At 42.7% G+C, this 141,973-nt stretch overlaps 4 protein-coding genes and 2 long non-coding RNA genes across 9 annotated transcripts; 4 read left to right on the forward strand and 2 right to left on the reverse strand.

Moving 5' to 3' along the window:
* The first annotated feature begins 4,118 nt into the window (after positions 1-4,118).
* PDCD4 (programmed cell death 4) lies at positions 4,119-22,505 on the forward strand. 2 transcript variants are annotated; one of them, XM_066554209.1, is made up of 13 exons: positions 4,119-4,142; positions 7,733-7,879; positions 9,039-9,135; positions 12,436-12,732; positions 13,272-13,366; positions 15,010-15,123; positions 15,387-15,608; positions 15,871-15,968; positions 17,452-17,566; positions 18,402-18,509; positions 19,592-19,702; positions 20,458-20,597; positions 21,771-22,505. In XM_066554209.1, the coding sequence occupies exons 3-13, from the start codon at positions 9,096-9,098 to the stop codon at positions 21,829-21,831; spliced, it is 1,401 nt and encodes a 466-aa protein (XP_066410306.1). In that variant the 5' UTR covers positions 4,119-4,142; positions 7,733-7,879; positions 9,039-9,095; the 3' UTR covers positions 21,832-22,505. The 2 variants fall into 2 exon arrangements, with proteins under 2 accessions (XP_066410306.1, XP_066410305.1); XM_066554208.1 differs by lacking the exon at positions 4,119-4,142 and adding an exon at positions 6,583-6,803.
* Positions 22,506-22,509: 4 nt separating this feature from the next.
* BBIP1 (BBSome interacting protein 1) lies at positions 22,510-23,473 on the reverse strand. Its single transcript, XM_066554210.1, has 2 exons — positions 23,394-23,473; positions 22,510-23,319 (listed from the first exon to the last, which is right to left on the reverse strand). Exons 1-2 carry the CDS (start codon positions 23,437-23,439, stop codon positions 23,144-23,146), a joined length of 222 nt encoding a protein of 73 aa, XP_066410307.1. The 5' UTR covers positions 23,440-23,473; the 3' UTR covers positions 22,510-23,143.
* Positions 23,474-23,833: 360 nt separating this feature from the next.
* Positions 23,834-26,653, forward strand: LOC136559502 (uncharacterized). 2 transcript variants are annotated; one of them, XR_010784014.1, is made up of 2 exons: positions 23,834-24,722; positions 25,846-26,653. It is a non-coding gene; the product is annotated as an uncharacterized lncRNA (long non-coding RNA). The 2 variants fall into 2 exon arrangements; XR_010784015.1 differs by having other exon boundaries at positions 26,257-26,653.
* On the reverse strand, positions 24,792-35,495 carry LOC136559501 (uncharacterized). Its single transcript, XR_010784013.1, has 3 exons — positions 35,384-35,495; positions 27,585-27,657; positions 24,792-24,960 (listed from the first exon to the last, which is right to left on the reverse strand). It is a non-coding gene; the product is annotated as an uncharacterized lncRNA (long non-coding RNA).
* Positions 34,954-94,822, forward strand: SHOC2 (SHOC2 leucine rich repeat scaffold protein). 2 transcript variants are annotated; one of them, XM_066554752.1, is made up of 10 exons: positions 34,986-35,051; positions 35,773-35,923; positions 58,917-59,851; positions 72,818-72,955; positions 84,945-85,075; positions 87,800-87,988; positions 89,284-89,406; positions 91,514-91,651; positions 92,137-92,254; positions 93,536-94,822. In XM_066554752.1, the coding sequence occupies exons 3-10, from the start codon at positions 59,149-59,151 to the stop codon at positions 93,742-93,744; spliced, it is 1,749 nt and encodes a 582-aa protein (XP_066410849.1). In that variant the 5' UTR covers positions 34,986-35,051; positions 35,773-35,923; positions 58,917-59,148; the 3' UTR covers positions 93,745-94,822. The 2 variants fall into 2 exon arrangements, with proteins under 2 accessions (XP_066410850.1, XP_066410849.1); XM_066554753.1 differs by lacking the exon at positions 35,773-35,923 and having other exon boundaries at positions 34,954-35,051.
* Positions 94,823-112,041: 17,219 nt separating this feature from the next.
* On the forward strand, positions 112,042-115,439 carry ADRA2A (adrenoceptor alpha 2A). Its single transcript, XM_066554384.1, has one exon. The coding sequence runs from the start codon at positions 112,141-112,143 to the stop codon at positions 113,473-113,475; it is 1,335 nt and encodes a 444-aa protein (XP_066410481.1). The 5' UTR covers positions 112,042-112,140; the 3' UTR covers positions 113,476-115,439.
* The last annotated feature ends 26,534 nt before the right edge of the window (positions 115,440-141,973 follow it).

Genomic DNA, 141,973 nt, shown 5'->3' on the forward strand with positions numbered 1-141,973 from the left:
GGCCCTGGGCTGAGCATGGCCACTGCAGCCCCATCTCCAGCCCGATCCCTCCAGCCCACTGGCCATACTCACGTGGGAAGACCACAAGGACCTTCCTCAGCAGGGAACAATTCAACCTTGACACCCTGGGGGACACCACTGAGGACCAGAGGTGGCTTTCCCTATATCAGCACTGCCAGGCTGCTGTTCTCCCACTAGCTCTGGCTACAGTGAAGGTGCAGCAGCACCGGCTCCCTCCAGACCAGGTGGTCCAGCCTGCCAAGGAGCCTGGATGCACATTCACTTGCCAGGACATCAGGAGATGTTACACTCTTTGGCCAGCTCAGTGGGCTGGGCTGTGGGAGGCACTGAGTGCCAAACTTTTATGCCCCGCAGCAGCAGAGCTGAAAATGTCAAGTTCTTGTATGCTGACACTTTTCTGGCTTCTGGCCAGTGGTATGACTTAGGGACAGTGTCCTGTTTTCTGGGAGTAAAGTCAGAAGGAGGGAGAGGAGGGGTGGAGGAAAAAGCAGACGTGAAATGGGGTGAAGAAAAGCATGTAGACATTTAGACCTCAATGGTCAGGAAAACACCTTGGCTGAGTCTCTTGGCCCCAGTGAGGCAAAACACCTTGTTAGTGTTAACCACAAAAGGTGACTGGCACCTTTATATTTATAAAGTTATAAATATAAAGTTAAAAAAAGAAAATTCGAAAAGACCAACTACTTCTGTTCCACCACTGAGCTACTTACTTTTACCCTAGAACTATAATGAAAATCCACTCTGGTCAAATTTTTTTTTTTTTGGATACTTGAGAGGCTGCAGGTTTTTTAGTCATAAACAGTACCCTGTTCAAAATATTATATCCCATTTATGAAGGCAGGCGTGACTGATACAGCTTCAGAGTTCCAAGGAACATATTTAAATAAGTAACAGGAACTAATCCATATAGTCAGCTTTCCTTAGGAGCCTGGGGATTTACATGTCTAAATTTCGGTGCAATGAGACTCCAGGATAGGGGATAAAACTCTAGTTAACTTCACTGGAGATAAAACCCAGGAAGGGGAAAAGCTTGGAGACAGATGCTGCAGTTGAATGAATTTATACCTCAGAAATGCTACTTAGAAAGAACAGTCACTGCAAGGAACCATTCTACAGAGCAAAAGAAACGATTGGGGATAAAAGCTATGTCTCAAAAGGGAGTCAGAGTTTTGTCTTTTAAAGGACATTAATAAAAAATGGGGAAAAGTTTTTCCTCCTTGCATAAGGCTGAAGAAAACAGGAGGAAGAAGAAATTATGGGGGATAGAGGTTAATATGCATTGGGTATGTGCAAAACCTGAACTCACACTTTGCTTTAACTTTTGCTGAGGATGTTAATCATGTGGCTACAGATGTGAGGTATAATAGGATGGGAGTATGGAAATGTTTGGGGCCAGGACAGAAGCAAATCTCAGGGCTGCTTCCTGCACTGAAGGCAGAGGAACGGGCTAATCCACATGCCAGAGCTCTGGAAGAACTGGCCCGATGTCTTTAACAGGTCCCTCAGCCAGGGACAGGAGCACAGCAAACCTGTACAGAAGAAGTGAACTGATTTGGGCAAGAAGAGGCATGAAGGTTTCAGCTTAATAGCATAAGGACAGATTCAGAAAAAAATGGTGAAGGAAAGGCTCGCCAAAGAGAGGGAGGTAAATGGCATGAGATGAAATGGGTTTATCAAACCCATTCATCTTCCTTGGGCAAGGCAAGCTGCAAGCCATTTGCTTAGTGAAGAAAATGGGGTGGACTTAGATTGCACATTTCACATGGTGCCACATGGAAAGTTCTTAAAAAAAGGGAGAGGTGATTTTGCACAAAGTATAACCCCCTTAAAGACCTGGTGTAAGAGCAGCAGAGCTGTCAGGCTGGAGGGCAGTTACCAGGGGAGTGTTAAGCATCACCCTGCAGATCTGGCAAAGTGCTTTTGTAAATGAGCTTGGCAGTAATGTTACTCGAGAATTGGTGAATTTGCTGATGACAGAAAATATGAAGCAACCTCAGGAGAAAGGAGGCTTGAAATATTACACAGAGAAAGGTAGATAGCAGAAAGTGGTGGTCATAGGTACAAATGACCAAAGCCTTTCCTACAAGCTCCCTGGCAGTTCAAGCTTTGATCACCAAGTAACTGACTTCAACAGTGGAAATAGGAAGTGAGAAATGCAATCCTGGAAGGCAGCAGGAGAGGTGCAACCCAGGCTGCACTGAAGGCTGGGATGAGCTTGAGGAGAGGCTATCTCACTCCATTTTGCAAAGCAAATACTGTGAGCATGAGGCTTTCTCCACATAAACACTCCCAGGAAGGGAAGAGAGAAGAGCTGAGGTGCTAAGGGTCAGTGCTGATACAGAATAAATGATCAAAAGGAGGCATCAGACATTTTGATCAGAAGATCATTACCAAGCATTTGACAATGTGGTTCTGGAGTGGCCTCCCCACTGCAGTCATGCATGCAAAATATTGAATTGCTTTGAGGATGGAACTTGGCAAGGTCATGATAAGGATTATATCACAGGGTTCCTTTGATAGGAGACCTCATAACACAGAAGTTCCTGCCAGTCCTAAGCACAAAGGTAAATGTTCTGTAAGCCTCTGTCCATGTAAATATAGAGCATGTGATTATATACACACAAAAAGCAGGCACATGATTTATTAATCACAGGACCTCAGCTTGTCAAATAATAATTACAAGGCAATAACACACCTTGTTTTAATAAATGGCTCCCTAAGATTTTCTCCCACAGTAAACCAGTTAAAAGGGACAATTATTCTGAGGTGGAGGTGGCATTTTGTGTTTCTGGTTGTTAGCTTTTAAATGAACTCACCGTCTGGAACTCTTAAATCAAGTACTCCCATTTTTCTGCACATTTCACAAGTTCAGCCCTTTCCAGTACAGCGTCTTTTCAGATGCGTGATTGCCCTTTGTTAAGGCAAGAATGAACAGATGACAGCGGCAGCACGGAGGAGACATGCCTGGAGCAGTCGGACGGAGCAAACCCGCTGCTGCCGCTGCCAGGAGGGCGCACTCAGAGCCCTGAGCAGGGCAGGCTTCTTGCGCAATGTGAGGGGCAAGTCCTGGGAAGCCACGAGAGAGACGGGAAGGCAGTGGTTCGGGAAAGCGTTGATGCAAAGCCACGGCAGTGGGTGACTCTTCGGTCTTCGTGCTCGGGCAAACGCAACGCGATCCCTTCTCCGAGGGCGCCCAGCCCCGACAGGCGCTGCGCACCCAGGTCTGCAGCACTGCCCCGCTCCCAGCTCCCGCATGGAGCTGCACGAGGATGTTCAAAAGCAGCTCTAATTACTGAGCATTAAAAAAAGTGAAGGTGTGTTTCAGTACCCTTTCAACCTGGAGCTGACGCTGCCTGATGAAGAAGAATGAGTGTGCTGTGTTTGCAGTTCATTTCATGAAGGCACCTTAGTCGAAGATGCAAAAATAAAAGTAGTCTGAAGGGAAAGAAAGCAGAAGGCCGAGAGACAGGCAACTGAACAGAGCAGATTGATTTAACAGATATGATACATTTTTGCTGTCTGCATTATGTGTGGAAATTCTTATTCCAAGTGACACAGTAACAGACTCGACTGTAATCAAACAGCACTGCTTGAGGTGTCAGGAGCACAGATGCTGCCTATCGAAAATATTTAAAACAGAAAGTAAAACTTTGAAAAATCCGCAGTGGGGAGCGCAAGGGAAATGCTCGGTGGCGTTTCTAACCCAAGGCAACTTCTCTCTGCTTTTCACTGCTCTCTCTGGTGCGGGAGGTCGGAAGCCCTGCGTGAGTCAGCCCAGAGACAGCTCAGGCAGAGCTCGGTGAGCAGCGAAGGCCGGGCAGCCAGGGCAGGGCGGCGCGGACACGCGGTGTCCATTGTGCACCGGGCACGGCACGGGGGAAGGGCGGCTCCACGCCTTTGGGGCAGCTCCAGCCAATGGATTCCTCCCCTGGCTGTTACGGGAGGGCTTGGCCTGCGTGTGAGAAAGGGAGGGGAGAGTTTGAAAACAACCCAGCAGGCTCTAAAGGAAGGAAGACTGCTGGAAAGTGACCTGCTCGCCTCCGTGCGCGCGTTTTGCTCCAGGTGTTCGGCGGCTGTAGGGTGGAAGCGCAGCAGGGGCCGGCGGCCGAGGCGCGGCGCAGGTAACCCGGGATGCGGCAGCGGGGGCCGGCCGGACACCCCTACTGCTGCCTCCAGCTGCAAACACTCCAAAGAAACGCTCCAAAGAATTTGGGAGTGTTTTGGTTTTTTTAGTGGTTTTGTTGTTGTTTTTTGTTTTTTTTTCTGTGTGAGGAGGAATTTTGCTGTTTTGTTATCATGGGGTTTTGGTGGTGTGTTTGCTATTAATATGTCTGGGGAGGGAGGAAGAGAGGGCAGGAGGGAGTGAGCAGGTCTCTACAGCTCAGAGGTTAGCATGTGATCAGCTGTTTTCTACGTATTCAGGCAACTTTGAGGTTAGAAAGGGAAAAAGAGGTGATGTCTATTAGTAGGCTGGTTGATACAGTGGAAAAATACAAAATGTATTTCATGCACATCAGCTCTTTTTCAAGTCATAGTGCTTTAGAAATCAGAAAATATGTGCAGATGAGATTTTCAGTGATTGATAGCCCAGCTGCTAATAGAGATATTCAGCAGAAGAAAGAAAAACCGCACAATTTTCATGTCTGGAGGTGTGCTGGATGGTTTGGTGGTTTTCATCTTCTTTTGATTACTGACCCAGCTTTTAGGCCTCCTGGAAGTGATCCAGGAGGATCACTAAACTTTAGCAGAAAATCCTTTAGCAGTTTTCCATGGTGCTTTAAAAGGTGTAATTGGCATGATGCCATATTTTGTGCCATCTTCTCTTGTGCAGGTTCTGGTTACTGTTTCAGCCTCTCTGTCACCTCTTTCTTCTTTACAGAAAAATCTCTTTAAAGCCCCACTCTGCCTTGCAGGGAAAGCTGAATTCCACTATCAATGTTAATAGGTAGAATTTATTTTCCAAATCTCGGTGATGAACTGTGGTGGTTTGCTTGGTATGCACGAGTCAGCAAAGGTGCAGAGAACAAACTAGGAACTATTTTTTGATTGATGGGGAAGCAACATCTTTTAAAGCTACCTCTAGGTCGCGTATGAAAAAAAATCTTGTGTGAGCACGTTGGACTGTTCTGACTTGAAAAAGTCTGCAATTTAGTGTCTTCATGAGCAAGAAAGGTTTTCTTTCTGTCATTTAGCTGATGGGGAAAATACCATGAAAACATGGCAATCGTGTTGCACATTCTTTTAACAGATTGTTGTTTTAGATCTTAAACCTATTTTGGATGATTCATGCAGAGCCAGGCCAGTAAATTAATTCAGAGGCTCTAACACAAGGGAATTTTGGCTCTTATTTCAGTCAGAAGTGTACCAATGTGGAGTGGAATTAGATGGGAAAAATATTTAATAATACTACAAAAGTCAAGTCATAATCTGGTTAACTGAGGAGGTTTCTCTTGCTGGCAGCTGGAAAATCCTGCAATGCACAAGTACCAAAGCAGAAGGGATCTGTATTTACTTCCCTCATTGCTTGGGCTCTCTGGGGTGACAAATTAGGGAGAGAAGACAAAGGGTGAGCTGAGTTTTGAGGAGAGGCCTGAATGGAGGCAAAGCACATGACAATTAGAGGAGACTGTCATCTCTAATTAGGTGTGTGCCCTCCGGCACTTCGTATAGAGTAAACAGGGTAAATATAAACTGATACAAGGTGGGAAGTTTGGAAGGCTGTGGACGGACATGCACGGTTTGGCTGTCAATCCTAAAGCAAATCCTTAAACGTGAGTGAAGCGTTTCAGCAGGGCCGAAGGCGGCTGTGAGCAGCAGCGATCCCGCCGGACAGCGCCCGCCCTGCCCCGGCCCCGTCCCCACGCTGAGGGAAGGGCCTGTGAGGGAGGCGGCCAAAGGCCTGGGCCCCCCTTCTTAGCAGAGAGAGACACACACAGATAAGAGGTCATAGTTTATTTTTTCTGATGGTTTTCTTCAGAAAAGGCAGAAAAATTGACTTTTAATTAAAGATGTAGGACAGCACGTGGAGGAGGAACCAAGCACAGCTGCCGCGTTTCCGCGGCCGCCTCAGGGCTAGCACCCAGCACTCCCAGGCGCGATGTGAGGAGCCGATCTCGCACATCCCGGGGGCTGCCGCTCCACACCTGCCCCCTCGGCGGGAGGGCTCAGGCGATGCTCTCCCGGGGCGGGCGCTCCGGGCCGTGTCCCACAGGGCAATGGAGGAGCCGGCCCAGGTACACCCCAGGCCCCTGCTCCCCGAGCCAATGGCTCCTTCCCGCTCCCTCCCCCCGCACCCGCCCGCGGTGGTCTCGCCCTCCCCGCTCTCCCCCGGCCGAACGCTCGCCGAGCCCCGCCCGCTGATTGGCTGCGGGGCGGGCGGCAGCCAGCCAATGGCGGCGCCGCGGGTGGCCCTGTCGCTGGGGCAGAAAAGGCAGGCAGGGCGCGGGCGCGCGCGCGGGGGCGGGGCCGGGGCCGGGTGGCGGGCGCGCGCACGGCCGGCAGCGGGAGCGCGCGCGGCGGCGGCTGAGGGGACTCGGCCCGGCCCGCGGCCCTGAGGGAGCGGCGGAGCTGCGGGCGCATCCCGGGAGCTGCGGGCGCTCCCGGGCCGCGGCAGCCACTGCCAGGCCCCTGCCTGTGCGCCTGTCCGGCCCCGGCAGCCCGAGCCCTCGGGCCCGCTCCCAGCGGCCTGCAGCCCTCGGTCCGGCGGCCTGAGCCGTCGATCCCGCCCGCTCCTCAGCGCCGGCGCTGCGCCGCCGTTGGTCCCGGCTGGCGGCACGGGTTTGGTAGGAGTACCGAATCTTCCCGTGGCTTTTGTGTGTGTGGCTGCGGAACAGCAGCTGCTGTTGGCAGGTCTCCAAAGCTTCGGTAACGGGGGGGGTGTTTGCCTAAAGTTAGAGAGAAGGGAAAAAAGTGCATGCTCTGTGAGAGTTACTCGGGGATGCTTTGCACCTCGGGAGGTCTTGATAACTTTTGGAAGCTTTGTCCTGCTGCGTGTGTTGTTTCTAAAGGTTATTGTGCCTGCTGAGGTAGATTTGCCTGTTTAGATGAAGTGCAAGAAATGGTAGTGGGTACAGAGCACCGAGCATGTTTCATCGGTGGATTTCCGTGACTTCGAAAAATACCCTTGTCTTATGAACTACTTTAAAAGTACTGTTCACATCACTGATTCATCTTAAAAATTGCCATGGTGTTTATGTTCTGCCTAAAGTGGCTTCTGTCCATTTTGTTCCTGTATTATCTCTTCCAAGATGGATTCTGATGTTTTAAAGGCACTTTTGCAAATTGTGTTCCATAGTTTTATCAGTAGTGCTGTATGATGTAAGTCTGCAAATGAGAAAATGATGTGGTTTGGATACAGTGATAAATCCCAGCATCCTGAAGCTCCAGAATCTTCTGGTTTGAGTTAGTGAGAAGGTGCACTGCTAAACTGAGAGTGTATCTCCTATCTCCTGATCAGTGTGATAGCAGGACTGTAAGGCTTGGACATTCCATCACGCTTCTTATAATCAAAGTAGGGTGCTGAATCTCAGAGTGGTACTACGTGGAAGTTGGCTTGTTATTTATTATGTTGCCACAGGTGGAGGATTTCAACTAGGGTCCTGTACAGGAAGAGCGTTTCTCCCCTTGAAATTTAGAACTTGGTTACAAATGATGAAAGCTGTGATTATTATTTAACACAGGTTTTGTCCTTTTTTTGTTTTTTTTTCCCAAGAGGTGGACAACTGATGGAACATTCCACTAGGAAGGACAAAACTCTTCTTTCAAGGTAGTTCGTGCAGATTAGACTGAGACCTGCACAGAAAAATATCTCAACCAACAGTGACTGCAACACTTGAGAACTCCTGAATGATTGCTTGAGGTAACTCATGAAAAATGTTGATTTAAAAAAATGTGTGGGGCAGGGAAGACTTACTGCACAAGGCTGGGAACTGTTTGGTTGGCATTAGGAAATACAGGACCATGACAGCTGAATGCTGTGCCCCAAACCAGAGTTTCTTTATTGCCAACGGTCTGTGATGAATCATTTGCCATTAATGGGTTTGTGGCAGGCAAGTGGGCAAGAAAGGGGAAAACCAGGGAATAGAAAAGGGGAAGGGAATGCAGTTGTTTGGTGTCACAATCTTGCCACTCAACGGTGAACAGTTTTCAGGGCAGCAAAGAATGAGATGGGGAAAAAAGGGCTCCTGAATTCTTATGGGACAGACACAAATACCAGTAATATTCCAAGGCCTGTGAAAGGATTTATGAAAATCTTGCAGGTGAAGAAGTGTATGAGGGAATTCTGGCACTGCTTAATATTTTGTGTACATAAAGTAAAGATGGATGATGCCATCCTCTTCACAGTGACATGGGTTGATTTGGAGAATAGCAGCTACTAGGAAGGGGGAGAAAGAGGAGCCAAAAAGAGAAGTGTTTAAATGAGAACTTTATCCCTTGCAGATTAAATGGTGGTTGCAAGGAGTGTTTGAAGGGTGCAGAAGCACAGATGTGAAGACTTGATAGCTGTATGTACACATACAGTAAAACAAACACTATGTCCTTGAGGGGAGGATCAAAAATTAGCTTGTTTTCTAAGGGCTGGGCTGAACTCGATAAATTGGTACCATTTTATCAGCATCATTCACATGAAGAACGTTTTTCTCGTGGATGCAATTATAACACTGTTATTGTACATTCATACAGATAACCACTTGGCAGAACAGGACAGTCTGAATTGATAGAGGTGGCTTTTATCAGCTAAAAAAAGCTGTGTACATGGGGCTTTTACCCTTAAAATAACGGCTTGTGTCCCGTTTATAAGCAGCAGAACTGACAGCTGCTAAGGCATCCAGGCTTAGATGTGTTGGAGGGTGGTGCCTCTCTCTTGCTACACCATTTACCTTCCCAGGAACTTTACAGCTGCTACTAATAGTTAATTATTACTGAAGCCCCCCATTTTTATATTTTATGAGTGAAGCCTTTGCATTTTACTTTGATCTAGTGGTATTTGTTCTTTAAGCTTCTCTGTTTCTGTTTAGGCCTTGGAGGGAAAACATTAAGACTTTACATTTCACAGTCAGCTCTCTTAAGCAGCTATGGAAATAGAAAAGGAACACATTTATATTACCCCAACAGGTAAGTAATATATTCAGTTGGTTTGAGTTTTTTAAACTTAAAGTTGTTTAGCTGACCAGAAGGGTTCTCTGTAGAAAAAATGCATCACCTGAGAATTTTTTTAACAATACTGATTTAGAAAAAAAAAAAATCAAAACCTTACAGAATAATTCCTTCAATTGTATATCAAAGAACCCTGCTCTATTATGTTTATTTAAAATTTATTAAAATAATAAAGTTAGCATTTCTGTAAGTTACTGGGTAGTAGTTGTACTTTTCTCCTTATCATCTGAGTTCAAGTAGTGCTAGTGTGAAGAAAAGGATAAACTTAAAAGTAAAATGTGTAGGTGTGTTTAAATTCTGCTTTTATGCAACAATTTACCTTAAAATTAGGGGAAACAAATGTTGAAGGGCTTGGCTGAAAGTGGGCTGGCATGGGAAAAATTTAGGAAGTACATGTTAGAGACTGCTATGAAATGGACTGTTTTGTCCATATCACACATTTATTTTATGATGCTTAGTCAAGGTAACACAGATTCGTGTTGTTTTCTGTATCTTCCAAAGGTTGTGATGGTCTGCACTGACTCTTTCATGTCAAAGAAGTTTTAAATGTTTTTTAGAATAACATGTATCTATTTTAAGATGGTGGGTAATGCAGTTGAGGTGGCAATATACTCCATATGATTTCTGATATTTAAGCAGAATTAGGTTAGTGCAGAAGACACCTTGGTTGTCACCATTTTAGAATTATATTTGGCTAGTGGGTGGAAAGCTGCAGGAGAGCTGGGTTGGCAAAGTTTGGACAGTTAAAATTGGTAGAAGGCTTTGTTAACAAAGGTAGCCCATAATAGCAGAGATTTTAAGTGAGCCTGCTAGGCTGAATGGCAGGGTAATGAGATAAATTTGGATAACTTGTTAATATATAGTAAGCAAAGTATTAAATTTGATTGAAGACTGTTGCTGCCTATATATGTATATGTTATATGAGGTGAAAATAAGAAGCTAGAAGGAGGATCTCCACCCTTTTATAGGTTCTTATTATTTTATTTTATTATATAAGTTTTTGGAAAATAGTATGTGTGTTTAGTCTGTTCTTTCAAGCCTAACTAGGTAATTAATAGTGGAGGACCAGTTGGTTACCATATTATGGAGAAAGAGGCTGCAGCTGGAAGTTACAGCGTTATATAAAACCCAGTGTAGTAGTGCAGTGAGAAATATTAATTCTTATGGTTTCCTGTGGAGGATTTCCTTAAGTCTTGAACCTGAGATCAGGACTGTGTGAGGAGGTGGGACTGTTGCCTCCCTTTTAATCCTTAGCTGTCAGAGTCAGGACTGACTTGTGTTAATTGTTGGCAGTTTCCTTTGGAAACTGAGAAAGGAATAAGTGGTAATTGAAGAGTGGAGTTTCTGGACAGCCAGAACTCAGGTTTAAACTGGAGAAATTCATGGGAGACTGAGCATGAAGAAGAATTAGAGTGGATTTGACTGAGAGGAGCTGGTTGTTGCTGATGGGGTCTCCTGGGGAATTAGAGGAAGGAAACCTGTTTGGGTTTGCTCTTTTTTTCCCCTCTGTTAGCTTTATGCAAATCCCTCATTGTTTTATTAAAATGTTAGACAAACAGAGAAAGCCGCTTGTGAGAAATCTTTTCCTGGATGTGATGCATGCTTTTCTTTTTTAGCTTGCTGCAAGCATAAAAGGAATGCTTTTGTGGGAGTAATGAGTGGAAAGATGAAGCTTAGCCTGGAATGGCTGCATAACTGCTCAGCTGTAGCATTCACATCTCTGAACACCAGTATCTAAATGTTATTTCTTTGATCACAAAAGGAGGCAGTTCCATCAACTTTTGCTCAGTTTAATATAATCTTTGATATGGGTAAATACTTGGAGATTGGCAATATTTTATTAGTCCACTTGGCTTTGAAAACAATTTTTCATGAACTTGTTTCAAAGTGAAAAAACCACAATTCTGAGAAATATTGCCAAATGCATGTTGCTGATGAGCAGATATTGGAAGGGTGAATTAATATGTTAGCTAAGTTAAAATGTAAATTTTGAATACTCTTCATATTTTGGATTTATGGCAGTGAACTCTTCTGTAAAGCAGTTTTGGAAAAGCAGCTTCTTTGGAGTGCCCTCATATTGCCCTGCTAGTGTTGGGGCTGTGGGTTGTGTCTTTAGGACTCTACTCAGTTCTGAAGAAATGGAGAGCTGTGTAACAGAGAGCTGAGGCTGTTCTCTGTCTGCATGTGTCTTCTAATTTGCAAGGACTCCCAGGGTACTCACTGGAATGTAAATAGGTTCTCAGGTGCTTTTTCTTCTATTTTTTTCTTTTTTTAAATCTTGACTAGTTGAGAAGGGGAAGAATAGCTTGTGAAAGCTTTTGTTTATAATGCTTGAAATAAGACCTTCTGCTGAACCACACAGCAGTAGTGGGGGACAAATTAATTTTGTGAAATAAGACTTTAGACCTAAACATTAAATGTGCATTAGCTTTCTCAGAGAGTGATGTTATTGCACTTCTCACTGCTCTGAGAAATTTACAGATCCTTAAGTAGTTGGGTACAAAATAAACCTATCATATTTGATTGTGTTGTGTTTAGAAGCAGTCTTGACAGAAGCTACAGTGAGGGATAATCCATAGAGAAGAGAGATCCCACTGATTCAAAGGACTGTACATTCTGGGAGTCTTCATTACCAAGCTCTCCAAGCTTTGTAGTGAACAGCACTTTTCCCCCATAACTTCAAAACCAAAAAATAAAATGAGTAATGTTTTAATTTTCTTTTATGTCTAAATTGTTGTTTTTCTTGCTAGCGAGCTGTGTTTGAAATTCCTTGAATTGAATAAGGGGAATGTTGGTTGATGATTTAGGGAGTTAATTTCACTTTGGTGATGAGTCTTGTAACATTGGTGAGTTCCTACAGAATTTACTGTATTGGCAGTTTCATTTGTTTCTAAATCAAGAGAAGAGTGGGAGGAGTGAGAACGAGGCACTTACATCTATGCACTCAGGAGTTCGGATAGTTTTTGTTTAACAAGGGTGGGGTTTTCTGTGGTTTATGTATTTATGTATGGTTTTATTAATTTGCTGTCCAGCCCTTGACTTCTGCTCTGTTTAGATTGTGGATATTTTGTGCAGGGGAATAAGGAAGTCCTTATTACTGCAGTATGTAGACATACCTTAAAAACAATGTTTGCCTTTACCCTGTTGAAAACAAGAGTTCTATATGATGTTATAATCCTTTCTAAATGCAATGTGTTTTGGTATTCTAAAATAAAACTGTTGAAAACTATAAGATTTTTTTTCTGTCTTCTTTTTAAGAACTTGAGAATCTAAATGATGCTCCATTTTCTGGTGATGAAGAAAATGGTGGGTCTGAGGAACGAAAAACTGAAATCAATGGAAATTGGATTCCTGCAACTTCAATTACTGAAGCCAAAATAAACGCTAAGGCAAAGAGACGGTTGAGGAAAAACTCCTCTAGAGATTCTGGGAGAGGAGACTCTGTTAGTGAGAATGGAGAGACACTGAAGATTGGAGTTGTACCAACGAGCCCAAAGGGGAAACTCCTGGACAGGCGATCCCGGTCTGGAAAGGGGAGAGGCCTACCAAAGAAAGGTGGGTGTAGCTTAGTGGAGAGAGTACAATGAGAAAGATAAAGATTTGTTCAAAGCGCAGTGCATTTTTTTTTCTGCTGGGAATCATTTTCATAAACCACAGTCTCTGTGCAAGCATTTGGCCCTTTAGTTATTTAGTGGGTGGCAGTAGCAGGTGGCAGCAAATCTAATATGTCAACATCTGTCTTTGAGGGAAGTATATTTCCTTAGCAGGCTTAATACACAAATCTGAACTGTTGATAGTTCATGGGACTGTTACTAATGCAAATTTAAATCATGATTGTATTTGAAAATACAGTTTCAATCTTCAGGAATTCCTGTGCAGTCCATACTGCTTCTAATGTCTTACTGGAAAGTGAGGAAAAGTGGCTGAGGAAGTGGGAACTTGTCAGACAAACACACCCTCTTCAGCATGTATTGTTAGTCAGGAGATGGGCACAAGCAGTGATAGATCACTTTTAAGTGAAAGAATGTTGTCTTGAAATCAGACGTCTTGTTTTTAAACTGGTGGTCCTTACTTACTCTCCCATATTTTGCCAGGTGGAGCAGGTGGTAAAGGAGTTTGGGGAACACCAGGTCAAGTGTATGATGTGGAAGAAGTAGATATTAAGGATCCTAATTATGATGATGACCAGGTATGCAAATAGTTTCTTTGCAGTGTTGGTTTATATTTCCTTTTATCAATTTCAATGGCCTTGTGAGTTAACATGAATGTCAGCCTGGCTACACTGAAATGCTCATTTTTATGCTCAATAATAGATTATTGGCTAGTGAAAAGTCAGCTGGTGTAGAAGTCACAGTGTAATACTCACAAATCTTATTCCCAAGCCCTCTTTCTGTGCCTGAGTAAGCAGCATCCCTTTCCCAGGTGTGTTCTCCACTGCTGGTTCCCACAGAGGTGGATGTTGCAGTGCTGCTCCATATTGCACACAAACACTGTGTTAAAATTGCAACACAGACTTGCTCAAGTGGGGAGGTTAGTGGGGACAGTATCCTTTATAATAATAATAATAATCCCTGTATTTCCAGGGATGCCCAATGTCTTGCCTGCTTGGTATAAACACTTCATGAAGTTGATACCTTGGACATTTTGTTGATATATATTTAGAATATGTTATGGAAGATTGTATCTTACAGCCATATTACTGGGAGGGGGGAGAGAAAGCAAAGCTTATTGGGCAGAGGGCTTTCCATCATTGAAAGGGAAATGGTGACTAGGAACACAGCTTGCTGAAGTCTCTGAGATCAGATCAATTGCAAACTGACCATCAGTACACTCTGTATGACATAAGCAGAGCAATGGTGGTGTCCTTTGAGTAGAGGCTGTTTGCTGTAGCCATGGCTGCTGAAAGTATGGTACGTGAGAATATCAAAACCTTCTTCCAAGATCAATTTTCACTAAAATTTGACACTTCACATTAACAGAAATAGCCATTAAAAAGTGGGCTGACAAGTGCATAGAACAAAATTTAATGAAGAATAAACATTCTGTGTAACTTTGATATGATGGAAGGATAGTTTTTTTGATTCCTTCTATACTTCTTGATCATGAAAAGTTTCTTTCCATTAAACATTGGTTGAAAAACATCTTTGATCACATGTCTTTGTTCAGCTCTGTAGTATTGCTCTGAATGTTTCTTCTGTAGGTGCAGAGTAGGGAACTAAATTAGAGTGGGGGGGGAGATCTGGTGCTGCTGGAACTCTGCAGGACAGGTGATATGAGGCAGTTGCTGTGTGCCTCTTTTTTCCCCCTCGGGGAATGCCTTTGCTCACAAATATTGTGAAAATGCCTTTCCTGTGATTTGTGCATGGCACCACCTGTCTGGTCACAGAGTCACCGAGGAGGAGGGAACAAGGCAGGGTTCCTGCCAGGGACAGGAGTGCCACTTGCAGGGGAAGGTGCTGTGGCACAGTCAGCTCTGCTGGGCTGGGGCAGGAGCTTCTGCTGCTCTCCCTTCAGTATGGAGGCACTTAACTTCTGCTCCTGTGGTATCAGCTGAATCCTAGGTTTGGTGTGTTTACCATTGTTTAATAGTAAATTCAGCATTTCAGTTAAATTGAGCTAACAGTAAAGTCAAAATATGAAGAACTATGACAATTAGCCAGCATTGTCCACACTTTAATAGTAGAGACAAAGTCTAATGTTTTTTGGCAGAATATTGACTACCAAGAACAAAGCATTAAGGATTAAAAAAACCACTATTTTGATGCCATTAGTGCTGCATAAGGTGCAAGAAAAGACAGTAAGGATATCTGCTTCTGTTGTCTTTTAAAACAGGAGAACTGTGTCTATGAAACAGTAGTTTTACCTCTTGATGAAAGAGCATTTGAAAAAACTTTAACACCAATCATCCAGGAGTATTTTGAACATGGAGATACTAACGAAGTTTCGGTATGTTATGTGCCTTTTTATTTCTTTGTTTTAGGGCTCAAAGCTGTAGCATACAGGGTAATGCAATTGCCAGCTATGAATGAATTTATTGAGAAGTTGGCAAGAAATGTACTATAAGAACAGCCAAGCAGTTATACTAATTATGTGAGCAGAAGCATATATGTAATTATGTAAGCACATAAATATTTATTTGAGGTCTATTTATATATTTAAATAATAAAAATTATGAAATCTCATTGTTTTGTTTTTCAAATCTTATCTAGGAGATGCTGAAGAACTTAAACCTTGGTGAAATGAAATACAGTGTGCCAGTGCTGGCTGTTTCCTTGGCATTAGAGGGGAAGGCTAGTCACAGGGAAATGACATCTAAGCTTATCTCTGACCTTTGTGGGACAGTAGTAAGCAAAACTGATGTGGAAAAATCCTTTGATAGACTGCTCAAAGAACTACCTGAATTGGTGTTGGATTCTCCCAGGGCACCGCAGGTAAATTTGTCAATCTTTATGCCAGTAGTCAAAAGCTTTTTGTGGCTAAAATAGATCAAATAAAAAGAAATAGACTCTGTGTTTTGAAAAATATCTATTGATTTTCTTACTGTCTGTAATCCTCTCCCAATTACCCAGGCTGTGTTTTCACTTTGAAACAGCTCATTTAAATAAAATCTGAAAACCAAGCACATTATAATTATCTACTTTAAACTTCTTTGAAATTCAGCATTTAATTAAAAATGGTTCTGTTTTGTTGCAGCTGGTGGGCCAGTTCATTGCTAGAGCTGTTGGAGATGGGATCCTAAGCAGTACCTACATAGACGGCTACAAAGGCACCGTGGATTGTGTCCAAGCTCGGTAATCTCCTTGCTTTCTCTATAGAGACAGTTTTCTATTCCAAATGTCAAAGATGAAGATCAGGAATTTATAGCTTCAGAATAAATCATGCAGTTCTTGAACTTTTTTTTTTTAATTTTGAAATAAAAAAAAAAACCACAAAACCAACAAAATCCAGAATGACTCAAGTCAGACGAGAAATACTGAGTTCTAAAAAGTGTATTTATACATTTGAGTTGAGTTTGTCAGGTTTGTTGTCCAGCTTATGTTCAAGAGTGAAAAATGAGCTGTAAGAAGAAGTGCTTATGGAAGGTTTTGTCTTAGAAAAATCTTTAATGTGATTAATGGGTAAATATAGCATCAGGGCAGCTGCTGTAAATATGTTGTGAAATACACAAGGGATTAACTGTTTTGAAGCCTGTGCAGTGATTTCTGAGACTTTCTCTGTAATGCTCTGTTTGTCAAGAAGTGCAATTGTTTTCAATGTCAGTGTGAGAAGTTTGAAGGAGCAGTCTCTGACAAAGAGGGATGTTTTAATAATGAGTCATGTTTTATTTTTCTTACCCCCATAAGTGTATGTTTCAGGCTTGATATGGAGATGCTGAACTCCTGTTTCTTCCAGAAGTTGCATTTGCAGTGGTTATAGTTCGGCACTTTCAGAAGGAAGAGGAGTTCTTAGCTGCCTACCTTGGGGGCTCAAATTGAGAAAATTGTCTGTCACTTATATAAATGTGTCCTGTGATTTGAGGGATTGTAGCCTGCATTCTGCACATCTGGGATGCTTTGCTGCCTTTGTTATTTCTTGGCCAGTCTTTCCTGCTCATTAAATCTTGGTGAATAGAGTTATTGTTATTGGCTTGCCCCCAGCATGAGGACTGGGAGAACTGTTCCTCCTTTACATGGACGGTACATACTGTATCCCAGACTTCTTTTTTGTCACCTCACTTCCCTTTTTATACTTTTTCAATAAACTGGCAGGCATCCCTAGCTTGTGCTATTTTTCCAACTACATATTTACCTTCTGAGGTGTTTTCTTTGGCTTAAATTCTAAAGGTTTCATAATTCCTCAGACCCAAACGGAAAATAGTATTTCAGTAGAAAACTGTTCTTGAGTGTGGCAGCAACTCAGACCTTTTTTGTTTGAGATCTCCCTGCCAAGCTGCATTCTTGGAGGAGTCTGGATACAATCCATTTCTGCATAAGAAAAATATTCAGGTGTTTTTTGTGAGGAAGTTCCAGGTTCTGCATTGGTGATTTAATCTATTGCCATCACAGCATTGTTACCTGTCCTTGATAGGAGCAGCAGTGTAAGGGTGACAGAAGGACAATGTGAGGAGCTTATTTTTTGCTGTTTCTTTGATCTGGATGGTCACCTGGAGTTGATAACTCTGACCCCTTCCCAAAGATCTGGTAGCTTTGTCTGAGGAGCCGTGGCCGTGGGGGCAGTTGCAGATGCATTAATGAAGTTCCATAATGAGGTTTAAAGCACTGGCTTTGCCTTTAGAGCTGCGCTGGACCGCGCGACGGTGCTGCTGAGCATGAGCAAGGGAGGCAAGCGCATCGACAGCGTCTGGGGGGCTGGAGGGGGCCAGCAGTCTGTGAAACACCTGGTCAAAGAGGTAATGCCAAAACTCCCCACTCTCCAGTGGGCTGAGCTTACTCTGTTTGGGGAAGAGGGAAGAGAGACAAGTGTCCCATACTAAAATGATGTCTTACGTCATGAGTGTTGGTTTTGTTCTGTTGTTTGGACTTTCTTTTTTATATAATTGATTTAGATGAAATAGTAGAACTGATACTTCAGTTGATTTTGTAGTATTTGTCACTGGTGAGAGCATGCTAGTACAACATTCTGTATTGCAAGTATATGTTTATTTTTGCTTCAAGCAAAACTTGTAAGTATTCAGATTTTTAAGACCTGACAGTATAAAGTGATGAAGTAATTAAAAGAGCCAAGATGAAACTGGCTAAACTAGATAAACTATTATATTTTGGCATTGCTGATCAAAAGCACAGTAATAACTGAAAAAAGAGAGAGGAAGAAAGAGGAATGTTCAGAGATCCATGCAATAAAGTAAGCAGGTCTAAAGGAAAAGGTCATGTTACAGTTTCTAGGTTGGGAGTCTAACAGATGATAGGAGGAGGAGGCATTCAAGGGAGAGGATAAACTTAATGCCACCCACATGCTCCTTTTATGGTGACACACAGCTTATAAAACAATGATTTTGGTGCTTCTGTATCAACACTGTGGATAGGTATTTGGCTTACACTGTGTTTTAGGTTACTGATAATGTCTCCATTTAATTAATGCCTAAATTTAATTACATTTCTAAAAGCATTGGCAGGAAGTTTGAGGAACTAACGTGCTGCTGGGTTGCTAGTGGATTATCAAAACGGTTGACAGCTTTTACATTTTATCTCTAATTAGTGTTGGGTTTTTGTTTTAAAATTCAATAGATTGATATGTTGCTGAAAGAGTATTTGCTTTCTGGAGATGTACTGGAAGCAGAACGCTGCCTTCAGGAACTGGAAGTACCCCATTTTCACCATGAACTTGTATATGAAGTAAGGAGAAATCAGGTCCCTTTAATAATTGCTGGCGTTTTGATGTGGGCATGCAAATAATATAACTGGCATCTGAAGCTTAGGTTGCTTGCTCTGTTATTTGAATAACTAAATTGTTTCATGTAAAGTTAAAGGTTTGTGTGCTCATTTGTGTGTGCATTGTGCAACAAGTAAGCTGCTGCTGACTCTGAGAAGATCCAGAAGTAATTTCTGGGGGTTAAATAGTTGAGTTCAGATTATTATAAGTTCCTGAAAATAAGATCTCAGTTTATTTTCTGCTGAGGAATAGCAACAAAGAAAATCCTCCCATGCTTTGTTTTGGTGTTTATTTCCTTCTAGTTTCAGATATCTGGGTATTCTAATGGGTGTTACCTGTTTTTGTTAAGTTATAGAGCTTCCTTTTTCAGGGTGGGATTGTTTCACCCAGCACATTTGTAAAAGCTTATATATTTCAGACCCAGCCTATATGGGAGACTGTTCCCATTTGTGCTGGTTTTTCTGCCAAATTGGGAAATGGTTGTTTACCAATAAAGCTGAACACCCACAATCTACAAAATTTCCTTTTCAGTAAATTGACTTGTTATAGAAAATTCCTTCACGATAGAACTACAGAATCATTTCAGTTGATGGGGGTTGTGCAGTATTGTAGATTTTAAGCTTCTGAGTCCTCCTAAAATCACAGATAAGAAACCCCCATGGATACAAAATTAAAACCCCTTGGATACAAAATTAATTTCACAAAATTAATTAATTGCCATCTGTACTGCAGCAGCCATATGGATATAGTCATGGAGTGGTGAAACCAGAGAGAGAAAGGCAGTGCTTTTCACTCTGTCTAGTCCTTTTTGGTTTTTCATACCTTTTATCTTGTCCAAAGGATTTTCATTAGTTTTTCAATAATAATAATAATAATAATAATAATAATATCAAACTGAATAGTGAGTGCATGTAGCAAATGGGCTTTTTTACCCAGAAAATTCATAATAACACATTCACTCCTTTCTGTACCTCATATACTCATATACCTTGTACCTGAGCCAGTGTTTTCATTTTAGTCAAAACACTTGCATGGTTTGTTTTAGGCTATTGTACTGGTTTTGGAGTCAACTGGAGAAAAGACTTTTAAAATGATACTGGATTTGCTGAAAACTCTGTGGAAGTCTTCTGTCATTACTGTGGACCAAATGAAAAGAGTAAGTATGGCATTTAGAGAACTTTGCATAAGGTCTTCCAAAATTTCCAGCTGCCTTTATGCAGTTAAATGGTTAAAACTAATAATCTAAAATGCTTCATCTTTTAAATTTGTCTTTTTATCTGGTAGTTCTTTGTAACTGAAGTAGTACAATGAAGGCCTACTAATTACAAATGTCAAGTAGAGCAGTATAAAAACCAGTATTTTGCACAGTTGGAACCATCTGTGTCTTCTCAGGATGAGTATAGGACAGCAATTCTGTCCCAGGCCAGACTGGGGACCACACCAACACTTTATATAAAAATTGACCCAGCTGTGTTGCTGGTGGGAAGTGATGAAGTCATCTCTGGTTGTCCCCCGTCTCCCCTTCTGCATAAACTTGTGTTGGTCATTTGTGGCCACATTTTGTCCACCTACATGGAAGACTTATACATTTTCTTCCCATGTTGCTGCCCTTGTAGCAACAGGCAGGTTAACATACAGATTTCAAACTGTCTGGATTTCTGACTTCTAAAGAAGTTAAAAATTCAGGTTGTGTTTTTATGTAGATAGATATTTGTGTAGATAGGTATTTATATAATGCTATGGTATGGGCTGATATTATATATCTTATTTCTCTACTGACTTGTAGCTGCAATGCTTTAGGTTTGTAAAACTATATAAAAAATAAATCCTCTGGAATGCAGAAGGGTATTTACAAACATTCTAATAAAATCATAGAATAACCCAATGATTATTTGAATCCTTACACTGCAGGGCTATGAACGGGTTTACTGTGAAATCCCAGACATTAACCTGGATGTGCCACACTCCTATTCTGTGCTGGAGCGCTTTGTAGAGGAATGCTTCCAGGCTGGAATCATCTCCAAACCACTGAGAGACCTCTGCCCCTCCAGGTACTTCTTTCATTGCAGATAGGCAAAGGCACTGCTTTTCATTCCTATCATAGGGTACAGAAATCAGCATCTGCGGGCCAAAGTGTTGCTGATTGGAAACTGGAGGATGGACCAACAGTTGGACTGGTAAAATGTGTATTAAGAAGCTGAACTGATGTGAAACCTGTTGAGGCTGGGATAAATATTTGAGGAAAGGCAGCCTCCTGTGAATCCCAGGTAGCACCCCTCAGTGCTCCTCAGAGGATAAAAGCTCCCTCTCCTCTGGTTTCCTGATTTCCTTGGTAGAAATCAGTGCAGCACCAGGCTGGAAGATCCAGGTGTCGCAATGGTCCACGTAGGTGACAGAGGAAAACTGTCAGCTATACTGGGGAAATGAAAAAATAATCCTTTAAAAATGGTTTAAACTTACCAAACAGCATGAGTGGAGTTCTGAGATGAGACAACCAGTCCTAATATTTACATAAAAAGGAACAGGACACTAATATGGGATAAGCTCTGCACACTCCATTCCTCATATCTGTCCTGTGATTTTTGTAATGCTTTTGTTTTGGTTTTTTGTTTTTGTTTTTTGGGGTTTTTTTTGTTATGGCTTGGTTATTCGTAGCATAAATGATGCTGTGTGAACTGTACCTAATCAGTATGCTGTTACCTCCTTACTGGTCACAAAACATTTCCTCTGGGGAATATATGTAAATTTTAAAATAGGATGTTAATACTATTATTCACAGTTTTATGCATTGGGAATAGTATTTATTTGACAGGTCTCTTCTATTTTGGGTGTTTTGTTTGAGTTCTTAAATGTGATAAATTTGTATCTTGGAATGTTAGCATCTCCATTTGTGGACTTCACACTTAAAACTCTGTGTGTTGGTATGAAACGTTTTGCAGGTTTGGGTGTGTGGGAGGATAAGAGAGTCATCACTGCATCAAAAGCTTGATTATGCTTTGGTTACCATTTATATGTTGAGAGGCATTTTTGCTTTATCTACTTCAGTTTTAAGCAGAAACCCACCATTCCCAGGTTTCCAAACCAGCATTTTTAAACAGCTGAGCTGACATTGTGATCACTGCTAACCCTGCTGAACTCACACTTTAGAGAAGATTCTTCTCAGTGATAAAAAATAAGCAATGCTACAGTAAATTACTGAAAAGAGACTTTGTACTTTCTTACAGGGGCAGGAAGCGTTTCGTGAGTGAGGGAGATGGAGGTCGTCTGAAGCTGGAGAGCTACTGAATGTGAGACCTGCCTCCTGAAGCCTTACCAGCTGAAAGGAACACAGCTCGCTATCGATATATACAGCACGCATGCTCCTCCAGTGTGTGTATGGATGCACATCTGGGACTGACCAAATTTAAGAGTTGCTTAGCACAGTTCGTATTTTTTTAAGAGCACATGTTTTGGGTACAAATTGTTTTCTTTTTTTTTTTTAATAGTTTTGTAAATTTCAAGAAGAAGTGTTCTTTCTTTGGGCATATAGTAGAACAACTAGCCACTCTGCTGTGGTGGTGCCTTGAAATAAGCTATCTCTGTATGTGCCATGTTTATGACCTAATCATTCCACGTGTGCATCGATGTCTGACTGCCGCTCGCTCTTTCCAGGACAGTGCTGTCATCATAAAATCACTGGTTTATACAAAGCTTTATTATAGAAGGGTCAAGTTAAGCTGCTGTGATCCCATTTCCATTGCTGCTAAAAGAAATACTGTGCTTTGGGAGTTTAAAAAAATTAGCAGTTTCTTTGTTTTAAAGAGCCCAAGAAAATTCAGCTGGGGCACAAGACTAATTCATCTGTTTCAGGGGAGAACACTGGTTGGTTTCAGCCCCCATGTACCAAACTTGTCTTTTTTTCTATGTAACTGGAAAAGTGAAAAGTTCTGGTAAAACATAATAAAAATATTTTTTGTGAAGCTCTTGTTTCTGCCTCCTTTTTATTTGTTTTAAACAGAACAAACTAAGCAGTACATCTAATGCTGCCCTTTGGTATTGCAATCAGGAGGAGGGCACAGAATAATTAAACTCATGGCAAGTGAGTATTTACCAGAATGTTTTGGAAACATAACTGACTTGCGTAGGAGTGTCCAGGCTGGCAGAGATACTGTGAACGTGTCTTTGCAGTAGAGCTTCGTGCAGCCCTTGCTCAAGAACAAGAGGATCTAAGGATGACTCGTTTACAGCAACTCGGTAGAGCCTCTCCTTTGTTTTTCGGTTTCACGTCAAGATTACAGGCGTTCCGAAATGCTGGAATAGCCATTCCAGGGCCGGGAATATGCTGTGCTCTAGGAGCCAAGCGGGTCTGGTAAGCCCGGCTCGGAGCAGGGGTTGTGGAACTCGCCTCCTCCCGCTTTCCTTTGCTGGTACCTCTACAGACGCGTTTTAAAGCAGCGCCAGGGCAGCGACCAGCGCAACTCCTACACCACGAGCGCCCGACGCGCGGCCTCCCCGCCCAGCCGGCACCCCCGCCCGCGTTCAGGCCGCACTAAGCGGCAGCCCCGCTCCACAGCGGTACCTCCGATCGCGGGCGCCGCCGGGCACGACCCTCCCCGCGCTACTGCCGGGGCGGCGCGGCCCCCGCGGACGGTGGCGGGGCAGCCTCGGCCGCCTGGGCCGCGTCCAGCGCTGCCTTCTGCAGCTTCTCCAGCTTCTCCAGCGACACCGACTTGAGGGGCAGGATCTTGGGCTTGCACAGCACCATCGAGGCCGTGTCCTCCACCGAGAGCTGCCCTGCAAAGGGAGAGAAGGGCCGTGAGCGAGTGCCGGGCCGGGCGGGCAGGGTCGGGCGGTGTTCGCCGCCGTACCTTGCTTTGGCAGCACCTCCCGCAGCGCTCCCGTCCCCTCCGGCATGGCGGCTCCGGCACGGCACCGGCCCCGGGGCCAACTACAGTTCCCAGCTTGCACTGCGCGGCGCCACGCCCACGCACCCCTCTCGTGCTCCCCCGGTGCGTGCTGGGAGTTGTAGGCTTAACGAGGCTCCGGCCGCTCCAATGCGCGCTGGGAACTGTAGTCTTTGGCGTGGAGCTGCGCCGGGGCCGCCGCGGGCGCGGCGGGAGCGGCTCCTCCGGGGCTATCCCGGTCCCGGGATTCCAGGATGCCGCTCCCCGCCTCAGCTGTGCCGGGTTCTGCTCTGGGACGGAGCCGTCCCACCTGCGCGGGCCTGCCCGGCCCGGCGAGCCGCTGCCTGCCCGCCCGCCAGGGCCCGCCGCGGAACTCAGGCTTTGAGGCGCTTTTATGGTTTATTTTCTGATTCTGTAAATAAAATCCCCACCAAACACCGTCCAGCAGACGGGCGTGGCCAGGGCGTATGCGTCCCGGTTTTCGTTTCTAGGCAGCGCCTCGGGATTCGCGCTGTGAATCACGCTGCTGTTTGACATGTAAACAGCAGTAAAAGCCGCTGTCTTTTTAAACGCTGAGGGCTCAAATGCCGCCGAACCTGACGGGATCCCCCACAAGGGTCCGCCTTTTGCGGGATCTTTGCACCGGGAGCAGCTTCCCTGGGAAAGCCCCCGGGGAGCCGCGTGTGACCCGGGAGGGGCCGGGAGGGATTCACCCGTCCTGGGCCCCAGCGAGCCCCGACGCCGGGATGTGTTGTAATTTTAGAGTTTGCTAATGAGCTTGCCTGTGTGCCCTGCACACCCTGTGCGCCTGGGGATTGGCAGCTCAGGCTGGTAATCCTGCTAACCTGGCTCCTTTCAGTGTGCTGGGATTGAGATCTGGCTTCCTTCTATGCACAGGGATGGCCGTGGATGAGTAAAATCAGGTGGAAAATGATCTTTGCTAATAGTTGTTTTCCATTTTGCCTTGGTGGTGGCTGTCTGGGTGCTTCCTTCCCTCTGCTAGCTCAGGTGGGACCTGTCAGCTGTGGGATCCAAGGTTTGCTGGGAGAGTAGTGATAAAATTTTAACTTCCAGTAAGTGGTACCTCTCTGACAGTTATTTAAAGCCTCTGTCTGCATTGTTCGAGAACTATTTCCTTTTTCCTCTAGGCAACCTAGAGGAGGAAGCTGACAATCCCTCAGGTACCCGGTTCCACCTCGCTGGAAGCCTCTCCTGATGCTGCGTTGGAGGCCAGCAGAATCCACAGAGCCTGGGAGCAGGGCTCCTCCTCCCTCCTTGTGGAGCTGGCCAAAGGTAACTCTCCTGGGCTGCTCACATATTCCTTACTCACATATTGGCCTTTTTGGCCTTACTCACATATTCCACTTTCAGGTCAGAATATCAGCGTTGGTGAGGCTGTGAAATGGATGTGCTTGCTGGGGACATCCTTCTCTACCCTTTGAAGTGCTCAGAAGCATTCCCACTGATTTCAGTGGGAAAAGTTCCTTTGTCTGATGTGCTTTTCCATGTGCCAGTCAGTATTTTTTTCTGCCTGGAAGGGAAAGGACAAGACACTGCTTTATGATGGATGTTTTTAGACCAGGGGATTTCAAACAGTACATGCAATTTGCAGATCAGTTATTTGTAGATGTTTGTCATTTTGTTTGTAAGAACCGATCCAGTATCTTAGATATAGCTATGGCTAAAAATGAACATAAAAGATACCCAGTTATGACTGAAAACTTTGCACTGTGAAAGCAGGAGTTATTCCTGTGGTAGCAAATATGGCCTGCAGAGCAACAGAAATGAGCTGAAAGCAAGATGCTGAAATAAAATTGTAGGCCAGGTTTTTTGCCAGTGTCCTTCACAGTGCCAAGGCCACCTGGAGTCCAGCATTATGTGAACACTTGCATTTGGAGCCCATCTCAGTTGTGCAGGGAATCACTTTCCAAAAGCAGTTTTCCTGCCAACAGGGTTTGTTTGCTTGGTGATAAGAAACAATGGTCAGCTCAGTTTGTTGCTTGAGCATTTTAGTGACTGAGAAGTCTGGCATCCTGTACTAGATCCATTTTCTTAGCTACTCAAATGCCAGCTTGGCAGCCTATCTAGGAAGCTGATAGCACTGGGACAGGCGTGATTGTGGAGGTTGTTTTCAACAGTTTCTAGTAAGTTTTTTTTTAAGACAGCTCCTTCCTTTTTTCCTTTCCTGGGAAAAAAAAATCATAGTTACCACCTTCATGACTGGGAAGTCTAGATGAGAGAGAGGAAGGAGGCATGGGCATGCAGCTTAATATCCTACTTTTCAAAGTGCCTTAAAAACAGGACTGGGTTTAGTTTTGAGTAAGGCTGGTATTTATTCATAGTTATACCCCATTTTTTGACCTTTTTGGCCTCTGGGGTTGACATGTGCTCAAGCACCCATTCATTTCTCTCACAGGCCTTTCCAGTTCCCAGGAACAGCTGGGAAGCTTTTGCCAAAACCCTTCCATCTGGGAAAAGCACCGTGCACTTGCAGTGGAACTGTGCTGAGTCAGTGCATTATCTTGGTGCCATTCCACAGGGCTGAAGAAGTCAGAACAAGACTGTCCTTGTGCCCAGGTCTCAAGTTGTGTCCCCATGACATGAAGCTTCCCAGAGTCCTGAGACTCAACCTTGAGATGAAGCCTGGTGTTATTTGAGAAAGCCTGAGCGTGGTATCCATGGAGAGGACAACGTGCTCTAGGTGGCACATCCTTATTTTACTGATGTCACAAACAAGTTATTCTTGTGCACTGCAGAGAGCCTCACAGCCACAAAACCAGCAATAATTTTATAAATGATAAGCTTGTTTTCCTCCTCCTGTTCCCAGATACTCTGAGTGCAGCAGACAGCAGAGATGTGCATTGCTGGAATCCAGAGGGTTTCGTAATTTGGCAGCCACTTGCTGAAAGCCCTGCAGATACAAAACAACACTTATTTCAAGTCTTGAGAAACATCTCCTACTAAGTAGAAGAAAAAAGCATTTAGGTGAAGCAATGTTGCCAGTCCCATTTGTTTATGAGGCTTGGGTTTTGTCTTTATACATTTAAAATGCTTTTTATTTTCCTTCTGCTTTTTAAGCCTTTCAAGTTCATGTTTTCCATACGACAAGAAAGTCTGGAATCAAGTTCTTACTTTTAAAAGCAAAAATTTGGTTCAGAGTCCTGTATAATCATGCAGCTCCAGACATGGGATGTTTAAAAATAAAGCCACTTTGATGAGAACTACCCATCTTGAAGCTGACTTTCTGTTCTGAGTTTAAGTAAATACTTTGGTGACAGTTTAAGAAACTTTTAACAGCACCTGATCTGTGTTTGCTTTCCACTTGGATCTCTCTCTCTGTTCTTCTTTTCTCAAATTCTAGAGCTTGTTTCACCTCTCTATGTGCTGATGAGATCAGAAATGTAGTGTGGCAGCATTTGGTAAACAATGCATCCCAGTGCTTTCAGAAATACACCTGCAGATTTCATGCAGTTGTCCCTGAAGCTGCTGAGTGGTACCCTGGGACACAGAGCTCAGCTTCAGAGAGAGGAGGAGGAGGAAGGTGGTTTGGGTTTACTGGGTGGGGTAAGGCAAGGAACAGAAAGCCTGGCATGGCTCCCTGTGGGAATCCCAAATGCCTTCAGAGCCTCAAGCTTGATTGCTTGGTGTTTAACCCAGTCCTTGTTTTTGAAAGGAAGTTGACAGACAAATGATTTTTTTTAGCTGAGCTTTCTGAATATACTTATTTTAAGTTTGTTGTTTGGGGCAGTTTGATGCAGATCTTCAAGCTGTATGCAAAAGGCAAGGAGACGTGCCTGGAAATGCATTATCCAAGGGACACAGACACAGCTTTTTGACAGGCTGCTCTTCCTGCTAACACCTGGTAAATGCAGAGACCTGGCTCCATCTAAGTCCCATTCTGGGCTCCTAAGCCAAATGTTCTACACTGGCATTTCTAGGAGGTTACTGCTCTACTTGTGTGGTTTGAATCCCTTAAGTCTTTGGCCCTGTGCCCTGGAGTGCCAGCAGAGGCTTGCTGTAATTGCCCGTAAGTGCACCGTCTGTCAGATTATTGTTTAATTATTCCAGCTTCTCAGCACCACACACTGCTCTGTGTCTCTCTTGCTATCTTCATTTAATTGAGTGGAAGAAATTCGAGACTTGTGCTTCTCTTACATCACTTTGTTTTTACCCATCCTCGCCGCATCCTACCGTCAAGTCCCACCTTTTGTTTGCAGAAGTCAGTCTTCTGTAGAGAAAAAAACCATTGTCAATATCTCAAGCATATGTTAGAAAGAGAATCAATATTTTAACACATGGTAAAGTCAAACCATAAATCTCTAAACACAATGAAATGATTGTATTATTCTCCCTTGAAACACCGCTCCTCCCCTTGGGAAACAAGAGAGGGAAAGAAAACTCTTGGATAACCAAGCCCTTGTCCTCACAATGCAGGACTGTTCTTAGCCCTTCTCTCTTTGCTGCTCCTTCCTCTTCAAGACCCATCTTTCCCCAGCCCATCCCTGTTCATCTCTTCCAGAGTATTACTGGGATATCAGCTCTTTTCCCAAGATCAGCTTGTGATGACCAGTTCCACTGCCTACCTGCTGCCATTTCAAACATCTCTGTGCTTCTTCCCGTCCTTGCTACCAGGCTCTTAATAATGTGTGTTGGAAAAATAATCTTTCTGAGCTCTCTCTGACACTCCTTGTCTGTATGGCCTATAAAAAAACCTGGCAACTCTCTGGCTGCTTTTCTTCTCTCATGCTCCCTGTGCCTGTGACAAATATGTGTCATTTTTCTGGTCTTACACTTGGCTTTCAGCCTCTGAATCAGAACACTCTTCTTGTACAGCCCCCCACACAAAGATCAAGGCTCTGGTGCACTATGACAATAATAGTAAATGTTAGGGTTGCTGGCACTGTGCTCTGGTTTTCATGGCTCTGGGCAGAAGGAGTTTAATGATGTCCTTTTGGAAGATCTATCTGCACCTGAATGATTTAGTTTTCAGGGTTTTATTTAGAAATCCTCAGCTGAAACCCCACTTTACAGGTGTGTTCCTTGACTGATTTTTGGGGTTGTTCTTTTCACTTCCTGTAACTGAACTGTAGGATTACTTATTTCATGCTGCTTTCTGATTTTATTTTTCAGCCATCTCTTTTCTTCAAGAAGGAGCAATTTATGCAAGAATTTCAGTGTGGAACTGACTTTAGGCTTTATTGCTGTTTGTCACCCTTCAGGAAATACATCTCTGCCTCCAGCACTCAATCCCTGCTGGCATTCTGAAGAGGAAGAGAAAATAATAGAGCTGCAGCTATTAAGACCAACAGGCAAATATTTTATTCAAACTCAACTTCCTCTTCCTGGGTCACTCTTGAGGGATATTTTTCTGATTGTGAGGATGCGAATGAGGGTTGTGTTTGTTTGTCTTCCCGGAGACTCCCCTATTCAGCTGATCTTCATCTTCTTCCACATTTCAGGCAGCAGGGCTGGCAGCAGTGACAAGCTGTAATCCCAAGGAAAACTGCTTGTGCCTGTGGCCTGGGTTAACCTGCTGGCAGTGATACGTGCCTGGGCAGGGGCAGCTGTTTCACACAGCTCAGCATGGACGTGCTGCCACTCCCAGCCACTTTTAGGACACAGGTGAGGTGTTTACAGCAATCTCAAAAAAGCCTGTAATAAAGTTGTTCTGCCTTCCTGGAGCCACCACTGCCAGAGACCTTTCCTCTTTCTTGGCTACTGCGGGAGCCTCCTTCCTTCAGCTTCACACCTTTATCAGCTGAAATGATACAGTCAAGAACTGGCTGTGGTCAGGCTCTGTCTCAGAAGGAGGAGCTACTCTGCCACTCTTGTGGCTGCTGAGAGCAGGAAGATCAGAGAGGACAGCAGGGAGGTGGAAGCCTGCTCCCTCTTTTATGTGGAATGGAGTCAGGATGTGCCCTTGTATGAAGCTGAGCAGAGAAAAGCTTGGGCTGCCCTCGCGTTCCTGCGCACCGTGCCATTCCAGTCAGCCTGGTACTAATCTGCAGGGATCTCTGAAGGCATGAAACAACATGCAGTGCAAATGAAATCTGAGCCACACCACAGTACTGGTGCCAGCCTCTTTTAGAAGGCTGCCATGAGAGCCAAGGGAAACAGGTACAATGGTAGGAGATGCCTTGTACCACCTGCAGGCACAGACCTACAGCACTCCAGCAGCTCGTGAGCCATGTGAAAAGCTGGTGAACCCAGGGCCACTTAGACTTGAATGCACTTTCCTGGGGAGGAAGTGGCTTTTCCCTTGGAAAGCTCAGCTCCCCAGGGTCTGCATGAGGTCAATGGAAAAAGTGATTTCTTCAGAATGTGATTCAGAGTGCCTAAGCACTGGGCTTATCTTACTGACTACAGAGGAAGCTCAACTTCTGTAGATTTAAACTCACTTTTGAGAACACTCATCCCCTCTTGCCCCTTAGTTGTGGGAGTTATACTAGACCTGGATGTGGTTAGTCCTTGGAAGGCACACTACCTACTGAAATTCAGGTGCTGCAGACCAAAGCTAAGAAAGCTTGTCTACCAGAGCACAGGAAGTCCTGTTGGATCCTGTTTTGTCCTTTTGAGTTACCCTGGGATGTCAGAAATGGATTTGCAAGTACCAGAAAGGAAAATTAAATCAAGAAAGGTTGGTTTCTTCATGGTTGTCCTGACTGGAGCTGGAATAATCAGCATCTGTTTCAGTTTAACTGAGTTTTCATTCTGGCCTTTCTCCTCTTTCAAAGTACAGGCAACTGAAGCCTTTAATTTGCCCTATCTTTCACTGCCGAGGAAAATAGGAGTTTCTAACAGCTGTTACTATCCTTTCTAGAATAGCTACACTAAAAAATACAGTTAATTGTCTGTTGTGAATGAAAAAGCTCTTGCTTGTTTCTGTTGTTTGTTGTGTTGACTTTGAAAGATAAATTGTTTGAACTGGTTGACTCTCCGTTTGTATAATTGAAGATTAGCTTGCTTGATAGCCTGCTGGATTTGTAGTTTTCCCTTGCTCTGAACAAACTGAAGAACTGCTGGCAGTTAGGACACAGCACATAGTGCAAAAAGTTTCTGTTCATACAGGTAAATAAGAAAATAACTTCATGCATGACATTCTGGATGTGCTGCTTCAGTGCTGATATGTCCTGTCTTGCCACCTAGAAGAGTTCTTGTAAGACCAAGGAAGCCTTTTTTAAAAATTGCTAACAGACATGGATAGGTGGCTAATGAGTTGAAAGTAGAAGCTGGTAGGACCAGAATTAGTTTTTATATGGTAGTTCTAAAATCCTAAATCGTGCTGCTTGTGTTTGAGGACGTAGATACTCTGTCCATTTATCATACAATTGCTTGTAAAAACAGTTGGAGAAAAAAGAAAAATAACTTCTTGTCACTCAAGTAAGCAGACCTGGCTCTGAATATATAAAAGGAAGTGACAGTAAAAATAGCAACATCTTATTGTACTGTAGTCCTTCATCAGAGAACCACATTTTGAGGTTCCCCTTCTTTGCATCCTTCTTTGTATTGCAAAGGCATCCTGCCCCAAGCAGAAGCTTTTGCTCTGGGAGATTAGAGTCCAATTTCAATGGGACAGAGCTTGGTGTCAGCCAGTGCACTGAGGATCAGCTTCCAGACATTGACAAGGGCTCTGACTCTCCATGGGCATCTTCCAGGTTTGGTTTCTGTGCCTTCCTCTCTCCCCTTCTGCCAAGTGGTCCAGCCTTCCCAGTTTTTGTCTACTCATAATAAAGGCAGTGGAGCCAAGGTGCCATTTGAGGGGAAGACAGAAAAGAATGACAAAGGCATTCACTATTTCCATGATGGGCATGGTGCTCACAAAATTAAGTGGGATTTGTTGTGCCATCAGCCTTCAAAACATGCTTCTATCCCTCAGAATAACTAAACCCCTTGCAACCCTTGGCCGAGAGACTGAAGCCAAACTTCTGGTAAACTGACAATTCAAGGGAAAGGAATAGGATGTGACAGGAAGGTCTACATAGATTGAGGTGTAGATGAGAGGAAGGCAAAATCTAGTGTGAAATTTTGAGATCTGAGACATGATAGTGGGAGACTGAGATACAGAAAAAAAGAACATCTGGGAATTAGAGTTTTATGTTGAGACTGGTTGGCAAGGAACTGACAGACAGAAGACACAGCAGAACTTCAGTACCAAGAAAGAAGAAGGAAGAGAGTGGAAAGTCAGGGGGATAGGCATAGTTCATAGTGACATGAAGAACCAGACAAGAGACTGGACTAGGGCCTGGCATGGGGAACCAAAGTTGGAGGCCCTGTTGGAGATTAGGAAAGGAGGGGCAGTCTGGGGAAGAAACAGGTGATCCAGGTCTGAGAGTGGAGGTGGGGCACAGGCAGCAGGGAGGGAACGGAGTAGCAGGGGAGAGCTGTGGGAAGCAGCCCCACTTGGGGCTGAGCAGGGGGTGTGGGTGGAGAGGGGCACCACGGGCTCTGCCTGCTGGGACATCCTGACTTGCAGAGCTGGAAGTAGAACAGAGTTTCCCTCAGGCTGGGCTTCATGTTGGCTCAGCCAGCAAAGAATTTGCCTCTTGTGCTGTCTGCCCCAGCAGCAGCACAGGAACCACTGGAGCTGAGTGTCCTTGGCTGAGGCAGCAGCAGCTGCCTGCCTGGGGGAGGAGAGCAGGCTTTCGGGCAGTTGGATGACAAAAATTTTACAGCTGGGAGGAGGTAGTGAAAAGGCCACATGACTGAGGGAGAAAGGGTCAATTCATTAGTCTGGCAGCCACTAAATTAAGAAAAGGCAAGTGGGACTATATATCAGAGGTATCTGAATTCGATCAAAGATGATTCTGAAGTTGCTAGATTGATCTTGTGGTCGGCTTAAGCAAGCTTAACTAATTAATTGCTTTATTTTAGTTCATTGTGTAAGAGCTAGCTCCTAATAAATCACACTGTTTTGTAGAAACATGCTTGAGACAACTGTGTAAATACTAAATAGCCTTAGGAATGGTATTATGAATCCACTGAATAATCCAAATTCCAACACTCATCCCCCTCTGCTGCTGGTCTGGATGGAGGAAACAGCCACTGCTGCTGTTTCTCTGTCAGTAAAAGGGGTAGAAGTCTGTGCTGGACACACAAGGGTGGGGACACAGCTGATGGCCCATGGAGGTGCTGTGATGCTGCATGATCCTGCACCAACAGCTGTCCTTTTCAGGAGCACAGGAAATGCTACAGGTGTTACAGGAACATTATGAATGTTGCAAAGCCAAGCCTTTAAAAGTTAGGCAATGTCCAAACAAAATTGCCAGTGAAACCTTAATTCAGAACCATGAATTATGAAATGCTCTTTAATTATATTTCTCCTCCTGCTTGTTTCAGTGTGGATGGCAAGGTTCAAGGTGCTTGTACAGTCCAGTGGGGTTTCTGGGACAACAGTCTCCTGATCCTGAGAGACCCTTCACTAATGCTTGTAAGGATTGTGGACTCTTATATTCACCCTCTGCTCTGGGACAGGTCTGTGCCAATGAGATCTGAGGACAAACATTGCTGATGGAGACTGGGAGTAGGTTGGTGCTGAGCATCCAGGAGGAGGGTACAAAATTACCTACTCCATTTGGGCAGATTAAAAAGAAATCTTTCATGCATGAATTCTGCCTTTGCAAAAATGTCTGTTAGTTCTGATTGCAGGCACAAGTATTTTCATAGTATCAGTCTAATCTCATATGACACATTTAAGGATTTGCAGCAGAAGGGTGGAGTTAGCAGTGTAAATTTCTTGGCTGATTTATCTCTTGTGACAATTGTCCTGCTCTGCTTTATATCAGCTTTTCAGAACAAATCAGAGGTTTTGAGTATAAAGGAACATTTCTTTAGATTTCATATAATATTTTTTTTAAAGCAAAGTGAGTGGAAGCAGAAGTAGAGTCTCTAACAGAACCAGAGTACATGTAGCATATATCCTTGGTAAATATTTCAGTGCTGAGGCAACTGGGCAGTGACACTTTGCACACAAAGGCCCTAAGAAATATAAAGGTTCATGACAAAACATTCAGATCCTCCCTACAACACTACAGTCTTTTAATGCAAATGGCTGTGTTCAATTAAGTCACACAAGAAACATTTTTTTCAGACTCCAAGCTCTCAAGGCAAAGTGTGTATTTCCATGTCTTGTAGAGGATCCTGCACAGTCCACAATGGAGTCTTACTGATTAATAACAGCAAATAAACATCCAGTCAGTCTAAGAAATATTGTCACTAGGAAATTTCAACTGGTTTCTGTCTTGTGACCCAATATGCTAAAAATCCAATTCTGCTTTTAATATTGTCCAGCATTTATTAGTAAAAGCCCACATAACCACATTGAACTGTCTGGTTTGCCAAAGACTCACACAAAGGCAATTGGCAGAATTTTGGTATTTGATAATTGAATGTGAATAGCCTTGTTTCACTGAAAGTAGCCCAGATGATTGCCAAAAGTTGTAAGAAATCTGATGGAAATAGCAGATACTCAGATCTGACTATCTGATGTGGCTCCCAAATTTACTCATGGTTTTGATTCTGCTGAAGTAGCTGAACGTGAGCCAGTCCAGACTAGCAAGTACTGAGATCAATTACTAGACTCCTATTAATTTGAACATATTTAGAAATTATAAATTTGAGATGCTACTGCAGTGCAGAATCCATCAAGGCTTCAAAGAGGAACTGATTGCAACCACCTGAGAACTTAGCATTAAAAAGCTAAACCTTTCTCAGCAAAATACTGAAAGATTTGTTATAACAAGTCGTCAAGGAAATTGCTTTTAAAGCCCATCCTAAATGAAAGGGCGACTGATGGCAGGTGCTCTGTCACACTTGGGTATATTTGTCTACACAGAGGTGTGGTTGTCACCCTCTGGTATCCCTTGCGAAGGCAGCTTGCTTGGGCTTAGCCTGAGCTGTCTGCTACAGGAAGAGGAGTCAGCGCATTGGTCCGAGGTTACAGTAGCTGCCAGCTGGGGATGGTCCCGATTTTGTCGCAAAAGGAGACACGGGCTTGTCGCGGTGCCCGTGTCCATTTCTTTGGCGGTGTCTCAGCAGCTAAAGGCGCCTTGCAGCAGGAGCTGTGCCCTGAGCGTCCAGCACTGAGGAGAGCCGCTCCACAGCACCCATCCCTCCAGGATTCCCGATCCTGGCTGCGCTGGGGGCCAGCTCGCCATCCAGCTGTTGGAACGGCAGGAAAACACCTCCTGTTTGCTGTAACACTTCAATGAACTGCACTGGGTCACCGGCCGAGTTACGGGCTGCCCTCCGCACCGGGGGGCATCCCGGCAGCGCTGGCCCGACGGCAGCTTTCGGCGGGGTCTGCGGGGCCGGGCACCCACCCAGGGACCGCCATGGGACAGCGCAGGGGAGCCCTGCCCGAGCCCCGCGGGGAGCCGGCCCGGGCTCCGGCCCTCACGGCCCCTCACGGCCCCGCTCCCGCCGTCGCCACGGGCAACGCGGCGCTTCCGCCGTAACCTGGAAGCGCTCGGTGTCCGCGCTCGGCGGGCCCGCCCCGAGAGCCGCGGGAGGGCCGTGGGCGGGCGGTCCCGTGACGGCTCGGTGCGCACAGACGGTGGCCGGCAGGGCAGGGCCGGGCGCGGAGCGGGTGCCGAGCGCGCCGCGGGAGGATGGCGGAGCCGCACGGTACGGGGCGGGCGGGCCGGGGGGCTCGGCCGGGCGGCGGCTGACAGCGGGCGGTGGCCGGGGGCGGCGGGAGGCCGCGGGCACAAAGGCGGGGAGGGCCGGGGCGCAGGTGGGGGCGGCGGGGCGGCCGGCGGGGAGCCCGTGTCCGCCCCGGTGGGGCTGCCCCGCCCGGTCCGCGGGGCCCGGCGCAGGTGGGGCGGAACGGGCCGGGCCGGGGGCGGCCATCGCCCCCGCGGGGCTCGGCCGAGGGGCTGCCGGGCGATGGCAGCGACCGCCACAACAACAACAATAACAACAAAAAGAAAGGAGGAAGCTCCGTCTTACAGCCTCACCTCTCCTCCTCGCCGCCAGCTCTCGGTGCCGGGAGCTGGCACGGAGAAATTGAAGCGAACTGGCGTGTGTGTAGTGGCGGCGGCGCTCCGGGTAATGATTACCGGCGTGCGGGTAATGATTAGCGCTGCCCGTGTCACTGCGTCCCCCACCCTCTCGCACAGGCGTGAGGCTCTTTTCCTGTTTCACCCCATGTATTTATTGTGGCAGTTCTGATGGAGCCTCAGAGACAGAACCTCGTTTCAAAAGTCGTCGCCTTCCTGTCTAGCCAGGTGATTTTCCCGGTATTTAAAACAGAGAGGTGTGACAGAGAAAAGCGGTGTGACAGCTTCCCGCGTATATTTGTGGCTGTAGAAGGCGTCTTCACCGGGTTGTTCGTGTTTTTCCCTAGGAAATGCTCCAAAAGCTGTAGTAACCTTAGTAAGGTGAACGGCAGCCTTGACTAAAATTGCGACTGGGCGTGAGCTGCACAGCAATTCAGCAGAACTGAAGTTTGGTGAAACTGTGTTGCTGCTTCACTTGTCCATCCTATTTAGGAGCAGGTATGGACATGGAATTAAACGTCACCGTGTGTGAGAAAACAATTGTGAAGTGCTGAAATAGTACTGGTAATCTTTTAAGTTGTGTTTTTGAGATGGGACTGTGGAAGCATTGAGTTCTGCACATGTGCAGACTTTTGAGGCAGAATACTAACGATCAAGGAGTTGTATTTGTGTGTATTGTCGTTGCTGCAGTACTTGGTGGGGATTTTTTTGACTGTCAGAATAGAAGTTAAGATGGTTTTGGTAATCACTTTCAGGGTCTTAATTTTCTACTGTTTCTTGTTTGCTTGTTTGACCTTATATATTGTTCTTTTTACCTCCTAAACTGTGTGTGTTGGTTTGTTGTTTTTATTTTTTTTTAATCACTAATCATTATTATATACTTCTGTTTATAAAATCAAGGGCTTAAAGTAGGTGGTGGTCAAATTAAATCACGCTTATTTACAGCCATATTTTAGGCATATGTTGTATGGTGATCTTGATATAAACTTAATCTGGTTTTGAGAAAGATTTACAGTATCTTATGAATTTGTTATTACGGTACTGTGCATACATTTTAATTTTAGTAACACCCTTATCATCTTAATTCCCCTTGAATGTTTTGGATTTCACTATTTTGTTTTCTATGTAATTATTCCTTGCTCTGGATGAGTAAAATGGGAGATAATTTTCCTAATTTGAAGCCGTGTTCCTTTAATTTTAGGCTGTTTGTCGGCCATCAGCATTTCTGTACATGTGGCAAGGCAGAGCATGTATATTAGGCAAAACTAATTTTATATGTAACCTTGTAATACACAAAGATGATTCCAGACAAAGCTCTCCTTGTGTCCACAGCTTTCCTTTGAGGAATACTCAGGGATCCTCAAAGAGGATGCTGTCTTCTTCCACGTCCCTCTGTGTGCTCTTTCTAGAAACAATCCTCAGCATTTTTTGTTTGTGGTGATGGCAGGGGAGGATCCATGAGCAGTTCTGGTTGTGAGTAGCTGCTGTTCCCGGTGTAGTTTTTCCTGGTGTAGTTTTTCCTTTCCAGTGTGGCATATCTGTAAGGCAGGAGGTGCTGGGAGGGGCGTTCCTTTGTTATGTTGACACTTTAATCGCACTGATGGGTGTATTCTCCTCCAGGAATTTTGTGTGATTGAAGGGATTCCTTCAGACGAGGAATATTTTCTCCAGCTGTCTCCCTGCGCCGTTAGCCCGTGCACAGAGATTAATTGCTCGGAAGATCGCTGCTGTGCGTGTGCCTTTCAGGAAACCCTTGGATTGATTGTCACTTGGCTGTGGCTTTCTAGAAAAGCATGTTTCTGCTGGAGCAGCGTGTGTGTGGCAGTCCTGGCTTGTCACCCCGAGCCGGCAGCTGTGTCCAGCACCCGTGAAATAGGTGGATGTAGATGCTTGTGTGCGGGCACGGTGCTCATGCATGGTAATTGAATTAGGGCTGTCAAAGTATCTTCTGCCTGTTTGAAATAAGGATCACATTCTGTGATCCCTTCTTCACAAGGCTGAGGAAGCGCAATAAATAACAAAGCTCTGTTTTGGGAAGGTTTAGTATGGTAGCAAGGAAATAAAACTGCCTCAAGAGACCTCAGTAGTTCCAAAACACCACTGTGGAGAATTTGGGTGGGTGCTAGAAGGAGCCATGTCTCTCTAGGAGCAGATTCTCCTTCGTGTCTGAGGAAAGATGAAAACTTCTGTGTGTGGGAGGGGAAGGCAGGGTTGTCCCTTCCCGTGTCCCACCACAGCCTCTGGGAAAGCTGTCCCTGGTGCCCACCTTGCCCCTGCCCTCCCCAGCACCTGGATTTGGGATATCTGTGCTGTTCCTGGGTACAGGAAAAGCTGGTGCCATGTCCTCATGTCCAGCCCACCGTACCCTCCAGTTCAGCGTGGCCAGTGACATCTCCCACCCAGAACGCTTCAAGGCTCATTGCTTTTGGTTTTATTTTTCAGTGGATGCTCTTTTAATTGAAGTGAGGCTTGCTTTTCGCTCTGTTGTCGTAATACCTTGTATTTATTTTTACTGCATGCAACTGCATCTCAGAGGAGATGTTTCTGCCTCTCGCTTTTTGGTGGGTTTGTGTGTGTGTGAGAGGGCTGGGGAGGATGCAGTAGAGAAGATTAAAAAGCCAGTTACAACTGATGATACAGATAAAAAGAACTCTCGTTTTCGTGGAAACTGTACTGGCCGACATAGTCTAGTCTGTTTGATACAGTGGTCTTGCTGTGTTACAAAATGGATAAAATGTAACAGGTTGATAATAAGCAAGTTAATGTTTGCTGTATTAGCCATTGACCTTAATTGGCTTGTTTTTTGCTGCATTGTTTTGCCTTGACTCTGTTGCAAAATACTCATCACGTACTATTATAAATCTGGGAATTCTCCAACATCAAATTTGGTTCAATAAAGGCATTTTCAGGATATCCAGGTCTCTGGATGAAAAGGGAATTTTAATTACTAAGATTTTTTTCCCATCGTTGACCTCCAGGTAATGTATCTTTTGTATAGAAATTATGGACAGTTTATAATTTCATTTAAAAAAGTGAGTTTCTGCCGTGCGGTGATTTTAGACAGTTTTAAGATTGTCGCAGTTTAAGAGGTGCTTTATCTGTATTGCTCTACAAGAGAAATGAGAGAACAGAGCCCATCATATAATTGCAGACATGCTGACTGCTGTGAGGATATATGAAGAGGCTGTGAATTGGTGTAGATAAATACTAGGATGCACGGTGAAAGAACTTTTTAAAACAATCTGGCTTGCCTGTATACTTGGTTGTTTTAGTATTGTTTTACCATTAAGGTGTACATGCTAGAAAAAAAAGGTAAATACTTGAGTCTATTAGTTTGCTTTTTGCTTTCTCTACAAAAGCGTAGTTTGTTCTCAGAGTGGATGTGCATTGGACCCTGGTTTGCACGCCTGCCTCCCTTTCTGTCTCAACCAGTGCTGGAGAGCACTTTTTTTTTTTTTTTTTTTTGCCACAGGAAAGTACGTCCCCGATTTTTCTGTACTATTTTTGAGCCAAGTTGAAAGTTTGCTGCTGTGTGTTGGTGGTGGGGGGTTTTGCCGGGAGGAGCAGCCCTGGGGACCGAGCCGTGCTCCAGCCCAGCCGCTGGCTTGTGAGACGTGAGGCTGGTGCTCGCGTGGAGTTGGTTGTAGCTTGCCCTCACCTTTGCTGTGCTAATCGTCTGCGTGCTTTTGTGCCCAGGGACGCTTCATATTCTGAGTGTGAGCCAGAGGTGCGGTGCGATCCAGCAGGCAGTATTTCCATGGAGCCCTGTTGATCCCGTAGATATTGTATCCGGTTCAGTGGAGCTGCCTACCCTGTGGTCGGAGGCTTTTTGTTATGCATGCATCCTAATTGTTCTTTCTGTCGGCATTGTGCTGACTGAAGGGGCTGTGCACCAATGCAAATAGCCTTTCTAATACCTTCCGCATTTGCATTATAATGGCTGCATAAATATTGCAGCACATCTCAATTCACTCACTGCTTTGACTGCTGGGCTTTAAAATAGGTTCTTTCTCTAGCACAGATCTTGTTCGTGGTTGGTATTGCTTTGGAGAGGGGTTCTGAAGTGCATCCCTATTAAATAGTGAGGCTTGTTTGTGATGAGGTGCAATTTTAACTTAGCTATGTTCTAGTCTCCCACTCCTTTCAGCCCACAGGTTGATACATGCACTTGGAGGGAAAAAAAATTCAAGCTTTAGCAGTTTTTCACCAACTATTTCTAAACTCACTATATTTGGGGTTGCAAAACATGTTTGCTTGAGGTTTTGTTTTGCATTAATTCCAGAAATCCTATGGAGGTCTGTGAGAATATTTCCTACATAAGGAATGTGAAACGTTGTGCCACCGTTGTTTTGGTGCTGAAACATTTGTTGACTTACTGAAAGTGTCGATACAGGGATGTGACTGAAAGCAGACACTCTTTTTGGGAACTGGTGGCAGATTGCCATCACCTGTCTGTCAAAAGTTTGCTTTACAGAGTTGTTAAACAGAACAGTGATTGGTATCACGTACTTGACTCTTAGTGAATAATAGATGCACAGAGACTTTCTAATATCATCAGAGAATGCAGCTTTTCTTGTGGCTACAGAAGCCACAAAAATTGCACTTTTTATTAATGCAATGTGTCAGATTTTGGGAATGGTAGTACATGAAACTAGTATTTCTATTTTTTGGCTAATTTGTTTTAATCCTAGGCTTCACTCTGTCTTCTGTGTTTTAATGTATGAAAACTGCAGCAAGAAAGGTATGTTTAAATCAAATGTTAGGGGTTTTTTAAATATATCTGATGTTAGTAGCTTGTCACTCTTCCACTTGTTTGCACATATTAAAGCAGTATGAGTTATTCAGGTTAAGGATATGGAGAATGAGCTTATTGTAAGAATTAAAATGACAGAAACTGTCTTCTGAAACAGTAAGTGATAGCATTGCAGGAATCCTAAATTTACTTAGGACTTCTATATGATGATGGACGATTCTCTTACTTCTACACAGAAGTATTCTGTGTAGTGCTGCACACAACGTATGTATTACTATAATACAGTACTTTTAACACTTAACCTGTCAAAAAATTGTGTCTATTAGAAGTTTAGAATAACTATATAGTGATGGACATGAAAATGCAAGGTTAAATAATGTTATGTGAAAGCATAAAAGTAATCTTGAAACCCCAATACCTGTGAACACTAAGCTGTAGTGCATCTATGCTTAATGTACAGATATATATGGATTTTAATTATCTATTAGATATTACAGATAATGTTGGTTTAGTACATCAAGAAATCTGGCAAAACCACTTCAGGATTTGCAGTTGCATTTAGATCTGTGTTTTCAATGTCTCCATCCTAATAGGAATTAGTAATAAATCAGAAATTGAGGAGTTATTTCATGACAGTTTGAATGGTCAGAACAATCCATTGGTCTGGCATGTTGTCTTGACTGGGAAGAAAAGTTAGTATATTTATTACTTTTATGAAGAAATACCTGACTGGCAGCCAAAACAACCAGGGCCCGATATTTGTTTGTAGCTGAGGTGCAGCAATGATCGTGGGGAGTCAGATTTCTCTCTTTTCCTTTCTCTTGCCTGTGCCCCAGCCATTTAAATCTTGGAAAATAGGGGATTTTGCTTTCTCTTTGTTATGAGGCTTCTGTCCTGTGACTGCCAGTAATGGTGGTCTGTGTAATTGTAGCATGTGAACTGTCCAGTCTCCTATATAATAAGATTCCTGACTGTTGTAAATTTGTTTGATGCTGAAAGTTGTTATCTGTTTTGTAATACACAGCATTAATCGTGGTTATTGAGAATTGTCCTGGGAGGAAATACTCATGTTGTGTCAAAAGGCTCAGAGCAAAAAAAACAAAAGCTCTTTTTTACTATTTCTTAACTGTTGCATAGACTTGTCTTTTATAAACAAAAGAAACCTATTCAGTGTGTCACAACTTAAAGCTTATATTGCACAGTAGTGAAGGTTGTAGTAAATCTATAGATAATTAGCTAAAGCTCTGTGTTCAATGCAACAGCAGGTGCTGAGTAAAGTGCATTGTGCTATGGAAAGGTTCAGACTCTTAGCTTCAGTCTTCCTTTTTTGTTTGTGTTAGACCTCAAATGAATGATGGACCATCATTCCATCCTCATTAAAAAAAGAACACCTTGTAATCTCTCTCACTGCTTCTCTCCAACTCAACACCCCCCCCCCCCCCCCACAATCAACCTGCAGCTGACCAAGGCAAAGAAAAAATTGAGCAATCATTATTCTCTTCATTAGATGAGAAGTTGTGTTTCTGAATTTGTGGTGTTGGAGTTTTGTGCTTTGTTATATTCCCCTTCCCCCTCTGCTGCAGAAAAGCAGAACTATGCATTTCTTTTAATTCCAAGGGATAACTACACAGCCAGGAGTCTTTTGCAGATTGCTGCAAATACCAGCTCCTGTTTAGAAGTGTGTGGTTACATGGAGTTACTGTGTGTAGCAGAGAGAAAATGACTTCACCAGCAAACTGTATGTCTCCTGGAGGCATCAGGTGGCTTAATATGTAAACAAAAGTCCACTGCAGTCAAAAATAGATCTTTATAAAAAGAAATAGTGCAAAAAGTGGCCTCCTAAACAAGGAAGTGGAGGGCTAACAGAGAATTCATCTGTGTAGTCCTGCAAAATGCTGATCATAGCAGAATATGAAGGATTTACCCTGAAATCCCATTTTGCTGTTGCTTCTGATGTAGTACTTAGAGTACATGACTTTTAAAAATGGTACATGTAGAGAAATGACTGTACAATCAAAGGGTCTAAAGCCAAGAATATATAATATGCATAATTTGGAGTCATTTGCACAAATTTCTTATTGAAGGGATGTATGGGTTAAAAGAAACCTCAGCTCAAATGTTCTTGTTAATATGTTAAATTGTGACAATTACTTTTCTAATAGTTCTTCAAATCTGATGGCTATTGTTCAGTACTTACAAAACCAAAAATATTACTTATTAAAGAGAACTTTATAATACTGGCAGTTGCATGGGCTTTATTGAATTTAAAATTGTAGATTTCATGAAAAGGGAAATTTGTATTAGTAAATAGCACAAATGAAAATACCTGGGAGTTTGTTTTAGTGCAGCAGATTTTGTTTTGGTAAGTCTGTTCAGGTCTTTTGGACTCTCTGACAGTGTGCAGATATGATCACAGATTTCAGGTAATCATATTTGTTTTTCACGATGGACTATGTATTTGCTTTTTGGAATACTCAAAAAAATTGTTTGGCAGCTGTCTTTATAGCATACTGTGTGTGACAGGCCTAGCTAGGAGGGAACAAAAGTATTATACCTATGAGTTGTAATTCTGAATTTAAATACAACAAGATGGATTTTTTCCCCCCGTGATTTCATCCATAAATTTATTTTCTATGTTTTAGGTCATCATTAGGGACATTTTTACAGTAGTAATTTCTCTTTTCCCCATAAGAAGTCTTCAGATAAGTCTTTGTAGTTGTTTCTTGCATTTAGACTGTATCCTGTCTTGTCTTTTAAAACTTATCTCTTTGCAGGGTGGCTCTTTGGAGAAGCCCTAAGTCATACCCAGCTATCGAGGTTTCAGTTACATGTTCTCACTGTAGTATCATGTTTTCTTCTTCTAAACTGAGATGCTGTTTATTGAACCAATTAGCTGCTGGGTGCAAGCCAGAACTTTCTCCTGAAATCAGAATTAATGAATAAACAAATTCCTCTGGAAGGATTCCTGTTCTCACCGGGCAGTGACAGTTAACGTATGACAAGGGCACTGTTCGTGTCCTGTCACCTCAGTGCCCGTGTGTGTGTCTGGGTCTGTACTCACCCCTGCCAAAATCCATGGGGTAAACTTCTGACAATGGATCACAACGTTCATATCACATATTTGATGGTATGTCTGTCTTGGGCTGGTTTTGAAACCATTCCAGCTCTTGTGCAGTCAGCAGATGGGATGCATACGCCTTCATTAGCAAGCAGTTAACTCCGCTGGTAGGGCTGAGTTTCCATCACGCTCGGGGTCTGTGACTTGGCTCTTTCTGCATTCCAGCTCCCACTGTTTGTTCTGCTGTCTCCAAGAAGAAATCGACAGGAGCATTACATGCTCCTGCCCTCCTGTGGTAACGAAAACCCAAATGTTTTCCTCAAAATCAGGTTGTGTAAAAATAAAAGAGAGAGAGAGAGGAGAACAAGGAACTAGTTTTTCTCTTCTGGAGCAGCTGCTCACATCTCAAGATGTGCATTTGCCTTTGGTGAGGTGTTCTGCTTCAGAAGCCCTGGAAAAATCACAGTTATTTCTGAATTTGCTGCTGCAGTATCAAAAAGACCTTGTAGCCTTTTATAGTTGTGAACAAACTTTCTTGCCTTTATATGTGATGTGTGCTATCCCTTTTGCATTAGAGAAATTAAGGCACAAATTATAGGGGAGAATTTGACCAGCAGCAATGGCAGTGGGATAGCTCTGCCTTCCCTCCTGTGAGCCAGTGGGAGCTGAAACCCAGTCCTAGGATGTGGCTTGGAGACACCAAGGTTGGGAAACAGAAGTGGATCCCAGCCCCAGACTCCTCACCCCTCCCAGCCAAGTGGAAGGTGGAGAAAGGCAAATGGGGACAAACCCATGGCTGCAGTGACATCTTTGTTGGCTGGGGGGACCACGGAGAGTAGCATGTGTCATCTTTGAATGTGCAGTGTGGTAACAAGTAGTCATGTGGCCTGAAAGGATCCTGAAGTAGTTGTAATCTGTATGTGAACTCTTATTTCTTAATGATCCTCTGTATTAAGAATACTAAAAGAAAGATGCTCTCAACTTCAAAGCTTGTGGTGTATATAAACTATGGGCTTACTCCCTCAGTCTCTGTAGGCAAATCTTTGTGTTGTTCTCAACCTGTAAAGTCTTGGAATGAGAAATCTGTGTTTGTCACAGCTTTCAGTCCTGTGATTTTCAGTGTCTACTGAAACTGGTTTGTTTTGTTTTTTCCACTTAAACCTGCTTTATGTTAGCAGGAAGACTTTCACAGTTTGCATGCTGTTGGTTCTTTGGGCCAGCTTGCTGTCTGTCTTTTAGAAGTATTTAATATAAGCTGATCAGTTGCATACCGTGGTAATCTAAAAGTATCCTTGAGAGCTGCTTCTGCTGATTTTCACATTGCTTTGTACTTTTACAATGTGATTTTTGCTCCCTCTTCATCTTTGAACTACATAATTAATAGTTTCTGACAAAAAGAAATGGTCCAGAATAATTTTTTTTAATCCTGGCTGTAAATGTCTTATTTTGTGACACAGAAACAAGTTAATGCAAGGCAGAAGGGTGTAGAGAGCATGAAAGGTACTCATTGCTGCTGCTTGTCTGTATTCCCTTATCCTGAGGTAACGTGAGGTATCCTGCCTCCATTCATCTTAATGCACACATTCAGGTATGTGTGCATGCCTGAACTTTTTCCAAGTCACTGCTATGCTTCCACCATTGAATGACTCTGTTTGCAAGTCTGGAGGTATAAAGTTTTCTAATAAAAGTAGGGGAAGAGAGCCTGGAAAGTTTGTATGTGAGTGCCACTTTCAAATTACTTTTTCTAAATAGAAATTAATAATGATTTGAACTTTCTCATGCACTTTTCCAGTGCTAGAGCAACGACTTGTCACGTGAGCAAAGTTCTGCTTGGGTTGTATGTGGCTGTAAAAGCTCATGGACTGAATTTCAAGTTTTCTAGGTGCAGAGTGTAAAATTACTGCTGAGACTGCTTAAATCCCTTCCAAGACTAAGTTTTCTTTCCTGTGTAAAGCAACTTTCTCAAGTAGTGGAGGGTGAGATCAATAACAGCTCTGGATATATCTTAGTTATGATTTTGATGCAAATTCAGTGTTGTATAGCCTGGTTTATTAGTAAATGAAGCTAGGAACTCAGGAACTAATTAACAAGTTTTCTTTTGTGGGGTTCTGCTTTGATGGATCTTCCAGAAGTACTTCAGGTGTGTGTATATATTCATCCACTACAAATGTGCTGCTCTTCAGTTACCAAAAGTAAATGGGCAGAACCTGATTAATAGAATAGAATTAATTATGCTGAAAATAATCTTTTCACCAGTTTTTGACCGATTTTCAGGTAGCTACTCCAAAATAAAGCTATTGATGCATTACAGAGATGATTAGTCCAGGATCACAGCATTTAGGATTCATTTGGATTCTCATTTTCCTTGCTGTCAAAACTCTTAATTACCAGCTAGTGAGCACTGTAAGTTCTCTTGTCAGTCAGATGTGGGAGGCTGGTTGTACGGCCCTTTTTCTGACCTCCTCTGATCATGGGCACTTTTCATCCAAGGCTACTGCTTGGTTTTGATTATTAGTATCATTATTAATGTGCAGCTTTTACCACTGCCTAGTGATTACAACCAAATGTAAATAAAATATCCCAGCTTGAATAGCAGTGACAAATGAAAGCTTAAACAGGTGATCACAGAGCAGAGTAATTAACCAGTGAAAAGAAGTGGTTCTTTTAGGTCAAGCTTTTCATTTGCCTTTAAGGGTCACTTGCCTTAAGGGTCACTTCTCAGTATGAGGTGCTCTGATATGCTGACAATAGTTGTTATTATGCCATTATAATTATATATGCATACATATATATATACACACACACACACACACACACACACACACACACACATAAAGGTAGGGGAGAGAATTACTTTGCACTTTATAAAGTTTACCAGTCACTTGTGGATCACTCCCAACTTTGTTTTGGTACTTCTGTTGACAACTAGTGGTACGTGAATTAAGTAATGAGGCTTTTATGCAAACCTCCTAATATTTGAAACAGTATCTAGAAATAATAAATAACAAATGGAGAGCTCCTGATGATAATACAGATGAGGAAGAAATTTTAACTGGAACAGATGGTATTTTTTCAGCCTAATTTGGATTTGCTGTGTTATCTCCCTTTTTATTTAACAGTCAGCCTTTTGTATCTCTATTAGCAACTTCATTTATTGTATATGCAGGCATGACTAATGTGTTGGAGCATGCAGGGCAGCATGGCTTGGAAGCAGTCCACAGGCCAGAACTGCCTTGCAGGGCAATGATTTGCTTCCTATTTCTAAAGGACAGGTGGAAGGGCTATTTGGGAAATAAATACTTCGACACTGAATTTTTTCTTAGATAGCACTTTGTACTCTTGTCTAGACATAATGGTAGCATGGCTAAAGGATGAAGGGCATAGACAATTTTCTAGCAGATTCTTGCAGTTATGGTGTGTTTATAAATATGAGAAGAAGTGGACCCATAGAAACATCCATTGAAGAAACCACATTATTCTGGAGAGAGATGAAGAGCTCCTGAATCAAAATAATAATTTATTGATAAGTGCTAGAAGTAGGAACAAGATGATGCTGTGTAAGATCATGCTGTAATGCAGCCCACAGTGATGAGTCTGAGTGTTGGCAGGGATCATCTGGTCTGGATTTAGTGGTAGTGTTATTTGCTCTGCAAAATAAGCTAAAAGTTGGTTCTGAGAAAAATGAGCAGTGAACCAGTATCATCTACACAGATCTGACATGAGGAATTTAGGAGTTAGAGGACAGCACACAGTGTGTCAAAAACAGAGCCTGTGGTTAAACCTTTTTCTCTCAGTCATATTTCCAACTGGTAGTCCTCACAAGCATGGATCAAATTTAGCCTTAGAAAGCAAGAATCATTTAAAATGAAAATTTCCTTCTTTGCATCATGTCTGAATTTGATCCCCATAGGATGCTTGATCTAATCTAAAGTGATTTAATGTGTGTATTTGTTTTTAAAAAATTGTTAATTCCTGTTTATTTATAGCATTTAAGAGTGCTTCAATACTAAGCTAGTACTGACAGTTGTCAGACAAGTTATGCTACTCTGTAAGAATTACAGAAGCTTTTGGTTTGGTAGGAATTTGTGCAGTACACACTGATATTCAGCTCTTCAGATTGCAACTTCTCCACCTCCTGTTTGAAGAATTATTGTCAGAGAATGTAAGAAGGAGAGGAGGAAGGAGGAATTGTGGGGGAGGGAAGCTGCCCCTGTTTGCACACCCCTATGCCCAAGAATCACGGGAGCTGGGGGCTGGTGGGGAGGAGGTTTCCTCAGACACGTGCTGGTCCTTCAGCCCCAGACAGGAATCAAATTGTGCATGTAACTGGATGTTTCTTGCCTTGCAGCAAAGGGAGGCATGGAGCAAGGCTTGTGGTGGGATGGAGGAACAGCTCTGGCACTGGCTGTGCCCTGTTGCAGGGCTCACAGCAGTTCAGGTCCTGCTCCACACATGCTGCTTAGCCACTTCTGATGTCCTGACTGTGCGTCTGCTACTGCTCTTTGGTTATTCCTGTACATTGTCAGAGTTCCTTGCAGCCTGTACCCAGTGCTCCTGTCTCACTTCAGGCACATGCTGGTGGTTTTCATCTCTCTTTTACCCTTACTGGTATTTGCTCTCTTTTATGTTTTTATTGGAAGTGTCATTCCTGAGATTTTTTTCTTCCTTCCTCACTATTTTGAGAATGGTTGAGTGAGAAAGGAACAAGCAGGTGGCAAGTATTAGTTAAAATTAGTTAATCAACTTCTTTGTTAAACTGATTTTTATTTATTTGTTTTTTGAGTTTCAGGTACAGTGTTTCTACAGTGTTTCAGTTTCTTGTTCTTTCTGTTCAGGAGCTCTGTTCTCACGTCCTCAGATATGTTCTTAGTATTCTCATACTGTTCATATATATAGTACCCTTATTTTGAACATATTGTTCTGGAGCATATTGTCATACTAAAATTTGTTCAGTCCTTCAAGTCAGTTTGTGAGGCTGTATATTTTTTCTGAGTGCTTTGAGCATATGTCTAATACTTTTTGGATTACACTTGGTTTGAAAAGGACTCACTGTCTTTTAATCTGAGTCAGTTCAACCCCTGCAACTCGTGAATGTCACTTAAGTGGTTGAAATACTCCTCTCCTGCCCTGTGCATTAGTACAAAATTAAGGCTCCATCACTTTTGTTAACCTGTTAGTTGGGGGTTGGGTCAGGGTCACTCTGCAAGGAGCTGAGAGCATCCTCACCTCTGTGCAGGTCAGAGAGGAGCAGATGTGGGCAATCCCAGTGCAGGGAATCACCTGTTCTCAGCTTGTAAAGTTCAGTGCAGTCCTCTGGTCCATCTGTTTAATGGGAACAGATTCTGCAAGGCACAAATATCTGCAGACCAGCAGGCCTGGTGAGACACTGTTGTACCTGAGCTGCTGTAAAGGTTACATTTTAAATGTTCACAAACAGACAATTTCTTGCTGAATTATCTAGACATTTATGACATCTGCTTTCTTTCTGAAACAAAGGCCAGTAAGGTGCAAAAGTGTCACTCAGTATAAATAGGCATATAGTACAATTTTTATTTTCATTTTGTTAGGATAGTGATGTGAACTTTAGTGTAGCTCTAAGCTAGCCTACTTATTCATCCATTTTTTCAGATTTCCATTACCTTTTTAATTTTTTGGAAAGTGGTGAGGTAAAAGGTGTTGTTGCAATATTTATACAATGTTGTTTTATTCAGATTGCATCTAATTTTTTTTCCATGAGGTTTTTCAGGTTAGCACTGCTGCTGCTTTCTACTTCTGCAATACACAACCCTTTCAAATGTGCTAGGAGTCTGTCACTGAGCTGATTTTTGACAAGCAGAAATCCATTTTTTTCACTGTTTCTAGGAAAATTGTAATTGAAGACATTTTGGTGGGTTTTTTTTTTTTTGGAAGAAAAGAAAAGGATGCCTCATCTGAACAGATTTTGAAGAATCTGCTTGGAAGGGATCGTAGATCTTTTTACTTTTTTTTTCTTTTGAAGGAAAACATCTTGTTCCTGTGAAAGGACCCAAATTATCATGTGTTTTCCAGAATTGTTAGTATATGTGAAATAATCTTTTAATTGGTCTCGAAGTTATGAGCAGAATAGTGTTCAGTGCTGGGGCTGAGGGTGTTTTGTGCATCAGGCTCTGTGACAGTGGGGATGAGGAGAATTCTTGGTAGGTCTGGACATTTCATGGTTCTTAACAGGAAGGTGAACAGAGCTTTCTTTCTCGTCCTTGTTTGTTTCACTTTCATCTGCTATCCTGGGAAAGAAATCTCTGGGATCATCTTGGGAATCTGTAAGAATGTGGATCAACTTGCAATAAATTCAAATGCTGTCATTTTTGGATTTTTTGTAATGCGAATGCATTCAATGTTGAGTGGGGAAGAAAAGATGTAAAAAGCTAAATAAAAATACTCCTAAGAAGTTATGAAAATTAAATTTTCATTATAAAGCAATCAGAATTAGGTAGGTGTGAATGAGATGGCTTCCAGTGCTGTAGGTGACCATACTTGTCAGAATGTGTTCAGTACCCCTCCAATCACTGCATAGTCTCCAAGACCCCTTCTCCAGGCAGTGTATAGGAACAGGAGTGGTGCCTGTTGACTGATTATTTTCTCAGTATTTTCATGTCTGTGACACTCTCTTATATAGAATTTCTTATCAGCTGCTTCTTGCCCATCACTTGTGCCCGCCAGCATCCAGTCCTTGTTCTTCCTCCAGCTCCTGCCTCTTTCTCAGCTTGCCTGTGCTCCTGGCAGGAGCTTTTCCTCTGTGGGGCTGCTATGACCCAGAGGGAGGTGGGGAGGACAGTAGCAGGGTGTCTCAGCTGAAAGCAAAGGCCTGTTTGGCCCCTCTGGGTTTGACTTGCTCGGTGGGAATACCTTGTGTCAGAAGCTGTTGGTGTTGAGGAGGTGAAGCAGGCTCAGGAGTGAATATGTGGTGAAATTCACTGTGGCACCAAACATTATAATAGATTTGAAGTCCCTAGTCTAAACTAAAACTGCCGTAGTTATGAAATTGGTGTTAAGATTACCTTCAACTTGAACAAAGCCATGTGCTTTTACCAGCTGTTTGTCTTGCAAACAGCTGAACCAAGTAAACTACCTTACCTTTTCCCTCTATTCTTATGCTCCCTCAAGACTCCTCTCTCCAACCCCAAAACAATCCAAAAAAAAAATCCTGAGGGCTGGCAGGCAGATGCTGCCAAATGTCAGCTTGAAGGAGTGAAGTTTTGTACAGATCAATGTGTTTGAAGAAGCCTTTGCCAAAGAGCCCTGGCTGTAGTGGCAAAGGTGCAGGGCCACCTGAGTCACCTCTGGAATGCATCTATTTGTTTCAATAACACTTCACTGCTTTCTGTCATTGTGTTTAATTCTGTTATGCTCAATGGGGGAAAGCAGTTGAAAGCTTTGAAAGAGGCTTGGGAGTAATTTTGGTCTTCATCACCTCCTCAGGGTGTATAATGAGCCTACATTTCCATGGTGCCATTAATTGGTGAAGTTCCCCAAGGTATTTCTGAGTTGCTTTGGCTTCTCCAGCTGTGGCTGAGCATCGTTTCAAGCAGTGGTGCAGGAACATGGAATCCATTGGAATGTGGTAATCTGCTTAACCATGTGCAGTAATGCAGCATGAGAGGGTGAGGACAGGGAGGGAATAATGCAAAGCCAGTTGAAACTGAGTGGGCAGAATGCAATTAAGCTCAGAAATGTAGCAGTTAAAAATGAGACTCCAGCTGGAGTGGGCACACATAATACAGGGAAAATAGCATTTCTCTTTGGCAGTTTCTAGTTCTTGCATCTGAGTATTTGGATGGCAGAAGTGGTCAGTCACATCATGTTTAGGCAAATGATTGCTGGAGAAAAGAGATGAGAATATTTTAATTTATATCTAGTTAGCTGAAACACAGCAATTTCTTTGTCCTCATGTTATATATATAACACCTGGTCTGAATCAGTTGCTTTCAGCAGGTAAGATGCATTTATCTAAAAGAGTCAGATTACAAAACAAAACAATAAAACCTCACTGGAAAGAGCACTGCTTGAGCAGTAATGGGGGAAGATGTGTAGATTTTTTTGACTTTTCATTCAGTCTACATTTGTTTTGGTTTCCTGTAATATTTAAATATATAATGTAAAATTTTGGGAAAATATAATGTCATAAAGAAACAACTCTAGCTGATCATTGTGCAGTTTTCAAAGAAATTTTATTTAATTTAGTTGTATTGAAGCAGTACACTTAGAGCAAATTTGATGCTGATTGTGATTGTTATCTTTTCTCTGGAAAGAATGCTGATCTGTTCAAGGAGCTAGATGTTTTCTTAGAACTGATCAGATCCAAAATATGTTAATGATTTTAAAGGTAAGGGCATGTGTAATTGGAAACTTGTGGGTAAAGTATTTTTTTGGACTTTGACAGACACTTCTATATCTTCCAAACTCACAATGTTAGTTGAAAAGTAAATGTTACTGCAGGTTTCCTTTTCAATGCGTTAGTTATATTTAAACTAGGTGTTCAATAAAACAAATATGTCCAGGCTTTTGTCATCTTAACTGAAGATCAAGAACTGCAAATACTTTTAGCTAAAAACAATAAAAAAATTGAAGAGAGGCCAGATATTGTTCAGTGTTGAGCTGCAATAATGTAGTTATTGTGGCTTTGTCTGCTAGAACATAGAAGATATAGAGTTGTTGCTCCTTTTCGTGTACAAAATTTTGTTAAAACCACATCTTATGTTGTTTTTAGATAGGTTTTGTTTTTTTTTTTTTTTTTTAGCATAGTGTTCCTCTGCAAAAGGATCCAGTGACATAACAGTCACTAATTATGGTCAGAAAATTTGAGGGACTGATAATCATCCAGCACTGAACTTTGTGAAATTGTCATGATTATTACAGAAAAGCGTGTTGAAGAAGGTGAGCAAACTTACTGCATCAAATTCAGAGATAAATAAGCTGAGAACTGCTACAATAAACAAGATTTTTGGTAGATAATCCTGTGTTGCTATTAGGGGCCAGGGTGGGATGCTACCCTAGATAGTAATTGTTTTTGTTTAGCTGTGATGGGGTTTTGTGCGTGCTTTGTCCCAATCTCTGTAAGATCAACACAACTTAATTTGTTGGTAATGTAGATAATTAGTAGATAATATGTTACTCTGTTGTTGCTTTGTGTGTTTACTTTCTCTTGTGCTTGTAATTCATGTTTGGTCTCCTTTTGAGTAGGTTTTGTTTTGATAAGTTGTTTTTATTGCTCAGAGGAAATGATGAATGAATGAAAAATATTTGATGCTGGTTTATAGTTTGTATCATCACCTTTGGTGGGACCAGTGCCATTTTCTGTCAAATTGGTAACAAAGCAGTGTGTGGCAGGTTGCTTCTTTTGTTTATGGGAGTCGTTGAGGGGGTCTGAATAGTTGTGTCTGGGTGCTGTGTAGTGGTAATAGTGAAAGGTTATTTTACATTGGAAATTAGGTTTTTGGTACAAATGATTGATCTTTATTCAAAGGAGTGTGTTGGGTGGATTGGGAGCGCTTGCTTTTGCAGAAGGTTGTATGCCACTATAGATAGAGAAGTTGTAGGGTCACAAAAACAAGAACTGGGTTTGCCTAGACTGACAAATCCATTTCGAATGACCCTTTTAAGAGATATCAGAACCTGCACTAAATCCTGGAAATTTGTTTCATCTAGAAAGTTAAGATTTTCAAATTTCTTATGTTATGCAGGATTACACAGCCTGCTGATAAAGTGAGTTGCCATGGAAATAGAAACATGCAGCTCAAAAGGTACATGCTGGGGGGGCCACACATGTAGAAAGTACCTTTTTACATATTAAAATAAGCTGCTTCATGGAGTTAGCAGAATTCTTTGCTCTTGGAGTCTGTTTCTGCAAAAACATGGAATGGTATTTTATAACTTGGCCAAAAAACTAGTGGGTTTTTGTTCCTGCAAAGGAGAAGAAGAGAGAGTGCTTCATAAAAATAATGTTGGAGCACACAGAATGAATCACAGTATGTATATTTTTGTGCTTGCTAGGTGAGTTCAAAGGCAGGGCACAAAAGATTATTTCTACCTCCTAGGAACTTAAGGCGTAGGTGACTTTCTGTCTGCAAGTGTGGAGCCTTTTTGTCCCGACTGCTCTGGACTTTGGTATATGACCTGGCACTTAGTGCAGGGAAATGCTTCCAGAGAGCAGCAAAGCTGGTGACCAGTGAGTGAAAAGATGGATTCCAAAGCTTCAAACCCAGCAGTGATGTCCATATGCCTGCCCATTTGCCCTGGAAAGGCACAGTTCTGTCAGAAGCTGGGATGGGGTGTCCTGGGAGATCTGCCTGGTTCTGCAAACACACAATGACCAACCTTCAAAATCTTTAGAAACTCACTTGCTTATTTATAGTTACTCCAGGTGTAACTGCATATAGCTTTATAATTAGGTGCCTGTAGTTACAGACATGCCTGCAGGTTTAAGGCACCACAGTGAAGCATAAGGAAGTCCTTAGAGGTGGTCTAAAAGCAGTTGTTACCCCCTTGGGCTGAGGTTTGCTCAGTCATTCCCTCGACCCCAGGTTTTGCTGGAATGCAGGGCTGGGTTACGCTCGGCGTTTTGGCAGCCGTGGAGGCAGCAAACAGTCGGGATGCTCTTGGCTGCAGTCCTGTGGCAGATGAAGATGTTCTGGAGGGCTTGGAGGGCTGTCAGGGCCCAGGCCTCCTCCTTGCCCAGCTCCACAGGCTCAGGCTGTGCCTGCAGTGAACAAGCCGCTCCCTCAGCGTGAGAGGGGATTAGGGTGAAAGCTGTGTCACATCCTGGGGTGTTGAAATCAGGCTGAATTGGTAGCCTGTGAACTACCATCTGCTGGCCATCCACTTAGAGAACTGAGATGAATTTAATGGTCAGCCTTTTCTATTGAACAAGCCAACCAGGGTAGCTGGCACCATGACAGTATTGCCCTGCTGCCATTGAGCACCCTGTACTCTGGAATAACAGGTTTCTTCCCAAGAGGAGAAGCTGTCTAGCTGGCATATTTCAGGAACGCTGCTTTTGTTGAGATAGATGATGCTGTTTTTGATCTCTGGTGGAGTGATGGCTGGTTGTTCCCTTGCTGTCTCCATACCTCTGAGTGAGGTTTTGTGTTTAGAGGAGCTGTGCAACCGCTGGGGACTGATTCAGCAGTTTGCTCCCAGCTGGTCTGTGGTGGCTGCAGTGGCAGAAGCTGAAATGCACTTACACAGATGAAAACTCTGTAGGTCAGATGTTTGAAGCTAGCAAATTGTAGGAGAGAATGTGCTTTGTTTGCAAGTGACTCATTGGCTTAAGCTATTTGGGTTTCCAAATGAAAGTAGTGACTATGGTGGTTGAGGTTTTTTGGGGTTGGCTTTTTTTTTTTTTTTTTTTTGCGCATATGTGGTATGAAATGAAATGGAAATTCATTGTAGCCACTTGGGCTAAGCTTTAAATTTCATCCATTGCTTATTGATGTGTTCATCTTTGTGGTGTGCTGGAATATGAAATGTTTTTCATGTATCCCATGCTGCTCTAATTAAAAGGCAAATACTTTTAACAAGGTAGATTTTTTTTTTTAGTGCGTTTGTTTGTGAGGAGGTGTTGCTGCAATTACCAGATAGCATTTGAACTCTGCCTTGTTGTTAAGAATCACTTAGGGCTGACTAATCAGAAATACCTACATCAGAATTGCAATCTCAGAACATTTTATTTATTATTATGTAGTAGAATAATTTTTTGCTTACTCCAGAGTGTCAAGTAGGAGCTGATTCCTTATTTCTTCAACTTGTTTTTTATCCTCTGCAGTTATTTAGGTTGAAAAGCCCTAGCCATGGTGTGGGTTAAGTTTAGTACAAACACAGAATGAGGAGAAAAATAATTCCCACTGTGATAAAAAGTTCTATATGTAGTAAAAAAGTTCTTTTAAAATGCAGGCCTGTATGTCTCTTGCTACATTACAGAAGTAAAATTCTCTTACAGTTGAGTGTAATGTGTTACATTTCAGTGAAAATGATGCCTTAGATATTACATGCTTAGAATATCAGAAATGTTTATGGTTTGAAGTGCCTGGTTTGGCCACTGAAACACAGTAAGGGTTTAGGTGGAGCTGTAAGGTGACCGTTTTGTAAGAAGACGTGCCACAATGACTTTCCTTTGGCAGAGAATCCTGCTGTTGGTTAGCCTCCTCACTTGAGAGGGAAATGTTTCAGCTGTGGGAGACTTTATTTCAGTTAACAATTTCTTCTTCAAGCCATCTCTGTGAACTCACAGGAAACTTTCCCATAATTACAAGTCACAGGACACTTGAAGGTGTCCTCTGGGAAGTGAGGGACTGCGGGGAGTATTTCATGCAGGGAACAGCCTTTTCTGGGGGGTCCCACTGATTTGCAGTAGTGGGTAGGAGACAGTTAAGGTTTTTACAGCCGTACTTGAATAGCAGTTGGCTGAAATCCTTTATCTCAAGCCTCATATTGTGTTAGATAGTGACCAGGAAGCATTGGTATTTATATTGCCAAATTGCACTGATTAGTGTAGTGTTATTCCTAGAACTGCAAAATGTTCCTACATTACTGCACTTTTAATAAAGCATTTATTGCATAAATGTTTTAGGTTGTATTGCTCAGAAAAACTGAAATCTCTTTTCAATTACTTGTACATATTAAAAAAAATAATTAAAATTTACAAAGTAAATGTGTTCCTCTTTTCCACACGGTAAGGAAGGTGATACAGTTTAGGCTTAAGTTGCTTCTGTTTCTGAAGTTTCATCAGTTACAGATGACAGAAAAAATGAAATGCATCTGGTTTATGTTCACCAGACATAAGGAGGAGTGGATCAAAACTCTGAAGTTGGTTATTTATAGCTATTTACAAATATTTTACTTTAAAAAAGTAATACTCGGAACAGGGAAGAGATTATTTTCCTTAACTTCTTTAAACGTTTTTTTTTTCCCTCACATACTGTGCCAAGCAAGAGTCTTATTAAATTTTCCAAGTTCTCCAGGACATAATAGTTAAATCTTTTTATGTCAATTAATATTGACAGGAAGTCAGTTTGAACAGCATTGGAAAATGGAAGTAGTTGGCAGAACTAGCTAATTTCACTTAATTTCCTTTTGCTAAAAATATCTCTGAAAGAAGCTCTCCTTTTGGGAAACAACGAATGCTTGTTTGACTGTAGTTTAGAATTGATGGTGACTCTTGTCCTTTAACTGAAAAGACTTGAAAAATATGCATAACCTTTTGAAACATATTTAACTTCCTCTGTGGTATGTGTTATTATACTAATGCCCATTAAAAGTTTACATACAGGTTTGACTTGATGTATGTGAATAACCCCATCAGCTGGAATGATCTGCAGTAGAGATCATGTAGAGCATTGAAGATGAACATTTAATTTCTTTCTAGGTGCAATTAAAGTTATTGCTAACCAAGACAGTGAAATGCGTGCAGATTATTTGGAGCACTTGCACTGCCGAGCTGCTTTCAGCAGCACTAATCTCCAGCAGTCTTTCCTTTCTGAGGCTCTTTCTAAACCTCCTACAGCTGCTGTGCACATAAGAAATGAAACAAATCTCTTGGTGGGTCCTAAATTTGATTAAATTGAAAGCTCAAGAGAGCAGCAGCCCTTTGAATATTTCGCACTTTGGGGACTGGATGAGGAGCAGTAGCTGTTCCGGTGCTCAGGTTTCTTTTCTGTGTATTATTAGAATTCAGAAACTGTGTTAGTTGTAGACTCTTTTTGTTACTGTTTCATAATGAAAACCTTGTCAAGCCTTTGGGGCTCCCACCCTTTAGTCAGCTGTGTTTTTGCATTGGGAGTCATTGCATGTCCTATTAGTGGCATTTTACAAGCGTGTAGATTATACATTGCTGAGAAGCAGTTTTAAATATAATCTGGTGAGGTTAGTAATCTTGAAGAGAGGTTAAATTAATGGATGGTGTAATAGTCATGTGGAAGTCTTAAAGATAGAACCAGTAAAGAACTTCTAGTAAAGAACTGCCTTGGGCTGCTTTAGAAAACTCAACAGTGCAGAAAATTTCCAAGTTAAAAACTGTCTTTGCTTGCTGCTGCTAGCATTCAGCCATGGTCCTTTACAACAGAGTTGTCCAGAACACAGGAACTGGAGGCAGTTCTGGGCTTCTTTTGGGGGGAGGGGTCGTCTTTTTTTGATATTGCAGTGTTTGTAGCACACTTGGTGATGCTGCAGCAGTAATGAATCAGGGTGAAGGACTGGAAGGCACCTCCTGTGGCAGATTCTCTTTTGAGCATTTTTACTAAACAGCTGGATTTGAACTTGGGGGTAAAGTGACTGATCCTTCTGATCATCTTTAAATAGATTTTCTTTACCTTTTTAAAAAATATGAATGAATATGTAAACCTATATATAGAGCAAAGTGTTCAGCTTTGTATTCTCCATGTACATTTTTGTATTTGAAAGTAATCATACACAACATGACCACAGTTAAAAATGGTTACTTGAGCTTTGCTAAAAATGTTTGTATTTATAGTACTTGTGATGGCTTAAGTATGCAAAATATTATTTAATTGATTTTGATTACAAGCTTTATGAACTTGTGCAGAAGTTGGAATACCAGGACAGTGACACAGTTCCTGTGAAGGTTTTAAGAGTATTTAAACAAAGTGCCTGGGAAACGAGGGACCTTTCTTCAGCAGTGGATACTTTGTATCAAAGCGAAAAGGTGGACTAATATGGAGACATGAAATTATTGTTGCCATTGATTGTTTATTTTTCTTCTGCAAAGATAGATTCAAAAATCTTTCCACGTTACATGGAATCATGAAGTTCTTGGGCATGTCATGTGTTTTGAATTGAAACATGAAGAAAAGCTACTTTCCATGATGCATAATGATTTTGTAAAAATGTAAATGGGTGTTTATAGGTTTGAGACATCTGTTCACTTATTAGGCTGCATTGTATTCTTTATGGGGGAAAATTCAAGATATAGTAAAGATATATTGTGTCCTACTCCCAAGAGAAAGTCCTTCATAATTTTGCTTATCTTGAAGCATAATATATTGTTTCTTCTGGGCTTTGGGCTGACTTTTTGATAGGTGTATTTTAAAAATCCTTGTGTTTGGTTCTTCAAAACATGTGAAGCTGGTGAGAACGTTCTTCTCCACATGAAAAGCAGAGACCTGCAGTTCAGAGCTGGTCAGAAGAGAGACCTCAAGGCAAAGTGTTTGTGTTCCTGAGCATGTTAGATTTTACTGTAGATTGAACTGAGAGCCTCTTGTGCTGAAAGAATAAGCCTGTTTGGGTTTCTTTGAAGAGGCAGGCACTTGAAATTATAGCAGATATTTATTGGCTGATTGGGCATTGAGGGGAGAGAGAATATTGATGTTGATGACCAGGGGGTTATATTAAGAACTAGGTAAGACATAAGATGGTGACTCAAATGTAGTACTGAAGGCAATATTATGTTTAAAAATTGTGATTTTTCTACCCTCACATATACTAATTACTACAGTTCATGTACCACAGTGGGTTTTGTGAGCAATATGTGTAGTATTTCTGATTTAGCCTTGGGTTTTTCATTGACATTTGAACAGAAGGACAGATCATTAACCTGAGTTAGTGAGCACAGGCTTGATGTTGAAACACTCAGTATGTAACTGGAAGTTTTATATTTACACTAACTTTGGCTTCTCTTCTCTGTGTTCCAGAAATACTAATACGGAGCATTTGACCTGATCTCTACAGCTGGCTCTCCTGATAGCAGGATTAGGAAAGAGTGCCTTCAGAACCAATATGTAGCAAATGGGTGTCACACCTCTGAAGCTCCCCCCTGGCTTCAACACTTGTGTGTTTTAGGGATTCTTGTTGCCTCAGCATTGAATTGTTCTTGTGGACTTCAGAAACAGATTTCATGCGGTGCTTGCTGAACGTTGAGTCACCATGAGTAGTAATCTAGGAAAAGAAAAGGACTGTAAAGAGAAGGATCCAAAAGTCCAGTCGTCAAAAGAAAGGGAGAAGGAGGCAAAGGCCTCCGGAGGATTTGGGAAAGAGAGCAAAGAAAAGGAGCCTAAGACCAAAGGGAAAGATGCCAAAGATGGAAAGAAGGACTCCAGTAGCACGCAGCCTGGGGTAGCTTTTTCAGTGGACAATACGATAAAAAGACCTAATCCTGCCACAGGTACTCGCAAAAAATCCAGCAATGCTGAAGTGATCAAAGAGCTCAATAAATGCCGAGAGGAGAATTCTATGCGCTTGGACTTGTCCAAGAGGTCTATACACTTGCTTCCATCAGCTGTCAAAGAGCTAACGCAGCTGACAGAACTTTATTTATACAGTAACAAACTGCAGTGCCTGCCAGCAGAGGTGGGCTGTCTGGTGAACCTGGTGACGCTGGCTCTGAGTGAAAACTCACTCACCAGTTTGCCTGACTCTCTGGATAACTTGAAGAAGCTGCGCATGCTTGACCTGCGGCACAACAAACTGCGAGAAATCCCCTCGGTGGTGTACAGGCTCAGCTCCCTGGCCACGCTGTACCTACGCTTTAATCGCATAACTACTGTGGAAAAGGATATCAAAAACTTGTCAAAACTCACCATGCTTAGCATACGAGAGAACAAAATCAAGCAACTACCTGCTGAAATTGGTAAGTGATTGTACTGACTGAAAGTGTGATGCTGTTTTTACGTTCACTGCAGTTCAGTTAATTATACATAAACTGTCACTTTTCTGACTGCACTTTATTTAAAACTACATAAAATTATGCTCTTGATCATACTGTTCCACTGTTAGCTTGAGAATAGTCAATACCTTGTATATATATTTGTTTTTAAACAACAAAAAACCCTTTTTCTTCATCTGTCATCTTAAAATCAGATGTATACTGTTCTCATCTTTGCTTTGTACTTTCACATATTGTGTCTTGAGAGGCCAGATGGTTTAAAAAAAAAGAGATACAGGGGCATTTTTTATTTTAAGGCTTTTTATAAATCATTTATGAACTGTTCCAAGTTATAAACACATTATGGGCATGTTACAGAGGGGTGTGACCACAGTAATACAAGGTAGAATAGGTAACTATTACCGTGAGCAAGCTATTGGATGCTGTAACACTTAATAATCTACGTTAATGATTTGTGCAAGTGTCTGCCTTTTATAAGTCATGAATATATGAATACATGGATTCTGAAGTGACCAAATGTTGTATACATGGCTGATGATTCTTATGACTTTGTAATGACTAGTTTGTTTTTCCAAACATGGTTTCAAAGGTTCAAATGATGGTGAACTAGTGTGAAAGTGCATTATTAATTTAAATGGTTTATTGCACAAAATGTGCTGGATTATCTGTATATCAGAATTTCTGTGTTGTTCCTAATATGTTCTGCTTCATGGAAAATGTCTTTATAACACAGTTCTCAAGCAATGTTTGAACAATGTGTGTGTTTTATAAAAAGTGTGATTCTGTTAATCAGTAGGTTTTTTTCTATATATCACCCGTTTTTTAAATGCAAGTATAGTTTAGGCCTTTGAGGGGGTGGAGGAATAGAAACTTCACACAATTAAGAAACTGCTTTGACTTTCTTCAAGTGTGAAAAAAAACCAACTTTGTGAAAGCCCTTGTAACACTATGAGTAATAACTCCCATGCCCTGTTTCCAAAAGCTGCTGGTACTTTCCTATTGTCCAAGCCAGTGTGTGAATGTCTTGCTACTGAAGTGGCCCCTATGGTCACCAATTTTGCAAAGCTTGGGAAATGCCCTTGTTTGTGTACCTGATAGATCTTTCTAAGCCCGCAGTGTTTGCTCTTTATCTTGCACATTGATATGAAAGATACATAAGATAACATGTTCTTGATGGTGGGAACTCCTGGACATGCCCCAAACTGCTAATCCAGTTACCAGCAGTGCCCAGTACAGAGAGCTTTGTCAGTGGTAACAGGAGTGGAGAAATGCACTGGTGATGCCAGCTGCTGGTCTGAGCCTTTGGCTCCTTGAGGCAGCTCTGGGGATGCATTCTGCTGGAGCCACAGGAACACTTTTTGCCAGGCAGAAATGCAATGGATGATGTGGTATGTTTTCTGATCCATGTGATTTTTGAATTGTCATGAGCATCTCAGCAATCCTTTGAATCTCCCCTGAGAGAACGAAGGAATTACAATTTTCAACTATTTTGACACTTCAGTTTAAGTTCAACAGCCTTGTTGGATATTTTACTGATCAGCAAATGATACTGGAAACCATGGGGCTGATGTTTACAGAAAACCCAGCATACTGCGTGTTTGTACATTCATTGAAGGAATTGTGGCCAATTTAGCTGGTTGAGCTGTTACACAATTGTCAGTATTTTACCTGGTTCTGTTTGTGGCTCAGTTATTAGTTAATCTAGCATAGATCAATCTTCTGAGGTTCAACTGGGGATAGTGCTGCATAAATTCAAAGTAATACTAGTAGTGTGTGAAGAAAAAACTTCTGTGAGGTGTTGGATCCTAGTGTTTGATGTTGTGCTTCAGAAACTTCTCTTGTGTGTTTGATACTGCCGGCATTGCTGCTGCTGAAACCTCTTCATTTCTTTTGTTTATTGAATATGATTTACATGGAAGTATGTAATGTCTGTATGTGTTTGTTCACAGTTGTCTTGAAAAAGATCATGTGTAACTGCTTCATGGGAAAATTAGTAGGTACTTGTGTCATGAACATGTGACTTGTTTCTTTGTTTTGTATTTTTTTATTGTCTTGATATGTGTACAGGCAGTGTTCTCAGTTCTCTATAAAACCCTAGCTTGAGAACATTAACTGCTTTGCTTCTGTCCTTGTATCCAGCAGTTAGTCCTGCCTTTATTTGAATTGTGATAATGCTCATGTGCCTTTTTACGGGTCAGCACCTCATTGTGGAAGGCTTTTCAGAAGCACAAATGCAAGACAACTGTCACCCTTATGAAGAATTTCAAAGGAAAATCATCAAGTTCAAGCATCCTTTTTTATTCAAAGTAAATCCCTCAGACTAGGTTGCCTAAAATTGAATCAGATGAAAAATAAAATTATTTGGTGTTTAAGTAACACAAATAATTTAAACTGCCCGATACATAGTACAAGCATTTGAAAATCTTTTTCATCAGAGTAAACCCAGATAGGATAGTTTAAATTCTGTAATTGATTTCTACTCACTTTCATGTTACTTTTTTTGATGAAATACTTGAGTTGAAAACACAGCTCAAAAAAATGAAACTAGTGAGAAGTGTGTTTCTGACTTTCCAATGGAATTTGTTTCTTTGAACACTCACTATTTCTCTACATTTCACATATGCACTTCAAAAAAACCCTTCCCTTTTAAGTCTCAATGCTTTTAATCCCTTGTATGTTTTATAATACAGTATCTAAATACTATAAACTAGCAAGCACTCATATTATCAGCTTGTAAATAACACAGAAGTTTTTCTTGCTGCAGAGTGGAAAGTAAAATGAAGCCATTATCTTTTACAAAGCAATATCATGTGGGGCATTTCAAATTCTTTTTAAAAATGCCCCATTGTTCTAAGGCCTAAGGCTCACAATGGCATGCTAGTGTGCTTGTTCATATTTTTAAAAACTCAAAGCTTATGTAACCTGCTGACTTGTCCAGAGAGGAAGAGTCTTGCAGCAGTTAACTACAATGTGCTCATGTTGTTGATCTGGTACACACTGTGCAAAGAATCCTGGGTTTTCTTTACTTTTTCTTTTGAAAGTAAATGTGCTACAAAAAGGTTGGTCTGGACAAAAAGAAAATGAAAGATACAGACTTCAGTTTGAAAAATGTTGCTATTGTTCCCTCAAAGAGGGATAGCATTAAGTCTTACCCTGGTGCTACGGACTTGTTATGGCTTTCACTATTACTTAACAAAGATTTTCAGTTTTGTATAAGAATAAATGGCTTTCCAACTTTAGGACCTTGTTACTTTAAAATCAAGGGTCGCCTGATTTGTAAGCAATCATCCCATTGCTTTTCTAGGAATCTTTTTTCCTCCAGCCTTATAAAATAAAGTTTCTTTTCCTTCTGCTCTTACTGAAATATATTGAATGTTGGACTTTTAAGTGCTCTGAAAATTGAGACGTTTCTTCCAACACCCAGCATATCTTTGAGTAGTTGATTTTTGTGCCAGTGATGTTCCATTGTTCTCAGATGCAGCACTTTCCCTCTGTTGCCTACATTTGTTCTCAGGTGGTCCTGGAAACTGCTTTACTACTGACCTGTTTAAGGTGTTTGTTGTTTTGAGGAAAACCTGGAAGAGGAGAACCTCCCACCTGAGCTGCTGGGAAATAAGCTAAAGTTTGGTTCTGTTTTGGACTTTAAACTGTCTTTAGTAGCTAAACAACACAAACTTTAATTAGGTGACTACACCTAGAAAAAAGTTGCTTTGCATTTAAAACCAGCGTTTTAGTGAGAAAGAGGAAGTGTTATTATCTATAGTTACTAAACAGATGTGTGTGTTTCTGGTCTTTCCCCCTCCCCAGAATTAAGCACCTCTCATTCCATTGCATCCAGTTGCTTTATTATAGGTAGATACATACGAAATAATTTCTGCTTGTATTTATCAGACTTCTCTTAACACTTTTCTAGCAGCATCTATATTGCTTCTGCATTTTTAATGCAATTTGAAATTATTTCAGTCGACTGTGTAGTAAGCTGAGGTCTTGGTGTGCATTGTTGTATTTTCAAATGTAAACATATTTGTTTGAATAAGATGTAAAAATACTCAAATACTTTGTTTTGGTTGTGTTTTCTTGTTTTTTTGTTTTTTTGGTTTTTTTTTTCCATGTTTAGCCAAGAGCTCTGCAGGTGAATCAGCGGGAGTTTTCATGAAATAGATGTGCTGATGTATAACAGCTTCTGGTACTGAATGTGGCAGGATCCACTCCCCTCCTGGCAGCTTCCCAGACGCTACATTTGTTGTCTGTTGCTTTAGGTAGTTGAAATCGGTGTGGTTTAGATCAGCCTGGAGCTGGTGTGGGGGGAGGGAGGAGTGGGAGAGCATGAGCTGGAGCAGGGAGGGCAGGACACTTGGCCCTGAGCCCTGGGATCACTGGGCTGGCTGCAGCTCATGTGAGCCTCTCTGGTAGGATCGCTCTTGTTGTGTATGAGCATGACAAGAGCACTGCAGGTGCTCTGGGGAAGGGTGGATTGCTGTCTGCAGAGAGCTGTTGAAAATGCAACAAATGACATTTTCAGAACATTTTTCTCCCTTTCTTGCTGCTTTCCATGTCTTGTGGTACAAGACATGGAAATAGCCTGGTGTAGCTTATTGGAATCCTGGTAGCATGAGCTCAGCTGCACCTTACTGAAACAATGTTTTTACGTACAGTGATGAGAATCCATTGATGAGAGTTTTTGATGGCAAAGCTACTCTGTTATTCTTTCTTACCAATTGCATCCTACCTAACAGCGGTGATAAATTGTTTCAGAGTGCATCTTGCCCTGTATCCTGGTTCTTACTCTAGCCCTAAGCAAACATGTGCATAGAAACAGACTAAGTTTATATGTGAGGCTTAACCTGACTCCTGACAAAAATGTTTTTGTATCAGGGATTTCGTGAGTCTGATGCAGCTTATTTCTTTAGTAATTCTCAGTACCCTCTTCTTCCGAAGGCTTGGCCATTTTTTTTTCTTTAAACTTCTATAAATGCCTTTCATCTTTAGTAAGTTCTGAAAGTTTGCTTTGAATGTTGTTCCTGCCCATGTTATGCAGATGTTTTATATATATATATATACACACAGACACACATACACAATATATATACACAAGCACATCAAGTGCAAGACAGAATTTACCTGTTCACCTGGCTGTTCAATCTCTGGTGGCATTCATGAAGCAAAACCTTAACAGAAAGGTTTCCCTGTGAAAACTTTGCCAAAAGATGATGTGGAGGGATAATTGTGGGGATGAGTTCACAAAGTGGACACCAACTTCATCTCCTTATCTGGTAAGTTGTCCATTTGCACTGAGATCAAAAAGTGGAAGATTAGAATGGAAGAATGTGAATGCTTTGGTGAGTCAGGCAGTCAGCATGAGAAGGATGAAAACCAGAGGAATTGTCTTGGGATGAGGCCAAGCAAATGTTTCAGTTTGCAGGCTGTTACTTAAGCAAGCCTTTTGCATTTCTTATATTTGGAGTTTTATTGCATTCCTCCATGTTGTGTTGAAGGAATTGTTTTGCACAATCAAGTTGATAACATTTTCCTTGCAAAGACAAGGTTGCATCTTATACCAGTTTTGAATATTTTTGTTGTGTTGGCACACAGAACTCAAGTAGAAATTATATTGTCAATGTGGTTGAAATTATATGTACATAGTTTCTGCAAGTTTCTTGAGACTCCAAATATTGTGTTTTCTGTCTGTGAATGCATCTCCTTTTCTGGGGAGAATCTGGTCAGGCCTGTTCTGCAAGGGAAATATTTTTAGAATGTAATTCAGGGAATCTGCCTACACCAGGCTAGGAATGTCTTTGAGACTCTCCTCTTCCCCCATTTACCCAATATTTAGATAATTTGTGGTTTCTTCGCTGCTTTGAAACTCTTTTTCATAACACTTGCACCTGTTTTGTTTTCAGTAGTGTAGACAGTGGACCAGATGTGTGCAGCCACATTAGTTCAAGTCTACTCATTCCACGCTGAATGTGGTGCCTCCTTATTAAATGACTTGCTAGTTGCAAAGCTTTTCAGTGATGCTCTGAATTTCATTTCCCTTTTTTTCTTTTTTCTTTTTTTTTTTTTTTTAAGCCGAGCTGATAATATAGAGAAATATTTGTTTACATTATTTGTATCTAAGAACACCTTCCTGTTTTTCATCAATTTGAAGGAAAAACAAAATTGTGTTTCTGGGCTTAACTGGTGTGGTAATGTCTGCAAACAGTAGTTGAGAATGCTTTTATATATTTTTATTTTAATGTGATAAAAGCATGAAGTTGTGAACAGGAGTGGAATAAATATAAGCATTGATGTATGTGTGTTGGTCTCTAGGAGTCAGAGATAATGACTGCTTATGTGATCCAGTTCTGGTGGTTTTCTTGAGCTGCAGAAAAAGTGTAGAACTCTTTTGACCAGCTTCAGCTTTAGTAACTGGGTTCTGATTCTTGTGAAAGCTCTTGTCAGCTGGTCAAATTCCTCCTGATTACAGTCTCTTCAGGCTGGCTTTAGGATAATGATAAAGTAGTCCTGCCTTTTTGATCTGCTTGCAGAGCTTACTGGGATGATGCCCCAAGTGTAATTCCAGCAGATAACTGACAGCTTGTTAGAAGTCCAGAGTTGTTTTGGGGTTTTTTTAAAATTTTTTAATTTAATTTTTTATTTTTTTTAAGTTTTATTTTATTTACTTTTTAAATCAATGCTGCAATTATTTTAACTGTTTGAATACTTCAGTAAGTACTGAACAGAGGGGAAAAAATCACTTTCCTCAGGCTGCCCTTTCTAATGTAGCCTGCAAGGTGGTTAGCCTTTATTATTTGAGAGCTTGCTCCACACTGAAAATGGACAGGCTCCAGATGTTATCCCAGGTTCAGCACCACCAGGACCCCCCCTTCCCTGCAGAGCTGTTTCTCACCTCCTGGTGCAAGGTTGTACCTCTTTACAGGGTTATTCCCTGCTAGGTGCAAGACTTTGCCTTTGTCTTGGCACTCAAATGAGTTTCTGCTGTCCACCTCAAATCCTGCTTTGAGCCCTTGCTAAGACTTTTCTCTACATTTTGCATGTTTGGGATTTTGTTTGAACATGTTTTTAATTTTATTTGTATTTGTTGCTTTCAGTTATAAGCAATAAGTGTTTGCTGTTATGTCTTGTTGAAGCATGTTTTAGAGCAGATTTTGAGTCTTTTCAGCTGAGGTTCTGTGGTTTTGAGTGGTTCCCACAACTAGATCCTGGTGTGCATTCTGCATTTTGAGAATATTACTGTGCTTATTTTTTACTTACATGAGTATTTTAACTTTGGTAGTCAGTAAGTCACTCATGACCATGTTAAAATTGCATTCCTTCTCCTTGGTAACTCTTCTGTGTAAGTTAGAGTTGTGCAGTAATAATTCAGAATGGCTCTGACTGCAGTTGGTAATGCAGAACAAAGAGCTCAGGCTCGCTGTCACAGTGATGTACTTGGATCTCACAGAGAGTTAAAAGATTCCAAAATTCTAAAATTGTTTTTAATTTTTTTTTCTAACATCAAGAAACCTGTCCCACAGACTTTGTGTGGACTGAAAATTCTCTTTCCTTTTATTTTCTCCTTTGCCAGCAGAGAACCAAGTGAAAGATGAGTAGCTATGAAAGTTATGGGAGCTGTTTGTAACTTGTTCCCAGCATTGCTGATTTTGGATAATTAATTCTTACATATTAGCTTACAACCAATGTTCTGACACATCAGCCTGAAGTCCCACTAATATTTGCCTTCTCCTCTTCCTTCTGCTTTCCGTAAGAGTCTTGATCCTCTTGCTGTGTCATCTGGCCTAGGATTTATCACGTTGTGAAGGATTTCATAATATTCAATCTGCTTAAGCATGGGCAGGCATGTCATTAATTCAGTGGAAAACAGGCTACATTACAAATTGTGTTTGCCATCCAAGAGTGGTGCCCACTGACTGAATTAGTGATTGGAGACACTGAAGCCTCTTTGCTATTGACCTATATACTCTCTCCAACTGTTAATTTGTGTGTACTTGAGTGTTTTTTGGTGAAGCAGTATTTTGTGTTTCATATGGCCAAAAAGAACTTTCAGAGTTTTGTAAGTCAGGGCATGTAACCTGGCCCTCTTGTCATAACAGGCTTTCAAAGTTGGCCATGAAATGGGACTATAATTCTGCCTCATTATGTTGAAAATGTTAGTCATTTCATTGTGCTGGCTTTTTAAAAGCAGGTATATGTATCATTGTCATACTACAACATTTATTCTTTGTGTGTATGAGAACAACAGTGAGGTGATTGCTTGCTCCACCTTTTTTAATGATTGTTGAGGGGATACTTAGCTGTATTTCAGCAAGTTTTTTTTAAATGGAAGGCGGTTGAAGTCTTCACAAACTGTCTTCCCTGAAAAATGCATTTGAATTGTGTGATTTTTTTAGGGCCTTTAAAATACAAATTTTTAAAAACTACATGTTATGCTGTAACTGACTATTTTGTGAAGGTTATTTATAGAGAAACTGTTTTATGTTTTTCAAATGAGCATTGCTCCTACTTTAAAATCTTTTATTGTCAAGCCAGCTAGTACGTGCAATTCCTGTCTGCTTTCTTGGCAGACTTTGAGCTTTAATTGCCTTTTTTCCCCTTTGCAATCACAATGTAATATAGTAAAAAAAAAGGCAAAAAAATTCTCCTCCCCAAAAAAAGTAACTCCAAAATCTAGTACCCTCCTAGATTATTTTTTAATTGTTGTGAAGGTGCTTACCCCTTCAATGCAGCTGCAAGTAGTCTATAGAGAATATTTTATTCACTACTTGTCTGTTTTGGACATTACTTGTGGCAAAAAGAGTTAAATTAACCTGTGGTTATTATTTCCCTAAAGCAGTGCTTGTCTTATTGTAGTGATTTTGGGTGTTTGAACAATATTTTAGTGAAGTGATGCAGGAGTTGTCCGTGTGATGAAAAGGAATGGGTTTTCTTCAGGAAACTGCTTTCTGGTTAAGGCTGATTTTGATCTGCTGCACATTTCTAGCTGACTTACTTCTGATCAATCAAGATAAAAATATGTTTCAGCAAATTTTAGGCAGGACACAAAAAATTGCAAATGTTGATTCTTTTACTATGAATAAGATCATGAGCTCCTTACTCATTAGACATTTTTCTTTTTGTACCTGAACAAATCTTTGCTTTAGGAAAAGATTTTTGCTTTTTTTTTTTTTTTTTTTTTTTGACTTTGACATATGGTTCTTATCTTGGCAAAGCAAAAATGACAGATTTCAGTTGTATCTTGGTGAAACTTATTTTAACTTTTTTTTTTTTTTTTTTGAGAAGCATTTCCTCAGTAGAGCTGCCGCTGTTCAGACAATAAGAAGGACACTTTGACTCACTGAAACATCAGCTCCTGGGAAGAGCATGATGCAGATGGCCTCCAGTTCGGGCTCTGTGCATTTGCAGATCATTATGTGTTGTGTGGAGTGCTCCTGCCATGTGTTTGTGTGCTGGAGCTCCTGACAGCGCTGCTGTTGTGAGCAGCGCCTGCACAGCCGCAGCCACAGCGTGGCCATTCACGGTGCGCTCACCCGGCCGGGCCTGCGCTGCCCCCGGGCCGAGGCTGCTGCTCTGGTGGCCCCGAGCCCTCCTCGGCCCACTGGGGACGTGGGGTGGGATGTGCTGGGATGAGTTCGGCAGTGCTGGGCACATGAGCTGTGCTCTTGCTGTGCTCAGAGCTCAGAACTGGGAGCTCCTCTCCCCGGAAAATGGAGCTTAGAGAGAAGACAGGTGCTGGTTGGCTACAGGATATGGCCAGCATTTCGTTGTAAGGGACTGGACTCTTTTATTTCCTTATTTCTCTGTTTTCCTACACTTACCCTTCTAAGCTACATTGATTTCTCACTTTCCCGTCCCTAAAGATTCCCTAGCAACTCTTACCATCCCTGGTTGCTCTTCCTTTTACCTCACAGTAGCGTTTCAAGCCCCGCATGCAGTGACATCCTCAGGCTGCGAGGTGCTCTGAAGAGCATTTCCATTTACACACTGTCTCAGCTCTCACACACTTGGCCACTCAGTATTTTAGTATTTTTGTTCTCAGGCCACAGCTGAGAGAACTCTGTGTGCCTTTGCATGTGAAGATGTAAAAAACCACTTAGCTCCATTGATTAGAGCATGGTGCTCATGACACCAAGGATGTGGGTTTGGTCTCCCTGTGGGCCATTTGCTAAAGAGCTGGACTCGATCCTGAGTTTCTCAGTTAGCCTCTTTATGTGTGTACTCTTAGGGTTATGAAGTGATTCTTAGACTTCATTTTTATCTCAAATGGAGTGTTTAAGTTAATAGGCTGGGTCCATGCTCTTCACTTCTGTGATCTGAGTCTCTATCACATCACCCAAATGTTTTTCACCTTGTTAAGCATATTGGATGTAAGATTTTTTTGCCGTATGTCATGGAGAGCAACAGGAGAAATGTACCTCAAGTGATTTTTGTTGACTTGCATGCTCTCTGTTGTGTCTCAGTAATTCAACTTAAAGATTTGAAAAAATTGCAGTGCCAACAGCATTTCATCTCCCCTCTCCTTCTACCCTTAGAGTGGGCAATAAACCCATTTTGATGAAATGCTGTCAAACTATAAATATACAATAAATGTCCAAGAACAAGATTCCTTACTGAGCAATGAGAATTAAAAGCTGAATATTTCTATATCTCTTTAATTCCTTTCCTTAAGTCACTATGCTTCATGATAGGGCTCTAACTTTTGATTTCTGCTCTAAAGCTTAAAATTTGTTGGGCAGTCCTCGATGTGTTTTAACATTCAGTATTTATATTAAATGCTACTACTGTTGCTTTTTAAAATAATGCCTGCATCTTTAATGTGACAATATTAAGTATGGCTATCCAGATTAAATTAAAGTGTTTGGTTGCCCTTAATTTTCTAGAGAGACATAGGCATTATGTCTCTTTTCATTATTTTTCCTCCTCAGGATTAGGTAGTAAGATGTTTGTCTCAAACATTTAGCTTGCTGTTGTCAAAGATACCAGCAGGTGCAAAAATGAAGTGCAGCACATGTTGCTGCAAAACCCCCAAGTATTTTTTCGACTTCAGCAGATGTAGAGTGGGAAGAGTCAAGTAAATGAGAACTCGGCATGATGAAATGGAATTTATGCCATATTTCAAATTTGACATTATTGGTTAAGACCTGAAGTGAAAACAAATGAAAACAGCAATCATGAAGGGAAAACTACTGCCCCGAAGTGTGTGAAGGTTCTTGAGTTACCTCAGCAAAGTTTTGTGGGGCTCTTTTTTTGTTTGTTTAAAGGGAGGCATGTTTTAAGTCTTCCTCAAACTTTTCTTCCTCCTATTGCATTCTACACTTTGCCCCCTTTTTTCATGAATAATAAGGATATAATTGCCACACACCATTAACTCTTGCTTAATTATTTCTTACATTTGCTTTCTTCTGCCTGCTAATGGCATTGACACGTGTGGGTTAGGCAGTGCTGGATACAGCTCATTTAGCTCTTGCCTCTGGTTGCCTGGACTGCACTTGATTGCTGATGTAAGAGAGGGGACACACACAGTGCTGGAGTAGCTGCTTGAGCACCAGCTTTACATTTCCATCTTGGTTTCTAGAAAAACATGCTGGTTTGGGTTAATTAGTGCAGGAAATAAGATATGTTAACATATCAGTTATATGTTAACAATCTAAGAAAAACAGAATAATGAAGCTTTGAGGTTGACTTTTTTCCTGGCCTTTCACAATTGTTCTGTGATACATAGTGAGTATTGTGGCTACATGATGCCTGAACTCTAGACAGAGTCTGAGGATTCATACTATTTTATGATTTATTAAATCACCAGTTGTGATTATCTGCTGACCTAATGAGTAGACATTCTACACGTCAGAACTTGCCCAGGATAATCCTGCAGGCCTGTGAGAAAATCCTTGTGTCAAAGATACAATGCTGAAGCTTAAAAATAGACATTTGCTCCTCAAAAGGAATTTGCTGCTCTTCCAAATTTGTTACTCACTGAGTCATGCTCTAATATACAAATGCAGTGACCTCATCTTTACTGGAGAGAGTAGAAGCTGTTCAAATAATATGCATTCATTTTACCTCCATCAGATGCAAAAAACGTGAATACATATACCTGTATTCATGCATAGAGTTAGTATTTTCTTTTTTTCAAACCCAACAATCTTTTGCTCAGAACACCTATTTTAATGTCAAACAGTGTGTTTGACATAAAAGTAGGTGAAACTACTGTTCAGAGAGTTGTGCCTAGCTGTGCTTTTAAATTAATTTATATATGTCAGAAATGAAGGAGTTCTGTGTGAAGTGGCTCTAAACTCCAAGCAAATTCAGACTTTTTAAATGCTTAACAGATAAGCCTTTTATTTCAAACTTTTATTTGCTGTAGGTCTGCTTGCATACACTGTATTTATTGTAAGTTGTCTTTTTTGTGATGACTGTCACCAATGTTTAAAATGTTTAAAAATAGTGTTCAGGACTTTGGATTATCTAGGTTGTCAGCCAAATAATTTTTCTGTCTCTTAATTGTTGATTTTATGGCTGAAAGTAATTCATTATATAAAAACAGACCTTAATTTCTCAAAATTTAGTACAATTCATTTACTTAGTAATGTTTTAAAATTCTGGTCAGCCTGAAACAAGTGTAAGATGCAAGTTTTGTACTTGTATTCCACAGCTTGAGCTGTCAGAATAAAATCAACCAATAAATAACATTTCTTTGGAGAATCTATTAAAGCTTTATCTGAGCTTTTCAAAATTGTTGATCAGGTTTTAGATCTGACTGATGAAATGATGATCCTGTAATACCTTATTTTATATGTATAACTTTATGGCAGCAGTAGCTTTTTTTCAGCTTATCCCAAAATCTGTCTGATTCTATTAATCTCTGTGTGGAGGTCATTGTTGAGAGCTGTACATTAAAGTCCTCTATGTTTTGGTTTTCCTGTGTGCTTTTAGGTGAGTTGTGTAACCTCATAACGCTGGATGTAGCGCACAATCAGCTTGAACATCTTCCAGAGGAGATTGGAAGCTGCACGCAGATCACCAACCTTGACTTGCAGCACAATGAGCTCCTGGACCTGCCAGAAACCATAGGTAGGTGAAGAGGCTGGAGAAGAGAAAATAAGTCACTGTTTCAAAATGTTCATTAAGGGGAACAAATTCAAGAATGAGTATTTGCTGGTGGCTGTAGAATGACTGGTGTTCAGCTCAACACAGCTTCACACTTGAGATTTAAAGCAAGGTGTGCTTGTTACCTTAAACGTTACCTTAAATAATTTAAGAATGAGAGTTGCAATGAAAAAAATCCAAATCCATTACTTCTAAATATTAAGGTATTCTGTGGTTATAAGCAAACATCTTCTGCTTGTTTGTTCATTCTGTAATGAAACTGAGCATATAAAGAAATGAAAAGCTCACTTATAGTTGAAGTGCAGTACTTTGGCAGATAATTTAAACTTACATCTTTGCCTAAAGAAATATAACACTAAAATCATAAATGTTTTAAAATAATTATGTATGTATTATGTTCTTTGGTGGAACATTTAAAAATATCTCCCAAGTCCACAAGGTCATCATGCTCTTATGCAATAGAATACAGAGAGTTTGCAACTTACATTGGGAATAATAGACTAAATGAACACAGTCCTGGTTGGTTTCAGTATCTCATGTGGGATAAAGCAACAAAATATGCCTTTTCCTATCTCATTAAATCAGTTTTAAACAGATGGCAGAAAAAGATGGCTGCTGTGATTTAAAAAGACTAAAAACAAGGCCATAATGATTTTAAGTTCTGTCACAAGAACATACTCAGAAGAATGAACATTATGAGTTTAATGGTATTCAGTGTTGAGTACTTATTAATGTACTCTAATGCATGGTAAAGTGAGGAACCATTTAATAACACTCTAGCTTTTCTTCTAGCAGTAAATTCTTGAGGATGAAGTTACTATGGCTTTTGGTTGAGAAAGTTTGACGTGAGCAGAGTTTACACTGATGATGTATCCACTGGAACTAAACTTCCTTCCTGGACTGATATTTTTAAACTCTGGAGATCCCATTCCATCTGGAGTTTGCATCTAACTTACACCATTCATAAGTACAGCCTTTATTTTTGTTGCTATTTTGCAAATCTTGCTGAATGTTGTTTTACATAACACTTATGTGTAGTGTATGTGTCATATTTAGGGAGTGAGTTCCCTGGGTAAACTGTTAATTATGGGAAAAATTCTCTAAGCAAGTGTGAGATTTCCATATTCAAGGCTTATAGACTAATGCTGTTAATTCCTGTGAAGAGTAGTAATATGATTTAATAAGTTGTTTAGTGCCTGGTATTCACTGAACGTCTCAAAGGACCAGAAAAATCTCATTTGTAATATGCTGCAGGACTGTACTTATAGGGAAAGGTCTCTGGGTAGGAGAGGCACAAAGTTATTAGGCAGTTAAGTCACTTGTGATAGATAGGAAATTGCTCACTCTGCAGTCAAGATAGTTTGGACTCACCTATTTCTTCAGAAAGTTTCTGTAAGCTTAGGTGGTTTCTTTTGAGTCAGGTTCATACCTGGTTGGACTGGATTTCTGTTTTCTTTGTTTAGTTTTTCCCTTGCATTGTCCTTATAATGTATAGAAATTACTTGTTTTTAAATGTTGGTAACTGTCTCTTTACATGCTTATCTGAGCTGAATATCAATGTTTTAGAGCTCAAGAAACCACCAAAGATAGCTGAATAATGGTAGGAGACGGGAGTGAGCCATCTTGTCATTAACCTTGCTCTAGTTCAGTTTTGCTCTGCTGGAAAATCTCTCTCGTAAACAGTAAGTTAAAAAAAAAGTATTTAAATAAGAACTTAAAATCAGAAATCCATGTTTGTGCCTCACGGGGTTCACAAACAGAATTTAGCAGTGAAGGGAAAGCTTTAGGTTCCATCTTAAATGATAATGATCAGCCTACATTTATGCATGTTGCAGAAAAGGCAGCCGTAGCCAGTTCAGCAACACTGGCTTTATTTCTTAGTCATCGTAGTTTTGGTTCAACATACGAAAGCAAGCTGTGGCATGATTTTTAGATTACAGCTTGCTTTGTGGTTGGCATTGTTCAGCGAGAAACTCTGAGTGCTGAGAAAAGCCTGGCGAGTCAATGGCGCATGGCTGGGGTGGCCCTTGAGCCTCTCCAGCTTTCGCTGCAGGTTCTGTCCCTGCCTGCTGCTTGCCACAACTGCCTTTTCTTGCAACGTTTCCATGTTTCCAGGTGTCAGGATGCTCACTGTATGAGTGCTGTTAATGGTTCTCAGTTCAGTCAAACTCTGGGTTAAGCACCAGGGACAAAGCAGACCTAGCACATTTGCTCGATTCAAGATGTTCTATGAGCCCGTGAGCCTCCTGTTCATGGAGGACAGGCTTTCCATTGCTGCTAGGTCTGTGCCCTTCTCCCCCACTGAGACCCTTTTGATTGAGGCCTCAGTTTTTCTTGAGAAGGATGTTTCTGTCATGCTGCTTTGAAAAACAAATAGCCCCCTTTGCTTTTTATTTCTCCTTCCCCTCCATCAAAAAACCCTCTAAAAGTAGCTGCTGGACTATATAAACAAGCTTTGGTTTTACCACAGGAAGATTTCAGGATCTGCCAAACTTAAAAAAAAAAGCTTGTTTGGTAACTAACAGCGTGTACTGAAATGTGCTGGAGCTGCGAGAAAGGGACGTGAGGGTGACATGCACGGGAGTGGCAGGGAAGGGATTATGCATCAGCAGTGATTACAGAGGTTGCAGAGCCAATATACCCACTCTGTAAAAATACCAAGTTCTTCTCTCAACTAATGCTGTAGAAGCATGCTTTTGTGCAGTAACAAATGTCGATTTTAGATATTAGTTGTCAGGAAGTGATCTAATGCCTTGCTTTATAGATATTGGCTTAATACATTCATATCTGTATTTCTGTTGATTGAAAATTGTAAAGTACTTTTTATATTAGATCATTTCCTGTAAGAAAAATGAGCTTTGTGGAATGGCTTAGCACATTGCGAGAGTTTCAAGCCCAGCATCAAAATCATAGTGAGATTGTAGCTGTTTAGTGTTTTCATTGCAGATTGCACACCCCCCCATGTTGTGGTGGTTTTTTTTTGCTTTTGGAGGGTGGTGGAATTGTTAGCTACTTTTATTTACCCAGTGTCTTATCTCTGTATACTTAGCTGGCACACTAATATATCCAACACAGAATAAGGTGAATAACCTATCATTTATATTAAAATTATTAATTGAATTTTCGAGACTGGCAACAAATTTTGGGTGGAGTAAATTGTTTCTTAAGATAGCTTAGATCATTTTGTCCTGCATATCCTCACATAGCGAGTGTTCCCTCTTTGAACTTCTAATTTTAGCATTCTGTACAAATGTGTTCACAATTTCATATGTAAAAGCATAGAAAAACTGATTTGAGAAAGAAATATAACAGAAACAGTTACAGCTTTTAGTAATACCGGATTCTTCATCTGCTTTGTAATTTTCTAGTTTTGTGTGCTTACGTGTACAGTTTGATTATAGTCAAATGCCATATTCTCAGGCATCTAAGGCAACAGAAATTTTAATAAAAAAAAGAATAGTCAGTTGTAAATGTTCCAAAATGATACTTTAAAGCACAGAAAATTCTGTCAATGGACACACTTTCCACTGTCTGACATAGCACTGTTCCTAAGAGATGGTTAGGAAAATGGGATTTACAGCTCTGGACTACCCTCCAACCCTTCTCTCTGGCACTATAGCTCAGAAGCTGAAATCACAGCTTTCATGAAGTTAAATGCTATTTATTGATTGGTTTTGCTGGTTGAAATTGTCTTCCAAACCACGCTTCTAACCTGTTTAACCCCAGTGTACCTCTGAGAGCACTGTTTTTCTCTTTAAACCTACAGCTGATAAAACATGAAGCACTGACCAGAACCAGACGTATGGAATTGGTACGGTTCAGGTTATGCAAAATTGTGGTTGAGAGCTTCAAGTCCCTAGAAGCAAAGACATTTCTGAAGAAACGTGAAACTACTTTAAAATGGTATTTTAAATTTGGCAGGTTTAGCAAAATCAGGAGTCTTGTTCTGAAATATCTGAGCACCTGCAGCTCTCTCAGTGATCAGGGGCAATGTTCAGACGTGACTGATGAGTTTGATGTGGTTAATTACTCACTGTTGTGATGGAGTAAAGTGTAGAGGCTTCTGCTCCAGCTTTCACAGCAAGATTCATATTCTCAACATTTAAGCACGACCTGGTGCTTTGGTCAGTGAGCATTCTGTTTTGTGGCATCAAGCCTCTTTCCATAGGCTCACTTTGGGACAGCTGACCAACGTTTGGCACTTTGTCTAAGGTTTTGTTCTTGGACTATGCTGTTAATTAAACTTCTTTAATTGGATCCTGCTAGTATTGGGCAATTGCAGTAAGTCCAGCCTTTTCTTTACCTGATTGAAAGCAGTGGCTCCCACTCTTGTACTCTAATTTTTGTATTACTGAGAGCCCTGTCTAGTTCTTGTGGTGGTCTCATAAAGGAAAACTTCTGGTTCTTGTTGCCTTCAATTCTAGACTTAGTAAATATAAAGTAGCAAAATTGACTGGAAAATGTCAGGTGGAGGGTACATGGGAAGTGACTTGCTCATTTTGTCCTCCAAGTTCGGAAGGGCAGGCATGAGGCTGTGAGGTGTTGTCACATTAGTGAAGATCAGACAGTACTGCATGTGATGGGCAGGGCACATTTGGGTCTCAGTGTTTGCACAGGCTGATGCAGGTGCTGAAAGCTCAGGGTGTGACATGGCAGTTATGCAGAAGAAAATCATAACAGTTGCTTCTACATTTGAGAAGTCACTGTTGAATCTTTCCTCACTCTTCAGGAAGTTTCAGGGTGTTCTTCTTTCTTTAGGTTCATTTCCTGGTATCTGCTGTGGGACAGCATTCTACGGCAGGGAAGATACAAAGTGGAGCCCTGGTCTTGATAAAATAATTCTCACATTACTTAATTAGCTAAAATTGTTAAGATATATTCATGTGTTGTACATTTCATGTTTTCTTTATATAGTAGGGTAGACTTAAAAATTAAACACATCATTCACTTAGGAAAGGTTAACGTTTTTATTGCATTGCCAGTTAGGTATAAACTGTTCATACAATATGATTTACATTTATATGTATCTTTACTTTCCCAGAAAGGCTTTAAATAGTCATTTGAAAAGAGAAAAAAGACTACCAATGAAAAATTAAATTAAATAAATTTCAGTTGCTTTGTCTTACTGTATACAGTGTGAATTGAGTAAAATGAAATGCTTTCATTGATAGCTCAAAATAAGGTCCAGCTGTTGTTTTTGTCTCTGTTGCAATGTGAAGTGTTTTGTATTTATGTTTTAATTAATACATTTCCAGTGCAAACCCAATATAGTTAAATACATATGTACTATTTCATTAAAGGTTAGGATAGCTTCTAATGGCTAAGTAATTCTGAGTTCATTGATTCAATGTGTTTATGAAAATATTTTTTAGTTTGTATTTTGGTTGGATATTCATCCTAAGACTAGAGTGGGGGCAGTTTATTTTGGTGAATGCATGTACCTTCACACAGTAATTAGATGCAGAGACCAGTGTGTACGGATGTATTCTAACTGCAGCTCAGCATTTTCAGAATGATTAGTATACTGCAGAAAGAAAAAGCCTATAATATTATTTTCTTTATGTGAGAAGCAGGCACAAGGGAAGAGTGATTCAAAGGAACACATCAGAATTGAGACAAGTGGGTCTGTGAGTTATCTTGCATTTTGATGAATGCATATTAAATGAGTTTTAAGTCGAATTTTCATCTAGACAGTTTCAGAAACATGTCACTAAGAGTTTGTGCTCTCTAGCCTTATACAAGTGTTGTGTGTGGTGTGTATCAGGTACCTGAGCCTTTGTTGCTCAGGTTTTGCAAGTATCTTGTGTGCATCTTTTACACAGTCAGCAATGTTAGAGTCTGGAATCAGATTGAAAAATAACTGACTGCCTGTGGTCACAATTTAGCGTTTTAATATTGATATGATGAGCGAAAACCTGTCTTTAGATGATATCAGACTGAAAGCAGAGAAAACTCTTTGCTCTCTTCAGATGGCATTTAAACTTGTAGGGATGGTAGAGGCTAATTTTAAATTAGTGTTAAATAGCTTTCTAATAGATAACATCATCAGAACTCCTAGACTTTGCAGAAGGAGGATAATGCACTTTGGTTTGAACAGGGCAAATAATGATGGACCCTGCTGACTTTGGTAATTTGTGAATTTGATTTTGCCTCCTACACTGGCCTGCCTGGTATATCAGGAGGTATTGATGGCTGAAAAGAAAAATTAAAATACACTAAAAGTCACTTTTCTGTTAAACCAGTGAAATTAAGTCAAACTTTGTATTGTGTTTAACTACACTTTTCTATTTGGAACAGAATAATTACATTTTGTGCTTTGGTATTTGGTAGCAATGATCAGAAGGGTTTCTCTTCTCTCCTGCAGTTCTGCTAAGAGTGGTTGCCCTCCCACCCTCATCACCTTTATGTTCCCATTCCCATTTTTTCTAGGGCATCAACCTTTAGCCAGAGCATAATAAACATTAGGGATGTAAGGGTTGTAGAAGGGATTTGTTGTCTCTCAGATGATGGTTGGTGACACAAGTTTTAATTTGTACAAACCTACAAGCAATTTAGGAAGAAGGTGCCCCCAGACCAGATGAATGATGGCTGTGGGATTTTGTTCTTGTTTCCTCTGCAACAAGATCACTGGGATCTCTTTTGGGGTGTCTTGTTGGACCAGTCACTTTGTGCTGTTACTCTCTGCTTGTGGAGTGCAACTGAAGGTTAAACACTTTATCTGAAGCCTTTCGTTTTACTCTACAGCTATCAGGGGAACCGGTTTGCTTTCTGATAAGAGATTAGATTAAACACCAACAGCTCCTTTCACCTAAAAATCTGTTATACAGTTAAAAAGTTGTCACAGAGGTTGGCTGACATCTGGAAAACTTGTTTATAGTAAGTACAAAGTGTGGTACAGGCATCTTCTGACTCAGGGCTATTTTAGACCGGGAGCCACTGTTGAAATATCTGAATGCAGGGTTTAATCTCTGTCCACAACTGCCCCTCTGCAGCATGTCTGCTATCTCCCATACAATTTGAAATTTATTTCATATTATCATCTTTGTTATTCTCACTGCAAGATTAATATCATGTGGTGTATTACATTTAATTAATGCTTTTTTTTTAAAGTGACATCAAGTTTAATTTTTTTTTTAAGTATTATTAATTTTAGCCGTACTTCTTGCTTTCAGTTAGTTAAAAATGACGCCTGGTATCTTTGTATGCAAACCAGCAAATTTTTTTTGCTAGAAGATCCGTCAGTGAATTAAGCACATGGCATTCTATGAAGTGACATGTGCCCATATAAAACATGTTCTTTAGTAGGTGACTGCTCATTGTGTGCCAAGTTGAGTCAAATCAAAATCTAAGAATATTTATACAAGGTAGACCATCTGAAATACTTAATAGTGCCATGTTGTTTGTAGCAGGGTCCTGCAATTTTCTGTTGTGTGCTGAAGTTCACATATATTGTTGATAATGATCTTATGGGATTTTGATGTGCACAGCTCTTATAAGTCCAATTTGTGTTTTTAACATTATTTGTAGAAGTTTTGTCTAGTGAACAGGTTTTTAAATTGATCTGATGCTTTTGGTTTATTTAAAAGAAAGCAACTGATCCTGCTAGCAAATTAGCTTGATGAACTAAGTTTCACATTAATAATGACTTTTCATCTAAGGATAGGGAATTTGAAGGATTATTTTAACTAAGGGAGTGAAAGGAAGAGGTGTGGTAAATCTCAGAAGAAAGAGAGCATTTATCACACTGTTTAAAAAGCTCTAGTAGGACTTTGAATTAGGAATTTGTATTTCTTTATATTATTCAGCTTACCAGTTCTTTTTTCTCTTGATTTTGAAATACTTAAAAAAGAGATGTAGAGGCCTCTTCAGGTGGTCTTTCTAAAAAATATTGCTTTGTTAGCATAGTTTCCTGCTTTGTTTTCTGTCTTCTCTTTTTTTTTGGGGGGGGGGGGCAGGATTGGTAGGCTGTTTTTCCTTTGATTAATATTTTTGAAGTCCCCTTAATAAAGAATTAATTTAAACCATCTATTTTGCATCCCTTTTATTTTATAAGTTTAATCTAATATTTCTGGATTTGTATGCTACCAAGGATTTTTAATTCACTTCTGTGTAAATGAAGCAGCTAATCCTGAGAGAGACATAAAGTCACTCCAGTGAAGGGATTATGAATTCTGTGCTTAGGTTCCTTCAACCCTGAGAGCTGGCATCTGCTTATGGGTGTTAATACTGTGCTGGTGAGAAAATGGTCCTGAGACAAGGCATCTGTGAAACCTGAATCCCAAGAGTAACTGTTTCTGACAAAAGTTGAACTAAAGCAAGTGACTTTTCAGTGACTTGCTTAGGCCTGGTGTGAGTTTAGGGCTCGGTCAGGCTTTGCAATCTTATTTTTAGAAGTACCACTGAATAAGGCAGTTGAGTTTACAAGGGTTTTCATAACAGGCTCTCTAAGAAAACAAGTTGAAAGGCGTTTTGCTTGTTGTTTTTCCTGCTGGTGTCTGCTTTTCTCTTGTGGTTATCAAACTGTCACGTACATGAACATCCAGTGCAGCGTTTTCTGAGTCATTACCTGCGAGGGGCTGGTTCAGAGCAGCTGCTGAGGTACAGCTTCAGTGACAGAAGTACAACTGCAAATGGTCCTGGTGACAGTCTGAGCTGATCATGATCAGTTGTTACCTTCCTTGCCTTATTCCCTAGACCTGGCCTGACAGCCCATCAGCAGATACCCAGTGCTGTTCCATCTCAGAAAGCAGTAGCTGAGCTGGAATATTGGAGATGATTGCAAGCACTGTAAAGCAACTCCAGATAGAGGTATCAGCTGGGTAACCCTGAGCTCGGGGAGCTGTAGGTGGGATCATTTGATGGTTCATTGCACCAGGTGTAGTCTTGAGCAACTTGTGACAGTTCCTGTGGTAAAACAGTTTGTCACTTGGTTTTCATGTTAGCCCACTGGCCCCTGGAGGCAAATGTTAACATTGTACTGGTGCATTCCTGTTAAAAAAAATGTTAACTTGGACACACTGGGCAGAGGGAAGAGCTGTATCCTCTTTTGTGAAGCTGGGTCTAGGATCTGGCTTGTCCAGCATGTGAAGATAAAAGCTGATAAGGGTATCACACTGTGATGCATTCACAATGAGGTGTGTGTATGCACTCCAGGGATGAAAAGGTACCTTGTTGACAGAAGACTGAGAGGCTGTAAATAAATTCTGATTTGAAATGAGAAGGTGGCTCATGTTGCCTGTATCAGGTGGGCTCAGGACAAGAGCAGTGGGAGAGGTGCTATTGATGCAGCTGCAGCTGAAATCTTACTGGTTTGTCCTCAGGAATAATTGTATTTAGTGCTGTGATGTGTAAAACAATCATAAGGAATGTGGTACACACAGGATGTGTCTTCTATTATGCCTTTGTGTGCCTTTCCTATGGAGAAGAAAGATAACTAGTAAAGAAACAGTGATAAAGTTCTATTAAGAAATGCTACTTATGACAAGGAGAAATTACTGGGAGCTGCTATTTATGCCTCCTTTCTCCTCATGATAATGTCATGAGGATCGCCAACGTGTGTCATTCTCTTCTTTTATGGTACATTTTGACTCTCTCTAGTGGCTGCCTTGTTTCATTTTTCTGAAATGCCACATTGCTGGTAGGAAGAGAGCCATGTACATACAGCCTGTGCTCACAATCTGGAACTGGCACAGCGATGTTGTATTGCTAAGCAACAGTTGGCATCATGCTGTCTACTTCCCTGTTCTTCCTTTTCTCCTGAAAAATCCAGATCAGCATCTAGCGCATGTTTTAGGTAGTGAAAAGAATAATAGCTTTATATCTTACTTTGTGTGAAGTTTGTTGTTCATTCTTTAATAAAATATTAAATAGCAATTCAGAGAAATACAGCCAGGGTGTGCTTTGTTCATCCCTAGGATGGCAAATCCTAATGATCTTCGAGCCTTGCAATAGAATGTTTTTTGTGTGAAGTGAGGCCAGTTTTTTATTCAACCAGCAATGCCTGATCTCACAAATACAGCATGAAATAGCTAAATTATGTACAAATCTGTCTTTTTACTAGTGGACTGTAGGATCAGAATAGGTCTTTATTCTCTTTAGTGTGTATATGCATTGCAGGATTTAACAGGAAAAGATGAAGATTTGTGCATTGCAGTGCAGTGTTGATAGCCTTGGATTTTAAATGCCTTTTTCTGATTAAGTGAAGACTTTCTTTGCTGCTTCTATAAAACTTATTTTGATACTTGTTTAGAATCCAGCACTTTAAAAAATAGAACTCAACACCCAATTGAAAATACTATTTGTTAAGCAATGGTGTGTAGCTACCTGTTGTGACTTTTGTTTAGTTGTTGATGGCACGAAGAAAAAATTGTTGCCAAGCTTGTCAGATAATTATCAGATATGCACTGAAAACTCATCCTGTTTTTTTCACTATTTGGAAGATGTAGATGATTTTTGTTCTATATTAAGGGGTTTGTGGGTTTTGGATTTTTTTCAGTTGCAGTTTTACGGGAGAGCTAATGTTTTTTGTTTTCTTGTTTTACTTTCACTGCTCTTGTGACTTCTCTGTTTTAGAACTACAGCGAAATCATACAGCATTCTTTCCAGTTTCAAGTTTTTATTATCTACATTCCCAACTATTTGGTGATGTTGGGGCATTTATTTTGACCAGGTTCAGGAAAGAGATATTTTGTTGCTTGCTTTGTTGAAAGTCTTTCTCTGTTTAGCAGACGTACTCTACATTTACTTCTTCCTTCGTTGTGCTCCAGTTTGTATAAGTGCCCATGCATAGACACTAATATAGCCTTCCCTTAATGAGCAGTTAGGCTGTACATATTAAGACCCCTTCATCTTCTAAAATTCTTCTGGTTATTCATTCTACCATTTGTTAAATTCTGTGTTTCCTTTCTATATGTTGGTCTGCTACTTCAATTTGCAGAACAAAGGTGTTGTGCCATGCATGGTCATAAAAGCAAGTGTAAACCGACAAATGTTTTGCAAGGAACTGATTGTGTGAATTAATTGTGTGTTCACAAGCTCCCCTGGTGTGAAGTCCAAACGTGCACAGACACCTTTTCTGATTGTAGGGATGAGCCAGAGGTGGAGTTTCTTTGTACAGTTTGGCAGTTGGCTTTTCAGTGAAGTTCAAGGCCTTGCTACCTGCAGGAGAGTCTAAATGCCCCAGCACCCATCAACAATATCCTTGAGCAGTTGGTTTTGGTCTTTAGTACTTGTTAGATGGTAAAGGTTGGAGCTAAAGGGAGTTTCAGATGGGAAATTTTCAAGCTGCAAGTTTCTCAAGATTTTTGTTCCCTGACAGAAAGACATATCAACTGGGGACCATCAGCCTAGCAATATTCAGAAATACTTTTACATGCACTACTGTCCAGATTTTTGTAGACTTCCTCCAGACTTTCCCTTCAGTATCACTCAAAAACTTGAAAATTCTGGGGTTTTTCCTATCACCTGTTAAAGGTTTTCTTGCTGTTGGAGGATGGTAAAGCTGTGGGTTTTTTTTTTTTCCCTGCAGAGGAAATTGTTTTGCCAGGACCTGAGTTGTATGATGCATGCCCAGGTTCTGGTAATATGATTCATGGCATTGAATGATACTGTCTGTAATTTTAAAAAGTCATTTTGGGACATCTGGAAAATGATAGTATGTTTTGATGATAGAAAGATCTGGATAGAAGGACTTTTACAACAGGACAATAAGCTTTGCTTGCTTATCATATTATGCAGAACTTCAGAATTATATTTAATATGCACAATCTACTTCTGCATGGTTGACTTCAGCATTGGAAATCTGTGATTCTCCTGTTTTGGGATGATAGCTCCATTTCACCATTTGAAATTTTGAAGTGTAGGGTGAGAGATAACAGAAGAATCAGAAGTCACACCTTGTTCTGTGTGTTTGTGTGATTCTCACAGCATGTTAACACCTGTTTTCTACCCATAGGAAATCTGTCCAGTCTAAGTCGTCTTGGCCTGAGGTACAATAGGCTGTCAGCAATTCCCAAGTCTTTAGCAAAATGCAGTGAACTTGATGAGCTGAACTTGGAGAACAACAACATTTCTACTTTACCAGAGGTGAGGAGTAGAGGGAGTGGACTGGGGAGGGGATGCTGCTGGAGAGCATCCATGTTTTGTAAAGGGAGTGGAACAAGGGAAATTATTTCACCTTGCCTCTTAACTCTGAGGAATACCCTTTGTTTTAACCTAAAAGTAATGTGAATTATGTCAATTGTGTAAATATTAGGTATGTTTAATCAGTATAGAAAGACTAATGTCATACAACTTGAGTCAAAACTGGGAGCAACACATGTGGTTGTATTTGCTGTGCTGTATCTTTAGAAAACCTTAAGTAATGAGTTCAGATTCCCACCCTTCAAGCCAGGTAAGTGTTTCTCAGTGTTTCTGCTTTGTGAAGCATTAGTGCCTGGAAGTAATTGTTCAGATGACAGAAGAAAAATCTGATGTGATTGCTTCTTATTTTGGATATTTATTCAATTTCTTTAGAACCTTTTAAGATGAAGACTTCATGACACAACATAAAGTTTATAGTTTCTTCTGTTTTAATGTTGGTCAAACTACTTTCCTAAGTTGTCATCCCCACGACCCCAAGTTGTCTAGATTACTAGTATAAAATGAGGTTAAAGGTTATCTAAATATGTATATAGCAAACTATAAATAGAAGAAAACAAAATGCATTAGGAATTAGGCAAAGTATTTACAGTAACAAAGGCCAGTAAGTAACTAATTTTCCTCAGATAAATTTCTGAGCTCATCAATGATAGACTGAAACAGAGAATTCAATAAATGTTTGTGCAAGACTATAATTTAGGAAAGTGCTAGAGTGAAAGCCACCAGGCTGCTTTTAGGATGAGAGCTAAGCTAGCCCACCCCACCCAGACGTGTTACAAAAGCAGCTGCAATGCAATTACAAAAAGCTAATGTGAGGGATGATTACTGGCTTTAAAACACATTCAGTCATAATACAAACCTCTTAGTAACTGTGCTGCCTTCTTCAGGTATATTTGCCCACAATATGTTAACACTTAAGTTTGCAGAAGTGTGTAGTTTATACTGTAATCTGTTTAAAATAAAACATGTTATGCTATAAGACAAAGAACTGTATTTGTAGAAGAAATTTCTGAATTTCAAAACATAGCTGAAGCTGCTGACACAATGCCTAATAAATATTTTATCTTAAAAGGATGGGCTGAAAGAAGGCAGCACTGCCACAGCTCTCATAGATGTAAGAGCATTGTTCTCTTTGTACTGCCAAAGCTCTCTTGCTTCCCTTCAAATGCATTTAATTAGTCTAGGGTATTAGAGTGAATTAGCTAACATATTTTAGATATTTTTTTGGTATACAAGAAGCCTTCAAAACCAGCTTTTTGAAATGCCAAGATCCATCTGAAACAATAAACTGTCTTAGAGCTCAGGGACTGCCTAACCCTAGGACTAATATCTGTTAATTAAAGTATCGGTAGAAACAATATATCCTAACCAAAGATTATAGAAATTAATGATTAGGTTAGATTGATACTGATTTGAAGATCCATTATTTTATCTGTAGTGGGGGAAATGCTTCACTGATATTTGCTGAGATGCCCCCACTGTCTAAAGTTTTAGCCAGGGCATGTAGGTAAGTCCCTATTAGATCCTATTTTATTTACAATAATGTTAATAAACTATTTATAAAAGTAGCCAAACCTTTCCTGGTGAAACAGCAAAGCCATGTTCTTAAAGCATTTACAGTGAATATGGAGCTCAAATTGCAATCCAGAAATACTGACATTAGGAATATGGTTGGAATCATTATCTTGTTACTGCTCATTCCTGATTGCAGATGTTGCATTATTTATGGTATGTAATGCCATGCATAAATCTCCAATTTCTGTAATACTTAAGCAAATAGGGCTGGATTCAAGTTGGTGTAGTAATAAGCAAAGGTGACACTTCAGCAGTAATTTAGATCTCATTATCCATCTCCACGGTTCCAGCAACGTGCTTGGCACGTAACTAACAGATGAACTGAGATATGGGCTGCTGGGATTTTGGAATCTAGATTGTCAAAAGAAATGAAACTCTGGATTCAATGGGCAGCCCTTGCTATCCAGTTTACCTACAGGTGTCTTGCTTTTTATTTTTTAAAGGGGGAAAAAAATAGAGCAGTAACTACTTAGGAATATTTTAGAAAAAGGAAAAAACAATGGAATTTTCCACCCATCCTATTCTTTTTCTCTGTCTGATTATCTGAAACTATTATGGTATAATTACAAGACACTGACAAGTTCTGATCACAAGTATGGATTTATATGAAGTTACCAAGGATTTGCATTGGAATTATCAAATGCCTCTTTTGGGAGCCATTGTGTGGGGTTGATATTTCTTTGGGCTCCATTTTGATGGGGGTGAGTTGCTGGAGCCAAAACAGCTGCTGGGGATGGGATGGACACGCTGCCCCTGTGCTCCTGGAGCAACATGTCATTAGAAAAATTGCTTTCAGAGGAGAAAAGAGTTACCAAACCTCCCAAACCTGTGCTTTTAAATGTGGTGTGTTTGCTTTTTTTGTATCTGTCAGCATGCAGGGAGGAAGGGGGAAATAAGGTAGTGGCTGGTGACTGTGAGCAGAGATTGTTGCTGGTGGAAGTTATATCAAATTTAACACTGGTTTGTGTGTTGCAACACTTCTTCAAGGGATGGACTTGAGGGGGGAAAAACATTTCTAATTAGACCCATAAGGGAAAAGAGATGCATTCAAATAAATCTGTCCTAAGTTCTTGGGTGGTTTTCTTCTTTCTACAGGGTCTTTTATCCAGCCTTGTCAAACTGACTAGTTTAACATTGGCCAGGAACTGCTTCCAGTCCTATCCTGTGGGTGGCCCGTCCCAGTTCTCCACAATCTACTCTCTCAATATGGAGCACAACCGCATCAATAAAATCCCCTTTGGAATTTTCTCCAGAGCTAAAGTATTAAGTAAGCTGAACATGAAGGTGAGGCACAGAAACATGCTACTGTGTAAAATCAATGAGGAGCACTGTTTGCTGCTCCATGAATTCTGGCAGACTTAATAATGTAAGGAATGAATTTATCATGCTGAAGTGGATGCTGCTGCTATCACATATATAAATAATTCTGTATTAGTGTAAAATAGTGCTATCAAGATGTTACTAATTTTCTTTATGTTTTGTTAGTTAAGATTTTTTCACATTTGCTTGAGTTTAAACAATGAAAATTAGAAAGCTGGCTGAAAAGTTCTTGAATATCCACATGGGACACAAGCACGTAGATTAGCTTATTTCTCCCTCAGACACTGTTACGATTTACTTTTTAAACAGAACTATGCAAAATATTTTTTTTAAATATAGTCTTTCAAAACCTAAGTCTAGAGATTTTTGTCTGTAGTTGAAGAGCACAGCAAAAGAATTTTTAAGTGTGCTAATACAGTTAAAGTAGGGAAAAAAGATTCTATTATTCTATTAATAGATTTATTTCAAGAAATGCTTGAGCAGTAGCTAAACTCAGCTACTGTTTTAGAATACAGTTTGAGACAAATGAATCCTCAATTTGCATTGTCCAGTTTTTTCACATACTCATTTGTAACTTTGCCTGTTTACCACAACTTTGTGTGACCATTTTCTGAAAGATTTTGTGGTGTCTGGTCTAAATCAAATATTTAAAAAATATTTTGAGCAGTAACATGTTCAGGGTAATTTCAGATGCTTTTACTCTGAGACATTAAAGTATATGGGTTTTTTTTGGTCTTTTTTTTTTGGTTGTGGGTTTGTTGGATTTTTTCCCCTCAGCAGGGTTTGGGGTGTGGGTTCTGGTGGGATTTTTTAGTGATGGTGTTTATTCTCTTGATTGGTTTGTTTGGATTTTTTTTAACTCCGTATATTTTTAGGATTCAAACATTTGCTGATAGTGCCTTTGTAAGTTACAGTGAACTTTCTCTTCTTTTTTTGAACCCACCATCCATTGTATTCAGCACGAATAGGACAAAAAATGTTTTAACCATAGTGTGAGATCTTGAAAATTTTGTGCTTCTTGTTTTTCCACTTCAGTTCATATTAGTAACAGAGAGTCAATTCTGTAACTCTAGATTGGTACCACTAATATTTGGTGGAATTTGAAAAAAATTGGCCAATTACCAACATTTTGTTCTTCTGATTTCATTATCAACTATGTTGTTATGAAGTATTTCTATTAGCAGTTTGTTTAATCTGTCAGATGCCTTCCCAGCCTCTGGCAAGGGCAGACCCTAAATGTTTGATATGTTAAATCACAGGACAATCAGCTGACGTCTCTCCCCTTGGACTTTGGGACTTGGACAAGTATGGTAGAACTGAATTTAGCGACTAACCAGCTCACAAAAATCCCTGAGGATGTCTCTGGGCTTGTTTCTCTTGAGGTGAGAAGAGTCTAAGTTAACAGCTAAGTGAATACTTGCAACATAGGGATTCTCTACTTCAGGTTTAAGTAATATTACTTTTGGGTGAAATAAAGCTAAATAAATGTGTGTCTCTGTGCTGTTTAATCCCCTGTTGCATTTGTTTGTGGCTGTTGTCAACGGCTTTTGAATGTTCTTTAGGCTCTTGATGAGTGTGCACAAACCACTACCTACAGCTATATTTTTAGCTGGGTAGAAAGAAAATTTTTCTCAACAGGAATCAGTGTTGTAAATGCAATGTTGCTGAACTTGGTTCAATTCCTGGAGACCAGCATGGAAGCAGCAGGGATCAGAAAAACATAATGAAATGTTTGACAGCCAGGGGTGGCTTGAGTGTAGCTCTGTGAACCTCCTAGGCAGCCAGGTGGGAATTCTCAGCCTTTGAGGGGGAAGAACTCGTAGGTTAAAAGCATAAACTAAACCTGCTCTGTCCCCTCATCCTGTTTCTCAGGGTACCATCAGCAGAGACAAATTATTGCCTTGGAGGGACAGAAAGACAGAGGTACTTGTTTGGGCAGTTGAGGGGACTTTTTAGGCTCTGTGAGTTGCTGGGAAAAATCTGTTAAAGAACTATAACAAATAGCATATTTGAAATTGCAAATTTCTAATGTGACTTCTTCTGTGAATATTTAATTATTCCTGTAGTGTGAGGCTAAATTTATGACAGAGTAATAGTTACTTAATAGCCCAGTTCCCTTTTAAGTGAAGGCTGTGGTTGATGTGATTGGGAAATTAGTAACCTCTAGCAGCTGGGTTTGCTGGTGGTCTGTCAGCTGCTGAAGCTGGAGAGCTGCTTGGTTTGCTGACCTGTTATCACTGTGTTTCTCTGTAATTAAAAAATCAAACACAAAGAGCTGTTGGGGCGGTGTTTACACAAAAGTGAAGGTTCCCACAGCAGTGCTAAATCAGCTGCATTGCATGTAGGTAATATTGTCTGTTCCTGCCTTTGTTTCTTGATAGCTATTAAAACATTCCTGTTCTCACTGCTCCGTGCATGTGCAGTGCATAAAGGATGGTCACTGAAATGCTGCTTGTGCTAATCCTCAGGCATTGGCTTTCTTTCACTTTGATTTTCACTTTGATTCTCACCATGCCTTTGTTTTGTTCCTGTCTGTGGTGTTTTCATGTTACATGAAGCCGGTGAGAGTTGAGATTATTGGTAGAAGAGAGGAACTCTCAGCCTTAGCTGGTTCTGTGTGGTTGGCACAGGGTCCACACTGGCTGCTCTTTCACATCCTCATGTCTCAATGTGCCTCCTTAAAGAGCTAGATAACAGCATTGTTTAATCAGTAATTAATTACCTGACTACTCACGGTGCTGTTATGAGGCTTGATTACTTCCAAGAACTGCAGGGTTTCTCTGGAGGAAAAATGGTGTATTAGTATAACCCCTGTTAACTCACCTGTGAAATAATGAATAACTGTTAACTCTGTTAACTCTGCTAACCCTGAAAATAAGGATACACTTCTTGAACCTGGGGCATTTATAATTCAGCTCAGAAATGAAGAGAAAAACAAGAGGACATCACTGTAGTAGGCGTGGGTGTGTGATGGCAGCCCATTTTGGAAAGCCAGTGCTCTGCTTAGGTGCTCCCATCTGTGTGTTTATTTGCTGTTGCTCCTAACCAAAGGGACACAGGGAGAAGAGGAAGTACTAAGCTTTTTAAGGAAGATTTGGCAAGCACAGCAAATAATGTAAAACATGATTATGAGATAGCTATAAGGAAGCATAACAAAATGGTAGGCAAATTCAGGAAGAAATTGTTTTTCTTTGATCATTTGAAGAAATAAGGTTTCTATTGTATTTGCTTTACATTTATTATTATGTATAATAATATTTTAAAGAAGTATATCCTACATGTTTGTATTTGTATCATTAAAGACTTGAAAAAAATTTTGTTAAATCACTGACTTGTTTTATTTTTTTTTTAAATGTTCAACTACTTCCTTAATGTAAATGTAGGCTAATATTGGATTTCATTACTTGAAAATATTAAAAAAAAAGTATTTTAATCTGTTATTTACTTATTTTGTTGCTGAAATTCTGTGTTTGGTGTTTCTTTTTTGAGGTTCTTATCTTGTCAAACAATCTCCTAAAGAAACTTCCCCATGGAATTGGAAATCTACGGAAACTCCGAGAGTTAGATCTAGAGGAAAACAAACTGGAATCCTTGCCAAATGAAATAGCTTACCTCAAGGATCTGCAGGTGAAACAATAATTGGTCAAGATAAGCATCTAGCGTCCTTTATTTACACCATGCTGATTTAATTGCAGCTTTTTGGATGAGTGGAAACTATTTGAGACTGGACATAGAAACAAAAGTTATGAGTCTTGTGCAACTTCAGCCACAATTAGTCCCCATTAACTGTTCCCCAGCTTTATTAGTTAATACTGGACAAAAAATTTTTGAAGGTTTTAACTGTTGTACCATGAGCATGATATCACCCCAGGAATTATTTCTGTCATGCTCATGAAATCTATGTTTAGGCATTTGTTTTACTAGGCACCTTTTTATTTTTACATTCAGTGATGCTTGATAGAGATTTGAAATGTTGATGAATGGTTGAAATTTTTTTTGCTCAAATTCAGGAGAGTAGAGCCCATTCATTTGTCAGCCACATATCTTGTTACTTGCTGTCATTCCAAGCAAAAATCATTAATTCAGTTTGTAAAAATGTGTTTTTCCCTTAGAAATTGGTTCTGACTAACAATCAGCTGACCACCCTTCCCAGAGGAATTGGTCACCTTACCAATCTGACGCACCTTGGGCTCGGAGAGAACCTTCTCACACACCTTCCTGAGGAAATTGGTAAGGTCCTCTTGTCTGGTTTGGTGCAGTGTGTCTGGACAAAGCACATATCATAGCCAACTATTTTGCCCATGAGTAAAAGCCACAAAATTAATTTGAAACTTCTAGATATGTGCAGCCTGATGTGAAAGATGTGCCACAGGAACAGCTCTAGAGTGATGTGCAGATGAAGAAGGCATGGTTTGTCTCTTGCATCATCTTTGGTGAGGAGCCATTACAGCTGCTCATCTTATATGTGCCTCAATGTGAGAAAAACCTAAAATAATCTAAACACAGAGCTTTGTAATTTATAAGCTCGTGGAGAGAGTTTGCTGTGGAAACAAACTGTGGAATTAAAATCAGTAAGAACATTTTAAATACCATTGTAGGAGTACAGTTTGGTTATTAAAGCTGGATGTCTTCACAGATGAGAGAATTGTCACTTATTGTCAGGTGTGGCTGTTTCATGTATCATGCTATCAACTGTTTTCTTCTATAGCTTCTCCTTTTGGTTGGTTTACTATGCCATGAGTCCTGCCTACTGCTTTCTCTTGTGAAAGATTAAATAGTCTCTTAGGTTATAGGAGATGTTTATGGTGTATAAAATTGGAAAGTGGGGAATATTTTGGGGAGGACTTCTATGATTTTGAAAGGAGAAATGGAAGTCTTAAAAAGAAATTACACTGTTTTCCAGCTTCTGGTTAATCTGTATTGCAGTATATGTAGAGGCAAACTGTAAAATTTTAATTCAGGAAAAAATTTTCACACTTCTTAGTTCCATTTAATAAATTCATAAGTTAATCTTTCTGTGCAGAGAAGTCACACTCTTCTGCTTTTTTACTGTGACACATGACAGTTATGTGGTTTCAGGTCTTATATATATGGTTTCTAATTAGATAAAAGGAATGGCATAGATATTTTTAAAGAGAGACTAGATCCTGTATAGCATAAGTATTTCCTAGGTCCTTTTGATTAGATAGCTGTTCCATGTTGCCTGCACTTGCATAGCTCGTGAATGGCTATGGTGAATTCCCTTTCAGTTCTCTTATTCTCTATATTTGTAGTTCATTTATTATCTAAAGGAGATGCCCCAATGGATATTTTTACAGGGAAATTAAAGCAAATTGGTTCTTGCTTAGGTACTGGTGAACAGAACTTGCTGTGCTTGAGAACAGGAGTCTCACTGACTCAAGGTTCTGTATAGGGAAGAGTCTTCAAGTGGACTCAGAGCCTCTGTCTAAAAGTTAGAAACTGCATGAATCAAAAAGATACAACTACTACTTACTATTTTATTTTAACCAGGTACACTGGAGAATCTGGAAGAACTGTATTTGAATGACAACCCCAATCTGCACAGCCTTCCCTTTGAGCTGGCTCTTTGCAGCAAACTGTCAATAATGAGTATTGAGAACTGCCCGCTCAGCCACCTTCCACCTCAGATTGTTGCAGGAGGACCCTCCTTCATCATCCAGTTCCTAAAAATGCAGGGACCATATCGTGCCATGGTCTGATGCTCATCGACTTGTCCAATACACTGTACAAAATACAAACTGCATTAATGTTGTAATTGTCTGTATATGTATATATAATATAATATATGTGGTTTATATTATATTATATATATATAAATATATAAATAATATAAAAAGGCAAATTTAAGACTGCATTATGTGTTTCTGCTAATAGAGGAATCATAGCCATTTAGATTTTTTTTTAAATTCTGTAAAAATGCTTGTCTAAGTTTTCTTTGCTGAACTTGATGGAAGTTGTCTGAATAATCTGAAAATGCCAGTTCATTTAAAGCAATTGCCAATGAACTCAAAGTTTAAATTTAAGGGACAAAACCAGTTTTGCTTAGATTTACTTTCAGTTAAGAGAAATGTATAACCTTTATATAATGAACTTTTCTGTTCCCCCCCCTTTTTTTTTTTTTGTGTCAAAACCTGAAAGGGTCTCGTCCCCTGAGGTTGGTATTTTCTTTTAACTTATTTTGAGATTTGAAGCAAATGGTGTTTTTATATTGTTTACAGTCAGAGTAAATCACTGGATTTTGTTTTATTCTGATTTGCTCTGTTTTAATCAATCATATCTAGAGTTTATATGCCTCTGCTGATGAATTTTTATCAACCAGTTTGTATACTAAAAACATACTCATCAGAACAACTGGCAGGTGAAAAGGATGCAGTCAAAACAAAAAGAAAAGAAAAAAAAAAGCTTGAATTCCTTTAAATCTTGCTTCCCTGAGTTATCAGTTGCAGGCATAACATATCTGAACTGAGCCTTTTGCAGTTGGTCTTTTCTAGCACAAGTAAACCTTTTCAGATTGGTAAAAATGTGGAGTATCCTCAGTGAAGAGCGGTTTTCATTGTGTGAAGTAACAAGTCCATGAGGTCTAACAGTACAGTTAAGTGACAAGGAAATAATATATATGTACATTTTTATTACAATGTTGAGTCATAAACTACAACAGGCAATTTTAAGGATTCCTTATAGACCTTGTACAATAAATGAATGTGTCTTACTTTTAAACACTGCAATATATGTAAGTTTTAAGGTTGGTTAACAATGTACTATGGTTTTATATCTTGACTTGCCTTGTACCTCCTTCCATTATGGAACTTCTGTGTCCAAGCACAATATCTTCACACTGTGCTGTTTTGCTGCTGAACTAAATGCACTTTTCCCCACAGCTGGGGCACTTGCTTCAAAATATTCAGTTCAGTATCTTGATTATTCTTTTTTAACTTCATCCTATCTGTTTCAGTATTAAACCGATCTGTTAAAAAAGAGGCACCTTTTTCATTTGTGCAGAGATGTTGGTAGCTCAAGAGAAACACTGTAAGTAGTGGACATTCAGTTTTATCATGAATTTCTTGGCTGTTTAGAAGGCAGAAGATGCTTCAGGGAGATTTTCATTATTGCTGCACTTGCAGTTGTCCTTTTTCAGGAGGGTAAGAACTTGAGGCAGTCACATTCCATGGTTATCCAAGAACTGTTCTGCTTATACTCACTGGAATTGCTGCTGGGATAGTGTGACTTACAGGGCTGTACCTTTTGCACAAAATCAAATCAATGGATGCCATGGGAAATCTGTTCCACATGCAGAAGTTTGGGAATATTATTTCTGGCTTTCAGGTGTGCTTATTTAGACATATTTCCTCGATCTGCTTGCATTTTGTTTTGTTGTATGTCTTTTCATTAACAAGGAGTAAGTTTTAAATGGAAGGCAGGTGGAGATATAAAACCTTAGAGGGCTTAAACATGCTGTAAAACTATTGTAGATGTCACTGGATTTTACTAAGTAATGTTCTATTCTTTCTCACACACTCTCTCTGTCGTTCCCCCCTTCCCCCCCTTTTTTTTTTTTTTTTTTTTACATCTACTGTAGCTTTTCAGTTTAGACTTTAGTTTATAAAAGGCTAGTTCCTTACAGTTCTGCCTGAGTTAATCTTTCTCAGCACTAAGGTGTTAAAATATGAAGATGCTGAAATGCTTAGTATCAAGACTGTAATTAAAATTCTGAATATACTGCAAAGTCCATGTTTTGCCCTCAGGTCCCTAGGGGGGAAACTGGTTTGGTTAATATGCTTCCTTAAAGCAAAAGTGGCGACCCCTTGTGTTTCCAAACGTCTTGGTCTCATTCCCTGTCTGCTCCTCAATCCCGTTTTTATAAGAGTTCAAGGGATTGAATTTGTTTAGTTTGTAAATATGTTGATTATTCACCTTGTTAAGGTACATGGTTAATGACTGTATGATTGGAGCTGACCCTCTCTCACATAAATTCCCGTGGAGAAGTTGGCTACCAAAATAGTGCTCGTCACACTCACTTAAAAACAAGCTATTCTTTTCAGTACACTTATAGGAATAAATAAAGCTATGTTTTAATTCATTACTATATTAAAAACAGGATATTTTTTTCAAACTATCTTTGTACTAGTATGGTTGTTGCAATGCCAGATAATCCTGAGCCCTGTTTTAGGCGTTTAATTTTATACACTTTGAGGTGAATGCTTATTTTTTCAGTATCTCAAGGGAGATTTGAATAAGAGCAGTGTGAGAGAAGTTCTGGTGCAGGAGAAATCAAGTCAGAAGAATCTGAAAAGTTCTTTAAAATGATCTGAAAGTTTAAAGCATTAAGTACATTAAGTATCTGGCACAGATTGGAAATACATGCATATAAGTCCATGTAAGTATGTGGATTTATATCCAGATCTATACATAGATCCGTATAAACCCAGCCATTTTTATCATTTAAAATAGTCTTACCTCCTGAAATAACAGACTTTTGCTTTTCCCAGGATGCTGGATTATTAACTGGTGTAGATTCTAGATGGTTTTATTGCCTGGTGACATTCAGCTGAACACACATACTGGCTTATACATGTTTAAGAATTTTATTTGCCCATATCAGTTAAAGTATGAATGGAGAGAACTTCATTCTGACAACTGTATGTACACATAAATACAAAAATGTATTTGTGTATCTATACATGTATGAAAGCATAGACAGGGTGGAGAAATAAATTATTTACAGCATTTTTGAAAATAAGATTGAGAAACAAGTGATTCCCAGATACTTGTATTAAGTGTTTATTCTCCTTGCCATACTGAGGGAAGTAATTTAGAACTGTTATTGAAAAATATGACAGTCTTACTTTGGGTGAAAATCATGACCTTGATTACTTTTCCATAGCCAAAATATCAATTTTTTATGTGTCTGTGCCTGTGTACATACATACTCATGACTCATAGACACTATCCTGAATCATGCCTTGATTTAACAAGCTAAATTATTATAAATTATGTAGTATTATGGAGGTCTGGAAAGGTATAAAGCAGATCAGAAATTTGCTAAACCATGAAAAGAAGGAACAGTTGCTGTTGTGACTCATGTTGGTCACATATTGCATTTTAATTTACTAAATAGGATTTTTTTTTATAATTCCTTGCAAAAGTTTTTTAGCATAAGCCTTTTAAAGTTTTGTCTCTTGCTGTCCCATGTTCAAGTTTGGTACTTGGATTGTCTCTCTGGTTAGTGCTTAAACCCATTGTGTCACCTGGAATTCATGTGTCATCTTCAATCTGCAGAGATTGAGAAATCGTTTTTATTTAACAATTAGAAAGCTTTGAGAGGTTATTTTTCCTCCCTTTTTTTTAACCCAAAATAAATTAAACTTCTAAATCAGCACAAATCCATATCAGGAGACTTGTCCTATCTGGATGCAATGAAGAATTTTCCTGTCAGCGAAACACATCATTTTTATCAAAAGAAACGCCAAAATAGCTTCTAGTTAGAAATGTGCAGTTGGTGGTAATTTGCACAATACAAAGTTCAAGGAACAGTAAGGATGATTACAAACAAATTATAGGATCTAAAAATGGGTTTGTTTTCTCATTAGCAAATATCAAAAAATTATGTTTATTATTATTCTGATTTAGATCTTAACCAGGACTGCACAGGACCTTTGCTGTGGAAAAATATCAGACCACACTAATTTTGTGGTTAAAAGCTAAGTGAGAGTGTAAACAGTCTACAAAAATGTACTTTTAATCTGAATTATTGTAATGTTGTTATGTCTATATAAAAGATTGCCTTGCTTTTTTATAAGAGCCATTCTGTATCAATGCATTCATTATAAATAGTATATTTGTAAATAAGCTGCCACTGAGTCTTTTCAAAGTTTTCTAGTATTTCTAGTCTGACATTAACCTGGATGTAAGTCTACTTTTGCAGCACTGCAAATTATTAAGAACTGTGTTCTCTTTATATATTTATCACTCTTTGAAAGATCTCAAAATATAGATTTTCATGTAGAGCAATTACAGGAAACTTCAAAAGTCGGGTGATAGTAACTTCTTTACTCTGAGTCATGTAGACTGGAGACCTTCTGTACAGCAAATATTGGTAAAAAATTTTATACTCATTTTGTTATGTTTTAGTAGGACATGTAGTAAAAAAATCCCACAGCCTTCTCTCTGATGGGGAAAATAAATCTTGGATTTTAGTTCAAAATGCATATCAGCAGCAACAAAATTAAAGTAGGTATAGAATTGTGATGCCTAAAAGACAGACACCAGCATTTAATCTTCAGGTTTAATAACAGACAGTATTGCCAGGCTGCCATGGCACTGATTAAACTGATATCTTCCAGCTCTGTCAAGCTCATTGCATAGACTGCTTCAAGAAAGTCATGCTTACATTGTCCCCTACAAACAAACAAACAAGAATCCAGTGTCCTTGGAAGTCAGAATAGAAAGCCCTCAGGAGTTTGGGCATGAGGAAAGAGGCAGAGGACTGCAGCTGGTTCCTTAAAAAAGCTGGAACCAGCTCTCATAGTGTGCAGCAGTCCCTCGTGCAATAATGAGTGCTTCTGTCATTTCATCAGGTCCCTGCTGATTAAAATCAGTGGAGACTCTGATCAAAATACCTAAATTTTGGTCTTTGATGTGAGTCAGTCCCTGTAACCATAAGTGATGCCACAGTCTGAAAACAAGGCAGTCTCCTCAGCAGCTGGCACTCCTGTGCTGTGGTGTTGGACCCCCTGCCACCCCCCTCTCTGACAGGGCTGTGCAGATGTGCACATCAGCATGTGCAGCTCCTCTGCTGCACTGCTCAGAGCTCACCAACCACTGTTGGAAGGGCTGGCAGAAAGGAAACAGCATCTGCATCACTGCATTTAGTAGCCCTGATAGATAAAGCAAATTCACAGAAGAAGCTTTATTTTTCCTTTTTCTTTTCTTTTTTTTTTTTTTAATTTTACATCTCTGTGTATTTCTTACCTCTGTAACATCCTGTGTCCAATAATTCTACAATATGATTATGTGCTGGGTGAAAAAGTACTTCCTTTTGTTTGTTTTGAACCACGCCACCTTATTTCATTTGGTAACTCCTAGTTCTTGTAGAACTAGAAATTTATGAACAGTTTTTTTCCTGTTCATCTGCTTTTTACCACTCTTTAAGGTTTTGGGTTTATGTCTTAGGGTGCCAAAGACAAACAAGACAGTTTATTTTCATAAATGGCAGCATTTTTTCTCCAAGTCATGGAGTTCTAGTTTTTTAGCTTCTCTTCAAACTAAACCTCTTCTATTCTCTTCAAACTAAACCTCTTCTATTCTCTGATAATTTCTGCTGCCTTTCTCTGTGGTTTTCTAGTCCCAGCTCTGAGTCTTTTTCCTGGTTCATAGCCTTTAGCAACCTCTATTGTTCTTTGTGTAATTCTACTTTGTGAAATAAAAGTACAGTTCTGTCCTGAAAATTAAAGTTGAGTGGCTGATAAAGTTTAGTACTAAGTTCTGGTGAGGAATATTCCCACTAGGCAAGGACCAAATTAGGATTTATACTTCAGATGCAGGCCACCCTCTACTGTAATTAAATATTTCCTCTGGTTAGCTATAACTGTCTTCCATCATCTCTTGCAACTAGGTATAAAAACCAGAATTAATATGAAATTTCTCATAGTGTGCTGATTTAAATAATGCCAGGATTTAGAATACTCTCTTCATGCTAGTAAGAGTTCATTGTTTTGGAAGATGTGACTTTTGAATATTTCAACTGACTTTTTTAAAGTGTCAAAGCCCAACATTTTCTGAAAATACTGGGAAATTTCTGATATTGCTTTTTTTTTTTTTTGAAAGAGACTGCACTGGTTGGGTTTTTTTTTCTTCCTTGAAGTCTTTGTAGAAAGCTACATAAGAAATTCACATAGAGAAGAAAAGGAATCTTCCCTGACCCTTCCATGACAGGGAGCATCCTGCCAACAATTGGTGTCAGCCAGAGCCTGGCAACCACCTGGACTGGGGGGAGCTTTCTGGTTGTGAGTGCTTTCTGTTCAGATGGTTGAAGTGAGCACCCCCCAGATGAGCCTGGCCTCAAGAACCGTGCAATGTGGCTCTAACTGAGTGAAAAGTGAAAAATGTGTTTTGTTTCTGCCACCCCATGTCCTTAAGGCTGTACAAAAGGCCTCAGCAATATGCAGATGGTGTCTTGTGTGTCTCTGGTGAGACAAACAGATGACATGTTTGTGTCATTAATCCAGCCCAAGTGCTTCAGGATACCCAGTGTCCCAGCACTGCTCTCCAGTGACAAGTCCTGCTCCACTGCTGGGAGTTGAGCATTTTAGATACCCACTGTATGTTTAGTGTACAAATACTGCATAAAATCTGAACACTCGGCAGCTCTGTAGAGCATAGCTGGTGCTGTGAACTCTGTGATGGTCATGGTAGAAAAAGAAGTGTTAGAGGGCTGGAGATGGTTAACTTTGATACAACTGGCACAGGCTGAGTGCCTTGAAAGCTAATTTGTTTCGTTTTCACAATCCATCTCAGTCAAATAAAATACATCATCTCTTCGTTCAACCCTTGCCTCACTTCAGATTGTAAGAGTGGGAGATAATTTGATTACCAAGATCAAATGATGATGTTTTAGAGGAGGAGCCATCTGGAGTTTCTGAGTGAGCAGCTGGCAGCCTGGGCTGCATGGTTAATGATCTATGTGCCTTGCAACTATTTTTTTCTGCTGCAAAACCTTTTAAGAGTCTTTAGAGATCAATCTACCCCACTGCCTCCAAGTAAGATGCTATCTGCAAAATTTCAGACAAGTGTTCCCTTTTAAAAGCTCTTTCCACAACACCCTCCTTTTCCTTTCTATTAGTATTTTTTTTTTGTTGTTAAGACTCATAATGAATCCTTAATTTGCTGTAGTTTGGTGCTTAGCTTTGCTTGGCGTAGTAGTAGCTGCTTTGCATTTTGTCCTGCATTATTACAGCTGTACTGCCTGAAGTGATTTCCAAACTTCATGTGGTCAGTTTTAATGGAAATACATTTTTTCATTGAAAATCTTCAGACGTTTGAAAACAGCCATGGTAAAGACAGTGCAGTAAAACTCTTCTCTCTGTATGACCCAAGGTTTTTGGAAGCCTTTCATCTTTTTTGGTCCTTGCCAAGTAATGTTAACTGAGTGGGAAGTTATAACTAACTTAGAATTATCTATCCTTGCCAGAGCAGCAGCAGGCAAGAAATTTAACTAGGTATGGAGCTTCTGGTCAGTGAGGCAGCTCTGATTGCGGGCTTTTTAATCATCTCCATGTCAAGCACTTCTTTTTAGGCCTGCCAGGCATTTCCACTCTCCCCAAAACCTGCATCAGACAGTGCCACATGGTTCTGATGTGGGGGACCAGGAGAGAGTCCCAGCAGCACCAGGAGTCAGAAGTTTGCCTGGAAAGACCGAAAGGCACTGGAGGCAATTCCCTAAAAGCAAATTGAGCCAAGTGGAGAGTGGGTGGTACCCTGCCAGCCTCTCCTGATGGATGCTGTTGGTAGGCCAGGATGCAGCTCCAGGCACAGCCAGGCAGGCAGGAGAGCACAGCCAAGATTCTTGGGTCTGTGGCTCCACCAGATGGATGGTCCTGAGGCCAGGCCACTGCTTTTTCTGAAGAAGCTTTTGAAAGCTGGGGAGGGTTGATGTCACTTTAAAACAGAGCTCTATCTGGAAGTAGCAGAATCCCCATGAGAAGGAGGGGCTTTTCTAGCATTGCTTCTTTTTCCCCCTGTGAGCTCTTCAACTCCCATCAGCTCTGCTCTCAGCCTCTCCACTTGTGCTCTTACCTGCCAACTCTCCTACTTCAGATTTCACTCTTTGGTCAGCAGCCAGGTATCTCACTCCCATGCCTTCCACCCTGTGCTGAGCTGAAGTCAGTGGAGGAAGGCAGGGAGAGCAAAAAGGTGGTGTAGGACCGGTGACTTCTGCCCCATGAACCTGCTGGTGCAGTCAGTTCTTCTGAACTTGCTTTGTATTGGTTATGAGCCCCTTTTCTCCAGTTCTGTTGCAGAATGGAAACACCAAGAGAAAAACAGAATTTGGGAACAGATGGCTGGGAGAGGAAAATGAAAAAGATGGAGCAGCTGCACATGACACAGCTGTGCATTGCTGTACAGCTTCTCTGTTGGCTCCTTGGACACAGCCAGGTTTTTCTATTGTGTCTCAGAGTCCCTGTAAAGGGATTGATGTCTGAGTACTTGCCAGATAAAAGATTTGGCTTGGGCTACATGTCAAGATTCAGAAAGGAATGAATTTTGATTAAATGGCAATTCTTTAGCAAATCTGTGCTCCAAACCATTTAGGAATGAGGATGGATGGTTTAATTTTTGAAGTGACACAAAATGCTTAACAGTCCGGTAAAGAGTTCTGAAATATGTGTAATGCTTAATAATATTCATCACTTCTGCTTTAGGAAAACCCACATGCTTCCACAGTTAAATTGTTATTGAAGTATTAATAAGAAAATGACATTCTCATTTCATACAGACATGTAATTCCCCAGAAACATTTAAAAATTTACAATTTTAAAGATATTTGTTGAACTTGCCACAATTGCTTTTTACCATTTTTCTTTTGCTCTGCTTAAGGAAAACTGAAACTGGATTGTAGTGAGGAATTAATGGTGATCTTCAGTGACTTCAGCTCCAGAGGACTTTGCTGGCCTGGCAGGGTGTCCCAGTGCTTAGGGACACAGGGAACCCTCCTAGGAAGGACATGAGCCTGGTGGCTGGATCAGAAGGGCTCCTCAACAGAATGGTTTTGAGGTGCTGTCAGTTAAAGGCAGTTGCGTTAGCAGTGAGCTGCCTTTCTGAAGATTTGGGGAATATTTTTAGCCTAGCTAGAATGAAAGGGTGCTGAGATTTCACTTGTGCTGTTTTCCTGTGCGTGTCTGAGGACACTGGTGCTATGCCTCTGGAAGTGCTTGGATGCTGTATGGCAATTTCCCCTTTGTGGTTGCTGCCCAGCAAATGGCTTGGCCTCAACAAGTAGAAAGGGAGAGTTCAGGATGGGTTCAGTGCTCCCTGTCTGGGGAGCTCCAGTGTTTCTCATGGATTGCTTTACCTCTCACTCCTCCTGCCCTTGCATTTCACTGGCTCTGACAAGCTGAACAGCAGAATATACATGAAGGAGTAGAGGTTGCTCCTTTCCCTTCCCTGAGCTATGGCTCCCATCAGGTTTTCTTGGATGGCAGAGGGTGTTAAAGACATTGAGCCTTGTGAAAATGGGGATGGCATCCTGTGTTGATGGGAGCACTGACCTCCTGGATCCTTCATCAGAGTGCAAAGACAAAGTTGTGGCAGAAGAATCTGGCATTGTTCTGTTCAGAGTTGAAAATGAGTTCTCAGGAAAAAAAAGTAAGAGTTTGCTGCAGCAGAGAGTAATGCTTACTGACATGTGCTTGGTTTTCTCTTACACTTCAGGGAATGACATGGATTATTTTGCTCTTGAATTTTGTATGGCAGGAATTTCCCTTGGTACCTAGGATGCTTCCAGGGAAAAGGAAAATCTGAGTTGAAAAAGTGCAAGTGGAGATATAGTGCTTTACTCAGCCTGCTTTCTCTAAGTGCTTTGTCCTAATTACACATTACCACCCTTGATTCCCAGATAGGGTAAATGTTTCCTGGGGAGAGAGCCAGTTTGTATTGCTGAAAAGCAACTGACAGTGCTGAATAAGCAAATACATCAAAAGCTGGCGTTTAAACTTAATTTGAGCCTCTCAGGGAAAAAAACAAGTTGTACCTTGCTATCTGTAATATCCCTATGCAATATTCCTGTGACTGTGCCTTGCAATCTCCAGCATCCCTGTGCAATCTGCATGGGGTAATTGTCTTGTAGGCAGTGTGGGAATGAGCACAGTAATGATGATGGATGCAGAATCTGCAAACCACTGTGAGGATGGAAACTCTGGCCCTGGAGAGAAGAACCCTTCATCCTCTGCCCACCAGATGAAGATTGTTCTGCTCTGGTTTTGGCTCACCTGGCTATCACCACACAGGCCAGGAAGGTGTTGGACCATGGACCAGCTGGAGTTCAAATGTGGGGCAGCACTTGGCTGTGCTCTGGGGGCTGAACCTGCTGTGACCTCCCCAGTCTGGGTAGTCTCCCTGCAGGCAGGTGCCCTCTCCTTCCCTCTCATGGAGCAGATGGCGTGCAAGCATTCCTGCCATGCCAAGTGCTTTGTGGATTGTGGTTGGGATGTGGAAAGGAGGCCTGGCCTTGGTGGAGCTCTCCCCTTTGGCATGGCTTGATGGCAAAGGGGCAGCACAGGGAGAAAGCAGCTCTGGAAAGCTGATGAAGGCAAACTCTTGCCAGCAGCCCAGGTACTTGTAACACCCAGCTGAGTCCACAGTGAAGGTTTTTCCTTGGAGGTATGTGTTCCTTTACACCTTTTTTCCCCCTCTCACTGCACCTCTGGTTAATAACTCAGCTGAGGTGGGAAAGGAAGTCTCAACTTGGAAAGGCTCTGCTCACCATGACATCTTTTCCTGGGGGCTTGGCTCAGCCTGTGCTGGGTTTGATTGCCAGGAGAGCTGGGTTTGCCCTGCTGTCCTTGCCTTCTGTCCCCTTGGGAGCTGGGGCCCTTCTGAGGAGGGGCTGGGGCAGGAGAAGGGGTGGAAGAACTGCTGCCCGTGGGAGAAATTACAGGAGCCTGTGGGCTGCAGCCAGCATGGGGACAGTGGGGACACAGAGGCACAGGGTGGCAGTGATCCATCTGGGAGGGGAGACAGCCTGTGCAGAGCAGTGTTTGTACAGGGCTGTGATTTGGGACTGGGGCACTTGCAGGGCTCTGGGTGCTGCCTCTATCCCCCTCTGTGTCCCCAGCTGAGGCAGCTGATCTAAGCACACTCTCCTTCCAGAGCTGCTGCAGTTCCTGGATGGCTCCTCGGTGTTATTTGCTTTTGCCACTAGATGGTGAGGAAAGGAGTGAGGGAAAGCACGGGAAGTCTTGCTGTGTTCCCCGGCGGCCTCGCTCCCTGTAGAGCCACGCTGATGTGCTCTGCTTTCTGGGAACCCAGCAATTTCAGGCAATTATTCCCTGGACGTTTTATACAGCTCAGCCTTCAAGAACTGCTGCTGCCACCCTGACTCTTTGATCTTTTTAACTCCAGTGCTGCCACCCTGCATTGATGTAGACACGGCAAGCTGTGTTAGACACAGATGGCAAAGCTGCCTGACACAGGGATGTACAGAAAGCTGTCTCCTGCTGTAGCAATTTACTTTGGTCTGGTTTTTGAAGAGAGTCTGTGATCTGCTTCCCCTTTCCCACGAGGACCTGAACCTGCTGTGAGACCCACACCCTGGCAAGTGGGAATTGCAATCCCTGCATGGCTGCTCACTGTTGTGCCATCTCTTTTCAGAGCTGTTTGCTTCACTGGAAGCTTTGCTCTGGCTGTGCAGAGGAGTTTGGGGATGGGTGATGGACCAGAGAGTTACAGCTCACCTGGGCTCTCCTGCCTTCGCAAGAGGGGTTGAACAAATGCTGGTGATGGCAGCCCCTGCCCCAGAGGTAGCAAAGTAGATCATGGAGAACGGGGAGGGAAAGGGCAGGTGCACACGTTTGGGCACTGGGGAGTGGAACTTGAAGGAATGAGTTACTTCTCAGCTGAGTAACTGAATGCCAGCATCTCCCAGCTGGGAAATTAAATGCTTTAAAGGGATGTGGTCTCAATTTTGTCTTAAACACAGGCTGACTCTGCTCATGAAGGGGAGCTTGTTGAGCTGCAGAAACTTTATTGCTTTCATTCAGGGAAGGTTGTAAGGTGCCCAACCTTTCTTCTCTCTGAATACTGGCCTGGGTGCCACTCTGCATGCCCAGGATCACTTGCTTTTCATAGAATCATAGAATGGTCTGGGTTGGAAGGCATTTTAAAGGTCATCTAATCCAATCCAACTCCATCTTCAACTAGATCAGGTTGCTCAGTGCCCCAACCAACCTGACCATGAGCACTTTTAGGAATGGGGCAATCACCACCTCTCAGGGTGAGCTGTTGCAGTGCAGGCTTGGAGAGCCATTCCCTTTGTGACTGGCTGGAATGCTGACCTGCTTGCCCTGGTTCCAGGAGTGTGGAAGTGCTTCTGGCTTGGTTATTTCTTGCTGGGCAGTGCTGCTGAGGGGAGTCTTTGCATGGGAGCAGATCAGGGAGTGTCCACAGGAGCAAGGCTGTGTGTGGGCAACCTCCAGGCAGAAGTGGGGCCAGAGGCTGGGGAGTATCACTTACCCTAGGTCTGGCCAGGGCTGGAAGGATTTGGCTGTGTTTCCACTGTGTTTTGGGTATGTGGTCCTTAGGTGTGGAAAAGCCCACTGTAGTCTGGTTCAGGGTTTTAAGAGAGGCAATGACTCGGTCCCCTGCGTGAGACAGTGAGCAGTGTGGAAGGTCCCTGCAGTATATTAGGAATGGTCCATAGACGTTTGGTTTATTTTTTACCATGTTTCCACTGTTCTTGGCTAATTTCAGTGGGATCTATCATGGGAGCTGGCACTCTGGGAAGCCTGGGGAAGGGAATGGAGCTGGTCCCCAGCACTGAGGGATGGCCCCCTGGTGTTTAGTTCTGGCCATGTTGCAGGATGCTGTGAGGAAGGAGAAGTCCCAAACAGGGAACTGAATAAAGAAAACAACACTTCATAAATACACATCCACTTTTTGCTTGGCACAGAGGTGTGTGTGTGTGTGTGTGTGTTATTTGTGGGTGCTGCAGAGAGAAAATGCACATTTCCCTCTCCCTTCTCCCACAGGCATTGAAGTGCCTGAGGGACACAAGCCAGTTACATGCAGGCAGCCAGGGAGGTTTCTTGTGCAGCACTCCTCCTGCAGTGCTGAAATGAGCCTTTTATGTTCCAGAGGCCACCGTGACACCAGGCAGAAGCAAGAGGGAAAATACTGAACAAATAAACCAGAGGCTTGCCTGAGCACTATCCCCATGTCAGCCTCACCCCTGACTCTGCCATGCTATAATCTGTAGCATGGAAATGTTTCTCTTGGCTGTTGGTTTACGGCTGTGCAATCAAATCTGGTAGTTAAAATCCTGCTGAACAGGGCAGGCAACCCAAACAGCAGAGGAAAGGCAAGCAGAGCTTTCAAGTTGTTTGTAAAAAAACCACCTGAGGAGCAGGTGGTCATGCAGCATCCATCTTCTGCTGTTTTGAGCCAGCTGTCTGCAGATGTGGGGAGTAAAGAACTGCCACTGTAGGTAATATTCAATGTGTCTCCTTTCCTTCCCCTCTGAACATCTGATACCATGGCAGCATCCCTGCTCTCAAGGGGATTAGGTGCTAGCACAGACCACTGCTGCTGTATCCAATTCCTACTGATTTATTCAAATAACTTGGAAAAGTACATCCAGCAGCTGAGTTCAGAAAAACTCTGTTGAAAAACATGCCTGGCTCTTCAGGAGCTATTGCTGTGAGATGTGTGAGAAGAGCAAACCCCAAGCTCTCAAGTGCAGCAGGGGTGGGGAATAGGAAGGGCTGTGGGTCTGAATGTGTGTGGGAAGAAATGTGCCTGGGATCTCAAAGCAGCTGGAAGGGCGGCCACACTAGACAGTTTTTGAATTTAATTTAGCAATAGAAGGAAAATAGGAATCACAACATTTGAAACATCTGCCTAGAAATGAATGGTGTACTTGCTGTATTACTTTGCAGTGGCAAAGCCAGGTTTGCCTGCAGAATGTCTGTGCCTCTTCCCTGATAGCTCCTATGCTGTTTTTCCTCCTGGGGTTAACACAGTAAAAGGGAAAACCATATTTTTGTGTGAGTTGGGTACCTCTTTGCTGGCTTGTCCTGGACCTGCAGGAAAACTGACCAAATTGAAGCTGCTGTGAAGGGCTACTCATAGTCCAGAGGAGGTCATGAGCCATGGCATTTCAGTGCCTTAGTCCCAAGGGTAACTGAACAGTTAGTAAGGCAAATCCTCCTGAAAGACACCCTGCTTTGATACATTCAGGCAAGCCCAGCAGCATGATCAAAATACACAGCTACAACAAAGGCTTCCTGCCATGGATATGCAAATATTGAGAGCAGTGCAAATCACAGACCTCATGCAAAGCAAACTGTGACTGCTGTTTACCTCTGGTGCACAGCACCCACAGCTACAGGTCTTCCCTCTTTTATGCTTGTGTCAAGTTGCTCCTGAAAGCTTCTGCTGAGCAATAATTTCTGCACCTTGTTCCAGTGGTTGCCCCTTTCATGTGGTCCCCCCAGGAGTCTGCCATGCCTTGACATTATCTTAGGTTTGTCCAGTTTCTCAGGCCTGAACCAGACTGTCTAAAAAGCAAGCCTTGGTTCTTTGCTGGTATTTTTTAAATTTTCCCCTGCCAGAATCTCACTGCTTTTTTGGAAACAAACAATTCCTGGGGCTGCTTGCTCAAAACACACATTTTGCAGCTTATTACCATAGCGATCTTTCCCAGAGATTCTCTCTCCATATGTGGATTGCTTCGTGCCGTGAGCAGCTCCCAGACTGCGTGAACGTTTCTCGGCTCCTTCTCCCCGAGAGGCAACAGGGGCGGGTGGTCCCAGTTCCCCGCAATGTAGACAATGCTGGAAGTGATGCTGGAGTCGAGGAGTGGAAGAGATGCATAAACATGGAGGCAGCATGCCTAATTAATGACCTGAAACCAGCTGGAAAGGTCAGTTTGTTTGCGGGGGCCGCGCTCCAGGCACGCGTGCTGAATGCGAACTTGGCCTCGGAAAGGGCACAGCTCCCTCCCGGGATGGAGGGAGGAGGGGGAGCCATCACAGGAGGCTTGACAGCCTTCAGCCTCACTCATTAGTGTGCACCCAGGCCGGGATGGGTCTCTCTTCAGCCTCACTCATTAGTGTGCACCCAGGCCGGGATGGGTCTCTCTTCAGCCTCACTCATTAGTGTGCACCCAGGCCGTCCCCCCTTGTCTGGCGAGCCCCATTCCTCGTGGGGTTCTGCTGAGAAGCCAGGCTGCTTTCTGGGGAAAGGGCAGGCTCCTGCAGGTCTTTGGTGTGGGATGCTGCAGAGAACAGGCTGTTTTTTCTGGGCTGTCTTGTCAGGCACTTGTCGACTGAGTTTGATCTGCAGAGTCTTATTACTCATATTAACGCTGTCAGCAGCACGCGTGCAAAAATTGAGCGTCTGGATGCAAACGTCAGGGAATTGATATAAAAATGTTCTTTGCTAGCTGTTCTTTGTCCCCGTGGAACTTTTCTTTACAGTGTTCCAGGGGCTAAAAATTCAAGTTTCTTGCCTAATCCCAGGGCTCTGGGAGTTAAGGCTTTATGAATATTACAAATTATCATCAAGCTTGGTATAGACTTGTAAAGACAGCTGTCCTGTAGGACAAGGTTGCCATGGGTTGTCATGTGTGATCTTCAGGGTACATGCCAGCCCTTGCAGTTTCTGACCACCCTTCATCTCAACACTTGGGCAGAGCCATGAGATAACCTGCAGAGAAAATCAAGGGGAGACAGCATTACTGAGTCACTTTGCAGACAGTGCTGGGCACTGCTGGTGTCAATAAAATCACAGAGATGTCACACGCACAACAATGGTGGCAATGAGAGGAAAGTGCCTTTGATGAGGCAGGTTTTCTCCCTCTCTGAGATGAACACAATGTCATCCCAGCTGTTCCCCACTTGCAGAGAGCTCTCTTTCTAGTGGTGTTTCTGGGACAAACCCTTTTCTTCAGGCCTTTGGCCTCATGTTCCCAGTTGTCCCAGCAAACTGAATTGATCAAAGCTGCTTTTGCCATGCAGTGGATCAGGAGCAACAGTTGTTGGTTGTGTTTAGCTTCAGGCAGACTGAGGGTGTCTAGCCTAAAAAGAGACAGAAAATCTGTCCAAAGGCAGCTGGTCATGCTTTGTCATTTAAATTGGCAGTCTGTCTGTGTTGGGGAATGCAGAGAGCATGGGGGAAGGCACCATCCCAGGTCTGAGCAAAGCACCTCAGACAGTCCCTGGTGGCCTTAGTGAAGGTGAACTGTTGGAACTGGGATCAAACTGATCACACAAGGGGTTGATCATGCAGGCAGGGCACAGCCTGCACCCTTCCCTGTCTGGGTCCTTCCACCCAAGCAGTGACCAAGGCAGCTTGTGCCAAGAGTGATGAAGACTCTTTATCAGAGGAAGACCCTCTGCCAGGCAGCGCAAGGCATCTGCAGAGCACAGCAGTCCCCTGCAAGCAGCAGAAGGCAGGAGGTGTTTGCAAAGTCCAGCACATCCTTGACCTCTCACCTGGCCTTGCCATAGATTTAGGTGACTTAGACCTCTCATCCTTGCAGTGAAATCTGGGGTTGTGTACATCACATTTACTCTCAGACAAAGATCTTTTCTGTGGGAATGCCAGTCCTCTTGGGTTCAGTTTACAGGTTTTAAGTTACTCTCTGCATTTTGCCCTTTTCCCAGACACACCAGTGCAGTGGGCCCTGCACTCACTTGCTCAGGTGATGGGATTCCCCCTTTTTCCCTCACTCAGCCCTGTGCCAGTCCCAGAGGCTGTGTTCTCTGGCTCCCAGACCCTGTCTCTCCCATTCCTGCTCCCTCTCTCGGGCATCACTGCTCCTGGGCCTGGTTTATAACACGGTGTGTGCACAGGGACAAAGATGACAGGCTTTCCTCCCTGAAGGCTTTTCCTCTTGCAGAGGAAATCGGTTCATTGGCCCGAGCATTCAGCACGACGATTGAGAGCAGCCTGTATCTGGAGCACCAAGTGAGCATCACTAGAACCATCTGAAAAGAGAGAAAAGAGGCAGTGAGCGAGGGATCGGGGCTGGAGGCCATGTGCTCTGCAGGTGAGTGATCTGTCCGTGCTGGGAGCGGCAGTGTCAGGGCTGGGTGGGATACCTGGAGCATCACTACTGCTCCTTTGCTGTTACAGAGCTTCCATGCTGCTGCTGCAGCCCCGCTGCTACCGGGGAGGCTTTCCAGGTGTGGGGCAGCTGCCCGCCCAGGCCTGCTGCCCCTGGGGGACTGCCAGGAGCGAGTGTGCTGAGCCTGTGCTGTGGCGTGGGGCGGCCGTGGATGCCCTTGCAGCGAGGCTGAGCCGGGCTGGGCTCGGTGCGGAGCTGCTCCATCCCCGGCTGCCGTGCCTCCCCGTCCTCCTCCCCTCGGCCGTCGGGAGCTGCCGCTCCGGGTGCAGTGAGGCGCCGCGGCCGCCAGGTGCCACTGCCCGGCCGCGCTGCCCGGGGCCGCGCCCGCCCCGCGGGTGCCTCCGCGCGCCGGTGCCTCCATCCCCGCGGGTGCCTCCATCCCCGCGGGGCCCCTGCCCTCGGGGCCGGCAGCTCAGGCCTCCCTGGCTGACTCGCGGGGCCGTGCGGAAAGCGCTGCCCTCGGGCTCCCAGCGAGCGCGGCCGCACACCGGAGCGGAGCGCAGCCCGTCCGTTCCCCGGCGCACAAGCGGAACGGGGCGGCAGCTTTCCCTCCCTCGCAGCCCGGCTTTGTGCATCCCCGGCCGGGCCGCAGAGCCCGCACGATTGTCGCCTCCAGCCGCCCCTCGCACGCCCATCCCCGGGGACAGTGGGGTCCGCTCCGCGGGGCCGCTCCTCTCTCCGGGCGGGGCGAGACCATGGGATGGGGACAGCGTGACAGTGGGTGCGGGTGTGTGCGGGGAGCGAGCGGGTGTGCAAATACAGGCGGTGCCAGCGGGTGCGGAGTGAGCGCGGAGCGGGCGTGAGCGCGGAGCGAGGGGCGTGTGCGGGGGACGCGGGTGTCCGTGTGGGCGCGCGGTGTGCGAGTCGGGCTGTGTCTGTGTGTGTCTGCCTGTCCATGTGTGTCTCTGCCTGTGTCTGTGTGTGCGTGTGCGCGCACCGGGGGCAGCTCCCCACGTGGGGCTGACGCGGCAGCCCCGGCCCGATCCGGGGCTATAAAGCCGCTCAGCGGCGAGCGAGGCAGAGCAGCCGCGGCCGGCTGCAGCTCCAGCCTCGGCCCCGCTCCGCCCGCCCCGCCGCGCTCGGGGGTCCCGGGGCAGCGCCCAGCATGCGCCGTGCCCGCCCGCAGCCCCCCGGCCCCCGGCGCGCCGCTCTGCCCCGGCCCGCGGCTCTGTAGGAGCGGAGCAGCCGCGCGGAGCCGGGCGCGGCGCGGGTGGAGCCGGGGCGAAGGGCGGGGGTGTCCGCGCAGCCGGGGTTGATGTTTAACCTGGAGCGCCCGTTCACGGAGAGGGGCCACTTCTTCTCCTCCATGGAGTACCAGCGGCAGCTGGAGGAGGAGGAGGGCTACCCCCCTCCCGGCACTAATGGGACCTTCAACGACAGCGGGGCCGGCCCGGGCTGGGACGCGCCGTACCCTCTGCACACCACCATCACTCTCATCAGCCTGGCCAGCTTGCTCATGCTCTTCACCGTCTTTGGCAACGTTCTGGTCATCATCGCTGTCTTCACCAGCCGGGCGCTCAAAGCCCCCCAGAACCTCTTCCTGGTCTCCTTAGCCTCAGCTGACATCCTGGTGGCCACACTGGTCATCCCCTTCTCGCTGGCAAATGAGGTGATGGGCTACTGGTACTTTGGTAAAGTGTGGTGTGAGATCTACCTGGCCTTGGATGTGCTGTTCTGCACCTCCTCCATTGTGCACCTCTGTGCCATCAGCCTGGACCGGTACTGGTCCATCACACAAGCCATCGAGTACAACCTCAAGCGTACCCCGCGACGCATCAAGTGCATCATCTTCATCGTCTGGGTCATCTCGGCTGTCATCTCCTTCCCACCACTCATCTCCATCGAGAAGAAGAGCGGGCAGCAGGCTGACCAGGGGGTGGCAGGGTGCAAGATCAACGATGAGAAGTGGTACATCATCTCTTCTAGCATCGGCTCCTTCTTTGCCCCCTGCCTTATCATGATCCTGGTCTACATGCGCATCTACCAGATAGCCAAGAGGAGAACGAGGGTCCCACTGAACAAGCGGGCAGAGCGCCCCGAGAAGAAGCAGAATGGCTTGGCTGACAAGGAGGACCTGCCAGCCACAGCACAGCTCAACGGGGAGAAGGCAGCAGGAGGCAGTGGCGGGCAAGAGGGAGAGGTCAACGGCATAGACATGGAGGAGACCTCTTCCTCTGAGCACCAGGAGAACAACCAGTGCAAGAAGTCGGAGAAACCATCGAGAGGAAAGACCAAGACTAAGCTGAGCCAAATTAAGCCCGGGGACAATTTGCCCAGGAAGACAGAGGAGGAGAGGAACACCAAAGGGTCCCGCTGGAGAGGCAGGCAGAACCGGGAGAAGCGCTTCACCTTTGTGCTTGCAGTGGTGATCGGGGTCTTTGTCATCTGCTGGTTCCCCTTCTTCTTCACCTACACGCTGATGGCCGTCTGCGAGAGCTGCTCCGTGCCCGACACCCTCTTCAAGTTCTTCTTCTGGTTCGGTTACTGCAACAGCTCCTTGAACCCCGTCATCTATACCATTTTCAACCATGACTTCAGACGGGCTTTCAAAAGGATCCTCTGCAGGATAGAGAGGAAAAGGAGTGCTTGAAGGACCCTTTGCTACCGGCAGGACTAACCAAGACTTTGTAGGAGTGTAAAGTACGTCTCTCTTGGGCTGTGCTTGCATGGGATGGTTTCCTTCAGCTCATGAGCAGGAAGCCTTTAAAACCTGAGATGAGCCTGTGGGAGCACCGGGCAGCAGCAGTGAGGAGCAGCAGGCAAGTGGAGGTCCGAGCTGTGGCATTCAGCTTGCCAGGGGAGGATGGCCTTTGACTTGCTGGGTTTGTTTTGTTAGTTTTTTTTTTTTCTTTTGCCAGAATCTCTCAGTGGATATTCTCATGACTGCTTAGTTTGACTCTTTAAAGGCAAACATCGTGCAGCTCTGTGAGATGAACAACAAAGAGGGAGTATGCCACACCAGAGGTGTTGGCTTTTTATTTTGTTGTGTCTTTTTCCCCCCTGTTGTATATGTAATGAATTTTGACCCCCTTGTAAAATAGAGTATTGTATTCTTGAATTTGATGTCTTAATTTTTGTAAGGCAAGCAGCTTTGAAACTGTGAATGCTTTAATTATCTTTGATACCTTAAAAGTCTTTCTTTTCCTACCCCCTGCAAAGCCCCTCAAAACCACTGACCAACTAGAGCCATCCTCCTACCTGACAGTTTGATAATATTACCAAAATTCCCAAATTCCTGGGTTGGTTTTTTTTTGGTTTTTTTTTTTTGGCTATAAGCTTAGGATCACAGACCTCACCAGACTGGCTATTTTTGTTGCTATTTTTTTAAGGTCATACCTGTTTCTGTTTAGTTTCTGTGTTGCCAGTGACACAACACAGCTGAGATGGCACCTGCCATCTCGCTACTCGTGAGAGCAGAGCCCGACGGAGCGGTGGCTTTGCTGTGCAGGCAGGGATGTCCCAGGCAACAGGGACTGTCTCTCCCTTGCAACGTGAGCCTTGGCACCCTGCCAAGCTCCCCAGAGTTAATCTTGTTTGATATTATACTACTCTGCAGCACTGAAATGTGTTCGATGCTCACTTGCTTCCTCCACCTCAACTGTAAATAGGTAACGTTTCAAAGCAAACAGCAGGGCTCTGCATATCATGTTATCTCATCTCTGCTGATTTGTGATGGTTTAACTCCTGCAGGATTTCCTGCAGGGGGGAAGGAGTTTGTGCACAGTGGCCATTCCTCTTTCTCAATCAAGAAAGAGTTCAGTTTTTAGCCTGCCAGTCTCATCTTTCCTAGGAAATAGGGAAGCATCCCTCTTTCAGTCTTATACAAGGCAAAACTCTGAAATGGGAAACTTAACTTCCAGTTTCTCCATTATTTTATAGTGTAATTAAGCTTTTTTTTTTTTTTTTTTTTTTTCTTTTAAATCCAAGTGTAAATATTGTGAGATTGGAGCAGGAGAGAGAGTTAATACTGCTTTTACACTCTTTCCTGAAATGGCTTTCAGCTCTTTGTGCTAAAAAAAAATAAATCCAAAACAAAAATGGACAGAACAAATATAACATCCTTGTGCCATGAATAAATTTCTGGAGAACATTTATAGGAAAAACTTTTGATTTAACACAATAAATAAATGAATCTGCAAGTCTTAATGTTAGGAAAACAGCTTTATCAAATGCTGACTAGTCACAGAAATGGTTTGGAGAAAGCAAAGTTTGTATACATTGAATGTATAAATGAATTTGCCTTCTCTTGAGTTGTATGGTACACAGGAAGAGACTTTAAAAATACATTTTTACTTTTGGGAAGTGTTTTGTTGATTTTGCTCTCTCTTTTGACTTTCTAATTAACTCCAAGTGTCCCCGGATGCATCTTGGGACTTGGAGAGCAGTGTTTACATTCACTTGCATTTTCAGAACTGAATCCTCAAGAGGTGAGGAAAGCAAATAAACTGTGCTTTAATGTAAAAAAAAAACCAACAAAAACAAAACCAAACCACGAGCAGAAGTTGCTATAATGGATGATTATTTTTATTAAATAAAAAAGCGTTTACAGATCAAGTGTGAAAATCCTCTGAATAATGTTAGCTGTTTTATTGTATTGTATTTTATTTTATTTTCTGAACTGTTCACGGAGCTGCCGGTAGCTTTGGTCTTGCCATTTTTTGAAGAACATGCTGGGAAAAGCACTCGTGTTGTCTGAAAGGGATTGTCAGCCCAGGTAGGAACAATGCCTCTGTTCATTATGCAGTGGCATAATAACAAATGAGTCCTTGATATTTCTTGGGTATTTCCACCCCCCCTCCCCTCTTTGTGCCACGGGAAGGGCACTCATGTGTTTGTTAAAGAAAAGAGTGTAGGGTTTGAGGGTGTGATTTGCACCCTGGGAGTGCAGCCTGGCACTGCTGCTGGGGACCTGCCTGGCATGGCGCTTGCAGCCATTGGGAGGGTTTTAATAACCAATTTGCAAATGGGATTAGAAACAATTAGGCTGGGAGGCAACATTTTGTGATATATGCAGGAGTGTCCACCTGAGTGGGCCTTTGTTTCCAGAGCTTGCTTGCCCTTACACCAGTGCTGCCAAGACCCCCCCTAAAGGAGGTGATGGGGGAACGTTCTCCCACTGAATGTGGAACTGCTGGTGAGAAAATAAATAATCAGAGCCCCGTGTGGGAGCTGCTGGCCTGGTGGCCCCACTCTGCCAGTGCCCCAGGGCTGCAGCTGGAGGTGCTTGGCACGGTGATAGGGGGCCAGGATGTGCAGGCAGCATCTCTGCTGCATGTAGGGCACCTGATGGTGGCCCAGAGATGAACATCTGGCTCACCTCATGGTGGCCTTTGCAGGTCAGGGGAACTTGTTTTGGGTAGAGTGTCCTGCTCCCACTCTGCTCTTGGCTGACCCTGATGGCCTGGGAGGGTTTTACAAAGCAGATCCCGTGGGAGACTCTGGGTCAGTTCCTGGGACACGAGGTGATCCAGAGCCATTGATTGCACTTGCTCCACCCCTCTGGCTGTCAATGTCCTTGCTGCCAAATCTCTAGAGTGGACAGTAGAATATTTTGCTGGGTTTGGGGCTGGGAGACTGAGGTTCTTCCCCTTCCCCCCTGACTCCCTCCCCATCATTGCTTCCAGGTCATTCCCTTGCAAATGACGCGTTTAAGGGATGTAATGAACTTTGATTGTTTTTTATAACCTTTTATTTTGGGGCTGAAAGGTTAATGGTGTGAGGCGAGGGAGGGGGACCTGTCAGCCCAGCTGGGTGGGAGCCAGCCAGGCTGGCACAGCAAACACCAGACAGAGACTCCTCTGCCAGCTCTGCCCTGGGAGAAGTTTCTCCACCACTTTCCTCTGTGGGGTGACCCTGCAAACCACCCCCTGTGTGGGGACCCCCGAGGAGGGCACAAAGGTGCCAGAGAAGGAGTGTGCAGGAAGGGCTCAGGTGAGTGGGTCTGGTGGAGCAAATGTCCTGAAATGCTTCTGGGGAGAGCTGCATGAGCAGCAGGGCTGCCCTTGCAGAGACCTGTGGCTGCCTGCCCAGGGCTTGTCCCTGATCCCCTCAGAACCACTGATGTATTCATTTGTTTCCATGGGGTTTTGGTCCACGTTCTCAGGGGGCCAAGCAGCTGGCCACATAGAGGAGCCTCTTTCCTGTGAAGGAGGGACTTGGCCTGAGTCACTCTGCTCACACAAAATGAGTTTCCCACACCCAGAGGAGCCTTGGTGGATTTCAGGCAGTGTCCATTGGCCTTCCTGTGGTGTGAGTACCCCCAGTCCCACCCTGCATCCTCTTGCCCAGAGGAAGGCTCCCTCTGGGTTGGGTGGTGGCCCTGCTGCCTGTGCAACTTTCACCACTCTTTGTCTTATTTCTTAACATTCTCTGTTCTTTGGAAAAGTTCAAAGTCTGTTGAGATTGCTCCATTATTACAGCCAGTGCTCTGGCAGACAGCTCCACTTGCAGCTCTCATCTTCTCTGGTATGAACAGCTCTTTGCAGCTGGTTTATAGGAACATCTCTGTGACTTGTGAAATGTTTGTAGTAGCTGTGATTTCTGTGCCTTATCTCAAGTTGTAGAAATGGAGTGAAGAGAGAGCAGAATTTGTGTCAGCCCAACCCTTGCAGTAGCCACTGGTTCTCCCTCAGCTCACAAATGCTCAGGACCAGATCCCAACCCCTCTGGGAACAGAAAGTGTTGTAGTCTGAGCCCTGGGAAGCCCAGGTGAAATTCCATCTGGGAGTCACAGTGCAGGGAGGCTACAGCACAATCCCAAATTTCCTCAAGGCTCAGCAGAGGGGATGGTGAGCAGGGCTGTGGAGGACACAAACATTCATTGCCTTTTTTGTGTCAGACCATGGCTAGTCCCAGGAGGGAGGTGTCATGCAAGCAGAGGAGGAGGAGGAGGAGGCCTGCTGTTGTGGAGCAGGGGTTGTTGAGAGGTGTTGGATGGAGATACTGATGTTTGAGCTGGTCATTCAGCATTCTTCCATCTTGGGACACCTTCTTGGACATTTCAGTTGCCCCCTAGGAGAGCTCATTTCCCAAGGAGGACCACAAATGTTGAGGACATCATCTCATTCAGGAGTATGAGGGTGTGAGGTGGGTCTCAGTACCCAAATCCAACAGAGAGACATGAGGATAGACCATTAAAGGGAGCAGGAAGACAACTCCCTCACTTGAGCACAGGTGTCATCAACACAGGTAAAAAATTGTTGGCTTAAACTAGTTTAAAACTGCTTAAGCTGGCTCTGGTTTAGTCTGTTAATGTGATCATCAATTCCATGTAGGCTACATTCAGAGAGAGCATCTCTGCTGGCTTGGATCTAAAGTCCTGCTTTGCTTCTGTGGCTCTGAGAGTGGCCTGTAGCAGATTTCAGGGAATAGTGAAGAGCAAGGACCCTTCCCAGGAGGCTCGGGGGTCATTAGGTGCTCTGGGATTTCCTGGGGCCAGCAGTGCCTTTTGCACTAGTGGAGAAATTCCACTGACATGTGTTTCCTGTCTGCAGTGCTCTGCAGCAGGAGGTCTGGAGGGCTTTCAAAGGCATGTTTGAGTCAAAAGCCAGCAGTTGGGTCTGTGTGAGAGTGATGGGGTGAATGGGTTTTATCAGGAGGTGAGACGAGCTGACCTGGGCACCCCTGCTTTACTGCGTGCACTGCCTGCAGCCTTTGGCCCAAATTGGTTTGGGCACAGCCCAGGATTTTGCATTTGCAGGAGCAGCCTTGAGGCCCCCCAGAGCTCTGTGACCTGCTGCAGGGTTCACTCCCAGACATGAGAAACATTTGCTTTAAGTCAGCTGCTACATGGAGGAATAGATTGCTCTGCTGCTGCTTGAAACAGTTGTGTTTTGCTGGACCATGACTTTATGGCCTTTTTTCTTGTTTGTTTTTCAATTGCTCCCCACAGAAAAGAAGAAAAGAACAAGCTTCTTACTGCTGGATATCTCTGATAAAATAATTTCTGGGGAAGGCTGCCTTTTCTTCATCTGTGCATGTGGCATTGCTGCAAAGTATTCATCCTAAGTTTGACACCTTAAGGTGTTACTGAAAGATTCCCCAAGTAAAAAATGAAATAAATGTATAAATATTAAGGACTCTGCACCCAAACTTCTTTTCTGAACTGACTGAACTTTTTTGTAGAGTGAAAAGCTGAATTTTGGTCTTTTGCTACCAGGATAACTTTTGGCACTAGAAGAATTTGGACAAACTGTTGTTCTTGCAGACCAAAACATGCAGGGTTGGACCCTGGGGTGGCAGACCTGGCAGCTTGGCTGCTGGGATGCTGATTTATACCCTGCTGGAGCCCCCCTTTCCCAGCTTATTCCTGCAGTCACAATTCCTGGATAATCTAGGGATGAGTCCTCTCTGTGTAAGGCTGGGCTTGTTCTTGGTTCCATGATGCAGATACTTGAGCTGAAATGGCTCCTTGAATGGGGTTTGTCAGAATGAAGTTCCTGTTTTTAATTTAGGCAACCTTTCCTTGGCACAAACAGCTCTCCATGCTCGTTGTCTCTGCTGTGCTGTTACCCGACAGGGCACAGGGGACACCAAATGCAGCACTGAGCTCTTCTTTCCTCCAGAAGTACCCAAAACACAGAGAAGTGGCACGACCCCAGTCAACCACATGGCCAACATGAAAAGGGAGTGGAGTCTCCCTGTTTTTCTCTTGGTTATGGGTTTGACCTAAGCACAACCCAAAGACTTATACTTCAGAGATGTTAGTTAAAAGTAATCCTGCATTTTTTTATTTAAAAGCAAATATCTTGTGGCTTTAAACCAGCCTCAAAATCTAGTGGGGACAGAAGAGTTAAAATGTCCAATTCAAATGAAATCACCTGACTTGCTTACTTTGAAAGATTTACCATGCAGGACCTCTGGCGTTGCTGTCTCAGGGTAATGAAGATACATCTGACACATTCTGAGGAGCAGGATAATTGCTTTCATCAACACCAGTCAGTGTTTGGGTGAGATGGCTTTAAACAGTGCAGCAGGGAGGAAAAGAAAAGCTAAATGCTGCTCTGCTGAGCTGGGCACGCATCGAGGAGAGCAAGGTAAGCAGTGCTGGATGCAGGGCAATCTTTCATCACTGTTGGCTCTGTGGGGGCTAATTAGAGACTGTGTTCTGGCTGCTGTGACTGGTATGGATGGGATTTGGTCCAAACAAGGTTTTCTGTAGTAAAATAAGATGGTTGTAGCAACAGATGCAATGGTGGCAACTGCCTTTAAAGCCCGGTGTTAACTGGCTTAAACCTTTGCATTGGAAATGATCTGCTCCTATTGTAGCTGTTGCTCATTGTTCCCAGAAATGCCTGTTCCTGACCCTGCTGCTGGGTGATGTGAGAGATGTGCAACTGTGTCAGGAGGGTGGTCAAGGACTAGGAAACAATTCACACCAGTGACATCCACCTGTGAGGGGCCTGGGTTTTATTTGCCCTAAGTCAAATACCTGTTTTTGTCACCTCAGCCTCGTGGATTCCCACTGCTGAGCATGTAGCAGTGACTGGGGGTGGGATGAGGGCACACACTTGGGGATGTACAAGTGGAGTCCATGGAAAATGAGACACAGTGAAGCTGGGTGTGGAAATGGTTGGTGTAAACCAGATGATGATACTGTACACCCATCTGCAAAAGGATTCAGCCTGAAACGCTATGGGAGGCAAACAATCCACCACAGCAATTCCAGCAACTGAGAACATAAAAGTTAGGACCCTCCCCTCTTATTACCTGACATCTCACTTGGGATTGCATAGACTGACATCTTCAAGTTATCAGATGTTTGGAGGAAGAGGTGAATTTTTATCTGTTGTTTATTCAGACTAAGATTTAATTAATATTAAATAGATTAAATATTTTATGAAATAGACTGAAATGAAATATTTAGATCCCTTTTCCCCCCAGATTGCATCCCCAGTGGATGTTTATGTGGGCAGTAAAGCTAGAACATCTTCTGAATGTCAGAGTGTGTTCAAAGATCAGAGTTATATGGGAGTATCATCTGTGGGTATGAATTAAATTTGTCTTGGGTCCTTGTCTTTGGCAGCCATGTGGGAACATGGTCTTCCTTCTTCTGGGATTAATGAGCCACAACCTTCTGGGACTTAGGTGCCACTTCAGTGCAGGTGTCACCCCGTTCTCCTGCCACATTCATCTTCAGTGGGGAAATAAGGCCTCGTGGGGAAGGGTTTTCTCCCAGGCTTCTCATTAATCAGGGCAGTGAACACAAACTGAGAAGAAAACAGCATTGATTCATACAGATTAATTACGTTCCTGAAGAGGAAAATGTGGAAAAACAGCATCTTGCCTGAAGGAGGGCAGTTGTGCAGGCTGGTGCTGTGTATCCCCCAACCAGAGCAGGAGTGGGACCACTGTCCCCAAGTCAGGAATCAGCTGCTTGGCCTTGGTGGTAAATGCTTAACTAGAAATAGTCCTGCTTTCAAAATCCACCTGCCAGTGAGTGGAGACTGAAAAAATGACCCTTGGTTTGGTGCAACCAATGATGGCTTGGAGCTACAGTCCCTACCTGTCTGTCATTGTATCCATCAAGTGATGATGGGCACTGGGAGGGACTGGGGATGCATTTCCTCCAGTGCCCAATTTCTAGGGCTGGAGTTTGGCCCCTGTGCTGGCACTGGCAGTATTGTAGCCAGAGTTTGCTTGGTTTGGGCTACACTGAGCTTGTTTTAAAAGTATGTACACTATCCTAGCAGGAGTTTTCTAAACAAAAGTATTGTCATAACCCACACAAAAGGACTTGTGTGTTTAGATAAGACCTCCCATAAAGAGTGAGGATAAATCCAGGGCTCTGGTCTCCTGGAATATTTCAGAAGCTTTAGCAGAGTAATGGCTTGTCCCTCTCACCTCTGCCAGCATCACTGCAAGAGGATGAAGCCAGTGCAACCCATTCAGAGTGGTTAAGTGACTTGCTAGAGGTTGAGTGAAAAAACCTGTGGTAGATTAATAAAATATGGCTCTAAATAATTCAGCATGGGCCAGCTGATGGAGCTTAACAGGACCAGAAAGCTGATCTCATTCAGCTTGGTGTGAAGCAGTGCCTGGCCAGCTTTTTGGCTGGTAAGGTAAAGGATGCTGAGGACCTCTGGGAGGGGGTCTCATGCTGTGTGGGCAAGTCTGCCCACCCCATTACTAATCTCACAATGGTGCTCAGAGACTGGCTGGGGATGGCAGCTTTGTGTTTGGTGTGGTGGCAATTGCTCTCTGTGTCCTTTGGTGTCTTTAGGGTCCCTTTTGGTTTCCTGCCAGGAAAGGGCATCCCTGCTCTGGGTGGGCTTGTGAGTCCATGCTGTCCATGATGCCTGGGAAAGGCAACTCTTCAATTTGCTGGACAAAGGAGCCTGGATTCCAAGGTCACAGAGGCCCAAGATGATGGTCCTTGCTTGAGGGATGTGCATCCTCAATGCTCATAGCATCACCTGAGGGGCACCTGCAGACCCCTTGGGAAGGAGCCAGCCAGAGTGTGGGAATTCCAGCCTTACTGTGCCCTCCTGTTCCTGTTCCTGCAGGCTGTGCTCTCCTGCACTCTCCTCCTGTGGCTGCAGGCTGACTGGCAGTCTGTTTGCAGACACCAGCACTCCATGCTTGCCTTGTCTCTGGATGCTGCAGCAGTACCTCATTAAGTCCAGGTCTTTTTCTAGGAATCTGCTGAAGAAAACCCAAACAAACCTGTCTTTGTTTTTATGGCTTATCTCTGTGCTGCTGAATTGCCTCGAGTTTCATTGCCAGCAGGCAGCAGAACCCCCAATACCCATCAGGGATGTCTTTTCACTTATCCTGCCAGGTTTTCTCAGAGCTGTAAACAGAGCCAAGCAGAGAAAACCATTTCCAGAGCAGATTTCTGAGGGCCCCCACAGGACCACCGCCAGGCAGGCAGGTCAGCATCTGGGAAAGCCAGCCCTTGCTGGCAGCTCTCCTCTCCTTTTGGTGAATTGCACCAGCTCTTGATCTGCATTGTTAACCACAGGGAACTGGTGAGGGCCGACTCCCCATGGTTGGGCACAGGTCTTGGGAGGCTGCCCTCTTGATGCATGGATGTCAGTGGCACCAGGCTAATGCTGAATGCACCTGCTATCCCTCATATACGGCCCTCAAACTGGGGCTTTCTCTGCTGGGGAAGAGAATTAGGTGATAGCTGAGCTGATTGTGGTTTTGCCTTGTGACACAGAGAAAGGCACATGCAAAAGGAGCCCAAAGAGAGTCTGGTTAATGTGCTTCTGGAATTGGATTGTTTAAAGCAAACAGCTTTAGAGATATGACTAAAGTAGGAAAAGAAACTTGGAAAAGACCCCATTTGGGATAAAAGCAAAGAAGGCTATTTTTTGCAAATACCAGTATAGCTTCTTCTAAAAATAATATCTTGGATGTCTGTTCGAAAATGAGAACCAAATGTGATTCTGAACAGTCTAATGCAGCCTGTCATTTCAGAGGAGGAGGGATGGAGACCTCTCACTGGAGGCAGGGGATGTGCTTGCAGGCTCTCAGAGACAAGGCAGAAACCAGACTGTGAGGAATCCCAAGCACAGCTTTGCAAGGAAACGTGGATGGGAACGAGCAGCATTTGCCCACAGGCTGCTGAATTGCAGCTTTCCTGTGTTGGCAGCCATCTTCAGCCATGGCTCTGGGAAGATTTTTGAGAGTGTGTGAGAGTTTCTGAGGATCAGGAGAATGGCATGTGGGTGGCCTTGCTTTCACATCAGCAGTGGCATTCACATAAGAAAAGGAGTAACCCACTGTTAACTTCTGGTGGTTTTAGTTTTCTAAGCAGGAGTAATATCAAAGGGTGGGGTAGAAGACAGAATGGTCCTTGCAAGAGAGGTCACATCAGAGCTGTCTTTCTGTTCAGCTATTTCAGGTCCTTTCTGGCTGTCCTTGCCTCCCTGGTGCACTGTTCCTGAGAATCTTGTGGAAGCAGCAAGGGAGGTTTCTCTTCTTTTTGCACGTCTTTGCCTCAGCATCTCAAGCAGATTTTTTTCATCAGCCAACAGCTGAGAACACTGTGTTCAAAGTGAATTCAGGTTGCAAACATTGATGCTGGTGCCAAAGCCTTGCAAATGGTTGAAAACCTTCAGGGTCCCCTTCAGTACTAACTCAGACAGCATCCAAGCACTTTTGGAGTGTTTTCATAGACTTCTCACCAGTCTAATATTAAGCTCTGCTCCAACTTTGCCCTTTCCAAGCAGTGATCCAGCTCTCCTCTGGCCCTTCTATGAAAAGCTTGCAAGAAGTTTTTTCTTCTTTTGGAACTGATGAATGTGAGAGTGTTTTATTTGAAATGTACTGATCAGAGCACTCCACCTCAGGCAGGGGTATAGGGACATGCACCTTACAGGGTGCACATTTCTCCAGCCCTGCCTGATGGCTTCACCTGCCCTTTGCAATGTAAGCTGGGGAGAGGTCTGCCTGTTTCCTTTATGACCAGTGTCTGTGAAGAACACAGTGATGAGGCACTGAGACCACCAGACTCTGGAGTGTTTGTTTTGGGTAGCACTGGACCTTTCCTAAGTATGAATCAGAGTCTGTCTCTGGAGGGAAAACTTTCTCTTGGATCTTCTTACAGGGTTTAATTCATCTTCCTCTGCCTGTGGATGATGTCATGATGGGACTGAGAGGCCAGGAGTCAGCAATAGGTGATCTAATGGAAAAGGTCTGTAGGTGTCAGCTGTACTTGCCTGGGGGTTTGCAGTGGTCTCAGCTGCTCTCACCTTTGTTACCCCATTAGACAAATCCTCTGGCACGATGCCCAAGGCCAAGAGAGCTGTCAGGTGCACAGGGAGGGCCAGAGAGTTGGATACACCAAGTCCCTTGGGCTGAGGGCAGTGAGCAAGCTCTCCACCTTGCAAGCTCAGAGCACCCTCTTTGCCCTTGCTTGGTAGCCTTGTCTCCAAGATGACTTGCCCAAAAACCACACTAACCTTCATGGGACTTAAATAGACCCTGCAAGCTGGAGCATCCTCTGTCCTGCAAGCTGGATGTTTCCAGCCCTCACTACTAAAGAGAGGGGCTACTTCAGCCAAATTGTGCCTGAGCTATCACAGGAACAAAGCTGCAATATTTCTTTGAGCTGTTTTGGAACTGATTGAATGACTGATGGCAGTGTTGGGAGCTTTTTGGTACCCAACTGGGATGCCCCCCTCAAAACCAAAACAACAGCAGAAGGTGCTTTTCTTGTGACATGTTTTGATTCTGTCACTGTGTGTAGTTTTTGTGATCACTTTGTTTTGCCCAACTGTGTTGCTCTGGGCATGATGGGGAGGAAAATCCATCTTTCAGTAAGTACTCCTCAAGCCACCTGCTGTCACAGCAGATTGCTGCATGTGTCTCTGTTCCCAGAGAACAAAACCATTGTAAATCTGAATTTTCAGGTCGTGTTCCATGGCTTCTGCTATCTGATCCACCTCACAGTGCAAAATTTTCAGCGTGTGTTGGATGCAGCCCAAAACATTATGCTATAAGCATGAAACAGCTGTAATATAGAATGTGAATCTCATGTGCAAAGACTTAGAGGATTTGGATTTCCAGGCCAGAGAAAGAAGGACATCCTGCAGCAAAAACCCTTCTGCAAGGCCCTGCTTTTTTCTCTCTGAGACACTGCAGGAGCGGAGACTTTTGCACTTGCCTGGGAGAAACTCAGGCACTGTGCACTAAGTGCTTTGACATGCACCCTAATCCTTTTGCCATGGTACATGGAACTTGAGTGTGTTTCTCCATCCCCAGCTGCATCAACAGTCTTTGGAGGCTTTATAATTGAACTCTGCTTTTCCCCTATTCTGGATCCTCACTCTCTAGCCTTGCTCTGACAAGACAGGGACTAAACCTTCTCCAGAGCTTCTTAGGGACTGTATCTATGGAGGAAGCAGCTGGCTTGGTAGGCAGGTGTTTGCCCATCTTTATGCCTGTCACAATTTATTAATGTGGGGCATGACCACAGTGCCTCTGGAAAGAGCCCAGCACTAACTGCTCACTTCCTAGACTTGTAATCCCTTCCTTCTGCCAGGTCATCTCCACTTCAGATCTGCTTTCTTTTGGATACAATTATTTTTTTAAGTGACAGTGCCCTCAAGGATTTTGGCAAAAGAAAAGCAAAATGGAAAAATCTTTCTGGCAGGACCCATTCTTCTGACACAGCAGCAGCTGCTGTGGAGGAGAGCCAGCAGCAGGGATCCTCTTTGGAGGAGTTTACAGGCTGAGGATCAGAGCTTGTTCTTCTGTCCCTGCTTGGTAGCACAAGCAGCCTCCCTGCAGGGAGAGGTGGTAGCCAAATCAAGCTTGAAATGTGACATTCACAGCTCTAATTAGATATTTGCAGTTTCACTTTGACTCCAGAACCCACCCCAAGCAGGTGAATGAGCCTGTCTTCCAAGGCTGGCCAAAAGGCAGCCTAGGAACTTCCTCAGTGCAGTGACCAGCCAGGCCAGGACTCCATTGTTTAAATGTCTGTAGTAGGGCAAGCTGAGTCACCCTGAGCACTCACTTTCTCTTGGTCCATGGTGAAGGGAACCTCCTGGCCAGCTCTAGGAAAATGCTTTCTCTAGAGCTGCAGCACTGGCAGAGAGAAATCTGGTCAAGGAGGAATAACACAATTTCCTTCTCCCTTTTGTCTTGGTGGGCTCCATCCAACTCTACAGCAATAGGCTGACCATTCACAGCTCTTCATAACTTATTAAACCTTTACTGAATATTTTAATAAGCACAGCCAAAAAAATAAAAGCTTGGTAGGCATTTCTCCTGAGTCTAATGTTAGGATTTGTGAGCTTGGAGCAGGGCTCTGGACAGGGACTGGAAGGAGACTGGAGAAGAGGACAGCAGTCCACCATGTCTGGATTTCATGGGCTGAGGAAGCTCTTGGGTGCAGGTACATGATGCTCTCAAGGGTTTGCTGCTCTCATAAGCCAAAATCATGTCTAGGTTTTAAGGAAGGACAGGTCTTTTTCCTTCATCTTCCCACCTCTTTCCCTTCCCCACTTCACACTGTTAATCACACTGGCAGGATGCCCTCCAGGCTGAGACTGTTCTGAGAGCAGGGTGAGAGGAGGATGCTGAGAAGGAACAGCAGGCTGTACATTTTTCTTCTCTAGCATGATTTAGCCATGATTAATGCACATGGAAAATAATCAGTGCATTCAGCCTAATTCTGCAGAATTATTGAAGGGATGATAACAAGGGGAGAGGAGATATTTTGCTGCTTTTAATATATTTTTAGGAAGGAGGGCAGGTGTCATGTGAATCTGGTTAGGTGACATCAGCATCTCATATTAAGGCAGGGAGCAAAATTTATCACTGTTTTTCATTTTTTTTCCTTTTTGTTTTTTTTTTTTTTGTCTGCAAAAGGCATTGCTAGTCTGAGCTCTGGAGATCTCCCAAAACCAGGTCAAAAGAAGCTCATTCATCATTAAAACAACACAGTCTGTATTAAAGGGAAGAGGGATTGTAAATGTGGAATCTTTGGAAAATGGGATTATTATGCCTTGCTCTGAGCTGTTGATCACATCAGCCTTTCCACCCCTCCTTTCAGTGTGCTGCCAGTGGGGCTGGGTACAGCAAATTGCTCCTGGTTCCTGGGGAAAATGCACCATGCAGGAGCTGGGTCAGGCAGACAGCTGGGGCCTGAGCACATCATTACAATGTGGTGCTCATCTTCTTTACACACATCACAAAACCTCTTGTGTTTTAAGTTAGGTCAGCTATGGCTGCCTCTAGTTTGCTTACTGCTGTGATCTCTATTTATCCTCTTAGGAAGGAAAACAGCTTGTTTTATGAGCCAAAGGTCTTGTAAAACTTTCTTCTCCTCATCTGTTAAAATGAAATAATAAAATATTGGTTTACTGGAGAGATATTAATATTTCTCCAGATTATATAATGCACTAAATAATACACAAAAATTACTGATATGGAAACTATTAGAAAAGCCTATTTTGTGGTTTTAATTGCATTCCTTTCTGGCCCAGGTAAGTGTGTCAACTACTTCTTTTAATTGTGTTTTTGAGACTTTGAATTTACACTTTATGTATTTTCAATTTTCCTGTAATTCCCATTTACCTACACAAAATTAACACTTCTTTTCCCTGCTGAGCTTACTGCTATTGATTTTTTCTTTAGTTTTCTAATTTTGCAAACCTTGATTAGGGTTTTTTTTTCCCTCTGTAGGTTTCTATAGGTGTCCATATCTGTTCAGAGAGATTATTGTCCATAAGTGCTTAATTTCAGAGTCCAAAGACATAGGATTTCAGACAGAGCTAGGAGCCATGTGATCTCTGAGTCAAACTGCAAAGAAAAATTGGATGCCATGGCATTTAGCAATCAGGCTCTTGGGTGTTGCCTCATCACAGATGAGAGCAAGGCTGAAGCTGCCTCCTCCTTTGCTGCCTTCTGGGGCCATTGGAAGCAGTGGGTGCCTGAGGCTGCACTGCATGGCAAAGCCTTGGGATTGGGACATCCAGGGACTGCCCTCACTGCATGGCAAAGCCTGGGATTGGGACATCCAGGGAATGCCCTCACTGCATGGCAAAGCCTTGGGATTGGGACATCCAGGGAATGCCCTCACTGCATGGCAAAGCCTTGGGATTGGGACATCCAGGGAATGCCCTCACTGCATGGCAAAGCCTTGGGATTGGGATATCCAGGGACTGCCCTCACTGCCTGCCTTGGTGCTGGTGGTGCCTCTTGGGGGACTGCAAGCACGTAGCTGGGGACTGGAGGTGGCACTGGTGCTGATGTGAGGATATGGCAGCCCCAGGGGCTTGGCTGGGGCACAATGCAAACCCTGGTGGGGTTTGGTTCCTGGGGGAAGCCTGACCTCATTAGACCAGCTTGTCACATCATGGTTAGGTTTATTCCTTCAGATACTCTTCAATGATCCCCTTTCAGGTGAGGAAGGGGATTTGCCTTTGCATCCTTGCACATCAGGGTGCCCAGGCTTGGGTGGAAGGGTGCACAGAGAGTGGCACCCTCTGCAAGAGAGATGGATTTTCTGTCCTGGAAAGTGAGGAGCAGAGTGAGGGGACAGAGGTGTCCAGGTGAGCCTGAGCTGGTGCACACAGCCAGGTCCTGGGTGTGCAGCTCTGTGCTCTGTACCAGGCCAGCAGAACCTTTGGAGAGGTACTGGGGCAGGAGCTGGATTCCACTGACTTTTAGAAGTTGGCTGAATGTTCTTCTCCTCACAGATCAGCTTCAGGAACATGCTGCAGGTCTGGATATTGGAGTGGAGATTATAGCTAGCAATTTTAATCTTTAGGAGGTAAAAACTAAACCTATGCTGGCCAGACCTGAATAGTCTGGTGTAAATGAAGAGGACAATCGCATGTGTTCTGCCATGTCATGAGACTTCCTCAGAAGGTCCAAAATGCTCAACAGCCCAGGGAGGAGCAGACAGATGTTGCCAGGGGCTCAACTCTTGGAGTTATTTTGCCCAGATGAACAGCAGTGATCTACCAGGTGGCATAAATGGAGTGGCCCAGTGCTCCTTGCTGCTGAGTGAGCAGCCAGCAGTGGGTGTGAGCATTTCTGTGAGATTGGCAAGAGACTGGGAAAAGGCTGGAGAAAGATGTGGCCTCCTGGTGCAGTCTTTGGGCCTTGGCTCACTAGAACAAGCACAAAGTTGTTCATGCAGATGCTTTTCAAGTGAGTAAATGCCAAGTGCCTCTGCAGGGCATGGTGGTCTGGTACCTGTCCAAGGAGATTTGCTTTTGACTGTGTAACCCGCCCTTGCAGAGAAAACCCACTGAGGTCTTTTTTCCTCTCTTTCATGATAAGCAAAAGTGCCTGTGGTGGTCACAAGATCCCTTCAGGAGCATCCTGACTCAAGCAGCTTGTGGTGTTGTTTGTAAAAGTCCAATTTTCTTTTTGAGGAAAATCAATACAGCTCATTACTTAGCCGAGAAAAGAGCCCTGTGTCAGTTCCACTGGAAGCAGGCCTTGAGCAGGCTCAGCCAGTGTTTGTAAGGCAGACAACAGGCTGATGGCCTTTGTCTTAAATTATCTGTTCCAAACTAAAACTGCCCCACTGAGAAGAACGATCAGCTTCCCGCAGACCACCAAAAAGCTGCTCAACAAGTGAATACCACCAGCCTTGGGCAAAATAGACACTGGAAAAAAAAAAGTAACAACCCAGAAGACACTTTTTTACACCTGCTGTGATGACTGTAAGTTCTCATGCTGCTTCTTCATTATATCCTTTCTTCTAGGCTCTGGCCACATCATCTAGTCTTTTCATTTCAGTGCTAAGATGCAAGATACAGTGCTACAAGGCTGACAGATAGCCAAATATTCTTTGTTGAGCCTATTTTGAGTGGTGAGACAGAAGTCAGGTGCTTGGCCCAAACTTATGATGAGTTCAAGACATTTATGTAAGCGCATGAGGTGTTTTAAAGTAGCTTTGGAATCTGAGAGGGGTTGAGATAGTTGGGTACAGTGCACTTGCTACTGTGTGTGTGTGTGTATGGCTTTGGGAACTGCACTCTTGGTCACTTGTTTATGCAGGATGTGGACTGGGGGCATCCTCACCTGCATTCCCGAGTAAATACATACTTTGGCTACTCATATGAATATATGAGCAGTGAAATCTGCTCCTTGCTGCAGCCCAGTTTCAGGATCCAAGATTACAATCCCTTCTCAGAAGTTTGCTAGTTTAGAAAGTTGGAGGAGGTATTTATCCTGTGTGAAATGGAGAATGCAGAGAAAAAATGCACATTGTGGCTGCTGAGCAATAGGACTGGGGGCTAAACAGTCTTATCTTTATGGTTTTGGTTTAAGATCTGAATGAAGAGAATGAGTGAACAGAAATTTAGTGGAGACATTTCACTGCAGTAAGTTTAGGGACAAGGTCAGTGAGATGAGAGGACCAATTGTGCATGGAGAATTATTGAGAAGGTAACCTAATGGCTGGAGTACTTACTCAGCCAGGAAGAGCTATAAATAAGGATGCAAAGCTGGTAAATTCTGTCAAACAAATTCCCTGTCGTAGCTATTCACAGGCTGCTTACAGACCAGAGTGGATAACAAAAGAAAGACTGTGGTTTATTTTGGGGGAGTAATCACCCAAGAAATCTGTTTTCTGTCTCCAGATCACCTTTGTGGTGGCTGCTCTTGAGAGAAGATTTTGGATGCATGGAATGCTGGTGAGCTTGGCCCTGCCTGTCTCCTCTCCATTGGGTGGTGAGGGGTGGCTTCCACCCTCACACCCTGGGATGAGCAGCATGCTCGGGGCTGGAGGAATGTGTCCCAGCAGCAGGGAGTGGGGCAGTGCTTGCAACAGCATTTTGTAGTGCACTGACCTCTTGACCAGCTCCTGTCTGCACATGTGTACCACCAGGCCAGGAAAACCAAACCTGGAAGGGATTTGCATCCTTGTCCCTAAATCTGTCCAAAAACCTTCTCTTGTTTTGGTTTCCATCACTGGTTGGTTTCCAGTCTTCCTCTGTACCAAGCCCTTGATCTCATGAGCTGTCTTTAAGAATTGATTCCAGATTCTAGATAATTTCAGGCTGTGGGATTGTGAACAGATGACATTGCTTATATTACCAGGCTCTTCCGGTGTTTGATGATGGCTATGATTGCAGTACATATAACATTATTTATTATTTGACTGCAATTACAGTAGCATGGGTGATGTTATGCCTGACTAGCTGATTAATCATCTGGAGCAATGAGTAAATCTCCCCCTCTTTTTCAATAATTAATTTGTACAGCTGGATTGCAGTTGGCTGAGTGAGCGTGGAAGTGATCAAGGCAAACAGAGAGGTGTTTGGCAGCATTAGGCTGTCAGAAAGGATGAGCATATGGAACTCTTGGGGCAACTATTCCCTCTGTGATGTAAACTGTAGCTCAAGCCAGCTCTGATCCACCTCAGGGAGCTGCATTGCTGTGGTAGGTGGCCAAAGTGCTGCAGACAAGTTGGTCCAGTCAGAGTTATAAGTTCTGGCTTTGAGGGTAGGGCCATTTCAGACTGTAGGATGCAAAGCTCTTTCCTCTTGCAAGGGTTTGAGAGCCCTTTGCCAGTGTGTTTGTAGCTACCCAGGAGTGAAGGGGAGAGAGAAATTGGTTACTAGAATTGGATTAAATACCTGCTGCGCTGGGGACTTGCCATGATGGCTTAGGGTCACTGCTGTCCCCAAGCAGGTCCAGTGGCTTTCTGGTTCTGCCTGCAGTCTGGGCCACATACATTCAGTCAACAGCAGTACAGATTGTCTGAAAGTACCTCATGGTTTTGCTTGTGGGCATTTACAGTTCAAATCAAGAGACATTGCAGCCTCTCCCTTCCTCATATGTTGATATTCTTTGCTCTCCTGATACAGCAAAGATCAAGTTGAAATATTAAATGTCCTCCCCAATGCAATTACATATGGATGGTTGCAATCAATTCCCTCTGCCTCATGCAGTTTGCTATTGTTTTATCCTTTCCTTCCCTTCCTCTAAAAGACATGAGGCTTTCATTTGACAAAAGATAAAGACTTCAATTTCCACTCTATCCAAGGAGAACGGAGTTCCCAAATCTCGGTTTTCACAGAGGTGAATTAGAGGTGATTAAAGGTGGTGGAGGCAAGACGACTGAATGGAAACACAGCCCTGCAGCATAGTGGACACTGCAGGACAGGGAAGAGAGGACACACACTGATGCCTGCTACAGTGATGGTAAACCACTTGGTAACATTAGTGAATCAGCAGCTCTGAACAGCTTTTGCCAGAGCTGTGGTTTATCCCTGCAGGACATAGCTGTGTTCCCATCCTGTCAACCTCTGGTTATATTGAGCTGAGCATTTCATCACCATGGGCTGAAACTCTCTGAGTGGAGGGTGTTCACACCCATCAGGCAGGAGTGGAGGAAACCCCAGAGCACAGTGGGAGAGGGCACCAAACAGCCCCATCCATGGTGCTGCCTTCAGTGCCCTGCCCAGAGGCACTCCTGCCACTCCTGTGGTACAGGCGTATTGAGACCACAACACAATTCCTCAAAAATCAATCAGACTTTTCATTACACTTTAGTCTTTGCCTTCCTGTCTGAGCCTTACACATTGCTATGTTTGTGGCTGCTCTCAGTGCTGGTGTGGCTTTGCTTATGATACAGTAATTTTTTACTTTCTGATTGCTAGTATCTCCTGTTTTACATTCTTTCCACATCAATCTGTGAGACCAGAGATAACTCAGATGAAAAGGAGTCAATTATGTGGTGCCTGGGATACTCATAGTCTGGACTTTATGACCCAGGAAGTTTCTCTCTGCACCATGCTCCCAATTTGTTGAGTTTTTTTTTTCTTCATTAATATAAACAAATAACATATCCTGGATACTCTGCAGTCAACAGAGCTCACTTTATTGGCAGTAACTGACTTAGAAACTACTATATCTCTGTGAATTTTAATCTATATCTATATCTATCTAACTATCTCTATCTATCTATCTATCTATCTATCTATCTATCTATCTATCTATCATCTATCTTTCATTCAGCTAGGAATATTTTTTTTCATTTTGCTTTTTTTTCCACTTCATCATCAAGCTGAAAGCTTGCTGATGGTAGATTCTCGAACAATTTCTGAAATTAACCCAAGCTAGGAACTTTCCATTGTTTTTCATTTATGTGGTGGTATTTTCCAAAGCTTTCCTTCCCACTTGATCCTTGATTGTCATGCTACCATGGATAAGGCAGGAGACAAGTTGGGTCAGTACTGAGTCCTTGGGAACTCTCTGCAGGTGGCTGCTGGGAGTGTCAAACTAGTAATGCAATAGATTAAATTTACCTATGATGTATTGCTGCTGTCTTCAGGGAGGTCTTCACCATGGACAAATATCTCCTGTTAGTGTGACTGCAATGCTCAAGTCTTCCCTTCTGACCAGATTTCTGTCTAAAACAGCAAGCAGCCAAGCAATAATGACTGTGCTTAGGTGACTTTCAAGTTTTCATTATTTTGTACAAAAAGGATGAGCAGAACTTATAAATTTCAGTGTGAGAATGCACTGAGAAGCAGAAGGTTTGAATTAAAGTCACCATGCTTTTTGATCCAGTATTTGGAATTTAGGTGTGGGGATTTTGTAAGGGAAGAATGTATCTCATCATAAAGTGCTGGAAACCAGTTCTTCTTTTGAAGTTTTGTTTCCAGACACTGAAACCCCATTGAAACATCCTGTATATCATGCTGTAAACCCCATTTAAACATCCTATATATCATGCTATATTACACTATATATTATATAGTTTCTGTACCAGATGAGTTTATAAACGAGCACTCTTCACTCCCTTATATTTGAGAGCAGACTCTTTATTATTTGTTCTTTGTAATGTTTTACCTGGCAGAGGGTTCATTTTTAATTTCTCTCCCCATGCTGGGTTGCCTGTGTGTCTCTGCCCGAGGCTGGAAGGGGTGGGGGCCCATCCTGGACCTGGAGAAAGCACCTTGTTTTCCTCCTAGAGGCTGCTCCTTTGGCAGTCACCCCTCCCAGGGGACACTCAGAGTACTGGTGAGGGAGAGCTGGTTGCAGATGTGAGCCTGCAGGCTCAGGGCTGCTACCCAGCAGACTTCACCAGAAGGAAAAATTACTGAAGAAAAAAAATCTAAATAATGCAAACACAGGACACAACAGGAGGAGTAGCCTTAAGTACTTTAAATTTGGGGAACTGAAAGTCATCTCACTGCACCATGACATTTTAAGCAAAGTCATTATAATTAATCTTCTTTTAATATAGAATAATAGTCTAAGAAAATGCAACACAAGTCATACTTCTCCTGCTAACATGTATCCAGGAGACAGAGTGGATTTGAAGTAAGGTGATCTTTGTAATACGGTAGAAATAAATTCCTGAAAGCAGCAATTGATCGATATGGAGAGTGGCAGGTAAAAGCAGTACAAATACCTTCTCTAAAAGCATTAGATATAGTAATTCCCACAGCACCAGGAAGATGTTAGCTAATCAGATACACCATAAGCTTCACTATCTTGTAAAAAGAAAAAAAACAGAAAAAAGAGAAAATCTCTGAGCATATGGCCAGCAAGTGACAAATGTGTATGCTGGGACTCTCTGGAACAGGGGACAGCCATGGCCACAGCTGTGACTCACTCCTGAATGGCACCAAGGAGGCTGTTTGCTTTCATGATTCAAGTGGATGTGTGGCTCTGGCACCTACCCCAGGCCAGTCTGGAGGGCACCTTGGCAGTGTGAGAGCATTGAGCTGGTGTTGAAGAGCCAGCCTGTCCTCCTCTGTGCACCTTTGAGGCATCTCTCTGCCACTGACAATAGGTACAGTTACTAGGGGAGGATGTTTGCAGGGGACTCTGCCATTCCCCTTGGCAGGCAGGAGGTCAGGATTAGCAGATAAATCTACATCTACTTCTGGGAGAATCCATGCACAATTCATAAGTGTCACTGGCTCTGCAGGAGCAGCAGCTCCTGTACATAACCTTGATCACCACTTTTCATACCTACCTACCAAATATATTGTAGAGATTATATTATACTCCTGTGTAGAGGTGGTGGTGTGTTCATCACAGCTTATACTTTATTCTGGTTGTATTATAAATTCTATCCCACAGATAGAAGTACAGATCAAAAAGTGCAGAGAAGTGCTGAAGTGCAATGCCTGTCTCACCAATTTTACAGACTAACAGTATCCTCAGATGGGGTAAGATCTTCTCCTTGACACCTACTGCTCACTAAGCTTCTTTGCTCTGCAGTCCAACATTTAAGATCCTGTCATTTATCCAAGCTCTGGCACCTGTAGGACCCTCTCTATGCTGATTCAGCTCACTAATCTGGCAGAAAAAGTAGTACAACAGAAAAGAGGTAAATGGTTTATGCTGAGTTAATGAGTTGAACTCACCCCTGGCTTTGTTTGCATGGGCCAGCTGGAAATCTCCTTCCTCAGTGAGATGGTGCTAATTCTCATCTCCAATTTTAACTCATTTCCCACATAATTATCTTCTGGATTTTCTTTTGATGCAGGTAAGTAACCTGGAAAGTGGAATGTATACCTTTTGCCCCCCTCTGCCTGGAAACATTTTTTTTGTCACTGCAGGTGGAGCCTGGACTGAATATTTTCCTCCCAGAACCATATGGAGCTAGGCTTCAAGGGTGTAAACTGCTTGAAAAGTGGAAAAAATGCACAACACAGTAAGTGTTGGGAAGGACAAAACAGTGGTTAAATAATGAAACCAGTTTTGTGATAGCCTGACTGTCAGGCTGGGCACCAGTGTGTTGTTTGTTTTTCCTTAGATTTGTATCTTCCAGAGCTAGTTCGTTAATTTTTTCATTAAGCAGCTATCTGTCAATGCCCTGTGTTTTAATTATGCCTCCTGCATGAGGGCTGGTCTGATCTAGTGATGCAGGGAAAAGCCTTCCCTGCAGGACATTTCCTCTTCTCCGACCTCTGGGCTGCCCCAGCCTTGCTGCAGGGCTTAGTCCTGTGCAGGGATCAGGCCTTGGTGTGCTCAAGCAGGACCAGGCAGGGAAACATCTCTGTCAGTGCACAGCTCCTGCTGCTTTTTTAGGAGTGTCCTGAGAGCATGGAAAAAGAGATTGGGGTTTGATGCTGACTGCTGGGCTGTGGAAATATTCCTGACAGTGGTTGCTTTCTCTTTTTTCAGCCCTCACCTGCACATCTGCTCTGCTACCAAACCTTTTTCTTCCTTCTGTCTGAAGCCCCTCTAAAAGCTCTTTCAGAATTATTTGCCTCTGTTCTCATATTCAACCTCCATCTCTCTGCAGAGATGCCTGGAGCAAACAGTTTCTCCAGTACTGCAGCTCATGAACTCACCTACAATCTGATTCAAGTGCAGTTATTAAAGGGTAGTGCTGCTCCATTGTCTTGAGTTATATCTATATTGCACAATGTAGTGGAGATTTATCAGACTAACCATAATTAATTTAGTTAGCACAATAAGCAGTTTAGCCAGGCTGCCATGGGGCTGCTAAAGGGCTCATTTACCCCTTTAGAAGATCAACAGAGACAAATCTTAATCTGGTAGGTGCAATGAATACGTTCATCCAAAACTCAAGCTGAACTATGCTTTCCAGAAGAAACCAAAAAACTATCATGAATAAATCCACAATTCCATAGATTTATTAATATTTTACCAAACATCCTCCACATATTCATCCATATTTTATATCCATAGATTTTATTCGTGGAATAGGGAAAAAAGGAAAATTGTGAATGCTCTTGTTAATTCTGGTTTTACTACTTGCAGTGCTAAAAGGACAGTTTGCACCTGTGTTAATCAGCAGGGTCTGTTTGCTGTGGGCACAGAGGTGCAAGAGAGCCATTGGCAGTGAGCATGTCCAGTCTGATGCTGGAAATAGGAATCTCACTTTTAAGTGTGGGGACACCCGAGGTAGCTTTACCCAAGGAGTAAACACTGTGTGAGAGAACCACTGAGCTGGACAGGAGTCAGTGCACGACCAGTTTGTGGGAGGAACTGTGTGTGCTTGTGACTGCAAATGAAGTAACTCCTGTTCAAACACCCAAGAGGTACCTGGGATGAAGGATAACTCAGCAGTCAGGTGTTCCCACCCTGAAGGCTCTCCTTCCTATCCCAATCATTAGTATGCTCCATGGTTCCCCCATCTGTCATAGTCTGCATTAGACATGAAGGGATGAAATCACCCTTATCATTTCCCCTCCCACCTTTGGTGAGAACTGTTTGTGCTTTGGTTGATTGAAAGCTGCTGTGGTTGTTTTCAGGACTCACTAATACCAGGATTAATCTGAAGCTACTGTACAAAGAGTGCATTCTGGCACCTCTGACAATAGACTTACTGTGCCACTGGTCTCAGCTGGTGTGGCATCCAGGCTTGAGTACTGTGTGGTAGAACTGCACCCCTGTGCATTATCCTCTCCTCAGATCAAACAGCAGCTTACCCTTATTTAAATTGTCCCAGAAGAAAGGAAAACTGGAGCACTGAGCCTCTTATGGGTCAGCTTGCAATGAGCATTCATGAATTTTAGAAAAGTCTTTCATGAGACCAGAAGCACTGGGAAGGAGAGAACCACAAAGCAGATCGCTGACTTGCTGTTGCCTAAAAAGCTGAAAGGAGAAGAGCAGAAATACCACAAATACAGCAAGTCTCCTTTGCCAGGCAGCCGGGCATCATAGCAGCAGCAACACAACTTTCCTCCAAACACATAAAAATGGGCATGACGAAAGCAGGAGATAAAGAACCATAGGGTAATGCTGGTAGAGCCTATTCCATCCTTGGGCAAGGGCAAAGACTATGTTTGGTCAGGAGATGTGGAGGCGTCACCACATTCCAAGTGCTGGGTGCAATTACGGATGCAGTAGATCTCCTGCTAGGATGTGTGCATGGGGAAATGTTTCCCAGAGACGGAGCGACTTGGATGTAAAAATTCCTTCTTGTCTCATGGGTTGTGCCAAGGAAAACAGCGCTGGGGCAAGGCAATCTCACAGCAGGAAGAAGTGAGTCCATGAATGGGTCCGCTGTAGCACCATAATGGGCATTGATGTGTGCTGGCTCTTTGCACGTGGGAGAACTGGAAAAAGCTTTGGGCAGAGCCCTGCCCTGTGGCTGGCTGGTGGTGATCCCATCTCAAAATAGAAGATGGAGAAGGCAGTGATGGCCTGCCAGGCTTGGCAGTACTGGCAGAAAGAAGGGAAAGGAAGGGAGGGTGGAGCGACCAAAGAAGGCGAGGAATCACGTAAGCAAAATACCTTTTAAAGAAAATCTTACATCAATCCCTGTGCTACTGCACCAAGACAGTCTCAAGTGAGAAGTCATTAGAGTTCATTACCCCTGGCAATCTATGGCCATTAATTCTCTCTGGCAGCAATACCTAAGGTTGGAGGAACATACAGGCTATGGCTCTGACTGCTGGGATGCAGAGACAAGATAGGGCACAAATACTTTCCTCATAGATTTCAAGGAACTTGAAAAAGATAAAAATGGTGCCACAGGGAAAAGAACAGTTAAGTGAGCAAGGGGAACAACAAATCACTGATAGGCATTGCTCCTTCTGGCACCAAAGTTCAGTGATCCACAAGAAGAAACACCTTTTCTGAGGATGACAGACATGCTCCATCTATTGTTTCATATCTCTTTACTTTTCCTATGTTGTGACATGAGTTCTCAGTCATAAAGCTCCTTATTAGCTTGGTCTTTAAATGGTCCAGTAAGGAAATCAATCTAACTCAACACTCCTTCCTATACTGAAATGGCCTGAGAATTTGTGAGTCTGGTTTAAACAAAAAACCCCAAACTTTTCCTCCCTACTGCAAAGCAGGATGGTGGTTCTTATGTAATCTGTAAAGGGGATTTCTCAGCAGGTTGTCTCTTTCTCTGCTTTCAGGACCATTCTGGCTGTCTTCCTGGGAAAAATTAATATCTTGACACCTACAGCTATCAACCCCTGTGTTTCAGACCCTTTTACCTCCTAGAAGTACTGTGTGCCTTGTAGTTAAGGGTTTTCAAGCCAAATCTGAGGTCATAATCTAGATTTCAATAACAAAGTATCTTCAAAGGGAATGTTTGATCTTTCCCTCTGATACTCATGGAAATTCACTTAGGGTCCCCCGCTCCTCTCAGCTTTGGTTATGGGGGCTGTCAGAGAGGAATGCTCTCTCACAGAGTGTACCTGTCAGCCACTCTTGATCAAAGCCTGGCAGCTGGTATCCATCCAGGAGCAGAAAAGTAAGTACACAGGTGGAGAAATGAGGATCTGAAATTTGCCCTTGGGTAGCCAGCCTTCCGTATCAACATTGTGAGTATTCTCAGCTGTTAAGTAAAAGCTGAGAAGATAAATCCCAAATATAAGAAATTAAAATCAATAAACTCACCAAGTTCTCCATGTCACAGTTCAGACTCATAAAGAGATACAGCCACTAAATCCCCACAGTGCTCCTCTTTCACAATTGCACACATTAAGGAAAGGGAGGAAAGAGCTATATGAAACATTTGTCTGGGTATAGGAATCAGTTATCTTAATGATGCAATATCAAAAGGAAATATTGTCTCATTTAGACATCTACCAGCTACAGTCACTACAATGCTCCCAAAAGAATGGTAATTATTCTCACAGATGCCTAGAAATTAAGAATTATACTTTCACTATGTTTAATATCCTAGCTGTGCTTTCAAGGATCATCTGTCTTAGTAAAGCTTTGGGGATCTAATTCAATTGCTTTTTGCCTGTCATTGCTTATTTAGAAAACACGTATCTTTCTGGCGATACTGTGTTCCAGTGGATCTCTCAGAAGCTGGAAAAATGGATGAACAAGATAGATGTGATCTGCTCATCATGCCTCCAGGACTGCATCCTGTCCTCAGCTGTCTTGTTTTGCTAAACAAAGGACATACCTAAACAATGCAGCAGCCTCGAGCTTATCATGCCACACGGTAAGGCAGAGACATAGCCAACTTTTGGTACTTTGTGCTGATTGTTCTGCTAAAACCAACAGCCAGCTGGTGATTTTTCACCTCAGCTAACAACATCTGCAAGGTGTGAGAAATTTGCTCACCTGTGTGCAGAAAAAGAATAATTTATAATGGATTATTTACAAGATCACACCATTATGGAACAGCATTACCAGGAGCCCCAGAGTAATGCCAAAATTGATAAGCTATGCAGAGACAGCTGAAATGCAGCCACTCCTCAAGAGAGACACTGTAGTGCTTGGGGATGTCACATGCATGTGCTAATGATAAAGACAAAATATTGCTGTAATATTAGAGGATGAGGAAAAAAGTCATCTATATAAAACTTCCCAACCAAATCTCTGAGATGTGTTGGCCACTATGCTATTTGGAGAGTTTTCAGTAACTAGTTTGTGTTCCAAGTCATAAGTGCTGAGCTTGAATTTTTTGTCACTCCTTATTTGCTTAAAATTAACCATATGTTTAAGTGCTTTCAGGTTGGAAATGTTTTTGGATAGGCAACATCAAATTTCAGGCTAACAAATGCATGTAGAGTCTTAACATCTTCCTATAGGAAATAACTAGCAGAGACTTTCAGCCCTGAGTTCTCTCTCTCAGGAGTCTAGAGTATATTATTCTGATTAACAAACCATAAGATGGATTTCTTTCCAAACATCTGATGCCACATTAATACTTTTCTTAATAAAAAAAAAAAGGAGGAAGCACATATTTTACATTGTTGCTCTGATAACTACGAATTATTGCATATTTTACTTGACTGCTCCTGTGGTTTTGTACAGTTCTAGGAACACGAAGAAATCATTCTGAAGATGGCTTTAATGCAATACTATAAAAGTTTGGATTCAGCTGACTACCAGATGCTGAGTCATAAAGAGAGAGATGTTTCAGAGGTAATGGATTATGGATGGAGTTTGTAGGATTCAGTACTTATCCTTATTCAAAATCATCGATCTAGATCACCAATGTTTCTTTCTTGTCCAGGATCACTGTCAGTTATAATTTATGGTCAATGTGGGGAGAACATCTGACCCTGTCCCAGCAGCAGCACCAGCTGGTGCAGGTCTTAGGGCAGGACTGAAAAACCAGCCTGTGCACATAGGGGGGAAAGCTGTGCTGAGGGTCTGGAGAGTGAATAAGGGAAAAAATGGTCAGTTTTCTAACATTTATTGATTAAATCCTGCCCAGTCTCTTCATGAAGTGCAGCTGTCTGCTATAAAAGTAAAAAGCAGCCCAGAGCAGCAGCAGAACCGTGCAGGGGGAAGTACAGCTGTACAAATCTGGTGGTAAGTGTGCGTGTCAAGGCACCGAGCTCTGGGCTCCCCCAGGTGCTCCCAGGGCTCTGAGCTCGGTCTTTGTCACCCAGCTGGGGCTGCCTCTCCAGGGAAGCAGCTGCTGCAAGGATGGATGGAGTGTTTGGCTCCACCTGCAGTTCTTGTGGGATTCCAGCCGTGTCACTGGCTGGCTGGGCTCCTCTCACGCTCTCCGTGCATGCACACAAACAAAGGGACAACGATGGCAAAGCACAAGGTGGGAAGGGCAGCTGCCAGGAATTTCTTGGTTTGCACAAGGAAAATGGAGAGTCGCCAAGAGAACTGAGAGAAGGAGGGCAAATCCCTGATAAAGAAAACCAGAGCAGACAGAAATACTTAAAACTGGAGGCCTTTTAAGGCTTGAGAAAGTGTAAGGAAAAGAAAATGGCGTGGAGGCAGAGGAAGAA

This window comes from Molothrus aeneus, chromosome 8, assembly GCF_037042795.1.
Source record: "Molothrus aeneus isolate 106 chromosome 8, BPBGC_Maene_1.0, whole genome shotgun sequence".
In the NCBI taxonomy this organism is placed as follows: domain Eukaryota; kingdom Metazoa; phylum Chordata; class Aves; order Passeriformes; family Icteridae; genus Molothrus; species Molothrus aeneus.

What these genes read in the sequence shown, in the direction of transcription:
- PDCD4 (XM_066554209.1), top strand. Translation starts at nt 9,096, where the DNA reads ATGGAAATAGAAAAGGAACACATTTATATTACCCCAACAG. An exon ending in ATTCTCCCAGGGCACCGCAG is followed by an intron (nt 15,609 to 15,870) that starts GTAAATTTGTCA and finishes GTTTTGTTGCAG; the next exon opens with CTGGTGGGCCAGTTCATTGC. An exon ending in GTGGATTGTGTCCAAGCTCG is followed by an intron (nt 15,969 to 17,451) that starts GTAATCTCCTTG and finishes CTTTGCCTTTAG; the next exon opens with AGCTGCGCTGGACCGCGCGA.
- BBIP1 (XM_066554210.1), bottom strand. Translation starts at nt 23,439, where the DNA reads ATGCCGGAGGGGACGGGAGCGCTGCGGGAGGTGCTGCCAAAGCAAG. An exon ending in GGAGGTGCTGCCAAAGCAAG is followed by an intron (nt 23,320 to 23,393) that starts GTACGGCGGCGA and finishes CTCCCTTTGCAG; the next exon opens with GGCAGCTCTCGGTGGAGGAC.
- SHOC2 (XM_066554753.1), top strand. Translation starts at nt 59,149, where the DNA reads ATGAGTAGTAATCTAGGAAAAGAAAAGGACTGTAAAGAGAAGGATCCA. An exon ending in CTGGGCTTGTTTCTCTTGAG is followed by an intron (nt 89,407 to 91,513) that starts GTGAGAAGAGTC and finishes TTCTTTTTTGAG; the next exon opens with GTTCTTATCTTGTCAAACAA. An exon ending in CTTACCTCAAGGATCTGCAG is followed by an intron (nt 91,652 to 92,136) that starts GTGAAACAATAA and finishes TTTTTCCCTTAG; the next exon opens with AAATTGGTTCTGACTAACAA.
- ADRA2A (XM_066554384.1), top strand. Translation starts at nt 112,141, where the DNA reads ATGTTTAACCTGGAGCGCCCGTTCACGGAGAGGGGCCACTTCTTCTCC.